This window comes from Tachyglossus aculeatus, chromosome 12 (assembly GCF_015852505.1).
Source record: "Tachyglossus aculeatus isolate mTacAcu1 chromosome 12, mTacAcu1.pri, whole genome shotgun sequence".
Taxonomy (NCBI): Eukaryota; Metazoa; Chordata; class Mammalia; order Monotremata; family Tachyglossidae; genus Tachyglossus; species Tachyglossus aculeatus.
This window is the reverse complement of record NC_052077.1, coordinates 42974951-43119129: the sequence shown is the minus strand read 5'-3', so window position 1 is coordinate 43119129 and position 144179 is coordinate 42974951. Positions and strand designations below refer to the sequence as shown.

At 48.4% G+C, this 144179-nt stretch overlaps 2 protein-coding genes across 2 annotated transcripts; one reads left to right on the top strand and one right to left on the bottom strand.

Annotated features, from left to right (window-relative positions):
- Positions 1-26289: 26289 nt before the first annotated feature.
- On the bottom strand, positions 26290-114086 carry TRAPPC11 (trafficking protein particle complex 11). Its single transcript, XM_038755169.1, has 30 exons — positions 113998-114086; positions 107717-107938; positions 103366-103535; positions 96963-97033; positions 94891-95005; positions 92337-92436; positions 90066-90139; positions 87259-87355; positions 85281-85414; positions 82609-82756; positions 79270-79363; positions 75619-75698; positions 75453-75531; positions 71333-71387; positions 68121-68266; positions 66095-66156; positions 65875-66007; positions 63279-63409; positions 58495-58650; positions 56530-56717; positions 52340-52488; positions 46438-46559; positions 43316-43435; positions 40517-40582; positions 40267-40423; positions 40072-40183; positions 36143-36234; positions 34242-34375; positions 28499-28669; positions 26290-26428 (listed from the first exon to the last, which is right to left on the bottom strand). The coding sequence occupies exons 2-30, from the start codon at positions 107918-107920 to the stop codon at positions 26384-26386; spliced, it is 3405 nt and encodes a 1134-aa protein (XP_038611097.1). The 5' UTR covers positions 107921-107938; positions 113998-114086; the 3' UTR covers positions 26290-26383.
- A 934-nt stretch (positions 114087-115020) lies between these two features.
- Positions 115021-136771, top strand: RWDD4 (RWD domain containing 4). Its single transcript, XM_038755067.1, has 7 exons — positions 115021-115095; positions 120517-120597; positions 125988-126097; positions 131631-131778; positions 134279-134396; positions 135630-135679; positions 136739-136771. Exons 1-7 carry the CDS (start codon positions 115072-115074, stop codon positions 136769-136771), a joined length of 564 nt encoding a protein of 187 aa, XP_038610995.1. The 5' UTR covers positions 115021-115071.
- The last annotated feature ends 7408 nt before the right edge of the window (positions 136772-144179 follow it).

Below are 144179 nucleotides of genomic sequence, written 5' to 3'. Positions count from 1 at the left end.
CTATATGCAAAGCATTGTTCTAAGCACTGGGGAGGTTACAGGGTGATCAGGCTGTCCCACGGGGGGCTCACAGTCTTAATCCCCATTTTACAGATGAGGTCACTGAGGCCCAGAGAAGTGAAGTGACTTGCCCAAAGTCACACAGCTGACAATTGGTGGAGCCGGGATTTGAACCCACGACCTCTGACTCCAAAGCCCAGGCTCTTTCCACTGAGCCACGCTGCTTCTCTCTTCCTTCCTTCATCATCATCATCATCATCATCAATCGTATTTATTGAGCGCTTACTGTGTGCAGGGTACTGGACTAAGCGCTTGGGAAGTACCAAGGCCCTACTGAGAGCTCACCTCCTCCAGGAGGCCTTCCCAGACTGAGCCCCTTCCTTCCTCTCCCCCTCGTCCCCCCTCCATCTCCATCTTTCCTCCTTCCCTTCCCCACAGCACTTGTATATATGTATATATGTTTGCACATATTTATTACTCTATTTATTTTACTTGTACATATCTATTCTATTTATTTTATTTTGTTAGTATGTTTGGTTTTGTTCTCTGTCTCCCCCTTCTAGACTGTGAGCCCGCTGTTGGGTAGGGACTGTCTCTATGTGTTGCTGACTTGGACTTCCCAAGCGCTTAGTACAGTGCTCTGCACACAGTAAGCGCTCAATAAATACGATTGATTGATGGATTGATTGATTAATAGAGCGCGGGTCTAACGGGAGCGCGCTGACCAATCACAGCGCCGCATTCCGAGACTGGGCTCCAGGCGCCCTCTGCTGGCAAACAGGGGGACCTGCCTGCAGCCTTGGTAATAATAATAATAATAATAATAATGGTAGCATTTATTAAGCGCTTACTATGTGCAAAGCACTGTTCTAAGCGCTGGGGAATTTACAAGGTGATCAGGTGTCCCTCGGGGGGCTCACAGTCTTAATCCCCATTTTACATATGAGGTCACTGAGGCCCAGAGAAGTGAAGTGACTTGCCCAAAGTCACCCAGCTGCCAATTGGCAGAGCCGGGATTTGAACCCATGACCTCTGACTCCAAAGCCCGGGCTCTTTCCACTGAGCCACGCTGCTTCTCTAATAATAATAATGAATAATAATGCCATTTGTTAAGCATTTGTTAAGAACAGTCCTTTTCACATAATAATAATAATAATGATGATGGCATTTATTAAGCGCTTACTATGTGCAAAGCACTGTTCTAAGTGCTGGGGAATTTACAAGGTGATCAGGTGTCCCACGGGGGGGCTCCCAGTCTTAATCCCCATTTTACAGATGAGGGAACTGAGGTGCAGAGAAGTGAAGTGACTTGCCCAAAGTCACACGGCTGACAATTGGCAGAGCCGGGATTTGAACCCAGGTACTTCTGCCTCCCAAGCCCGGGCTCTTTCCACTGAGCCACGCTGCTTCTCTAATAATAATAATTAATAATGACGCCATTTGTTAAGAACAGTGCTTTGCACATAATAATAATAATGATGGCATTTATTAAGCACTTACTATGTGCAAAGCACTGTTCTAAGCGCTGGGGAGGTTACAAGGTGATAAAGTTGTCCCATGGGGCTTAATTCCCATTTTACAGATGAGGTCACTGAGGCACAGAGAAGTGAAGTGACCCCAGGCCTGGGGTCTTTCCACTAGGCCATGCGGCTTCTCAGCTAATTCTACCATTAATCAATCAATCAACCGTATTTATTGAGCGCTTACTGTGTGCAGAGCACTGTACTAAGCGCTTGGGAAGTCCAAGATGGCAACATATAGAGACAGTCCCTACCCAACAGTGGGCTCACAGTCTAAAAGAGTGGGCTCACAGTCCATTAGCCTGCTGTGTGTCCTTGGGCGAGTCACAATCCCTCCCGGCCTCAAGCAGCGTGGCTCAGTGGAAAGAGCCCGGGCTTTGGAGTCAGAGGTCACGGGTTCGAATCCCGACTCATCCACATGTCTGCTGTGTGGCCTTGGGCAAGTCACTTAACTTCTCTGAGCCTCAGTTCCCTCATCTGTCAAATGGGGATTAAGACTGTGAGCCCCACGTGGGACAACCTGATCACCTTGTATCCCCTCAAGCGCTTAGAACAGTGCTTTGCACATAGTAAGCGTTTAACAAATGCCAACATTATTATTATTATTATTACAAAATAACAATAAACAGATTCTCTGACCACAACGAGCTTACAGTCTAGGGGGACTGTCCCCCCATCACCCCCTTAGGCTGTGACTCCCCTGTGGGCCAAGCACGGCTTGGTGGAAAGAGCACGGACTTGGCAGTCACAGGTCATGGGTTCTAATCCAGCCCCTTCCACTTATCAGCTGGGTGACTTTGGGCAAGTCACTTCACTTCTCTGGGCCTCAGTTCCCTCATCTGGAAAATGGGGATCAAGACTGTGAGCCCCACAATGGGACAAACTGAGCCCCCCCTTTGCCTCTGCTCCTCCTCCTCTCCCCATCTCCCCCCCGCCCTATTCCCTTCCCCTCTCCACATCACTTGTGTATATTTGTACATATTTATTACTCTATTTATTTTATTAATGAGGTACATAGAGCTATAACTCTTTATTCTGATGGTACTGACACTTATTGGCTCTGTTTTGTTATCTGTCTTCCCCCTTCTAGACTGTGACCCCGTGTACATATCTATTCTTAATAAATACCATTATTATTATTATTATTATTATTATATTCTATTTATTTTATTTTGTTAGTATGTTTGGTTTTGTTCTCTGTCTCTCCCTTCTAGACTGTGAGCCCACTGTTGGGTAGGGACTGTCTCTAGATGTTGCCAACTTAGACTTCCCAAGCGCTTAATACAGTGCTCTGCACACAGTAAGCGCTCAATAAATACGATTGATTGATTTCCAAGCGCTTAGTACAGTGTTCTGCACACAGTAAGCGCTCAGCAAATACGACTGACTGAATGAATGACAACCTGATTACCTTGTATCTACCCTAGTGCTGAGAACAGTGCTTGGCACATAGTAAGCGCTTAACAAATACCATCATCAATCAATCAGTTGTATTTATTGAGCGCTTACTGTGTGCAGAGCACTGTACTAAGCACTTGGGAAGTCCAAGTTGGCAACATCTAGAGACAGTCCCTACCCAACAGTGGGCTCACAGTCTAAAAGGGGGAGACAGAGGAACAAAACCAAACATACTAACAAAATAAAATAAATAGAATAGATATGTACAAGTAAAATAAACAGAGTAATAAATATGTACAAACATATATATACATATATACATCATCATTATTAAGCTCTTAGTACAGTGCTCTGCACACAGTAAGCGCTCAATAAATACGACAATGAATGAATGAACTCCTCTTCTCTGTACCCCAGTTTCCTCACATATAAAATGCGGATTCAGTATCTGTTGCTCTCAAACTGTGAACCCCGTGTTAGGCAAGGGCTGTGTCTGAGCTGATTATTTTATTTCTACTCTGGCGTTTAGTACAGTGATTGACTCATAATAAGTGCTTAACAAATATTATTATTATTATTATTATTATTATTATTATTATTATTATTATTGTTGGCACAACCCATCTTCCTGAACATTCATGCGGCAAGCTGCCTAACCGCCTAACTAGAAACAGCATGGCTTAGTAGCCAGAGAACAGGCCTGGGAATCAGAAGGACCTGGGTTCTAATCCTGACTCCGCCACTTGTCTGCTGTGCGACTTCGGGCCAGTCACTTGCCGTCTCCGTGCCTCAGTTATCTCATCTGCAAAATGGGGATTAAGGCTGTGAGCCCCACGTGGGACAACCTGATTGCTATGGCGTGGCGGATACGGCTTGGAGTCTGAAGGTCAAGGGTTCTAATCCCGGCTCTGCCACTCCCCCCATCTAGATTGTGAGCCTGTCGTGGGCAGGGATTGTCTCTCCGTGTTGCTGCATCCAGGCGCTTAGTACAATGTTCCACACACGGTAAGTACTCAACAAACATGATCGAATGAACGAACGAACCTGTCTGCTGTGTGACCCTGGGCAAATCACTTCACTTCTCTGGGCCTCAGTCACCTCATCTATAAAATGGGAATTAAGACTGTGAGCCCCAGGTGGGACAGGGATTGTGTCCAACCTGATTTGCTTGTAGTCACCCCTGTGCTTAGTACGGCGCCTGCACATACTAAGCGCTCAACAAATACCACAATTATTATTGTTGTTATCTACCCTAGAGCTCAGTAAAGTCCCCGGCGCATAGGAAATGCGTAACGAATACCATAAAAAAAAAACAGCCCATAAAATCCCAATGGTTCATCCATTCAATCGTATTTATTGAGCGCTTACTGTGTGCAGAGCACTGTACTGGGCTCACAGTCTAGAAGGGGGAGAAAGACGACAAAACAAAACACGTAGACCCTTCTAGCTCGGGTTTTGCCCTGGGCCCTTCGGGGCTACTGCTTGGGAGAGCAGTATTTTACTTGTCCATCTCTATTCTATTTATTTTATTTTGTTAGTATGTTTGGTTTTGTTCTCTGTCTCCCCCTTTTCAGACTGTGAGCCCACTGTTGGGTAGGGACTGTCTCTAGATGTTGCCAACTTGGATTTACCAAGCGCTTAGTCAGTGCTCTGCACCCAGTAAGCGCTCAATAAATACGATTGATTGATTGATTGAGAGCAGAAGGGACCCATGCCAGGTGGGCATTTCGATCCAAAAGGACGAGGATGAGCTGAAAAGGGGCTTCTCGGTCACCCACAGGCCGGACCGCCCCATCCGCGTAGCCGCTCACCCCTTCGGGCTGGCGGTTTTCCGCGCCCTGCCCCGCTCCGGAGTCGGTGACCCCGACCGGAACCGACATCCGCACCCACCCGAGAACGGGCGAGAGAGGAAATTCCTCAGGTTGACGCCGACAATGGTTGGCAGACCCCCAATTTGGAGTCCGGATGCCCGGCGGGCTCCTCCTCCCTCTGAGGCCTACCGTGGGGAGATGTGATGGGGCCAGGCTCCAGGAGGAGAAAGGGGGGCCTGCTGTGGTGGTGTCCAGGGCCTAGAAATCAATCAATCAATCAATCAATCAATCGCATTTACTGAGCGCTTACTGTGTGCAGAACACTGGACTAAGCACTTGGGAAGCCCAAGTTGGCAACATATAGAGACGGTCCCTACCCAACAGCGGGCTCACAGTCTAAAAGGGGGAGACAGAGAACAAAACCAAACATACTAACAAAATAAAATAAATAGAATAGATATGGACAAGTAAAATAGAGTAATAAATTCATTCAATCATATTTACTGAGCGCTTACTGTGTGCAGAGCACTGGACTAAGCGCTTGGGAAGTCCAAGTTGGCAACATATAGAGACGGTCCCTACCCAACAGTGGGCTCACAGTCAACAAGGGGGAGACAGAGAACAAAACCAAACATACTAACAAAATAAAATAAATAGAATAGATGTGGACAAATAAAATAAATAGAGTAATAAATATGTACAAACATATATACAGGTGCCGTGGGGAAGGGAAGGAGGTAAGATGAGGGGGATGGAGAGGGGGACGAGGGGGAGAGGAAGGAAGGGGAGAAATGAAGTTAAACATCTGCTGGGGGCTTCAGGAGCACATCCTGGCTGTTGCTAGCCACAGTCCCTACCCAACAGTGGGCTCACAGTCTAAAAGTGGGAGACAGAGAACAAAACCAAACCTACTAACAAAATAAAATAAATAGAATAGATATGTACAAGTAAAATAAATAAATAGAATAATAAATATGGACAAACATATATCCATATATACAGGTGCCGTGGGGAAGGGAAGGAGGTAAGATGAGGGGGATGGAGAGGGGGAGAGGAAGGAAGGGGAGAAATGAAGTGAAACATCTGCTGGGGGCTTCAGGAGCACATCCTGAATGTCGCTAGCCACATTTCCACGCTTGGCCCTAAATGGATGGAGGTCCGTAGGAAAGGGGAAAAAAAAAAAATCCATGTTCTCCCGAAGCTTTTCCTCTTCCTCTACCAACAAGTTCCATGTCCTGGTTTGGTCAGAGAAACCATGAACTGGAAGCTTCTGGAAACCATCCCTCATAATAACGATGGCGTTTATTAAGCGCTTACTACCTGCAAAGCACTGTTCTAAGTGCTGGGGAGTTTACAAGGTGATCAGGTTGTCCCACGGGGGGCTCGCAGTCTTCATCCCCATTTTACAGACGAGGTAACTGAGGCCCTGAGAAGTGAAGTGACTTGCCCAAAGTCACCCAGCTGACAATTGGCGGAGCCGGGATTTGGACCCCTGACCTCTGACGCCAAAGCCCGAGCTCTTTCCACTGAGCCACGCTGCTTCTCATCTCCATCCCTGACTCCTCCAATCAATCAATCAATCAATCAATCGTATTTATTGAGCATTTACTGTGTGCAGAGCACTGTACTAAGCGCTTGGGAAGTACAAGTTGGCAACATATAGAGACGGTCCCTACCCAACAGTGGGCTCAGGGACCCAACACGGGCTGACCAACACCCCTGACTCTCCCCTCTCCGTCCCTCACTCTCCCCCACTCCAGGCTGTAATAATAATAAAAATAATAATGATGATATTTGTTAAGCACCTACTATGTGCCAAGCACGTTCTAAACGCTGGGATAGATACGAGGTAATCAGGTTGTCCCATACGGGGCTCACAATCTTAATCCCCATTTTACAGATGAGGGAACTGAGGCCCAGAGAAGTGAAGTGACTTGCTCAACGTCACACAGCAGACAAGTGGCGGAGCTGGGATTAGAACCCATGACCTTCTAACTCCCAGGCCTGGGCTCTATCCACTAGGCCAGGCTGCTTCTCACGTAAGCCCGTTGTGGGCAGGGATTGCCTCTCTTTATTGCTCTACTGTACTTTCCAAGCGCTTAGTACAGTGCCCTGCACACTGTAAGCGCTCAATAAATACGACTGAATGGATGAATGGTTCTCGCCAAATAAAACACTGTCCCAACCCTCCTCGGTCTCTCGACTGCTCTGGATCAAGCCCGGGCCTGGGAATCAGAAGGTCATGGGTTCTAATCCCGACTCTGCCACGTGTCTGCTGTGTGATCCTGGGCAAGTCATTTCACTTCTCTGGGCCTCAGCCACCTCCTCTGTAAAATGGGGATTAATAATAATAATAATGATGGCATTTATTAAGCACTTACTATGTGCAAAGCACTGTTCTAACCGCTGGGGAGGTTACAAGGTGATCAGGTTGTCCCATGGTGGGGGGTTCACAATCTTCATCCTCATTTTCCAGATGAGGAAACTGAGGCACAGACAAGTTAAGTGACTTGCCCAACCCATGACCTCTGATTCCCAAGCCCGGGCTCTTTCCACTGAGCCACACTGCTCCCCTTTAGTAGGAGAGCAGTGAGGTGAGATAAAAAGGGATAAGGTGATTATTGACTGCTTTAAAGTCGACAAGCCCATTGTTGGGTAGGGACTGTCTCTATAGATTGCCAACTTGTACTTCCCAAGTGCTTAGTATAGTGCTCTGCATACAGTAAGCGCTCAATAAATACGATTGATTGATTGATTGATCGATTGACGGTGAGGAGTTTCGGAAACCTCCCTCTCCATAGTCTCCTCTTACTGCTCTGGTCAATCCTTTGGAACCTCTTTTGTCGGCTCCATTTCTGCCTCCCACCCACTGGTTCATTCAATCATTTATTAAGTGCTTACTGTGTGCAGAGCACTGTGCTAAGCGCTTGGGAAAGTACACTACAACGATAAACAGAGAGAGTCCTCAAAGTCCTGTTCTCATCTCATGTCAAATTATACCAACTTCTACAGGAAGCTGGGTGACTCCGGCTTTAACTAGGCACGTCTCTGCAGTTGACTCTCAAAACTATAATAATAATAATAATAATAAGAAGAAGAAGAATGGCATTTATTAAGCGCTTACTATGTGCAAAGCACTGTTCTAAGCGCTTGGGAAAGTACACTACAACGATAAACAGAGGGAGTCCTCAAAGTCCTGTTCTCATCTCATGTCAAATTATACCAACTTCTACAGGAAGCTGGGTGACTCCGGCTTTAACTAGGCACGTCTCTGCAGTTGACTCTCAAAACTATAATAATAATAATAATGGCATTTATGAAGCCCTTACTATGTGCAAAGCACTGTACTAAGCGCTTGGGAAAGTACACTACAACGATAAACAGTGGGAGTCCTCAAAAGCCCTGTTCTCGTCTCATGTCAAATTATACCAACTTCTACCGGCAGCTCAGCGACTCGTTCGGCTTTAACTAGCACGTCTCTGCAGTTGACTCTCAAAACAATAATAATAATAATAATAATAATAATGGCATTTATTAAGCGCTTACTATGTGCAAAGCACTGTTCTAAGCGCTTGGGAAAGTACACTACAACGATAAACAGTGGGAGTCCTCAAAAGCCCTGTTCTCGTCTCATGTCAAATTATACCAACTTCTACCGGCAGCTCAGCGACTCGTTCGGCTTTAACTAGCACGTCTCTGCAGTTGACTCTCAAAACAATAATAATAATAATAATAATGGCATTTATTAAGCGCTTACTATGTGCAAAGCACTGTTCTAAGCGCTTGGGAAAGTACACTACAACGATAAACAGTGGGAGTCCTCAAAGCCCTGTTCTCGTCTCATGTCAAATTATACCAACTTCTATAGGATGCTGGGCGACTCCTTCGGCTTTAACTAGCACGTCTCTGCAGTTGACTCTCAAAACTATAATAATAATAATGACATTTTATTAAGCAATTACTATGTACAAAGCACTGTTCTAAGCGCTGGGGAGGTTACAAGGTGATCAGGTTGTCCCACGGGGGGCTCACAGTCTTAATCCCCATTTGATAGATGAGGGAACTGAGGCCCAGAGAATAATAATAATAATGATGGTATTTGTTAAGCACTTCCTATGTGCAAAGCACTGTTCTAAGCGCTGGGGAGGTTACAAGGTGATCAGGTTGTCCCACGGGGGGGCTCACAGTCTTAATCCCCATTTTCCAGATGAGGGAACTGAGACCCAGAGAAGTGAAGTGACTTGCCCAAAGTCACACAGCTAACAAGTGGTGGAGCCGGGATTTGAACCCCTGACTTCTGACTCCAAAGCCCGGGCTCTTTCCACTGAGCCACGCTGCTTCTCCAACTAGACTGTGAGCCTGTTGTTGGGTAGGAACCGTCTCTAGATGTTGCCGACTTGTACTTCCCAAGCGCTTAGTACAGTGCTCTGCACAGTAAGCGCTCAGTAAATACGATTGAATGAATGAATGAATGAGCCCAGGTCCTTTTGATTCCCAGGAACATGCTATATTCAGGGAACCACACTGTTTCTCCATCCATCCTTTTCCCCTCCGTGGGACCCCATTCTCCCTGCATATTCACCCCCTTCTAATAACAATAATAATAATAATGGCATTTGTTAAGCGCTTACTATGTGCAAAGCACTGTTCTAAGCGCTGGGTGGGATACAAGGCGATCAGGTTGTCCCACGTGGGGTTCACAGTCTTAATCCCCATTTTACAGATGAGGTCACTGAGGCCCAGAGAAGTGAAGTGACTCGCCCAAAGTCACACAGCTGACAATTGGCGGAGGCGGGATTTGAACCCCTGACCTCTGACTCCAAAGCCCGGGCTCTTTCCACTGAGCCACACTGCTTCTCTGCGCCACGATGCTTCTATATAAATAGAATTATAGCTATATGCACATCAAAGCAAGTAAACAGGCATTAATATCAATCAATAGAATTATAGATATGTACATATACACCCAAGTCCTGTAAGGCGGGGAGAAGGGGGAAGAACAAAGGGAGGGAGTCTGTAAAATGGAGATTGAGACCGTGAGCTCCAATCAATCAATCAATCGTATTTATTGAGCGCTTGCTGTGTGCAGAGCACTGTACTAAGCGCTTGGGAAGTACAAGCTGGCAACATATAGAGACGGTCCCTACCCAACAGTGGGCTCACCGTCTAGAAGGGGGAGACAGAGAACAAAACCAAATACATGGGACAGGGCCTGTGTCCAACCTGATTTGTTTACATCCACCCCAGCGCTTAGCACAGCGCCTGGCACATAGTAAGCGCTTAACAAATTGTACATATTTACTATTCTATTTATTTTATTTCGTTAACATGTTTTGTTTTGTTGTCTGTCTCCCCCTTCTAGACTGAGTCCGCTGTTGCGTAGGGACCGTCTCTAGATGTTGCCAACTTGTACTTCCCAAGCGTTTAGTACAGTGCCCTGCACACAGTAAGCGCTCAATAAATACGATTGAATGAATGAATGAATAAATAGGATTGAATGTCTACATGTCTACATGTTTTGCTTTGTTGTCTGTCTCCCCGTTCTAGACTGTGAGTCCATTGTTGGGTAGGGACCGTCTCTAGAGGGTGCCCACTTGCACTTCCCAAGCGCTTAGTACAGTGCTCTGCACACAGTAAGCGCTCAATAAATACGAATGAATGAATAAATAAATATGATTGAATGTCTACATGTTTTGTTTTGTTGTCTGTCTTCCCCTTTTAGACTGTGAGTCCGTTGTTGTGTAGGGACCTTCTCTATATGTTGCCGACCTGTACTTCCGAAGCGCTTAGTACAGTGCTCTGCACACAGTAATTGCTCAATAAATACTATTGAATGACTGAATCAATAAATACGATTGAATGTCTATATGTTTTGTTTTGTTGCCTGTCTCCCCCTTCTAGACTTTGAGTCCATTGTTGGGTAGGGACCGTCTCTAGTTGTTGCCCACTTGGACTTCCCAAGCGCTTAGTCCAGTGCTCTGCACACAGTAAGCGCTCAATAAATACGATTGAATGAATGAATGAAAATACCATAGTTATTAAATACCATTAAAAAACAAATTCCACTCCCCTCACGTTTATCACATCCTCATTTTCACGCCTCCTAAGCACTTGAGTACTCATGGCTCCTCATTTTCACACCTCCTAAGCACTTGAGTACCATAGTTATTAAATACCATTAAAAAACAAATTCCACTCCCCTCACGTTTATCACATCCTCATTTTCACACCTCCTAAGCACTTGAGTACTCATTGCTCCTCATTTTCACACCTCTTAAGCACTTGAGTACTCATCAGTTCACTTTAGAGCTGATGTAAATATCTCCTTACTTCCTCCTACCTGTAACTGATTTTCCTGCCCTGCCCGTAGAGCTCTACTGTAAACTCCTTCAGGGCTGGGATCAGGTCCGTTACTTGTACTGCCTTCTCCCAGGCGCTCAGTACAGTGTTTGGCCTACCTAAAACCAAGTAAAGGGCCCCGCAGCCAGCTCAGTGGCATCCCTTATCCCATCCATTTATTTTATTTTGTTAATATGTTTGGTTTTGTCCTCTGTCTCCCCCTTCTAGACTGTGAGCCCACTGTTGAGTAGGGACCGCCTCTATATGTTGCCAACTTGGACTTCCCAAGCGCTTAGTACAGTGCTCTGCACACAGTAAGCGCTCAATAAATACGATTGATTGATTGATCCCTCTACAATGCCGTCAGACCTGATCCTAAGACGGCCCTACCTCCTTCCCTTCCCCACAGCACCTGTACATATGTTTGTATATATATATATAATGTTTGTACGTATTTATTACTCTATTTATTTTACTTGTACATATCTATTCTATTTATTTTATTTTGTTAATATGTTTGGTTTTGTCCTCTGTCTCCCCCTTCTAGACTGTGAGCCCACTGTTGGGTAGGAACCGTCTCTATATGTTGCCAACTTGGACTTCCCAAGCGCTTAGTACAGTGCTCTGCACACAGTAAGCGCTCAATAAATACGATTGATTGATTGATCGATCCCTCTACCATGCCGTCAGACCTGTTCCTAAGACGGCCCTACCTCCTTCCCTTCCCCACAGCACCTGTACATATGTTTGTATGTGTATATATATATATGTTTGTACGTATTTATTACTCTATTTTACTTGTACATATCTATTTATTTTATTTTGTTAATATGTTTGTTTCGTCCTCTGTCTCCCCCTTCTAGACTGTGAGCCCACTGTTGGGTAGGAACCCTCTCTATATGTTGCCAACTTGGACTTCCCAAGCGCTTAGTACAGTGCTCTGCACACAGTAAGTGCTCAATAGATACTATTGATTGATCGATCCCTCTACCATGCCGTCAGACCTGTTCCTAAAATGGCCCTACCTCCTTCCCTTCCCCACAGCACCTGTACATATGTTTGTGTGTATATATATGTACGTATTTATTACTCTATTTATTTTACTTGTACATATCTATTCTATTTATTTTATTTTGTTAATATGTTTGGTTTTGTCCTCTGTCTCCCCCTTCTAGACTGTGAGCCCACTGTTGGGTAGGGACCGTCTCTATATGTTGCCAACTTGGACTTCCCAAGCGCTTAGTACAGTACTCTGCACACAGTAAGCGCTCAATAAATACGATTGATTCATTGATGTTTGTACAGATTTATTTTACTTGTACATATTTAGTATTCTATTTATTTTGTTAATGCTGTGCATCTAGCTTTACTTCTATTTATTCTGACGACTTGACACCCGTCCACATGTTTTGTTTTCTGTCTCCCCCTTCTTATAATAATGGCATTTATTAAGCGCTGTGTGCAAAGCGCTGTTCTAAGCGCTGGGGCGGTTACAAGGCGATCAGGTTGTCCCACGGGGGGATCACAGTCTTAATCCCCATTTGACAGATGAGGTAACTGAGGCACAGAGAAGTTGTGACTCCCCCTTCTTATAATAATGGCATTTATTAAGCGCTTACTGTGTGCAAAGCACTGTTCTAAGCGCTGGGAAGGTTACAAGGCGATCAGGTTGTCCCACGGGGGGCTCACAGTCTTCATCCCCATTTTCCAGATGGGGTAACTGAGGCCCAGAGAAGTGAAGTGACTTGCCCAAAGTCACACAGCTGACAATTGGCAGAGCTGAGATTTGAACCCATGACCTCTGACTCCAAAACCCGGGCTCTTTCCATTGAGCCACGCCGCTTCTTGACTGTGAGCCCGTTGTTGGGTGGGGACCGTCTCTAGATGTTGCCTACTTGTACCTCCCAAACGCTTAGTACAGTGCTCTGCACACAGGAAGCGCTCAATACGATTGAATTAATGAATGAAATGAATAATGGTCCTTCTCCAGCCGCATTTTTTCTGTGCCCTTTCCCCTTTCATTCAGTCATTTAATCGTATTTATTGAGCGCTTACTGTGTGCAGAGCACTGGACTAAGTGCTTGGGAAAATTCAATACAGCAGTAGAGAATGAGAATGAGAAGCAGCGTGGCTCAGTGGAAAGAGCACGAGCTTGGGAGTCAGAGGTCATGGGTTCGAATCCCGCCTCCACCACTTGTCAGCTGTGTGAGCTTGGGCAAGCCACTTAACTTCTCCGGGCCTCAGTTCCCTCATCTGGAAAATGGGGATTAAGACTGTGAGCCCCACGTGGGACAACCTGATCTCCTTGTACTCCCCCCCCCAGCTGTTAGAACAGTGCTTCACACACAGTAAGCGCTTAACAAATACCATTATCATCATCATCATAGAGAGAGATTCATTCATTCAATCGTATTTATTGAGCGCTTACTGTGTGCAGAGCACTGTACTAAGCGCTTGGGAAGTCCAGGTTGGCAACATCTAGAGACGGGCCCTACCCAACAGTGGGCTCCCAGTCTAGAAGACGATCCCTGCCCAAAAAGATCGGTAACCCAGCGGCTGGCCCTCATCATCATCGGTCGTATTTATCAATCGTATTTATTGAGCGCTTACTGTGTGCAGAGCACTGTACTAAGCGCTTAATACAGACCCTCCTGGACGCCAGGAGTAGCCACTACACTCACCCAAAGAGGTCATCCTGGCTTGGCCCACTCAGGTGGGTACGCAGCCCATCAGCCCTTCCACCCACCTGCGGCCCTGGCAGGCCACATCCCTGACTGTTCCTGGTTCGCAGAAATAACAATAATAATAATAATAATAATAATAATAATAATAATAATGACGGTATTTGTTAAGCGCTTACTATCAATCAATCAATCAATCAATCGTATTTATTGAGCGCTTACTATGTGCAGAGCACTATACTAAGCGCTTGGGAAGTACAAATTGGCATCACATAGAGACAGTCCCTACCCGATAGTGGGCTCACAGTCTAAAAGGGGGAGACAGAGAACAGAACCAAACATACCAACAAAATAAAATAAGTAGGATAGAAATGTACAAGTAAAATAAATAAATAAATAAATAAACAGAGTAATAAATATGTACAACCATATATACATATATACAGGTGCTGTGGGGAGGGGAAGGCGGTAAGGCGGGGGGATGGAGAGGGGGACGAGGGGGAGAGGAAAGAAGGGGCTCAATCTGGGAAGGCCTCCTGGAGGAGGTGAGCTCTCAGCAGGGCCTTGAAGGGAGGAAGAGAGCTAGCTTGGCGGATGGGCAGAGGGATTGGGGGCATTCCAGGCCCGGGGGAGGACGTGGGCCGGGGGTCGATGGCGGGACGGGCGAGAACGAGGCCTAACGGTGAGGAGATTAGCGGTGGAGGAGCGGAGGGTGCGGGCTGGGCTGCAGAAGGACAGAAGGGAGGTGAGGTAGGAGGGGGCGAGGGGATGGATGGACAGCCTGGAAGCCCAGGGGGAGGAGTTTCTGCCTGATGCGCAGATTGATCGGTAGCCATTGGAGGTTTTTGAGGAGGGGAGTGATATGTCCAGAGCGTTTCTGGACAAAGATAATGCGGGCAGCAGCATGAAGTATGGACTGAAGTGGAGAGAGACACGAGGATGGGAGATCAGAGAGAAGGCTAGTGCAGTAGTCCAGACGGGATAGGATGAGAGCTTGAATTAGCAGGGTAGCGGTTTGGATGGAGAGGAAAGTGCCAAGCACTGTTCCAAGCACTGGGGTAGATACAAGGTGATCAGGTTGTCCCACGGGGGGCTCACGGTCTTCACCCCCATTTTCCAGATGAGGAAACTGAGGCCCAGAGAAGTGAAGTGGCTTGCCCCAAGTCACCCAGCTGACAAGTGGCGGAGCCGGGATTAGAACCCACGACCTCTGGCTTCCAAGCCCGGGCTCTTTCCACTAAGCCACGCTGCTTCAGAAACGAATTTTTTAACCTCCTGGTGGGGCCCACTCGTGGCTTTTTCCCCATGTGAGCAGATGGCGTGAGCGCCTAATGTGTGCAGAGCACTGTACTAAGCGCTTGGGAAAGTACAATACAACAACAACAATAATAATAATGGCATTTATTAAGCACTTACTATGCGCAAAGCACTGTTCTAAGCGCTGGGGAGGTTACAAGGTGATCAGCTTGTCCCATGGGGGGGCTCACAGTCTTAATCCCCATTTTACAGATGAGGTAACTGAGGCACAGAGAAGTGAAGTTCCCCATTTTACAGATGAGGTAACAGGCACAGAGAAGTGAAGTGACAATAATAATAATAATAATGGCATTTATTAAGCGCTTACTATGTGCAAAGCACTGTATTAAGCGCTGGGGAGGTTACAAGGTGATCAGGTTGTCCCATGGCGGGAGGCTCACAGACCTAATCCCCATTTTACAGATGAGGGAACTGAGGCACAGAGAAGTGAAGTGACTTAGTAATAATAATAATAATGGCATTTATTAAGCGCTTGCTATGTGCAAGGCACACTGTACTAAGCGCTGGGGAGGTTACAAGGTGATCAGGTTGTCCCACGGGGGGGGCTCACAGACTTAATCCCCATTTTACAGATGAGGGAACTGAGGCACAGAGAAGTGAAGTGACAATAATAATAATAATGGCATTTATTAAGCGCTTACTATGTGCAAAGCACACTGTACTAAGCGCTGGGGAGGTTACAAGGTGATCAGGTTGTCCCACGGGGGGGCTCACAGTCTTAATCCCCATTTTACAGATGAGGGAACTGAGGCCCAGAGAAGTGAAGTGACTTGCCCAAAGTCACCCAGCTGACAATGGGTGGAGCCGGGATTGGAACCCATGACCTCTGACGACAAAGCCCCAGCTCTTTCCACTGCGCCACGCTGCAATCCCTGGCCCTTCTCTGGGCCTCAGTGACCTCGTCTGTAAAATGGGGATTAAGACTATGAGCCCCAGGTGGGACAACCTGATCACCTTGTATCCTCCCCAGTGCTTAGAACAGTGCTTGGCACATAGCAAGCATTTAACAAATACCATAATTATTATTATGTGGTGGTTGCCCATCCACCTCGGCTTTAAAGCAGTCAATCAGGTGGCCCCCTCCTACCTCACCTCGCTAACTCTTCTACACACTTTGTTCTTCTAATCATTCATTTAATCAGTCGTATTTATTGAGCGCTCATTGCGTGCAGAGCACTGTACTGAGCGCTTGGAAAGTACAATTCGGCAACAGATAGAGACAATCCCTATCCCACAACGGGCTCCCGATCCAGAAGCGGGGGGAGACAGACATCAAAGCAAAACAAGTAGATAGGCATCAAGAGCATCCCAATTAATAAACAGAATTAGAGATATATACACATCATTAATAAAATTAATAGAATAATAAATATGTTCAAATATACACACAAGTGCTGTGGGGTGGGAAGGGGGGTAGGGCGGAGGGAGGGAGTGGGGGCGATGGGGAGGGGAGGAGGAGGAGGAGAGGAAAAGGGGGGTTCAGACTGGGAAGGCCTCCTGGAGGAGGTGAGCTTTCTAGAGAATAATAATAATAATAATAATAATAATGGCATTTATTAAGTGCTTACTATGGGCAAAGCACTGTTCTAAGCGCTGGGGAGGTTACAAGGTGATCAGGTTGTCCCACGGGGGGCTCACAGTCTTAATCCCCATTTTACAGATGAGGGAACTGAGGCCCAGAGAATAATAATAATAATGATGGTATTTGTTAAGCACTTCCTATGTGCAAAGCACTGTTCTAAGCACTGGGGAGGTTACAAGGTGATCAGGTTGTCCCACGGGGGGCTCACAGTCTTAATCCCCATTTTACAGATGAGGACACTGAGGCCCAAAGAAGTGACTCGCCCAAAGTCACACAGCTGACAATCGGCAGAGCCGGGATTTGAACCCATGACCTCTGACTCCAAAGCCCGGGCTCTTTCCACTGACCCACGCTGCCTTTTTTTTGGTGGTATTTCTTAAGCGCTTACTATGTGCAAAGCACAGTTCTAAGCGCTGAGCACGGTAGCCTGGCCTAGTGGATAGAGCACGGTCCTGCCAGTCGGAAGGTCTTGGGTTCTAATCCCGACTCTTTCACTTGTCTGCTTTGTGACCTTGGGCAAGTCACTTCACTTCTCTATGCCTCAGTTCCCTCGTCTGTAAAATGGGGATGAAGACTGTGAGCCCCACATGGGAGAAGCAGCGTGGTTCAGTGGAAAAAGCCCGGGCTTTGGAGTCCGAGGTCATGGGTTCAAATCCCAGCTCCGCCACTTGTCAGCTGTGTGACTTTGGGCAAGTCGCTTCACTTCTCTGGGCCTCAGTGACCTCATCTGGAAAATGGGGATGAAGACTGTGAGCCCCACGGGGGACAACCTGATCACCTTGTATTCCCCCCAGCTCTTAGAACAGTGCTTCGCACACAGTAAGCGCTTAACAAATGCCATCATTATTATTATTATTATTATTCTCTGGGCCTCAGTTACCTCCTCTGTAAAATGGGGACGAAGTCTGTGAGCCCCATGTGCGACAACCGGATTACCTTGTATCTACCCCAGTGCTTAGAACAGTGCTTGGCACATAGTAGGCGCTTAACAAATGCCATCATTATTTATTTATTTCATTTATTATTTATTCAATCTCTGTGCCTCAGTTCCCTCCTCTGTAAAATGGGGATTAAGACTGTGAGCCTCACGTGGGACAACCTGATCACCTTGTATTTCCCCAGCGCTTAGAACAGTGCTTGGCACATAGTAAACGCTTAACCAATCCCAACTCTACTAAGTGCTTGGGAACAGGGTTGGCACATAGTTAAGAGCTTAATCTATCCCATCACTACTTCCCAGCACTTGGGAAGTACCGTTCGGCAAGAAATAGGGAAAAGTGATGCCCATCAAGGGGAGCCCACTCATGGGATACCCCTGACACCTCCAGGGCCCCCCAGGACATGCCCAGGTCCCCCCAGGGCCCCCCTGACACCCCCAGAACACGCACAGTACACCCCCAGGGCCCCCCCGACACGCGCAGGGCCCCCCTGAAACCCCCAGAGTCCCCCAGGACACTCCCAGGGCTCCCCTGAAAAACTCCAGGACATCCCTGAAACCCCCAGGGCCCCCCTAGGACCCCCCAGACACTCCCAGGACCCCCTGACCCCCCCAGGACACTCCCAGGGCCTCCCTGACACCCCAAGGACCCCCCCTGACACCCCCAGGACACTCCCCCAGGGCCCCCCTGACACCCCCAGGACCCCCCTGACACCTCCAGGATCCCCTTGACACCCCCAGGACACCCTCAGTACCCCCTTGACACCCCCAGAACCCCCCTAGGACACTTCCATGGCCCCTCTGACACCCCCAGGACCCCCCTGACATCCCCAGGGCCCCCCAAAGACTCCCCTGACACACCCAAGACACCCCTAGGACACTCCCAGGGCCCCCCTAGGACCCCCCCCCCCCGGCCCCCCAAGGGCCCCCTGACACTCTCAGGACCCCCCTGACAACCGCAGGACACCCCTAGGACACTTCCACGTCCCCTCTGACACCCCCAGGACCCCCTGACACCCCCAGGGCCTCCCTAACACCCCCAGGGTCCCCTAGGACACTCCCAGGGACCCCCAGAAAAACCCCAGGACCCCCCTGACACCCCCAGGGCCCCCCCCAGGACCCTCCTGGCACCCCAGGACCCTCCTGACACTCCCAAGACACCCATAGGACACCCCCAGGGCCCCCCTGACACCCCCAGGACACCCCTAGGACACTCCCAGGGCCCCCTTGGAAAACGCCCAGACACCCCTGACACCCCCAGGACCCCCCTAGGACACTCCCAGGGCCCCCCTGACACCTCCAGGATCCCCTCGACACCCCCAGGGCTCCCCTGACACCTCCAGGACACCCCTAAGACGCTCCCACGCCCCCCCCCGACACCCCCAGGGCCCCCCTAACACCCCCAGGGCCCCCCTAGGACTCCCCTGACACCCCCAGAACACTCCCAGGGCACCCTGACACCCCCAAGACAGTCCTAGAGAGAAGCAGCGTGGCTCAGTGGAAGGAGCATGGGCTTTGGAGTCAGAGGTCATGGTTTCAAATCCCAACTCCGCCACTTTTCAGCTGTGTGACTTTGGGCAAGTCACTTAACTTCTCTGGGCCTCAGTGACCTCATCTGGAAAATGAGGATTAAGACTGTGAGCCCCACGTGGGACAACCTGATCACCTTGTATCCCCCTCAGCGCTTAGAGCAGTGCTTTGCACATAGTAAGTGCTTAATAAATGCCATCATCATCATCATCATCCTAGTACACTCCCAGGGCCCCCCTAGGGCCCCCCTGACTCCCCAAGGGCCCCTTTGACACTCTCAGGACCCCCCTGGCACCCCCTGACACCCCCAGGGCCTCCCTAACACCCCCAGGGCCCCCCTGAAACCCCCAGGACACCCCTGACACCCCCAGGACACCCCTGACAATCCCAGGACACCCACAGGACACCCCTAGGACACTCCCAGGACTTCCTTGAAACCCCCAGGACACCCCAGGGCCCCCCTGACACCCCCAGGACACCCCAGGGCCCCCCTGACACCCCCAGGACACCCCAGGACACTCCCAGGTCCCCCCTGACACCCTCAGGGACCCCCTGAAAACCCCAAGTCCCCCCAGGACACTCCCCAGAGCCCCCCTGAAAAACCCCAGGACACCCCTGAAACCCCCAGGGCCCCCCTAGGACCCCCCTGACACTCCCAGGGCCCCCCTGACACCCTTAGGGACCCCCTGAAAACCCCAAGGCCCCCCAGGACACTCCCCAGAGCCCCCCTGAAAAACCCCAGGACACCCCTGAAACCCCCAGGGCCCCCCCTAGGACCCCCCTGACACTCCCAGGGCCCCCCTGACACCCCCAGGACCCCCCTAGGACTCCTTTGACACCCCCAGGACATTCCTCAGACACTCCAAGGGCCCCCCCGACACCCTCAAGACACTCCTAGGGCCCTCCTAGGACCCCCTGACCCCCCCATACCCCCCTGACACTCTCAGGACCCCCCCAGGACCCCCCCAGGGCCCCCCTGACACCCCCAGGACACCGATAGGACACCCCCAGGGCCCCTTTGAAAAACCCCAGGACACCCCTGACACCCCCAGGGCCCCTGTAGGACCTCCCCTGACACCCCCAGGACACTCCCAGGGCCCTCCTGACACCCCCAGGACCCCCCTAGGACTCCCTTGACACCTCCAGGACACTCCTAGGACACTCCAAGGCCCCCCCCCCCCGACACCCTCAAGACACTCCTAGGGCCCTCCTAGGACCCCCTGACCCCCCCAGGCCCCCCTGACAATCTCAGGACCCCCCTGACACCCCCAGGACACCCATAGGACACTCCCAGGGCCCCTCTGACACCCCCAGGACACCCCTAGGACACCTCCAGGTCCTCCCCTGACACCCCCAGGACACCCCTAGGACACCCCCAGGACCTCCCTGACACCCCCAGGGACCCCAGGACCCCCTGACACCCCCAGGACCCCCCCAGGACCCCCCCGGCCGCCCCCCGCCCCCCCGAGGTGGCGCGCTGAGACCCACCGAGGCCCTGGATGGTGAATCCGTGGGGCGGGCGGAGGACCCTGCGGGCCCAGCCCCTGCGCACCGCCTCCAGGTGGGCCTCCGGGCCTTGCAGCAGCAGGACGCGCTGGTCCAGCCAGCCGAGGAAGAAGGTGTGGGCCACGCCGGCCGACAGCCACGGGGTCCACGGCAGCTGCGAGTTCAGCGCCTTGAAGTCGGCGAACACCTCGTAGCCCGAAGGCGGGGGGCGGCCCCCGGGACCCCCGAGCCCCCCGGGCCCCCCGGGCCCCCCGGGCCGGCCCAGGACCAGGGCCAGGCAGGGCGGCGCCAGCTGCAGGCACTTCTCCATGCTCCCCCCCTGCCCCGAGCGCTCCCCCGACTGCTCGGCCCCGGGGGAGGGGCCTCCTGGGGGGACCCCTCCCCTTTCTGCCCCCCCCCCCCCCCAGCCCCCCGGGAGGGGCCTGACAGTAAGAAAAAGAAGGATACTAATAATGATGCCACGTGGTGGGCGCTTACTACGTGCCAAGCACTGTTGGGAAACCCCCCCTCCATCAGGTCCTGGTGACCCTCTCCCTTTCTCTCCCCGGGGGAGGGGTCTAATAATAAGTTATAATAATGATGATGGCATTTGTTAGGCGCTTACTATGTGCCAAGCACTGTTGGGAAACCCCCCCTCCATCAGGTCCTGGTGACCCTCTCCCTTTCTCCCCCCGGGGAAGGGGCATAATAATAATAATAATAATGATGATGGCATTTGTTAGGCGCTTACTATGTGCCAAGCACTGTTGGGAACCCCCCCCTCCATCAGGTCCTGGTGACCCTCTCCCTTTCTCTCCCCTGGGGAGGGGCCTAATAATAATAATAATAATGATGATGGCATTGTTAGGCGCTTACTATGTGCCAAGCACTGTTGGGAAACCCCCCCTCCATCAGGTCCTGGTGACCCTCTCCCTTTCTCCCCCCGGGGGAGGGGCCTAATAATAACCATAATAATAATGATGATGATGGCATTTGTTAGGCGCTTACTATGTGCCAAGCACTGTTGGGAAACCCCCCCCCCCCCCCATCAGGTCCTGGTGACCCTCTCCCTTTCTCCCCCCGGGGGAGGGGCCTAATAATAATAATAATAATAATGATGGCATTGTTAGGCGCTTACTATGTGCCAAGAACTGTTGGGAACCCCCCCCCCCCACCTCCATCAGGTCCTGGTGACCCTCTCCCTTTCTGCCCCCGGGGGAGGGGTCTAATAATAATAATAATAATAATGATGATGGCATTTGTTAGGCGCTTACTATGTGCCAAGCACTGTTATGCACTCACATAGACTGTGAGCCCACTGTTGGGTAGGGACCGTCTCTATATCTTGCCAACTTGTACTTCCCAAGCGCTTAGTACAGTGCTCTGCACACAGTAAGCGCTCAATAAATATGATTGATTGATTGTTGGGAAACCCCCCCTCCATCAGGTCCTGGTGACTCTCTCCCTTTCTCCCCCCGGGGGAGGGCCTAATAATAATAATGATAATAATAATAATAATGGCATTTGTTAGGCACTTACTATGTGCCAATCACTGTTGGGAAACCCCCCCTCCATCAGGTCCTGGTGACCCTCTCCCTTTCTCCCCCCGGGGGAGGGGCCTAATAATAATAATAATAATAATAATAATGATGGCATTTGCTCATTATTCATTCAATCATATTTATTGAGCACTTACTGTGTGCAGAGCACTGTACTAAGCGCTTGGGAAGTACAAGTCGGTAACACATAGAGACGGTCCCTACCCAACAGCGGGCTCACAGTCTGGAAGACTGTTAGGCGCTTACTATGTGCCAAGCACTGTTGGGAAACCCCCCCTCCATCAGGTCCTGGTGACCCTCTCCCTTCGAGGAGTGGCCTACTAATGATAATTATTATTATTATTATTATTATTATGTGTACATATTTATTCTATTTATTTTATTTTGTTAACATGTTTTGTTTTGTTGTCTGTCTCCCCCTTCTAGCCTGTGAGCCCACTGGTGGGTAGGGACCGTCTCTATATGTTGCCAACTTGGACTTCCCAAGCGCTTAGTCCAGTGCTCTGCACACAGTAAGCGCTTAATAAATACGATTGAATGAATGAATGAAGCGCTTACTCCAGTGCTCTGCACACAGTAAGCGCTCAATAAATACGATTGAATGAATGATGGTCCTTGCAACCCCCGCCCCCCGCTTTCCCCCTGGGGGAGGGCCGAGGTGGGGGGCTTGGGGCTTTTGACTGGTGGCTAGTGGCTCCCCGGGGTCGGTGGCCATCACAGGTCCTTTCCCGCCGGGACAATAACAACAATAATGGCATTAATTAAGCGCTTACTATGTGCCAAGCACTGTTCTAAGCGCTGGGGAGGTTACGAGGTGATCAGGTTGTCCCCCGGGGGGCTCCCAGTCTTCATCCCCATTTTCCAGATGAGAGAACTGAGGCCCAGAGAAGTGAAGTGACTTGCCCGAAGTCACACAGCTGACAGTTGGCGGAGCCGGGATTTGAACCCATGACCTCTGACTCCCAAGCCCGGGCTCTTTCCACTGAGCCACGCTGCCGGGACCTCGTCTCCCCCCCAAGTTGAGCGCCCCAGGGGTAGCAACCACTTATATCCGTATCTGTAATTTATTTTATTTATATTAATAATCATTCATTCTTTCAATCGTATTTATTGAGCGCTTACTGTGTGCAGAGCACTGTACTAAGCGCTTGGGAAGTACAAGTTGGCAACATCTAGAGACGGCCCCTACCCAACAGCGGGCTCACAGTCTAGAAGGGGGAGACAGACAACAAAACAAAACAAGGAGACAGGTGAATAATAATTGCGAGCCCGTCTCTATATGTTGCCCACTTGTACTTCCCAAGCGCTTAGTACAGTGCTCTGCACACAGTAAGCGCTCAATAAATACAATTGAATGAATGGTAGCTTCTAGGCAGTGAGCCCATTGCTGGGTAGGGACCGTCTCTATATGTTGCCGACTTTTCTTCCCAAGCGCTTAGTACAGTGCTCTGCACACAGGAAGCTCTCAATCAATACGATTGAATGAATGAATGAATAGTATTTGTTCAGCGCTTACTATGTGCCAGGCACTGTCCTAAGCGCTGGGGTAGAGGCAAGCTATTCATTCATTCATTCGATCGTATTTATTGAGCGCTTACTGTGTGCAGAGCACTGCGCTAAGCGCTTGGGAAGTACAAGTTGTCGACATATAGAGACAGTCCCCACCCAACAGGTTGGACACAGCCCGTGTCCCCCATGGGGCTCACAGTCTCAATCCCCATTTTACAGACGAGGTAACTGAGGCCCAGAGAAGTGAAGTGACTTGCCCAATCAATCAATCAATCGTATTTATTGAGCGCTTACTGTGTGCAGAGCACTGTACTAAGCTCTTGGGAAGTACAAGTCGGCAACATCTAGAGACAGTCCCTACCCAACAGTGGGCTCACAGTCAATCAATCAATTGTATTTATTGAGTGCTTACTGTGTGCAAAGCACTGGACTAAGCGCTTAGGAAGTCCAAGCTTGCAACACACAGCGACGATCTCTACCCAACAGTGGGCTCACAGTCAATCAATCAATCAATCGTATTTATTGAGCGCTTACTGTGTGCAGAGCACTGGACTAAGCGCTTGGGAAGTCCACGTTGGCAACATATAGAGACGGTCCCTACCCAACAGCGGGCTCACAGTCTAGAAGGGGGAGACGGAGAGCAAAACATAGTAACAAAATCAAATAAATAGAATATGTACAAATACAGTAAATAAATAAATAAATTAAATAAAGGTCATCTGACTCCCAAGCCCAGGGGTCCTTCTCTTAGACCACTCTACTTCTGTAACCCCTCAAGTTGGCAACAGTTGGCAAGTACCCAACAGCGGGCTCACGGTCTAGAAAGGGGAGACAGAGAACAAAACATAGTCACAAAATAAAATAAATAGAATAAATATGTACAAATACAACAAATAAATAAATAAATAAATCAAATAAATAAAGGTCATCTGACTCCCAAGCCCAGGGGTCCTTCTTTTAGACCACTCTACTTCTGTAACCCCACACGTTGGCAACAGTTGGAAAGTTCCCAACAGCGGGCTCACAGTCTAGAAGGGGGAGACAGAGAACAAAACATAGTAACAAAATAAAATAAATAGAATAAATAGGTACAAATACAATAAATAAATTAAATAAATAAAGGTCATCTGACTCCCAAGCCCAGGGGTCCTTCTCTTAGACCACTCTACTTCTGTAACCCCACAAGTTGGCAACAGTTGGCAAGTACCCAACAGCGGGCTCACAGTCTAGAAGGCGGAGACAGAGAACAAAACATAGTAACAAAATAAAATAAATAGAATAAATAGGTACAAATACAATAAATTAATTAAATAAATAAAGGTCATCTGACTCCCAAGCCCAGGGGTCCTTCTCTTAGACCACTCTACTGCTGTAACCCCACAAGTTGGCAACAGTTGGCAAGTACCCAACAGCAGGCTCACAGTCTAGAAGGGGGAGACAGAGAACAAAACATAGTAACAAAATCAAATAAATAGAATAAATATGTACAAATACAATAAATAAATAAATTAATTAAATAAATAAAGGTCATCTGACTCCCAAGCCCAGGGGTCCTTCTCTTAGACCACTCTACTTCTGTAACCCCTCAAGTTGGCAACAGTTGGCAAGTACCCAACAGCGGGCTCACAGTCTAGAAGGGGGAGACAGAGAACAAAACATAGTAACAAAATCAAATAAATAGAATAAATATGTACAAATAAAATAAATAAATAAATTAAATAAATAAAGGTCATCTGACTTCCAAGCCCAGGGGTCCTTCTCTTAGACCACTCTACTTCTGTAACCCCATCTACATAATTCCTTAATTCCATAATTCCATAATCCATAAACCTCTAGAGATGCCTTGTTTTTTTCCTGACCGCACTGAACTCCAACAACTTAATGACACCGTTCCACTGCTGAAAACACCGTTTTTTTTCCCCCCTCAGTCTATTTGCTGGAACCTTCATCACAAACCCCAGAGGTTTGCTCAGACTCTTTAGGTGAATATTAAAAAAAAAAATCAAAAAAAGCCACCAGTCCCACGCCAGCCTCCCGCCCCCCTGTCCCCCAGAGAGCCTGGTGTCGGGGGAGGCCAGACTGGCTCACAGGAGGGATCAAGGCCACGGGATTCCCAGGGCTCAGTCGACCGAAAACCAGGCCCCACAGGCAGGCCGCTGCGTTCGAAATAAAAGAAAAAATCATTAGTTTGAAGTAATAAACTGTCCAGGAAACCCACGTGCAGCATTTTAATTTGTTAAGTGAAGGAAACAGGGAGGGCTTTCAGGGCACAGTTCTTATTTACATGATTTAGAAGGGTTTTTCAAACGGGTGAGACCGTGTCCCGACACAGCCGGGCGAGGGACCCAGGCTTCCGAGGTCGCAGAGCCGACATCCGTTGCCGCTGCTTGCTGACTCAGTCGCACGTCGCCCCGACATCTGTTCGGTCTGGGGGGCTCCGGGGAGCCCGCCGGCCGTCCACCGGTCCGGAACGGTCCCCGCCCCACCGGCCTCAGGAAACGGGGACCAGCCGGGACACTGGCGGGTGGCTAATTTTATTAGAGAAAAATCTACGTGGGGTGAGATTTCCTAGTCTTTTAAACGCGAGCCCCCTCCCTTTCTCCCTTGCCGGTCGAAAGCAGAGGGCTTCTCCCGCGGCAGTCCGGGCCTCGAAGGGACGAGCAGCCCGGCCCCGGTCGGCGACGACTCCGGAACGGACCTGGACACGGCCCGAGGTCACGCGGCGGCGATGGAGGCGTCGTCCCCCCGTCGGCCCTGCGGCTTTGGGAGGAGCAGGGAGTCAGATGGCGACTAGAGAACCGTTTATTTCCCCACCGCTCCACCTTTCCGTTCTCTCCTTCCTCCTCCTCGCCCCCGGGATCGTCCGCGCCTCAAAGGCAGGGATCGCGTCTTCTGTTTCCGTGGCACCGCCCAATGCTCTGCTCCCCGACGGAGCAACGCGGAAGCACCCAAGTCCCAGGAAGTGCCCAGTACACACTGCTGTCTCTGACTGATGGATGGATTTAATAAGCAGGGTGGCCTAGTGGAAAGAGCACGGGCCTGGGACACAGAGGGATCTCCGTTCTAACCCCGGCTCCGCCACTTTGACAGATGCTGGGTGATCCTGGGCTGGTCACTGAGCTTCTCTGGGCCTCAGTTCCCTCATCTGTCGAACGGGGATTAAGACTGTGAGCCCCATGTGGGACGCGGACTGTGCCCTACCTGATTATCTTCTATCTACCCCAGTGCTTAGTTAGTACAGGGCCTGGCCAGGTTTTACTGGAAGCCTGTGAGCCCGCTGTTGGGTAGGGACCGTCTCTATATGTTGCCGACTTGTACTTCCCAAGTGCTTAGTCCAGTGCTCTGCACACAGGAAGCACTCAATAAATACGATTGAATGAATGAATGCTAGCTGCTGCCCTGAACACTTGGGAGTGTGCACTGGAAGCAAAACGCACAAGCTCCCTGTCTGTGGGGGGCCGCCACTCTCACGGGGATGTTCCTCCCAATAGAAGGGGAGGTTCCCCGGCCTCCCTCCCTCCCTGCTTACGGGGGTACCGGCAACCCTGGGAGTCCTGGCCAGGAGTTTGGGGCGGGATGGGGGCGGGGGGATGGAGTGCAGAAGAGAAAGGGGGAGAAGGGGAAGGGGAGGAGGGGAAGGGAAGAAGACAAAGGGGGAGAAGGGGAAGGGGAGAAGGGGAAGGGAAGAAGACAAAGGGGAAGGAGAAAGGGGAAAGGGTGAAGGGAAAGGGAGAGGGGAGAAAGGAAAGGGGAAGGGGAGAAAGGAAAAGGGAAGGGGAGAAGGGAAAGAGGGGGGCAGATGGGAAAGGGGATGGGGAGAAGGGAAAGGGGAAGGAGAAACAGGAAGATGGAAGGTGAAAAGGGAAGGGGAAGGAGAAAGGGGAAGGGGAGAAGGGAAAGGGGGAGGGGAGAAGGGAAAGTGGGAGGGCAGAAGAAAAAGGGGAAGGGGGGAAGGGGAAGGGGGAAGGAGAAAGGGGAAGGGGAGAGGGGAAAGGGGAAGGAGGAAGGGGAGAAGGGAAAGGGGAAGGGGAGAGGGGATGGGGGAGGGGAGAGGGGATGGGGGAGGGGAGAGGGGAAAGGGAGAGGGGAGAAAGGAAAGGGGAAGGGGAGAGGGGATGGGGGAGGGGAGAAAGGAAAGGGGAAGGGGAGAGGGAAAAGGGAGAGGGGAGAGGGGAAAGGGGAAGGGAAGAAAGGAGAGGGGAAGGGGAGAAGGGAAAGGGGGAGGGGAGAGGGGAAAGGGGGAAGGGAGAAAGGAAAGGAGAAGGGAAGAAGGGAAAGAGGGAAGGCAGAAGGGAAGGGGGAAGGGGAGAAGGGAAAGAGGAAGGGCAGAAAGGAAAGGGGAAGGGAAGAAGGGAAAGGGGAGCAGGGGAAGGGGAGAAGGGGAGAAGTGGAAGAGGGGGGGAGAAGACGAAAAGGAAAAGGGGAAGGGGAGAAGGGGAAAGGGAGAAGGGGAAGGGGGAGGGGAGAAGATAAAGGGGGAGGGCAGAACAGAGTGGCTTGATGGAAAGAGCCCGGGCTCGGGAGTCAGAGGTCATGGGTTCAAATCCCGGCTCCACCAATTGTCAGCTGTGTGACTTTGGGCAAGTCACTTCACTTCTCTGGGGCTCAGTTCCCTCATCTGGAAAACGGGGATGAAGACTGGGAGCCCCCCCACGGGACAACCCGATCACCTTGTATCCCCCCCAGCGCTTAGAACAGTGCTTGGCACATAGCAAGCGCTTAACAAATACCATCATTATTCTTATTATTAGAAGGGGGAGGGGGCGGGGGGAAGGGAAAGGGGGAGGGCAGAAGAAGGTGGGAGGGGGCCGGGTTCGGGGCGGCACGGACCTTGATGAAGACGAAGGTGGGGATGAGGCGCCTGAGCAGCTGGTGGGGGAAGGCGGCGGGGCAGCGGGGCAGGCTGACGCGCAGGGCCGGCAGCTCCTGGTAGCCGGCCGTCAGCGGGTAGAAGTTGTAGAGCATTTCCTGCGCCGTGCCGGGGAGGATGCGCAGCCGGATCTGCGGCAGGGAAGGCGGCAGGGCGGGCGTCGTGAGCACCCGCCGTGACAGCCGGCCCCCACCCCCGAGACCCGTACCCCCCCTACTCCCGCTCCGCCCTGCATCTGGGGTCAGCCGGTCGACCTCGGAGCGAGAGCCGTGGGGCCGGCTGCACCCCAGATAATAATAATAATGCTGGCATACAGTGCTAAGCGCTTAGTACAATGCTCTGCACACAGTAAGCGCTCGATAAATACGACTGATGATTTATTAAGCGCTTACTATGTGCAAAGCGCTGTTCTAAGCGCTGGGAAGGATACAAGGTGATCGGGTTGTCCCACGGGGGGCTCCCCGTCTTCATCCCCATTTTCCAGATGAGGGAACTGAGGCACGGAGAAGTGAAGTGACTTGCCCGAAGTCACCCAGCCGACAAGTGGCAGAGCCGGGATTTGAACCCATGACCTCGGACTCCAAAGCCCGGGCTCTTCCCACTGGGCCACGCTGCTTCTACAGATGAAAGGGAAGCAGCGGGGCCTAGTGATGATGATGATGGCATTTATTAAGCGCTTACTATGTGCAAAGCGCTGTTCTAAGCGCTGAGGAGGTTACAAGGTGATCAGGTTGTCCCACGGGGGGCTCACAGTCTTAATCCCCATTTTACAGATGAGGGAACTGAGGCACAGAGAAGTGAAGTGACGTGGATAGCTCACCTCCTCCCCGGGCCTCGTTCTCGCCCGTCCCGCCGTCGACCCCCGGCCCACATCGTCACCCCGGCCCGGAATGCCCCCAATCCCTCCGCACATCCACCAAGCTCGCTCTCTTCCTCCCTTCAAAGCCCTCCTGAGAGCTCACCTCCTCCAGGAGGCCTTCCCACACTCAGCCCCCTTTTTCTTCTCCTCCTCCCCACCCCCCCCGCCCTAATAATAATAATGTTGGTGTTTGTTAAGCGCTTACTATGTGCAAAGCACTGCTCTAAGCGCTGGGGGAGGAATACAAAGTGATCAGGTTGTCCCACGTGGGGCTCACAGTCTTCATCCCCATTTTACAGATGAGGGAAGTGAGGCTCAGAGAATCAATCGTATTTATTGAGCGCTTACTGCATGCAGAGCACTGTACTAAGCGCTTGGGAAGTACAAATTGCCAACATCTAGAGACAGTCCCTACCCAACAGTGGGCTCACAGTCTAGAAGGGGGAGACAGAGAACAAAACCAAACATATTAACAAAATAAAATAAATAGAGAAGTGAAGTGACTTGCCCAAGGTCACACAGCAGACATGTGGCGGAGCCAGGATTCGAACCCATGACCTCTGACTCCAAAGCCCATGCTCTTTCCACTGAGCCACGCTGCTTCTCTCCTTCCCCTCCCCACAGCACTTGTATTTATATTTGTACAGATTTATTACTCTATTTTACTTGTACATATTTACTATTTATTTTGTTAATGATGCGTATCAAGCTTTAATTCTATTCGTTCTGACGATTTTGACGCCCGTCTCCATGTTTTGTTTTGTTGTCTGTCTCCCCCTTCTAGACTGTGAGCCCGCTGTTGGGTAAGGACCGTCTCTATCTGCTGCCGACTTGTACTTCCCAAGCGCTTAGTACAGTGAGAGAGCCCAGGCTTTGGAGTAAGAGGTCATGGGTTCAAATCCCGCCACCGCCACTTAGCTGTGTGACTTTGGTCAAGTCACTTCACTTCTCTGGGCCTCAGCTCCCTCATCTGGAAAATGGGGATAAAGACTGTGAGCCCCCCTGTGGGACAACCTGATCACCTTGTAACCTCCCCAGCGCTTAGAACAGTGCTTTGCACATAGTAAGCGCTTAATAAATGCTATCATTATTACTACACAGTAAGCGCTCAACGAACACGACTGAATGAATGAATGATAGCGGGTCTGGGTTCTAATCCCGGCTCCGCCACTTGTCTGCTGTGTGTGATTTTAGGCAAGTCACTTCACTTCCCTGGGCCTCAGTTCCCTCATCTGTAAAATGGGGATGAAGACTGTGAGCCCACTGTTGGGTAGGGAGTGTCTCTATATGTTGCCAACTTGTACTTCCCAAGCGCTTAGTACAGTGCTCTGCACACAGTAAGCGCTCAATAAATACGATTGATTGATTGATTAACAGGGATTAAGACTATGGGCCCCACGTGGGACAACGACTTTGTCCAACCTGATTAGCTTGTATTTCATTCATTCATTCAGTCATTCAATCGTATTTACTGAGCGCTTACTGTGTGCAGAGCACTGTACTAAGCGCTTGGGAAGTACAAGTTGTATTTACCCCAGGGCTTAGGACAGTGCTTGACCCATAGGAAGCATGGAGCAGCGTGGCTCAGTGGAAAGAGCCCGGGCTTGGGAGCCAGAGGCCATGGGTTCTAATCCCACCTCCGCCACTTGTCAGCTGGGTGACTTTGGGCAAGTCATTTCACTTCTCTGGGCCTCAGTTCCCTCATCAGGAAAATGGGGATGAAGACTGGGAGCCCCATGTGGGAACAAACTGATTCACTCATTCATTCAATCGTATTTACTTAGCGCTGACTGTGTGCAGAGCACTGTATTAAGCGCTTGGGAAGTACAAGGTGGCAACATATAGAGATGGTCCCTACCCAACAACGGGCTCACAGTCTAGAAGACTGATCACCTCGACTCCCCCTCCCAGTGCTTCAAACAGTGCTTGGCACATAGTAAGCGCTTAAAAAATGTCATCACCGTTATTATTATTATTATTCTCTGTGCCTCAGTTCCCCCATCTGTAAAATGGGGATGAAGACTGTGAGCCCCACGTGGGACAACCTGATTACACAGCGCTTGGCACATAGTAAGCGCTTCACAAACATCACCATTATTATAATTATTATTATTCTCTGTGCCTCAGTTCCCTCATCTGTAAAATGGGGATGAAGACTGTGAGCCCCACATGGGACAACCTGATTACACAGTGTTTGGCACATCGTAAGTGCTTAACAAATGTTATCATTATAATTACTATTATTCTCTGTGCCTCAGTTCCCTCATCTGTAAAATGGGGATGAAGACTGTGAGCCCCACGTGGGACAACCTGATTACACAGTGCTTGGCACATAGTAAGCACTTAACAAATGTCATCATTATTATAATTATTATTATTATTCTCTGTGCCTCGGTTCCCTCATCTGTAAAATGGGGATGAAGACTGTGAGCCCCACGTGGGACAACCTGATTACACAGTGCTTGGCACATAGTAAGCACTTAACAAATGTCATCATTATTATAATTATTATTATTATTCTCTGTGCCTCGGTTCCCTCATCTGTAAAATGGGGATGAAGACTGTGAGCCCCACGTGGGACAACCTGATTACACAGTGCTTGGCACATAGTAAGCGCTTCACAAATGTCACCATTATTATAATTACTATTATTCTCTGTGCCTCAGTTCCCTCATCTGTAAAATGGGGATGACGACTGTGAGCCCCACGTGGGACAACCTGATTACACAGTGCTTGGCACATAGTAAGCGCTTAACAAATGTCATCGTTATTATAATTATTATTATTCTCTGTGCCCCAGTTCCCTCATCTGTAAAACGGGGATGAAGACTGTGAGCCCCATGTGGGACACCCTGATTACACAGTGCTTGGCACATAGTAAGTGCTTAACAAATGTCATCGTTATTATAATTATTATTATTCTCTGTGCCTCAGTTCCCTCATCTGTAAAATGGGGATGACGACTGTGAGCCCCACGTGGGACCTGATTACACAGTGCTTGGCACATAGTAAGCGCTTAACAAATGTCATCGTTATTATAATTATTATTATTCTCTGTGCCCCAGTTCCCTCATCTGTAAAATGGGGATGAAGACTGTGAGCCCCATGTGGGACACCCTGATTACACAGTGCTTGGCACATAGTAAGTGCTTAACAAATGTCATCGTTATTATAATTATTATTATTCTCTGTGCCTCAGTTCCCTCATCTGTAAAATGGGGATGACGACTGTGAGCCCCACGTGGGACCTGATTACACAGTGCTTGGCACATAGTAAGCGCTTAACAAATGTCATCGTTATTATAATTATTATTATTCTCTGTGCCCCAGTTCCCTCATCTGTAAAATGGGGATGAAGACTGTGAGCCCCATGTGGGACACCCTGATTACACAGTGCTTGGCACATAGTAAGTGCTTAACAAATGTCATCGTTATTATAATTATTATTATTCTCTGTGCCTCAGTTCCCTCATCTGTAAAATGGGGATGACGACTGTGAGCCCCACGTGGGACCTGATTACACAGTGCTTAGCACACAGTAAGCGCTTCACAAACGTCATCATTATTATAATTACTATCATTCTCTGTGCCTCAGTTCCCTCATCTGTGATGAGAAGCAGCGTGGCTCAGTGGAAAGAGCCCGGACTTTGGAGTCAGGGGTCATGGGTTCAAATCCCGGCTCCGCCACTTGTCAGCTGTGTGACTTTGGGCAAGTCACTTCACTTCTCATCTTACCTCCTTCCCTTCCCCACAGCACCTGTATATATGTATATATGTTTGTACATATTTATTACTCTATTTATTTATTTATTTATTTTACTTGTCCATATCTATTCTATTTATTTTATTTTGTTAGTATGTTTGGTTTTGTACTCTGTCTCCCCCTTTTAGACTGTGAGCCCACTGTTGGGTAGGGACTGTCTCTAGATGTTGCCAACTTGGACTTCCCAAGCGCTTAGTACAGTGCTCTGCACACAGTAAGCGCTCAATAAATACGAATGATTGATTGAATCTCTGTGCCTCAGTGACCTCACCTGTAAAATGGGGATGAGGACTGTGATCTCCTTGTAACCTCCCCCTAGCACTAGTAAGCGCTTAATAAATGCCATTATTATTATTAATAATAATAATTAATTATTATTAGAGAAGCAGCGTGGCTCAGAGGAGAAGAGCCCGGGCTTTGGAGTCAGAGGTCATGGGCTCAAACCCCGGCTCCGCCAATTGTCAGCTGTGTGACTTTGGGCAAGTCACTTCACTTCTCTCAGTTCCCTCATCTGTAAAATGGGGATTGAGACGTGGGACAACCTGATCACCTTGTAACCTCCCCAGCGCTTAGAACAGTGCTTTGCACATAGTAAGCGCTTTGCAAAGCACTAATAATGATAATGGCATTTATTCATAGTAAGCGCTTAATAAATGCCATTATCATTCTTATTATTATTATTATTATTATTAAAACGGGGATGAAGACTGTGAGTCCCACGTGGGACAACCTGCTTACCTTGCGTCTACCCCAGCGCTTAGGACGGTGCTTGCCACATAGTAAGCGCTTAACAAATACCAACATTATTATTAACAAATAGAACGGTGCTTGCCGCATAGTAAGCGCTTAACAAATACCAACATTGTTATTATTAACAAATACCACAATTATCGTTATTATTATTACTATTAGCAGCGTGAACAAGGAGAGAGGACCATGGCTGGGGGGGAGGCTCGGCACCCCGGCCGCCAGCAGACCACCGCGTGTCCGAACTTCCCGGGCTTCCCGGCTTCCCGGGGGGCCGAGCGCGCACCCCCCGGAGAGGAGGGGAGGCTCGGGGAGGGGAGAGGCCAAACAGTACCTGCTTCAGGCCCGAGAACATGAAGGCGTCGCTCGGCTCCACGGAGATTTCCACGTCCTGGACCAGGCTGGTCTGGTTGCGCAGGTGATACTTCACCGGAAAGGACTCCCGCACCCGCCCGAAAGGAGGAAGATCTGGATGGAGGGGGAGAGGAGGACCACGGTCACTTGTACGTATCTATTCTATTTATTTTATTTGGTTAATATGTTCGGTTTTGTTGCCCGTCTCCCCCTTCTAGACTGTGAGCCCGCTGTTGGGTAGGGACCGCCTCTAGATGTTGCCAACTTGGACTTCCCAAGCGCTTGGTCCGTGCCCGGCACACAGTAAGCGCTCAATAAAGACGATTGATTGATTGATGTTGCCAACTTGGACTTCCCAAGCGCTTGGTCCGGTGCTCTGCACACAGTAAGCGCTCAATAAAGACGATTGATTGATTGATGTTGCCAACTTGGACTTCCCAAGCGCTTGGTCCGGTGCTCTGCACACAGTAAGCGCTCAATAAAGACGACTGATTGATTGATGTTGCCAACTTGGACTTCCCAAGCGCTTGGTCCGGTGCTCTGCACACAGTAGGCGCTCAATAAATACGATTGATTGACTGATGTTGCCAACTTGGACTTCCCAAGTGCTTAGTCCGGCGCTCTGCTCACAGTAAGCGCTCAATAAAGATGACTGAATGAATGAACGAATGAAACAAAGGGCCCTTCCAAATGGCAGGGCAGGGGAAGAGGAGGGAAAAGAGACTGGGGGGAGAGAGAAACGGAGATACTGAAGTGAGCCCGTTTTATTTGTACGTATTTATTCTATTTATTTTATTTTGTTAATATGTTTTGTTTTGTCGTCTGTCTCCCCTTTCTAGACTGTGAGCCCGCTGTTGGGTAGGGACCGTCTCTAGATGTTGCCAACTTGGACTTCCCAAGCGCTTAGTCCAGTGCTCTGCACACAGTAAGCGCTCAATAAATATGATTGAATGAATGAATGAAAGTCACTTCACTTCTTTGGGACTTCCCAAGTGCTTAGTACAGTGCACTGCACACAGTAAGTGCTCAATAAATACGATTGACTGATTCTTTGGGCCTCAGTTACCTCACCTGTAAAATGGGAATTAAGACTCTATTACTCTATTTACTTATTTTATGTGTACAAATTTATTCTATTTATTCTATTTTGTTAATATGTTTTGTTTTGTCATCTGTCTCCCCCTTGTAGACTGTGAGCCTGCTGTTGGGTAGGGACCGTCTCTAGATGTTGCCAACTTGGACTTCCCAAACGCTTGAGTCCAGTGCTCTGCACACAGTAAGCGCCCAATAAATACGATTGATTGATTTATGTTGCCAACTTGGACTTCCCAAGTGCTAAGTCCAGTGCTCTGCACCCAGTAAGCGCTCAATAAATATGATTGAATGAATGAATGAATGAATGAAACAAAGGGCCCTTCCAAATGGCAGGGCAGGGGAAGAGGAGGGAAAAGAGGCTTGGGGGAGAGAGAAACGGAGATACTGAAGTGAGCCCGTTTTATTTGTATGTATTTATTCTATTTTGTTAATACGCTTTGCTTTGTCGTCTGTCTCCCCCTTCTAGACTGTGAGCCCACTGTTGGGTAGGGACCGTCTCTAGATGTTGCCAACTTGGACTTCCCAAGCGCTTGAGTCCAGTGCTCTGCACACAGTAAGCGCTCAATAAATACGATTGATTGACTGATGTTGCCAACTTGGACTTCCCAAGCGCTTAGTCCAGTGCTCGGCACCCAGTAAGCACTCAATAAAGACGACTGAATGAATGAACGAATGAAACAAAGGGCCCTTCCAAATGGCAGGGCAGGGGAAGAGGAGGGAAAAGAGGCTGGGGAGAGCGAAACGGAGCCACGGGGCTGCCGGCCCGCCGCCCTGCCCGCCGCTTACCTGCGTTCACGTGGAGGGGGATGCTCTCCACGATCACGTGGGGCAGAGTGATGGCCGTGCTGACCACGGGGACCCTCTCCAAGGCCGAGCTCCTGGCGGAGACAGGAGGAGACGGTTAGCCAAGAAGCCGCGGGGCTCGGCGGGAGCGGCCCGGATTTGGGAGTCGGAGGCCGTGGGTCCCAATCCCGGCTCCACCGGCACTTTGGGCGAGTCACTTCACTTCTCCGGGCCTCGTCGGGAAAACGGGGATTAGGACCAAGCGCTTAGTCCGGTGCTCTGCACACAGTAAGCGCTCAATAAAAACGATTGAATGAATGACCGTGAGCCCACCTGGGACAACCTGATTAGCCTGTACCTACCCCAGGGCTTTTATTTATTTATTTTACTTGTCCATATCTATTCTATTTTATTTTGTTAGTATGTTTGGTTTTGTTCTCTGTCTCCCCCTTTTAGACTGTGAGCCCACTGTTGGGCTCTAGATGTTGCCAACTTGGACTTCCCAAGCGCTTACTAAATAAAATAAATACATAATTGGCATTTGTTGAGCACTTAGTATGTGCAAAGCACTGTTCTAAGCGCTGGGGAGGATACAGGGTGATCAGGTTGTCCCACGTGGGGCTCACAGTCTTCATTCCCATTTTACAGATGAGGGAACTGAAGCCCAGAGAAGTTAAGTGACTTGCCCAAGATCACACAGCTGACATGTTGCTACAGTGCTCTGCACACAGTAAGTGCTCAGTAAATACGACTGATTGATCGATTGATTGATTGATTTGACCAGTGCTCGGCACAGAGTAAGCGCTTAACGAATACCATCATTATCGTGAAGCAGCGAAGCTCAGTGGAAAAGAGCCCAGGCTGGTGAGTCGGAGGACGTGTGTTCTCAATCCGGGCTCCGCCACCTGTCTGCTGTGTGACCTTGGGCAAGTCGCTTCACTTCTCTGGGCCTCAGTTCCCTCATCTGGAAAATGGGGATTAAGACTGGGGGACAGCCTTTCACTCATTCATTCATTCAGTCGTATTTACTGTGAACGCTTACTGTGTGCAGAGCACTGTACTAAGCGCTTGGGAAGTCCAAGTCGGTAACATCTAGAGACGGTCCCTACCCGACAGTGGGCTCACAGTCGAGAAGTCTAGTCTGCACACAGTAAGCGCTCAATAAATACGATTGATTGATAGAAGGGGGAGACAGATGACAAAACAAGACACGTAAAACCTATCACCTGGTCAGCTTGTATCTATCCCAGCATTTAGAACAGTGCTTGGCACATAATAAGTGCTTAGCAAATACCGTAATTATCATTATTACTATTAGTGCGGGCTCATAATAATAATTATGGTATCTGTTAAGTGCTTACTTTGAGCCAAGCACCATACTAAGCGTTGTGGTGGATACAAGCAAATCAGGGCGGACATCAATCAATCAATCATATTTATTGAGCGCTTACTGAGTGCAGAGCACTGTACTAAGCGCTTGGGAAGTCCAAGTTGGCAACATCTAGAGACTGTCCCTACCCGACAACGGGCTCACAGTCTAGAAGAGGGAGACAGACGACAAAACAAGACACGTAAAACCTATCACCTGGTCAGCTTGTATCTACCTCAGCGCTTAGAACAGTGCTTGGCACGTAGTAAGTGCTTAGCAAATACCGTAATTATCATTATTACTATTAGTGAGGGCTCATAATAATAATTATGGTATCTGTTAAGTGCTTACCTTGAGCCAAGCACCGTACTAAGCGCTGTGGTGGATACAAGCAAATCAGGTCGGACATCAATCAGTCAATCAATCAATCGTATTTATTGAGCGCTTACTGTGTGCAGAGCGCTGTACTAAGCGCTTGGGAAGTCCAAGTTGGCAACATCTAGAGACGGTCCCTACCCAACAGTGGGCGTTCCTGTCCCACTTCCATCCCCATTTTACAGATGAGGGAACTGAGGCCCAGAGAAGTGACGTGACTCGCCCAAAGTCACCCAGCTGACAAGAGGCGGGGCCGGGATTAGAACCCGCGACCTGTGACTACCAAGCCGGGGCTCTTCCCACTGAGCCAGGCTGCTTCTCGAAGTGGCCCGTCCACCGTCCGGGCGACGGACGCGGGTTCTGCCGGAGAGCCGGCTCCTCCCCGGGCTCCGGATCCCAGCCAGGAATTTTTCGCTCACGGAGAGGAGGCTTGCAACGTTCCTCCTCCGGTTTCTGGGAGAAGCGGCTGCGGGCCCGGATGCCTCAGATCCCGCCAGGTGGGCCGGCGTTTAGGGGGCCGGTCGGAGGAGGGACAACGGGAGCCCACCGTTGGGTAGGGACCGTCTCTAGATGTTGCCGACTTGTAGCCCAGTGCTCTGCACACAGTAAGCGCTCAATAAATACGACTGAATGAATGAGATGTGGGTGTCAGTCACTGAGTTGCCGTGCGGAATAATAATAATAATGATGGTATTTGTTAATAATAATGGCATTTATTAAGCGCTTACTATGTGCAAAGTATATATGTGTACATGTTTGTACATATTACTTTATTTATTTATTTTACTTGTACATATCTATTCTATTTATTCTATTTTGTTAGTACGTTTGGTTTTGTTCTCTGTCCCCCCTTTTAGACTGTGAGCCCGCTGTTGGGTAGGGACCGTCTCTAGATGTTGCCAACTTGGACTTCCCAAGCGCTTAGTACAGTGCTCTGCACATAGTAAGCGCTCAATAAATACGATTGATGATGATGATGATGCAAAGCACTGTTCTAAGCGCTGGGGAGGTTCCAAGGTGATCAGGTTGTCCCCCGGGGGGCTCCCAGTCTTCATCCCCATTTTCCAGGTGAGGGAACTGAGGCCCAGAGAAGTGACGTGACTCGCCCAAAGTCACCCAGCTGACAGCTGGTCCCCCTCTCCGTCCCGCCCATCTTACCTCCTTCCCTTCCCCACAGCACCTGTATATATGTTTGTACAGATTTATTACTCTATTTATTTATTTATTTTACTTGGACATATCTATTCTATTTATTTTATTTTGTTAGTACGTTTGGTTTCGTCTCCCCCTTTTAGACTGTGAGCCCACTGTTGGGTAGGGACTGTCTCTATATGTTGCCAATCTGTACTTCCCAAGCGCTTAGTCCAGTGCTCTGCACACAGTAAGCGCTCAATAAATACGACTGATGATGATGACAGGTGGTGGAGCCGGGATTTGAACCCCTGACCTCTGACTCCGAAGCGCTGGCCCTTTCCACTGAGCCACGCTGCTTCTCTCTGTTAATCGATCGTATTTATTGAGCGCTTCCTGTGTGCAGAGCACCGGACTAAGCGCTTGGGAAGTCCAAGTCGGCAACATATAGAGACGGTCCCGACCCAACAGTGGGCTCACGGTCTAAAAGGGCTTACTAAGGGCAATGATTGATGACGATGACAGGTGGCGGAGCCGGGATTTGAACCCCTGACCTCTGACTCCGAAGCGCGGGCCCTTTCCACTGCGCCACGCTGCTTCTCTCTGTTAATCAATCGTATTTATTGAGCGCTTCCTGTGTGCAGAGCACCGGACTAAGCGCTTGGGAAGTCCAAGTCGGCAACATATAGAGACGGTCCCGACCCAACAGTGGGCTCACGGTCTAAAAGGGCTTACTAAGGGCAATGATTGATGACGATGACAGGTGGCAGAGCCGGGATTTGAACCCCTGACCTCTGACTCCGAAGCGCGGGCCCTTTCCACTGCGCCACGCTGCTTCTCTCTGTTAATCGATCGTATTTATTGAGCGCTTCCTGTGTGCAGAGCACCGGACTAAGCGCCTGGGAAGTCCAAGTCGGCAACATATAGAGACGGTCCCGACCCAACAGTGGGCTCACGGTCTAAAAGGGCTTACTACGGGCAAAGCGCCGTTCCGAGTGCCGGAACGACGCGTGGGATGGCGTGGACGGCCAGGCGGGGCCGGGGAAGCGGCCGTTACCTCCTCCAGGAGATGATGTACTGGCCGGTGGCCACCCCTCCGTCGGCGTTGCCGGGTGGCGGGCACCGAAGGCAGAAGCATTCGCTGGCGCTCTCGCCCGTCTGGAGGAGAACTGGGAGGGGGGGGGGAGCGGTCAGGACGCCCCCGGGGCGGCCCTCCCGCCGCCCGGAGCGTCCCCTGGCCCCTCCGCCTCACCCTGCTCCACGTGCGACTCCAGCCCATCCACCGGCGCGGTGGCCGCCGCCAGCTGCAGCCGGCTGGACTCCACGGTGAGGGCCCACGGGGAGGCACTCAGGATGTCCGTCAGGAGCAGGAAGGGGACGTCGGCGTAGACCCTCTCCAGGTGCTCGAACTGCCGGCCGGGAGACACGGGGAGCGACCCGTCAGGGCCCGGCCCCGAGGGGCTCCGCGGCCGGGAACGGCGCGGGCGGGGGGGGCGGCTCACCTTCGTGGAGACGAATCGCACGGCCACGTCGAACGGGAACACCGTTTCGATCGTCACGGTCTCGTCCTGGGAGGGGGAATCGACGGGGTGACCACCACGGAGCGCCCGCCCGGCCGGCGGAGAGGGCGGCATTCCCGGTGAATCCCTCCGGGACGCATCCCGCTATTTTGAAAACCCGCCCGTCCACCTGACGTTATCTCCCGAGCACCCACGGCCTGGGGCCCGCTGGTCTGGGCTCTCGCTAGGCATTACAGAAGCAGCGGGGCTCAGTGGAAAGAGCCCGGGCTTTGGAGTCAGAGGTCATGGGTTCGAACCCCGGCTCCGCCACTTGTCAGCTGGGTGACTTTGGGCGAGTCACTTCACTTCTCTGGGCCTCAGTTAACTCATCTGTAAAATGGGATTAACTGTGAGCCCCCTGAGGGACAACCTGATCACCTTGCAACCGCCCCAGCACTTAGAACAGTGCTTTGCACATCGTAAGTGCTTAACAAATGCCATCAACATTCTTATTACAGAAGCAGCGTGGCTCAGTGGAAAGAGCCCAAGCTTTGGAGTCAGAGGTCACGGGTTCAAATTCCGGCTCCACCACTTGTCACCTGTGTGACTTTGGGCGAGTCACTTCACTACTCTGGGCCTCAGTTAACTCATCTGTAAAATGGGATTAAGACTGTGAGCCCCACGTGGGACAACCTGATCACCTTGTAACCTCCCCAGCACTTAGAACAGTGCTTTGCACATAGTAAGTGCTTAATAAATGCCATCATTATTATTATTACAGAAGCAGTATGGCTCAGTGGAAAGAGCCCGGGCTTTGGAGTCAGAGGTCATGGGTTCAAACCCCAGCTCCACCACTTATCAGCTGTGTGACTTTGGGCAAGTCACTTCACTTCTCTGGGCCTCAGTTACCTCATCGGTAAATTGGGATTGACTGTGAGCCCCCCGAGGGACAACCTGATCACCTTGTAACTTCCCCAGCGCTTAGAACAGTGCTTTGCACATCGTAAGCGCTTAATAAATGCCATCATTATTATTATTACAGAAGCAGTATGGCTCAGTGGAAACAGCCCGCGCTTCGTGTCAGAGGTCAGGGGTTCAAATCCCAGCTCTGCCACTTGTCACCTGTGTGACTTTGGGCGAGTCACTTCACTACTCTGGGCCTCACTTACCTCATCTGTAAAATGGGGTTAAGACTGTGAGCCCCCTGAGGGCCAACCTGATCACCTTGTAACCTCCCCAGCGCTTAGAACAGGGCTTTGCACATCGTAAGCACTTAATAAATGCCATCATTATTATTATTACAGAAGCAGCGTGGCTCAGTGGAAAGAGCCCGGGGTTGGTGTCAGAGGTCATGGGTTCGAACCCCGGCTCCGCCACTTGTCACCTGTGTGACTTTGGGCGAGTCACTTCACTACTCTGGGCCTCAGTTAACTCATCTGTAAAATGGGATTAAGACTGTGAGCCCCACGTGGGACAACCTGATCACCTTGTAACCTCCCCAGCGCTTAGAACAGTGCTTTGTACATAGTAAGCGCTTAATAAATGCCATCATCATCATTATTATTATTACAGAAGCAGCATGGCTCAGTGGAAAGAGCCCGGGCTTCAGAGTCAGAGGTCAGGGGTTCAAATCCCAGCTCCGCCACTTGTCAGCTGTATGACTTTGGGCGAGTCACTTCACTACTCTGGGCCTCAGTTACCTCATCTGTAAAATGGGATTGACTGTGAGCCCCCTGAGGGACAACCTGATCACCTTGTAACCTCCCCAGCGCTTAGAACAGTGCTTTGCACATAGTAAGCGCTTAATAAATGCCATCATCATTATTACTACAGAAGCAGCATGGCTCAGTGGAAAGAGCCCGGGCTTCGGAGTCAGAGGTCAGGGGTTCGAACCCCAGCTCCGCCACTTGTCAGCTGGGTGACTTTCGGCAGGTCACGTCACTTCTCTGTGCCTCAGTTCCCTCCTCTGTAAAATGGGGATTAAGACTGTGAGCCCCCCGTGGGACAATCTAATCACCTTGTAACCTCCCCATTTATTCAATCGTATTTATTGAGCGCTTACTGTGTGCAGAGCACTGTACTAAACGTTTGATAATAATAATGGTATTTGTTAAGCAGTTACTATGTGCAAAGCACTGGGGAGGTTACAAGGTGATCAAGTTGTCTCACCAGGGGCTCACAGTCTTCACCCCCATTTTCCAGATGAGGGAACCAAGGCACAGAGAAATGAAGTGACTTGCCCAAAGTCAATCAATCGTATTTCTTGAGCACTTACTGTATGCAGAGCACTGTACTAAGCACTTGGGAAGTACAAGTTGGCAGCATATAGAGACGGTCCGGAGCCAGGATTTGATCCCATGATGTCCGACGCCACGAGCCCGGGCTCTCTCCCCTGAGCCACGCTGCTGCGTCTTTTAACGGCTGGAGGAGGCGGCCCGCCCTCCGTCCTCGAGGCCGTGGGCATTCATCCATTCATTCAATCGTATTTATTGAGCGCTTACTGGGTGCGGAGCACTGGACTAAGCGCTTGGGAAGCACACGTGCCTGTTATATTCTACTCTCTGTGGGCCCACTCTTCTAGACTGTGAGCCCGCTGTCGGGTAGGGACCGTCTCTATATGCTGCCAACTTGGACTTCCCAAGCGCTTAGTCCAGTACTCGGCGCCCAGTAAGTGCTCAATAAATACGACTGAATGGACAGTAAGCGCGCAGTACGTACGACAGACTCCCTCCCTCCACGCCCCGCGACGCCCCCGCGGAGCCAACGTCGGAGACGGACAGACGGAGAGGTGATGGGTCGTACCCGGTGACACCTGCACGTGACCTCTCCGCCCTCCACGGCCACGTCTATCAGGTAGGAGACGGACACCAGGAACATCCTGGAGCCCACCGTCCCGCAGCGGACGAACAGCGTCTTCTCCAGCTGCAACGGCACACGGAGGGAGAGGCTGAGGACGATGACGACGGCGGTGGCGGCCCGCGCCGAGGGGACGGACGCCCGGGACCGCCCCGGTTTGCCGCTCGGCCCTGTGGGCGGCGTTCCCCCCCCATCTCGTGGTACCGAGGTCGATCGGGGATGGAAGGGTGGGGGCCACAACACTCCTCAACCCCTACATGCCCCCTAAATCGAATAAATATGTACAAGTAAAAATTATTTATTTATTTATGTGATCATTCATTCACTTATCTATGCATTTATTTATCTATTTATTTAGTCATTCATTTATGTATTCATTCATTTACCTGTTTATGTATTCATTTATTTATGCATTCATTCATTCATTTATCCATGTATTCATTTATTTATGCACTCATTCATTTGTGTATTTATTTATCAATTCATTTATGTATTAATTTATTCATGCATTTATTTATTTATTCATTTATCTAGCTATTTATTTATTTATTCATTTATTTATGCATTCATTCATTCATTCATTCATTCATGCAGTCATTCATTTATGTATTTATTTATCTATTTATTTATTTAATCATTTATGTATCCATTTATTCACACATTTATTTATTCATTTATCTAGCTATTTATTTATGTGTTCATTTATTTGTGCATTCATTCATTTATTTATGTATTCATTTATTTGTGCATCCATTCATTCATTTATGCATTTATTTATTCATGTATCTATTTATTTATTCATTTATGCATTCATTTATTTATGCATTTATTCATTTCTCTATTTATGTATTCATTTAGTTATGCACTCATTCTTTCATTCATTTATTTATGCATTTATTTATTTATTTGTCAATTTATGCATTCATTTATTTATGCATTCATTCTTTCATTCATGTATTTATGTATTCACTTATTTATGCATTTATTTATTTATTCATGCATGTATGTATTTATTAATTTTACTTGTACATATCAATTCTATTTCATTCTGTTAATATGTTTTGTTTTGTTGTCTGTCTCCCGCTTCTAGACTGCGAGCCCACTGTTGGGTAGGGACCGTCTCTAGATGTTGCCAACTTGGACTTCCCAAGCGCTTAGTCCAGTGCTCTGCACACGGTAAGCGCTCAATAAATACGATTGCTTGCTTGATTGATTGATTGTTGGGTAGGGACCGTCTCTAGTTGTTGCCAACTTGGACTTCCCAAGCGCTTAGTCCAGTGCTCTGCACACAGTAAGCGCTCACTCCAGGGAATGGGTCTATTTATCGTTCTCTCGTCCTCTCCCACGCGCTTAGTCCAGTGCACGGCGCCCCGTAAGCGCTGGTGTCTCTGACGGGGACAAAAGGACACGGGGAGGACCTACGTGCTGTCTCTATATGCGGCTAACTTGGACTTCCCAAGCGCTTAGTGCGGTGCTCTGCACACAGTAAGCGCTCAGTAAATACGACTGACTGACTGAATGAATAAATGCCATCGTTATTATTATTATTATTGTTACTAAGCGCTGGGGTTAGATACAAGGTTAGAACAGTGCTTTGCACATAGTAAGCGTTTAATACAAACTATCACCATCATTATTATTATTATTACTAAACGCTGGGGTTAGATACAAGATCAGAACAGTGCTCTGCGCATAGTAAGCGCTTCAAAAATAATAATAATAATAAAATATAATAACAAAATATAATAATAAAATATAATAATAAAATACAATAATAATAATAATAATAATAATAATAATAATAATAATAATAAATTATTATTGCCAGTAAGCGCTCAATAAATACGCTTGAATGAATGAACCTGGACCACCCCTCCGCCGAGGTTAGCGATGGACCAATTCACGCCCGCCTCTCCCCCAGTGACCCAGCACGGACCACCCAACACCCCGACTCTCCCCCCGGTGACTTTCCGTGGACCGGCTCCATTCATTCATTCATTCCATCCTATGTACTGAGCGCTTACTGTGTGCAGAGCACTGGACTAAGCGCTTGGGGAGTCCAAGTTGGCAACACCTAGAGACGGTCCCTACCCAACAGCGGGCTCACAGGCTAGAAGGGGGAGACGGAGAACGAATTGGCTCGGTGGAAAGAGCCTGGGCTTTGGAGTCAGAGGTCATCATCATCATCATCAGTCGTATTTATTGAGCGCTTACTGTGTGCAGAGCACTGGACTAAGCGCTTGGGAAGTACAAGTTGGCAACATATAGAGACAGTCCCTACCCAACAGTGGGCTCACAGTCTAAAAGGGGGAATGGTCACGGGTTCAAATCCCGGCTCTGCCAACTGTCAGCTGTGTGGCTTTGGGCAAGCCGCTTCACTTCTCTGGGCCTCAGCTCCCTCATCTGGAAAATGGGGATGAAAACTGTGAGCCCCCCGGGGAACGACCTGATCACCTTGTCACCTCCCCAGTGCTTAGAACAGTGTTTGGCACATAGTAAGCGCTTAATAAATGCCATCATTATTATATTAACAAAATGAAATAGATAGAATAAATATGTACAACTAAAATAGAGTAATAAATATGTACAAACATATATACAGGTGCTGTGGGGAGGGGAAGGAGGTAAGGCGGGGGGGATGGGGAAGGGGAGGAGGGGACAAAAAGTGACGCCCAAACAGGGACATGAACCCTGTTCTAAGTTCCAGCGCTTAGAACAGCAGTGCTTTGCACATCATCATCATCATCATCAATCGTATTTATTGAGCGCTTACTGTGTGCAGAGCACTGTACTAAGCGCTTGGGAAGTACAAGTTGGCAACATATAGAGACAGTCCCTACCCAGCAGTGGGCTTAATAAATGCCACCGTTATCATGATCCAACAGCCCTCTTTCCCAACGTAAACCCCGGCGCACAAGAGAGCTGATGATGATAATAATAATAATAATAATAATAATAATAATAATAATAATAATGGCATTTGTTAAGCGCTTACTATGCGCAAAGCACTGTTCTAAGCGCTGGATGCCAATCTATCATGCCTTTCACGGGAAGCGGCCACGGCTTACCCGTTCCCCCGGCTGAAGCGCTCCAACGGGAATGTCGGGAAGCAAAGCGGGGTAGGAATCGTCACACATCTCCGTCCCACAGAGGGACACGTGAGTTTTCTGAGTCAGGTTGGCGTCCTGCCCTAAAAAGAGAGGGATGGTTGGCTTTAAAAAGAGGGGAGGAAAAAGAAAAAGGGGGAAGCCGTGACGTTCCCCCCCCCGTGACCACCTGACAGAGCCACATTCATTCATTCATTCAATCGTATTTATTGAGCGCTTACTGTGCGCAGAGCACTGTACTGAGCGCTTGGGAAGTACAAGTTGGCAACATCTAGAGACGGTCCCCTACCCAACAACGGGCCCATCGCGGGGCTAGCGGTGAAGCCGAGGCTTCAGAATAACCACCACCTCTTTGCCCCCAAAGTCCAAGGTGGTGGCTTTTCTGGAGTCCGGAAAATAGTTCCGGGCTTCACTGGGAACTGGTCTGATAATAATGATAGCATTTATTTATAATGATAGCATTTATTAAGCGCTTACTCTGTGCAAAGCACTGTTCTAAGCGCTGGGGTGGTTACAAAGTCATCAGGTTGTCCCACGGGGGGCTCACAGTCTTCATGCCAATTTGTACTTCCCAAGCGCTCTGCACACAGTAAGCGCTCAATAAATACGATTGATGATGATGATCCCCATTTTCCAGATGAGGTAACTGAGGCCCAGAGAAGTGAAGTGACTTGCCCAAAGTCACACAGCTGGCAGTTTGCAGAGCCGGGATTTGAACCCATGACCTCTGACTCCAAAGCCCGGGTTCTTCCCACTGAGCCACGCTGCTTCCCTGATCACGCCGGCCCCTGCTTCCGAGCGTTAAAGAAACCAAAATATCGGGCGATTGGATTCTCATGGATTTACGTCAGCGCTTAGTCTGCTGCAAGAGCTTGAGCAGCGTGGCTCGGTGGAAAGAGCTCGGGCTTTGGAGTCGGAGGTCACGGGTTCAAATCCCGGCTCCGCCACTTGTCGGCTGTGTGACTTTGGACAAGTCGCTTCACTTCTCTGGGCCTCAGTTCCCTCGTCTGTAAAATGGGGATGAAGACTGGGAGTCCCCCATGGGACAACCTGATCACCTTGTAACCTCCCCAGTGCTTAGAACAGTGCTTTGCACATAGTAAGCGCTAAATAAATGCCATTATTATTATTATTATTATTATTACTAAGCAGTCTCTTAATGAAGCACATCTAAATCCAGGAGGCCTCTCTGGATTAACACTCACTTCACTTCTCTGGGCCTCAGTTCCTTTGTCTGTAGAATGGGGATGAAGACTGGGAGCCCCACGTGGGACAATCTGATCACCCTGTAACCTCCCCAGTGCTTTGCACATAGTAAGCACTAAATAAATGCCATTACTATTATTATTATCATTATTATTATTATTATTAAGCAGTCTCTTAATGAAGCACATCTAAATCCAGGAGGCCTCTCTGGATTAACACTCACTTCACTTCTCTGGGCCTCAGTTCCCTTGCCTGTAAAATGGGGATGAAGACTGGGAGCCCCACGTGGGACAACCTGATCACCTTGTAACCTCCCCAGCGCTTAGAACAGTGCTTTGCACATAGTATGCGCTAAATAAATGCCATTATTATTATTATTAAGCAGTCTCTTAATGAAGCACATCTAAATCCAGGAGGCCTCTCTGGATTAACATTCACTTCTCTGGGCCTCAGTTCCTTCGTCGGTAAAATGGGGAAGAAGACTGGGAGCCCCACATGGGACAACCTGATCACCTTGTAACCTCCCCAGTGCTTAGAACAGTGCTTTGCACATAGTAAGTGCTAAATAAATGCCATTATTATTATTATTATTAAGCAGTCTCTTAATGAAGCACATCTAAATCCAGGAGGCCTCTCTGGATTAACATTTTTTCCTTCCAGATAGTAATAATAATAATAACAACGGTACTTGTTAAGAGAAGCAGCATGGTTCAGTGGAAAGAGCATGTATTTGGGAGTCAGAGGTCATGGGTTCTAATCCTGGCTTTGCCACTTGTCAGCTGGGTGACTTTGGGCAAGTCACTTCACTTCTCTGGGCCTCAGATACCTCATCTGGAAAATGGGGATGAAGACTGTGAGCCCCACATGGGACAACCTGATTAGGTTGTATCTACCCCAGTGCTTAGAACAGCGCTTGGCACATTGTAAGCGCTTAATACCACCATTATTACCATTATTATTATTACCACTGCTAAGTGCTTACTATGTGCCAAACACTGTTCTAAGTACTGGGGTAATAATAATAATGATGGCATTTGTTAAGCGCTTACTATGTGCAAAGCACTGTTCTAAGTACTGGGGTAATGATAATAGCAATGCTGGCATTTGTTTAGCGCTATGTGCAAAGCACTGTACTAAGCGCTGGGGAGGATACAAGATGATCATTTTGTCCCACGTGGGGCTCACAGTCTTAATCCCCATTATCCAGATGAGGTCACTGAGGCCCAGGGAAGTGAAGTGACTTTCCCAAAGTCACCCAGGTGACAACTGGCAGAGCTGGGATTTGAACCCGTGACCTCTGACTCCCAAGCCCGGGCTCGTTCCACTCAGCCACGCTGGTTGGACACAGTCCATGTCCGGACTGTGTGCCCGTTGTTGGGTAGGGACTGTCTCTATATGTTGCCGACTTGTACTTCCCAAGCACTTAGTCCAGTGCTCTGCACACAGTAAGCGCTCAATAAATACGACTGAATGAATGAATGAATGTCCCACAGGGGGCTAACACTCTTATCAATCAATCATTCAATCGTATTTATTGAGCGCTTACTGTGTGCAGAGCACTGGACTAAGCGCTTGGGAAGTCCAAGTTTGCAACCTAGAGAGACGGTCCCTACCCAACAGTGGGCTCACAGTCTAGAAGGGGGAGACAGAGAACAAAACCAAACATATTAACAAAATAAAATAAATAGAATAGATATGTACAAGTAAAATAAATAAATAGAGTAATAAATATGTACAAACATATATACATCTTTACAGGTGCTGTGGGGAAGGGAAGGAGGTAAGATGGGGGGGATGAAGAGGGGGACGAGGGGGAGAGGAAGGAAGGGGCTCAGTTTTGTCTCGTGTTTTTCAATTGTATTTATTGCCCCTACTGTGTGCCCAGCACTGTACTAAGCGCTTGGGAAGTACAAGTTGGCAACAGATAGAGACGGTCCCTACTCAACAGCGGGCTCACAGCCTAGAAGACGGGCTCACAGTCGTCTAGAAGATGGGCTCACAGCCTAGAAGACGGGCTCACAGTCGTCTAGAAGACGGGCTCACAGTCGTCTAGAAGACGGGCTCAGTCTAGAAGATGGGCTCACAGTCTAGAAGCCGGGCTCACAGTCTAGAAGCCGGGCTCACAGTCTAGAAGTCGGGCTTACAGTCGTCTAGAAGACGGGCTCACAGCCTAGAAGACGGGCTCACAATCGTCTAGAAGACGGGCTCACAGCCGTCTAGAAGACGGGCTCACAGCCGTCTAGAAGACGGGCTCACAGCCGTCTAGAAGACAGGCTCACAGTCGTCTAGAAGACAGGCTCAGTCTAGAAGACGGGCTCACAGCCTAGAAGCTGGGCTCACAGTCTAGAAGACGGGCTCACAGTCGTCTAGAAGATGGGCTCATAGCCTAGAAGACGGGCTCATAGCCTAGAAGACGGGCTCACAGTCTAGAAGACGGGCTCACAGTCGTCTAGAAGACGGGCTCACAGTCGTCTAGAAGACGGGCTCACAGTCGTCTAGAAGACGGGCTCACAGTCGTCTAGAAGACGGGCTCACAGCCGTCTAGAAGACGGGCTCACAGCCGTCTAGAAGACGGGCTCACAGCCGTCTAGAAGACGGGCTCACAGTTGTCTAGAAGACGGGCTCAGTCTAGAAGACGGGCTCACAGTTGTCTAGAAGACGGGTTCACAGCCTAGAAGACGGGCTCACAGTCGTCTAGAAGACAGGCTCACAGTCGTCTAGAAGACAGGCTCACAGTCGTCTAGAAGACGGGCTCAGTCTAGAAGACGGGCTCACAGTTGTCTAGAAGATGGGCTCACAGTCTAGAAGACGGGCTCACAGTCGTCTAGAAGACGGGCTCACAGTCGTCAAGAAGACGGGCTCACAGTTGTCTAGAAGATGGGCTCACAGCCTAGAAGACGGGCTCACAGTCGTCTAGAAGACAGGCTCACAGTCGTCTAGAAGACGGGCTCAGTCTAGAAGACGGGCTCACAGTTGTCTAGAAGATGGGCTCACAGTTTAGAAGACGGGCTCACAGTCGTCTAGAAGACGGGCTCACAGTCGTCTAGAAGACGGGCTCACAGCCTAGAAGACGGGCTCACAGTCGTCTAGAAGACGGGCTCAGTCTAGAAGACGGGCTCACAGTCTAGAATATGGGCTCACAGTCTAGAAGACGGGCTCACAGTCGTCTAGAAGACGGGCTCACAGTCGTCTAGAGGACGGGCTCACAGTCGTCTAGAAGACGGGCTCACAGCCTAGAAGACGGGCTCACAGCAGTCTAGAAGACGGGCTCACAGCCGTCTAGAAGACGGGCTCACACAGTCGTCTAGAAGACGGGCTCACACAGTCGTCTAGAAGACGGGCTCACACAGTCGTCTAGAAGACGGGCTCACAGCCGTCTAGAAGACGGGCTCACAGCCGTCTAGAAGACGGGCTCACAGCCGTCTAGAAGACGGGCTCACAGCCGTCTAGAAGACGGGCTCACAGTCGTCTAGAAGACGGGCTCACAGTCTAGAAGACGGGCTCACAGCCTAGAAGACAGGCTCACAGTCGTCTAGAAGACGGGCTCACAGTTGTCTAGAAGACGGGCTCACAGCCTAGAAGACGGGCTCACAGTTGTCTAGAAGATGGGCTCACAGTTGTCTAGAAGACGGGCTCACAGTCTAGAAGACGGGCTCAGTCTAGAAGACGGGCTCACAGTTGTCTAGAAGACGGGCTCACAGTCTAGAAGACGGGCTCACAGTCGTCTAGAAGACGGGCTCACAGTCGTCTAGAAGACGGGCTCACAGTCGTCTAGAAGACGGGCTCACAGTCGTCTAGAAGACGGGCTCAGTCTAGAAGACGGGCTCACAGTCTAGAAGATGGGCTCACAGTCTAGAAGACGGGCTCACAGTCGTCTAGAAGACGGGCTCACAGTCGTCTAGAGGACGGGCTCACAGTCGTCTAGAAGACGGGCTCACAGCCTAGAAGACGGGCTCACAGCAGTCTAGAAGACGGGCTCACAGCCGTCTAGAAGACGGGCTCACACAGTCGTCTAGAAGACGGGCTCACACAGTCGTCTAGAAGACGGGCTCACACAGTCGTCTAGAAGACGGGCTCACAGCCGTCTAGAAGACGGGCTCACAGTCGTCTAGAAGACGGGCTCACAGTCTAGAAGACGGGCTCACAGCCTAGAAGACAGGCTCACAGTCGTCTAGAAGACGGGCTCACAGTTGTCTAGAAGACGGGCTCACAGCCTAGAAGACGGGCTCACAGTTGTCTAGAAGATGGGCTCACAGTTGTCTAGAAGACGGGCTCACAGTCTAGAAGACGGGCTCAGTCTAGAAGACGGGCTCACAGTTGTCTAGAAGATGGGCTCACAGTCTAGAAGACGGGCTCACAGTCGTCTAGAAGACGGGCTCACAGTCGTCTAGAAGACGGGCTCACAGTCGTCTAGAAGACGGGCTCAGTCTAGAAGATGGGCTCACAGTCTAGAAGATGGGCTCACAGCCGTCTAGAAGACGGGCTCACAGCCGTCTAGAAGATGGGCTCACAGTCGTCTAGAAGACGGGCTCACAGTCTGGAAGTTTTTGTCTCTGAAGTATAAAGTGGGGACCAACGCTTGGAGAGCCCAAGTGACGGCGGAGCACGCTCTCGTCTGGGGAAGGGCTGGCAAACCGACGAGACCCCGACTCCCTACCTGGTTTTAAGCCAGCGGTGAGCTTCACGTCGCGGATGGGCGTCGTCTCCCGGGACTGGATCACCACGGCCAAACAGTACATTTCGTTCGTGAGAGCCGGAGGCTCGTGGCGGAGCTGGACGGACACGTTGGGAACTCGGGAGATGATCCTGGAAAACAATCCTGGGATCTGGATCCTGGATCTCAGCTCAGATCGGGAAACCAGCGAGTCAAGGTTTTTCTTAAAAGAGAACAGTTCTCCGCGGTTTGACGTCGCGTGACTGTCACCGACTGACAGGAGCTCTCGGGCTGCGGGGCATTTCACGGACAGGCTCACCCCAGTCCTGCGTCAGCCGGCTGGATCTGGATACCTTCCAACTTTCCCCCAGTGACCCAGAACGAACCACTCAACCCCCTTAACCCTCCCCTCCCCACCCCTCACTCTCTTCAGAAACAGCGTGGCTCAGTGGACAGAGCCCGGGCTTTGGAGTCCGAGGTCATGGGTTCAAATCCCGGCTCCGCCACTTGTCAGCTGGGTGACTTTGGGCAAGTCGCTTAACTTCTCTGGGCCTCAGTGACCTCATCTGGAAAATGGGGATGAAGACTGTGAGCCCCCCGTGGGACAGCCTGATCACCTTGTAACCTCCCCAGCGCTTAGAACAGTGCTTTGCACATAGTGCTTTCCTCCTTTCAAAGCCCTACGGAGAGCTCACCTCCTCCAGGAGGCCTTCCCAGACTGAGCCCCTTCCTTCCTCTCCCCCTCCTCCCCCTTCCCATCCCCCCGCCTTACCTCCTTCCCCCCCGACAGCACCTGTATATATGTATATATGTTATTACTCTATTTTATTTGTACATATTTATTCTGTTTATTTTATTTTGTTAATATGTTTTGTTTTGTTGCCTGTCTCCCCCTTCTAGACTGCGAGCCCGCGGCTGGGTAGGGACCGTCTCTATATGTTGCCAACTCGGACTTCCCAAGTGCTTAGTACAGTGCTCTGCACACAGTAAATGCTCAATAAATACAATTGAATGAATGAATGCCATCATCATTATTATTATTATTATTATTATTGTTATTATTCAGAGACCCAGCGAGGGCCAGCTAACACCCCAGACTCTCCCTTCTCCACCCGACTCTTCATTCATTCATTCATTCAATCATATTTATTGAGCGTTTACTGTGTGCAAAGCACCATATTACACCATCATCAATCGTATTTATTGAGCGCTTACTATGTGCAGAGCACTCGCCTGGGAGATTACAATGTAACAACAAACCGACACATTCCTGCCCACAGTGAGCTTACAGTCTAGAGGGAAGGAGACAGACATTATTCTAGACTGTGAACCCACTGTTGGGTAGGGACCGGCTCTATATGCTGCCGACTTGTACTTCCCAAGCGCTTGGTGCAGTGCTCTGCACACAGTAAGCGCTCAATAAGTATGAATGAATGAATGAATGAATAATAGAGCCCCTCCTTTTCTAATTCTTCCCCAACAAGCCACACAGCAGCAGCGCCAACTGTAGCCCCCGAAGGGCCCCAGGACGGATCATCCAATGCCCCTGACTCCCTCCATTCCCAACTTTTCCAAGTGAGCCAGCCTTCTCCCGTCTCCATCCCCGACGGTCCCGCAGTGATCCAGCACGGACCCCCCAACACCCTGACTCTCCCCTCTCCAACCCCGACTCTTCCCCAGTGATGCGGGGGCTGAGGAGGTGGAAGAAACATTCGAACCGTGTGGCGGTGATAGTGTAATAAGCGCAATACTCTAAAGCGCGTTTTGATCCCCAAAACTCAGCGGAACCTTGATTTTCTCTTTTTTGAAAATTTAGAGGCTATGATCAGAACATGGGACTAATAATAATGGCTTTTATTAAGCGCTTACTATGTGCAAAGCACTGTTCTAAGCACTGGGGAGGTTACAAGGTGATCAGGTGGTCCCATGGGGGGTTCACAGTCTTCATCTCCATTTTACAGATGAGGGAACTGAGGCACAGAGAAGTTAAGTGGCTTGCCCAACGTCACACAGCTGACAGTGTGCAGAGCCGGGATTTGAACCCATGACCTCTGACTTAATCAATCAATCAATCAATCGTATTTATTGAGCGCTTACTATGTGCAGAGTACTGTACTAAGCGCTTGGGAAGTACAAATTGGCAACACATAGAGACAGTCCCTACCCAACAGTGGGCTCACAGTCTAAAAGGGGGAGACAGAGAACAGAACCAAACATACCAACAAAATAAAATAAATAGGATAGAAATGTACAAGTAAAATAAATAAATAAATAAATAGAGTAATAAATATGTACAACCATATATACGGACTCCAAAGCCCGGGCTCTTTCCACTGAGCCATGCTGCTTCTCTAATGTTCTGACGGTCTTCATATTTTTTAAACTATAAAGAGTTGAAGGTCTACCTTTGCTCTTCCACACTTAGGGAATGCTGTGTCGTGTATTTGGACTTAAAAACCTAAGGTGCTCCAAACATTCAGTGAACAGTTCCTGGGACTAGCGAGATCGTCCGTGTGCCTTTTACTTAACGTAGAGAATTAGAAATTATTTTTTTGAGGTGGTTGTGATCAACAGGCTTGGGGTTTTAATTCCAGAGGGTCTGCCCTGTACTTCCAAAACCCAAGTTACACCTGTCTACATGTTTTGTTTTCTTGTCTGCCTGTCTCTCTCTTCTAGACTGTGAGCCCACTGTTGGGTAGGGACCGTCTCTATATGTTGCCGACGTGTACTTCCCAAGCGCTTAGTCCAGTGCTCCGCACACAGTAAGCGCTCAATAAATACGACTGAATGAATGAATACAGCACGGACCCAACACCCTCCCAACTCTCCATCCGTGACTCTCCGCCAGCGACCCAGGACGGACCCTCCCAACACCCCTGCCTCTCCCCTCTCCCTCAGAGACCCAGCACGGTGGGTAACCATTCAGTCATTCATTCAGTCGTATTTATTGAGCGCTTACGGTGGGTAACCATTCATTCATTCATTCAGTCGTATTTATTGAGCGCTTACTGTGCGCAGAGCACTGTACTAGGCCCTTAGGAAGTCCAAGTTGGCAACATCTAGAGACGGTCCCTGCCCAACGGCGGGCTCACAGTCTAGAAGGGGGAGACGGACAACAAAACAAAACATATTAACAAAATAAAACCAATGGAATAGTAAATATGCCCGAGCAAAACAAATGGAGTAACAAATCTGTACAAACATATATACAGGGGCTGTGGGGATAATCCATGAGGGACGTCACATCCCCGGAGTCGGCTTTACGTCCGCTGCAGGCCACTGCCACCCCTTCCCTGACTCCCAGCAGCACAGCCCCGTGACCCCAGGAAGATATTTTTTTCTGTCCTAATTCTACCTCTAATCTTGTCCCCAAATGTTCTTTCATTCATCTAATATTTATTCATATTAATAATATTAGATATTTTTTTCTGTCCTAATTCTACCTCCAATCTTGTCCCCAAATGTTCTTTCAGTCATCTAATATTTATTCATATTAATAATATTAGATATTTTTTTCTGTCCTAACTCTACCTCCAATCTTGTCCCCAAATGGTCTTTCATTCATCTAATATTTATTACTATCAATAATATTATTTAATATTTAATGTTTCATTTAACATAAATAATAAATGTTTATTCTTTTAAATGTTCTTTTATATGTTCTTTGATGAGAAGCAGCGTGGCTCAGTGGAAAGAGCCCAGGCTTTGGAGTCAGAGGTCACGGGTTCGACTCCCGGCTCCACCAACTGTCAGCTGTGTGACTTGGGGCAAGTCGCTTTCCTTTTCTGGGCCTCAGTTCCCTCATCTGTAAAATGGGGATGAAGACTGGGAGCCCCCAGTGGGACAGCCTGATCACCTTGCAACCCCCCAGCGCTTAGAATGGTGCTTTGCACATAGTAAGCGCTTAATAAATGCCATCATTATTATTATTATTATTTTAATTGGGGGACTTTTTTTACATCCTGGTTGCAGCAGTTGAGTTGGAAAAGCACGTGTTGAAATATGAAGGAGTTAGGAAGGAGTCAGTCGGTGCCGCCTTCTAGACTGTGAGCCCACTGTTGGGTAGGGACTGTCTCTATATGTTGCCAACTTGGACTTCCCAAGCGCTTAGTAGAGTGCTCCGCACGCAGTAAGCGCTCAATAAATACGATTGATTGATTGATTGCTATGTCAGACCCGCCGGGGAGACTCACATCGTGCCGGCCTGGATGGCGACGCTGTCCCAGTGCACCTCGCCGTCCGCCAGCTTGGGCCGCCGGCGGAAAGACCGCGCCGCCTGCAAGGCCTCCTGCGCCGACGCGGCGTCTCCCCCACCGCCTTGCCAGGTGAGAACCACACATCGTCCCGTGTCGCTGCCCAGCACCAAGTCCACCGATGCCATCTGCAAAACCACGCGACTCCGCCTCAGCCGGGCCAAGGACCGGCCCCCCTCCACCTTCGCTCCCTAGGTTTTGCCCAGTTAGTCAATCCTATTTACTGAGCGCTTACTGCGGGCAGAGCACTGAACTAGGCCCTCGGGAGAGTCCAATATAACTAAACGGCCCCCTTTCCTCTTCTCCCGCTCCCTTCTAATAATAATAATAATAACAATGATGGCATTTAGTAAGCGCTTACTATGTGCACTGTTCTAAGCACTGGGGAGGTTACAAGGTGATCAGGTTGTCCCATGGGGGGGGCTCACAGTCTTCATCCCCATTTTACAGATGAGGGAACTGAGGCCCAGAGAAGTGAAGTGACTTGCCCAAAGTCACGCAGCTGACAACTGGCGGAGCCGGGATTTGAACCCATGACCTCTGACTCCAAAGCCTGGGCTCTTTTCCTTAGAATAGTGCTTTGCACATAGTAAGCACTTAACAAATGCCATCATTATTATTATTATTATTATTTTCCACTGAGCCATGCTGCTTCTTCTGCGTCACCCTGACTTTATTCTTCCCCCCTCCCAGCCCCACAGCACTTACAGTTATTTATTTAACACCTGTCTCCCCCCAGTCATTCATTCATTCAACCGTATTTATTGAGCGCTTACTGTGTGCAGAGCACTGTACTAAGCGCTTGGGAAGTACAGGCTGGCAACATCTAGAGACGGTCCCTACCCAACAGCAGGCTCACAGTCTATAAGGGGGAGACAGGCAACAAAACATATTAACAAAATACAATAAATAGAATAAATATGCACAACTAAAATAGAGTAATAAATACATACAAACATATATACAGGTGATCACCTTGAAACCTCCCCAGCGCCTAGAACAGTGCTTTGCACCTAGCAGGCGCTTAACAAATACCATCATCATTATTCATTCATTCTTTCAATCGTAGTTTCTAGACTGTAAGCTCGCCGTGGGCAAGGAACGTGTCTCTTTATTGTTGCATCGTACTCTCCCAAGCACTTTGTACAGTGCTCTGCACCCAGTAAGCGGTCAATAAACACGATTGAATGAGCGAACAATAGACACATTCCCTGCTCACAATGACCTTTCTAGACTGTGAGCCCACTGTTGGGTAGTGACCATCTCTAGATGTTGCCAACTTGTACTTCCCAAGCGCTTAGTCCAGTGCTCTGCACACAGTAAGCGCTCAATAAATACGATTGATTGATTGATTGATGGTTCTGGAGGACACACCAGAGCAGGCCCCGGTACCCCCAAACCACCCCGAGGCGGGCCCCAGAACAGTTCTGGGGAACCCAATCCCAACACCTCAACGGACGTGGATGCCAAGGAGAGGAGGAAAATCGGGAAACCAGTGGACTGTGAGCCCGCTGTTGGGTAGGGACCGTCTCTAGATGTTGCCAACTTGGACTTCCCAAGCGCTTAGTCCAGTGCTCTGCACACAGTAAGCGCTCAATAAAGACGATTGATTGATTGATTGATTGATGGTTCTGGAGGACACACCAGAGCATGCCCGGGTACCCCCAAACCACCCCGAGGCGGGCCCAAGATTAGAACAGTTCTGGGGAACCCAATCCCAACACCTCAAGGGACGTGGACGCCGAGGAGAGGAGGAAAATTGGGAAACCAGTGGGCTGTGAGCCCGCTGCTGGGTAGGGACCGTCTCTATATGTTGCCAACTTGGACTTCCCAAGCGCTTAGTCCAGTGCTCTGCACACAGTAAGCGCCCAATAAATACGATTGACTGATTGAAACCTGACCAACCTCAATCTTCTTTCCCACATCCTCGGTCCTGGCCGCGAATCTGAAGGCAAACTTCCTGGTTTTCCCCGGAACGAGGCACATCGTCCCCTGGGTCGAGTTTTCCAAAACGTCGCTGGCCTGGTAAGCTTCTTCCATCACACAGAACTGGTTGTATTCCTGCAGCGAGTGCGAGAAAAGGCCCCCGTACGGCAGCCCCAGCCCGGATGAACGCTCCACTTTGGCTCCGCCACTTGTCAGCTGTGTGACCTTGGGCAAGTCACTTAACTTCTCCGAGCCTCAGTTCCCTCATCTCTAAAACGGGGATTAAGGCTGTGAGCCCCACGAGGGACAACCTGATCACCTTGTATCCCCCCCAGCGCTTAGAACAGTGCTTCGCACATAGTAAGCGCTTAACAAATGTCATCATTATTATTATTTGGGAGGAATCCCAAAGCACCTTCCCCGCCTTCTTCTGGGGCAGGCACTGAGGTCCTCCCGGGACACCGGCGGGGGAGAGTGGAATCAATCAGTGGTATTTCTCGAGCGCTTACGGTGTGCAGAGCAATGCGCTAAGCAAGTTGTGTTGCCAACTTGTACTTCCCAAGCGCTTAGTACAGTGCTCTGCACACAGTAAGCGCTCAATAAATACAACTGATTGATTGATTGATTGACAGTATAGTATAACAAAACAATGGAACTGGTAGACACGCTTCTGCTCACCATGAGCTTACAGTCTAGAAGACGAGCCAGAAAAACTAGATTGCGATCAGCAGCTTCTCAACGATTCAATCAACCTTTTGGGATAATAATAATAATAATAATAATGATAATAATAATGGTATCTGTTAAGTGCTTACTATGTGCCAGGCACTGTTCAAAAGTTGGAATTCAAATAATAATAATAATAATAATAATGGTATCTGTTAAGCGCTTACTATGTGCCAGGCACTGTTCAAAAGTTGGAATTCTAATAATAATAATAATAATGATGGCATTTATTAAGTGCTTACTATGTGCAAAGCATTGTTCTAAGCTCTGGGGAGGTTACAAGGTGATCAGGTTGCCCCACAAGGGGCTCACAGTCTTCATCCCCATTTTACAGTTGAGGTAACTGAGGCCCAGAGAAGTGAAGTTTTAGACTGTGAGCCCACTGTTGGGTAGGGACTGTCTCTATATGTTGCCAACTTGTACTTCCCAAGCGCTTAGTACAGTGCTCTGCATATAGTAAGCGCTCAATAAATACGATTGATGATGATTCAATCAGCCTTTTGGGGTAGTAATAATAATAATAATAATGGTATCTGTTAAGCGCTTACTATGTGCCAGGCACTGTTCAAAAGTTGGAATTCTAAAAATAATAATAATAATGATGGCATTTATTAAGTGCTTACTATGTGCAAAGCATTGTTCTAAGCTCTGGGGAGGTTACAAGGTGATCAGGTTGCCCCACAAGGGGCTCCCAGTCTTCATTCCCATTTTACAGTTGAGGTAACTGAGGCCCAGAGAAGTGAAGTTTTAGACTGTGAGCCCACTGTTGGGTAGGGACTGTCTCTATATGTTGCCAACTTGTACTTCCCAAGCGCTTAGTACAGTGCTCTGCACACAGTAAGCGCTCAATAAATACGATTGATGATGATGAAGTGACTTGCCCAAAGTCACACAGCTGACAACTGGCAGAGCTGGGATTTGAACCCATGACCTCTGACTCCAAAGCCCGGGCTCTTTCCACTGAGCCACGCTGCTTCTCTAAATGCCTTCACCATCATCATCATCAATAATGGCTTTATTCAGTGCTTAGTCTGTGCAGAGCACTGTACTAAGCGCTTGGGACAGTGCAATACAACAGAGTTGGTGCACATGTTCTTTGCCCACAACAAGCTGGCAGTCTAGAGGCGGAGACAGAAATTAATTGAGAAGCAGCATGGCTCGGTGGAAAGAGCCCGGGTTTTGGAGTCAGAGGTCATGGGTTCAAATCCCGGCTCGGCCAACTGTCAGCTGGGTAACTTTGGGCAACTCACTTCACTTCTCTGGGCCTCAGTGACCTCATCTGGAAAATGGGGATGAAGACTGTGAGCCCTCCGTGGGACAACCTGATCACCTTGTAACCTCCCCAGCGCTAAGGACAGTGCTCTGCGCAGAGTAAGCGCATAATAATAATAATAATAATGGCATTTATGGCATTTAATGGCCATTAATGGCATTAAGAGAAGCAGCGTGGCTCAGTGGAAAGAGCCCGGGCTTTGAAGTCCGAGGTCATGGGTTCAAATGTCAGCTGGGTGACTTTGGGCAAGTCACTTCACTTCTCTGGGCCTCAGTGACCTCATCTGGAAAATGGGGATGAAGACTGTGAGCCCCCCGTGGGACAACCTGATCACCTTGTATCCTCCCCAGTGCTTAAAACAGTGCTTTGCATATAGTAAGCGCTTAATAAATGCCATTATTACTAATAATTGCCATTATTAATAATTGCCATTATTACTAATTATTATTACTATTATTACTATTACTATTATTACTAATTACTATTATTGCTATTAGTACTAATTATTAGTACTAATTATTACTATTAGTACAATTAGTACAATTAGTATTATTAGTACTATTATTACTATTATTACTAATGGCATTTATTAAGCGCTTACTATGGTGACGGATAAATGCCATTATTATTATTATTAAATGAATAATTGATAGATTTGTACGTAAGTGCCATGGGGCTGAGGATGGGGAGATAGCAAATGCCCAAAGGTCACAGTTCCAAGTGCACAGACAATACTGTGAGCCCACTGTTGGGTGAGCCCATTTTAGACTGTGAGCCACTGTTGGGTAGGGACTGTCTCTATATGTTGCCAACTTGTACTTCCCAAGTGCTTAGTACAGTGCTCTGCACACAGTAAGCGCTCAATAAATACGATTGATTGATTGAATATGGAAGGGAGAGGTAGCTGGGGAAAAGGGGGCTTTATGGGGAAAGACCGAGCCCCCGCCTTACCTCCTTCCCCTCCCCACAGCACCTGTATATATGTTTGTACATTTTATTACTCTATTTTACTTGCACACATTTACTATTCCATTTATTTTATTTTGTTAATATGTTTTGTTTTGTTGTCCGTCTCCCCCTTCTAGACTGTGAGCCCGCTGTTGGGTAGGGACTGGCTCTAGATGTTGCTAACTTGGACTTCCCAAGCGCTTAGTACAGCGCTCTGCACACAGTAAGTGCTCAATAAATACAACTGAATGAATGAATGTTGCCAACTTGTACTTCCCAAGCGCTTAGTACAGTGCTCTGCACACAGTAAGCGCTCAATACAACTGATTTATTTATTTAACTTGTACATATCTATTCTATTTATTTTATTTTGTTAATATGTTTGGTTTTGTTCTCTGTCTCCCCCTTCAAGACTGTGAGCCCGCTGTTGGGTACGGACCGTCTCTATCTGTTGCCAACTTTTACTTCCCAAGCGCTTAGTACAGTGCTCTGCACACAGTAAGTGCTCAATAAATACGATTGATTGATTGATTTGCACATAGTAAGCACTTAATACCTTCCATTATTATTATAATTCATTCAATCGTGTTTGTAGAGCGTTTACTGTGTGCAGAGCACTGTACTAATCAATCAACGGAATCAATAAGATGGAACAAGGGAGGATGTTCTAAGCCAGAGGTGGGCGAGAAGTCAGCGGTGAGATAGGTGAGTGGGAGGCACAGCGAGAAGATCAATCAATCAATCAATCAATCATATTTATTGAGCGCTGACTGTGTGTAGAGCATTGTACTAAGCGCCTGGGAAGTAATGAATAATAACAATGGCATTTATTAAGTGCTTACTATGTGCAGAGCACTGTACTAAGCGCTTGGGAAGTACAAGTTGGCAAAATATAGAGACGGTCCCTACCCAACAGCGGGCTCACAGTCTAGAAGGGGGAGACAGACAACAAAACAAAACATATGAACAAAATAAAATAAATAGAATAGTATCCTACTATTATTTATTGTTGCATTGTACTTACCCAATACTAATAATAATAACAATGGCATTTATAAGTGCTATGTGCAGAGCACTGTACTAAGCGCTTGGGAAGTCCAAGTTGGCAACATCTAGAGACGGTCCCTACCCAACAGCGGGCTCACAGTCTAGAAGGGGGAGACAGACAACAAAACAAAACATATGAACAAAATAAAATAAATAGAATAGTATCCTACTATTATTTATTGTTGCATTGTACTTACCCAATACTAATAATAATAACAATGGCATTTATAAGTGCTATGTGCAGAGCACTGTACTAAGCGCTTGGGAAGTACAAGTTGGCAACATATAGAGACGAAGTTGGCAACATATAGAGATGGTCCCTACCCAATGGTGGGCTCACAGCCTAGAAGAGTGGGCTCACAGTCTAGAATAATAATAATCATTATTATCATCATCAATCATCATCAATCGTATTTATTGAGTGCTTACTATGTGCAGAGCACTGGACTAAGCGCTTGGGAAGTACAAATTGGCAACATATAGAGACAGTCCCTACCCAACAGTGGGCTCACAGTCTAAATCAGCAGCAAGGGCAGGGGCAGGTAAGTAGCATCACGCCCATTTTGGCAGGTGGGGAAAATGAGGCATCGAAGAATAACTCGCCCCGGCAGAGGTCGAGCTGGGAGTAGAAGCCGGGTCTCCCGACTCCCAGCCTCTTCCCACTTCTCCGGGCGTCTGGAGACGCCAAGAATCCGTCGTCCAAACCCGAAAACCCCTCCTTGTCCTCCCCAGCATCCGAGCGGCTGGCCCGCCGTCCGCGGAGGTTTACCTGGTTGTTAAAGCTGACGCCAAGCTTGGAAAACCGGACCGGGCGGGGACAGTCGGCCTTCAGGAAGACGGCGAGCTCAACGGGCACGTCCACGTGGAAGCTGGGGGCGAGGAATTGGGCTTTGCACTGCACTAGAAACCCAAAACGAGAAGGTCACGTTAGGGCGGTGGGCTGGGCTGTCCGCTCCCCACGACCCCAATCAATCAATCAATCAATCAATCGTATTTATTGAGCGCTTACTATGTGCAGAGCACTGTACTAAGCGCTTGGGAAGTACAAATTGGCATCACATAGAGACAGTCCCTACCCAACAGTGGGCTCACAGTCTAAAAGGGACTGTTCATTCATTCAATCGCATTTCTTGAGCGCTTACGGTGTGCAGGTGTATTATTATTGGGTAAGTACAATGCAACAATAAATAATAGTAGAATACTATTCTATTCATCTTATTTTGTTTATTTGTTTTGTTGTCTGTCTTCCCCTTTTAGACTGTGAGCCCACTGTTGGGTAGGGACTGTCTCTATACGTTGCCAATTTGTACTTCCCAAGCGCTTAGTACAGTGCTCTGCACATAGTAAGCGCTCGATAAATACGATTGATGATGATGATGATGCAGGGCACTGGACGAAGCGCTTGGGAAGTCCAGGTCGGCAACATCTAGAGACGGTCCCTGCCCAACAGCGGGCTCACGGTCTAGAAGGGGGAGACAGACAGCAAAACAAAACATATTAACAAAATAAAATAAAATAGGATAAATACGTACAAATAAAATAGAGTAATAAATCAGTACAAACGTATATACATATATACAGGTGCTGTGGGGAGGGGAAGGAGGTAAGGCGGGGGGGATGAGGAGGGGGACGAGGAACCCCAGACTCCCAGGGGACGATGAACTGACCGGGGCAGACGAGGAGGGGCCGATCTGTGGGCCTGTCCTCTCCAGACGGAATCGTCCTTTTAGACTGTAAGCTCACCGGGGGCAGGGAAGCCGTCTATCGACTCTGTTATACCGTAATAATAATAATGATGGCATTTATTAAGCGCTTACTATGTGCCAAGCACTGTTCTAAGCGCTGGGGAGGTTACAAGGTGATCAGGTTGTCCCACGGGGGGCTCACAGTCTTAATCCTACTGAGCCCCCCCCTTCCTCTCCATCCCCCCGTCTTACCTCCTTCCCCACAGCACCTGTATATATGTTTGTACTCTATTTATTTATTTATTTATTTTACTTGTACATTTCTATCCTATTTTATTTTGTTGGTATCTTTGGTTCTGTTCTCTGTCTCCCCCTTTTAGACTGTGAGCCCACTGCTGGGTAGGGACTGTCTCTATGTGCTGCCAATTTGTACTTCCCAAGCGCTTAGTACAGTGCTCTGCACATAGTAAGCGCTCAATAAATACGACTGATTGATTGATTGATTGATTTATTACTCCTATTTATTTATTTATTTTACTTGTACATATCTATCCTATTTATTTTATTTTGTTAATACGTTTGGTGTTGTTCTCTGTCTCCCCCGTCTAGACTGTGAGCCCACTGCTGGGTAGGGACCGTCTCTATATGTTGCCAACTTGGACTTCCCAAGCGCTCAGTACAGTGCTCTGCACACAGTAAGCGCTCAATAAATACGATTGATTGATTGATTTTACAGATGAGGGAACTGAGGCTCAGTGAACTGAGCGCAGTGAACTGAGCGCTCAATAAATAAATACGATTGACTGATTGATTGATTGATTGAAGCGACTTGCCCAAGGTCACAGGGCAGACATGTGGTGGAGCTGGGATTCAAACCCACCACCTCTGACTCCCAAGCCCGGGCTCTTTCCACTGAGCCACGCTGCTTTTCTAAATAAAAATGATGGCATTTATTAAGCACTTACTACGTGCAAAGCACTGTTCTAAGCGCTGGGGAGGTTACAAAGCCACCAGGTTGTCCCTTGGAGGGGCGGGGGGGGGGGTCACAATCTTCATCCCCATTTTCCAGACGAGGTCACTGAGGCCCAGAGAAGTGAAGTGCCTTGCCCAAAGTCGCCCAGCAGACAATCGGCAGAGCCGGGATTGGAACCCACGACCTCTGACTCCAAAGCCCGGGCTCTTCCCACTGAGCCACGCTGCTTCCCATACAGAAGCATCTGATGGATTGGATCCTGCTACCCCGTAAGTTCTTTGAGGGCAGGGATGGCGACTACTCTACTGCCCGTTCCCAGCCCGGAGGCCAGCGCTTTCATCATCATCATCATCATCATCAATCGTATTTATTGAGCGCTTACTATGTGCAGAGCACTGGGAAGTCCAAATTGGCAACACACAGAGACAGTCCCTACCCAACAGCGGGCTCACAGTCTAAAAGGGGGAGACGGAGAACAAAACCAAACGTGCCAACAAAGTAAAATAAATAGGATAGATATGGACAAGTGAAATAAATAATAAATAGACCCTTTCCACTGAACCGCTCTGCTGCTCAATCTGTCTACCGTCCGCGCCGCCTGTGCCCTCCCAGTCGCTCGGAGCTCAGCGTTCCGCACACGGTGAGCGTTCAATCAACGGGATTGATTGATTATTGATTGGGTCGGGTCCCGGCGGCCGGACGCTTACCGAAGGGGACAAAGTCCTGGACTCCGATGGAGAAAACGTTGCCGCCCGCCAGCGACACGCGGTCGGACCAGAGCTTCTGAGCGGCGGCCACGGCCGGGGGATCGCAGTCCGGCTCCGGCTCGGGACTCTCGTTCTGCACGAACACAACATCGACCGGGCCGGTCCGACGGCGGGGAGGGGACTCGGGGCAGGCATTTCGAACTCAGGGCTTCCAACTCACCATCAGCACGCTGATCAAGTTCTTTTCGATCCGAGACTTCTGGTCATCTTTTAAGGTGGAAGCTGACGGGAAGACGGAAAGAAATCAATCCATCGGTCGTACTTACTGAGCGCTTACTGTGTGGGCTAAGCCCTCGGGAAGTCCAAATTGGCAACATCTAGAGGCGGTCCCTACCCCACAGTGGGCTCACAGTCTAGAAGCGGCGTGGCTCAGCGGGAAAGAGCCCGGGCTTTGGAGTCAGAGGGCATGGGTTCAAATCCCGGCTCCACCAGTTGTCAGCTGTGTGACTTTGGGCAAGTCACTTAACGTCTCCGGGCCTCAGTTCCCTCATCTGTAAAATGGGGATTAAATCTGTGAGCCCCACGAGGGACAACCTGATCACCTTGTAACCTCCCCAGCGCTTAGAACAGTGCTTTGCACATAGTAAGCGCTTAATAAATGCCATCATTATTATTATTATTAGAAGGGGGAATCGACCCATCAGTGGGACTGACTGAGCGCCTCTTTCATTCCTTCATTCATTCATTCAATTGGATTGATTGAGCGCTTACTGTGTGCAGGGCACTGTGCTTTCCAAGCGCTTAGTACAGTGCTCTGCACACAGTGAGCCCTCAATAAATACGAGTGAATGAATGAGTGATGGGGGAGGGATCAAGGTGAGTGATGAGGGGTTGCATGGAGATGGGACTGTGTTTTAGACGATGATTACGGTGACATTTATCAGCTGGTGGAGGAGGGAGAAAACAATCGATCGGGATGCCATTGCCATTCATTCATTCATTCAATCGTATTTATTGAGCGCTTACTGTGTGCAGAGCACTGTACTAAGCGCTTGGGAAGTACAAGTTGGCAACATCTAGAGACGGTCCCTACCCAACAGTGGGCTCACAGTCTAGAAGGGGGAGACAGACAACAAAAGAAAACATATTAACAAAATAAAATAAATAGAATAGATATGTACAAATAAAATAAATAAATAGGCTCTCAGGGATCTCTAGACTGTCTGCTCGTTGAGGGTAGGGAACGTGTTTATTGTTGCGCCGTACTCTCATTCGTTCATTCAATCATCTTTGAGCGCTTACTGTGTGCAGAGCACTGTACTAAGCGCTTGGGAAGTACAAGTTGGCAACATATAGAGACGGTCCCTGCCCAGCAACGGGCTCACAGTCTGTTTTGTCATCTGTCTCCCCCTTCTAGACTGTGAGCCACTGGTGGGTAGGGACTGTCTCTAGATGTTGCCAACTTGGACTTCCCAAGCGCTTAGTACAGTGCTCTGCACACAGTAAGCGCTCAATAAATATGATTGAATGAATGGACGGGGGAGACAGACAACAAAAGAAAACATGTGGACGGGTGTCAAGTCATCGGAATAAATAGAAGTAATGCTAGACGCACAGCATTAACAAAATAAGTAGAATAGTAAATATGTACAAGTAAAATAAACGGGGAAGCAGCGTGGCTCAGTGGAAAGAGCCCGGGCTTTGGAGTCAGAGGTCATGGGTTCAAATCCCGGCTCCACCACTTGTCAGCTGTGTGACTTTGGGCATGTTGCCAGTATGTTGCCAATTTGTACTTCCCAAGCGCTTAGTACAGTGCTCTGCACATAGTAAGCGCTCAATAAATACGATTGATGATGACGATGTCACTTCACTTCTCTGTGCCTCAGTTACCTCATCTGGAAAATGGGGATTGAGTCTGTGAGCCCCCCGTGGGACAACCTGGCTACCTTGTATCTACCCCAGCGCTTAGAACAGTGCTTTGCACGTAGTAAGCGCTTAATAAATGCCATCATTATTATTATTATTACCCAACAGCGGGCTTAAAGGGGCGGGGAGCGGGGGAGGCGCCGTCCTCGGTGCCTGGGAGAACACGACCCCCTGCCCTCCGGGAGCTAATGATCGGACCCAAGAGGAGGTTGACGGACAGAAACGACCGGCGAATCCCGAGATTCCTGCCAACCATCCGACCCCTCTCCCGCGCGGGGGGGACCGTTGCCTCCGTTTCCGGCCTCCCCGGGGGGGATCACCTCGGCCGAGCAGTTCGAGAGAGTAGGTGACGTAGTCCTTCAGCTGGGCCATCAGGTAGGAGCACTTGAGCGCCGTGGTCAGTATGGACGTGAGCAGGGTCCACCACGCCTCGCTCCGATAGTCGCACATCACGTAGTCCAGCAGCCTGTGGGACGGAGAAGGCGGAGCAACGGGGGAGGCGAGAGCGCCAAGGGGCTTAATTCGGATCCCTGCGCGCAGTGAGCGCTCAGTAAATACGACGCGACTGACTGACTCCGCCGGGGAGTCCCCTCGCTCAGCGCGGTCCCCGCCGGAAACTCAGACGCGGGATTCCACACTGAGCCCCTTCCTTCCTCTCCCCCTCATCCCCCTCTCCAACCCCCCCATCTTTCCTCCTTCCCTTCCCCACAGCACCTGTATATATGGATATATGTTTCTACAGATTTATTACTCTATACTTGCATTTATTTATTTATAAATAAATAAAAATAAATAATTTAATAACAAATACATTTAATAATTTAATAAATTTAATAAAATTTAATAAATTCAATAATAAATTTAATAATAAATAAATGATTTATTCATAAATAAATAAATATAAATAAATAATAAATAAATAAATATATTTATTACTTGTACATATCTATTCTATTGATTTTATTTGGTTAGTATGTTTGGTTTTGTTCTCTGTCTCCCCCTTTCAGACCGTGAGCCCGCTGTCGGGTAGGGACTGTCTCTATACGTTGCCAATTTGTACTTCCCAAGCACTTAGTACAGTGCTCTGCACACAGTAAGCGCTCAATAAATAATAATAATAATGGCATTTATTAAGCGCTTACTATGTGCAAAGCACTGTTCTAAGCGCTGGGGAGGTTACAAGGTGATCAGGTTGTCCCACGGGGGGGCTCACAGTCTTCATCCCCATTTTACAGATGAGGGAACTGAGGCCCAGAGAAGTGACGTGACTTGCCCAAAGTCACACAGCTGACAACTGGCGGAGCCGGGATAAATAAATAAATAGAGTAATAAATATGTACAAAAATATATGTATATATGCAGAGTCATCAGTGAATTGAATACTCCTCCGGGCAGTTGCCCGGTATAAACTGGGCCGTATGAAATTTAGTCTTGAGGGAAAGCTTCCATATGAGGAGCTTTGTCTTCGACCGCTGTCGCTGAAGCGCTTAGTACAGTGCTCTGCACACAGTAAGCGCTCAATAAATACGGCTGATTGATAAAGAGAACACCAGTAAGAGTCACCAGTTACGCTGACTTCATTACTTCATTTCCTTTAGCACGGCTACGTATTCCCCTCGTCTCTCCGGCTATAAATCCGCTTTCACGTGCCCCTCCTCAGAAAAGGTCGCCAACCTAGTGGAATCATCATTTCAGGCAGGACTGTGACTCCGTACGATTGATTGATTGATTGATTCTGATGGAAGGGGGAGCCATCGCCGACTGTATTTCTCTCTGAGAGCCCATGTATTGGACGACTGTGCTCTGGGGCTAAACCGTGGCTGACTGACCCGAGACACTCAAGAGCTTCCTCTCCTCCAAGGCCACCGCTGACCGGGCGAACCGGGCTGCCTCATCACATCTCTCCTCCTTCCCCTCCCCACGGCACCTGTATATATCCATTCATTCATTCAATCGTATTTATTGAGCGCTTACTGTGTGCAGAGCGCTGTACGAAGCGCTTGGGAAGTCCAAGTCGGCAACATCTAGAGACGGTCCCTACCCAACAGCGGGCTCACAGTCTGGAAGGGGGAGACAGACAACAAAACCAAACACGTGGACGGGTGTCAAGTCGTCAGAACCAAGAGAATGAAGGCTAAAGGCACATCATTAACAAAACAAATAGAAGAGTAAATAGGTACAAGTAAAATAAATAGAGTAATAAATCTGTACAAACATATATACAGGTGCTGTGGGAAGGGGAAGGAGGTAGGGCTGTGAGCCCACTGTTGGGTAGGGACCGTCTCTATATGTTGCCAACTTGGACTTCCCAAGCGCTTAGTACAGTGCTCTGCACACAGTAAGTGCTCAATAAATACAACTGAATGAATGAACAGGGTGGGGGGGAGGAGAGGAAAAAGGGTATATATGCTTGTACAGATTGATTACTCTGTTTTACTTGTCCATATTTACTATTCTATTTATTTTGTTAATGATGTGCACCTAGCTTTATTTCTATTTATTCTGATGACTTGACACCCGTCCACATGTTTTGCCTTACTGTCTGTCTCCCCCTTCTAGGCCGCGAGCCCGCTGTTGGGTAGGGACCGTCTCTAGATGTTGCCGACTTGGACTTCCCAAGCGCTTGGTACAGTGCTCTGCACACGGTGAGCGCCCAATAAATACGACTGAATGAATGAATGAATGGTACAGTGCTCTGCACACAGTGAGCGCTCAATAAATACAACTGAATGAATGAATGAACTTTAGACTGTGAGCCCAATGTTGGGTAGGGACTGTCTCTATATGTTGCCAATTTGTACTTCCCAAGCGCTTAGTACGGTGCTCTGCACATAGTAAGCGCTCAATAAATATGATTGATTGATTGATTGATTGAATGAATCCCAAAGCCCGGAAGGACCCGGACGGGGCCAGAGGTCCAACTAGTCTTACCTCTGGGAGCGGCTCAGCAGAGGTGAGTGTGGGCAGCCCTCGGCCCGGCGGGCTTCCCCCAGGGAATCCCGACTCTGGCGGAAGGCAAGCTACAGAGACCCTGGCGTTCTGACGCCCCGGCCTGCCCCATCGCTGTCTACGGACAGGCAAAAACTATCAGGCAAAAACTCCTCACCCTGGGCTTCAAGGCCGTCCATCCCCTCGCCCCCTCCTACCTCCCGTCCCATCTCTCCTTCTCCAGCCCAGCCCGCACCCTCCGCTCCTCCGCCGCTAATCTCCTCACCGTACCTCGTTCTTGCCCGTCCCGCCGTCGACCCCCGGCCCCTGTCATTCCCCGGGCCTGGAATGCCCCCAATCCCTCTGCCCATCCGCCAAGCTCGCTCTCTTCCTCCCTTCAAAGCCCTACTGAGAGTTCACCTCCTCCAGCAGGCCTTCCCACACTCAGCCCCCTCCCCATCCCCCCCTCCTTACCTCCTTCCCCTCCCCACAGCACCTGTATATATGTATAGATGTTTGCACGGATTTATTACTCTATTTACAGTGCTCTGCACACAGTAAGCGCTCAATAAATACGACTGAATGAATGAATACGGACACTTACTTCAAGGCCTTCGTGTAGTCTTTGGTGTAATAGTATTCTTCTCCCATTTGAACCACTGAAAAGATGGAAGGGGGTTGAAGGACAACAGTTACAATTCATTTGCAAAGACTAGGAAGCTTTGGGCCGCTGACACTTTCATTCATTCATTCATTCACTCAATTGTATTTACTGAGCGCTTACTGTGTGCAGAGCACTGGACTAAGCACTTGGGAAGTACAAATTGGCAACATATAGAGACGGTCCCTACCTAACAGCAGGCTCACAGTCTAGAAGAGAAGCAGCGTGGCTCAGCAATAAGAGCCCGGGCTTTGGAGTCAGAGTTCATGGGTTCAAATCCCGGCTCTGCCAATTGTCAGCTGGGTGACTCTGGGCAAGTCACTTCACTTCTCTGGGCCTCAGTTCCCTCATCCGTAAAATGGGGATTAAGATGGTGAGCCCCACTTGGGACAACCTGATCACCTTGTATCCCCTCAGTGCTCAGAACAGTGCTTTGCACATAGTAAGCGCTTAACAAATACCATCATCATCATCATTATTATTATTATTATTAGAAGGGGGAGACAGACAACAAAACAAATTAACAAAATAAAATAAATACGTACAAATAAAATCAATCAATAAATAGAGTAATAAATATGTACAAACATATACATATATACAGGTGCTGTGGGGAGGGGAAGGAGGTAAGGTGGGGGGATGGGGAGGGGGAGGAGGGGGAGAGGAATGAATTGAGTTTATTCAATTCATTCAATAGTATTTATTGAGCGGTTATTTGTGTGCAGAGCACTGGACTAAGCGCTTGAGAAGTACAAGACAGCAACATCTAGAGACGGCCCCTACCCAACAGCGGGCTCACAGTCTAGAAGGGGGAGACAGACCACAAAACAAAACACGTGGACAGGTGTCAAGTCATCAGGACAAATAAAATGAAAGCTAGGTGCACATTATTAACAAAATAAATAGAACAATAAATATGTACAACTAAAACAGAGTAATAAATCTGTACAGACAAATATACAGGTGCTGTGGGGAGGGGAAGGAGGTAGGGTGGGGGGGATGGGGAGGAGGAGAGGAAAAAGGGGGCTGAGTGTGGGAAGGCCTCCTGGAGGAGGTGAGCTCTCGGGAGGGCTTTGAAGGGAGGAAGAGAGTAAGCTTGGCGGATGTGTGGAGGGATTGGGGGCATTCCGGGCCGGGGAGAGGAAGTGGGCCGGAGGTCGATGGCAGGATGGGCGAGAACGAGGCCCAGTGAGGACACTTGTAGAATTGGTAGACCTGATCCCCGATCATAAAGAGCTTATAGGCTAGTGGTTGAGATAGATATTAAAATAAATTACAGGCAGGGGAAAGGCAAAGCATACAAATGTATGCAAAAGGGCTGGGGGGTAAATATCAGGTGCTTAAGGGGTACAGACTCCAATAAATAGTTGAAATAGAAGGTAGAGTAGGTAGGGAAAATTGGGACTAGGTCAGCAAAGGCCTTCTGAAGGTAATGTGAGTTTGTATACTCTCCCGAGGGCTTAGTACAGTGCTCTGCATACAGTAAGCGCTTAGTAAATGCGATTGGATTTATTACTCTATTTACTTATTTATTTTATTTGTACATATCTATTCTATTTATTTTATTTTGTTAGTATGTTTGGTTTTGTTCTCTGTCTCCCCCTTTTAGACTGTGAGCCCACTGTTGGGTAGGGACTGTCTCTGTATGTTGCCAATTTGTACTTCCCAAGCGCTTAGTACAGTGCTCTGCAGATAGTAAGCGCTCAATAAATACGATTGATGATGATGATGATGATGACTTGTCAGTCAATCATATTTACTGAGAGCTTACTGTGTGCAGAGCACTGTACTAAGCTCTTGGGAGCGTACAAGAAGCAGCGTGGCTTCGTGGAAAGAGCCCGGGCTTGGGAGTCAGAGGTTGCGGGTTCTGCTCCCGGCTTCGCCACTTATCAGCTGCGTGACTTGGGGCAAGTCACTTCACTTCTCTGGGCCTCAGTTCCCTCACCTGTAAAATGGGGATGAAGACTGTGAGCCCCACGGGGAACAACCTGATTACCTTGTAGCTACCCCAGTGCTTAGAACAGAGCTTGGCACATAGTAAGCGCTCAACAAATACCGACACTATTATTATTATTATTACTACAATATCACCATAAACAGACACTGTCTGCCCAAAACGACCTTACAGTCCAAGGCTGTTTAAAGGAGGAGACGGACATTAACAAATACCAACACCATTATTATTATTACTACAATATAACCATAAACAGACATTGTCTGCCCAAAACGACCTTACAGTCCAAGGTCGTTTAAAGGAGACACACATTAACAAACACCAACACTATTATTATTATTATTACTACAATATAACCATAAACAGACACTGTCTGCCCAAAACGACCTTACAGTGCAAGGTCGTTTAAAGGAGGAGACGGACATTAACAAATACCAACACTATTATTATTATTATTACTACAATATAACCATAAACAGACATTGTCTGCCCAAAATGACCTTACAGTCCAAGGTGGTTTAAAGGAGGAGACAGACATTAACAAATACCAACACTATTACTATTATTATTACTACAATATAACCATAAACAGACATTGTCTGTCCAAAACGACCTTCCAGTCCAAGGTCGTTTAAAGGAGGAGACGGACATTAACAAATACCGACACTATTATTATTATTACTACAATATAACCATAAACAGACATTGTCTGCCCAAAACGACCTTCCAGTCCAAGGTCGTTTAAAGGAGGAGACGGACATTAACAAATACCAACACTATTATTATTATTATTATTATTACCATAAACAGACATTGTCTGCCCAAAACGACCTTACAGTGCAAGGTCGTTTAAAGGAGGAGACGGACGTTAACAAATACCGACACTATTATTATTATTACTACAATATAACCATAAACAGACACTGTCTGCCCAAAACGACCTTCCAGTCCAAGGTTGTTTAAAGGAGGAGACAGACATTAACAAATACCAACGCTATTATTATTACTACAAAATAACCACAAACAGACATTGTCTGCCCAAAATGACCTTACAGTCCAAGGTCGTTTAAAGGAGGAGACAGACATGAACAAATACCAACACTATTACTATTATTACTACTACAATATAACCAAAAACAGACAATGTCTGCCCAAAATGACCTTCCAGTCCAAGGTCGTTTAAAGGAGGAGACAGACATTAACAAATACCGACACTATTATTATTATTATTACTACCATATAACCATAAACAGACACTGTCTGCCCAAAACGACCTTCCAGTCCGAGGTCGTTTAAAGGAGGAGACAGACATTAACAAATACCGACACTATTATTATTATTATTACTACAATATAACCATAAACAGACCTTGTCTGTCCAAAACGACCTTACAGTCCAAGGTCGTTTAAAGGAGGAGACAGGCGTTAACAAATACCGACACTATTATTATTATTACTACAATATAACCATAAACAGACATTGTCTGCCCAAAACGACCTTCCAGTCCAAGGTCGTTTAAAGGAGGAGACAGACATTAACAAATACCAACACTATTATTATTATTATTATTACCATAAACAATGTCTGTCCAAAACGACCTTACAGTGCAAGGTCGTTTAAAGGAGGAGACAGACGTTAACAAATACCGACATTACTATTATTATTACTACAATATAACTATAAGCAGACATTGTCTGCCCAAAACGACCTTACAGTCCAAGGTCGTTTAAAGGAGGAGACGGACATTAACAAATACCAACACTATTATTATTATTATTACCATAAACAGACAATGTCTGTCCAAAATGACCTTCCAGTCCAAGGTCGTTTAAAGGAGGAGACAGACATTAACAAATACCAACCCTATTGTTATTATTATTATTACCATAAACAGACAATGTCTGTCCAAAACGGCCTTACAGTGCAAGGTCGTTTAAAGGAGGAGACAGACGTTAACAAATATCGACACTATTATTATTACTACAATATAACCATAAACAGACATTGTCTGCCCAAAACGACCTTACAGTGCAAGGTCGTTTAAATGAGGAGACAGACATTAACACAAATAAATTACAGACCTGGACACAAATGCTGTAGGTCACTTACTTAAATGACTCTTCATCCTCGGACATTTATACTTCTTAAACTGGGCAACGGCATTGCTCAGAAGAGCGATGATTATTTCCTGCGAAAACCAGGGAACGGGGAGCGTCAGGGCCCGGCCCCGGGGCCCCCGCCACGGTACCCGGGCGCTTTTGGAAATCGGGCTTACCGAGTGGATGACGTTCCTCTCCTTCAGCTGCAGGGCAAGAATGCCAACCTTTTCTTTCTCCAGGTCGGAAAGGTCGAAACCTGCGTAGGACAGAGTACACTCCATGGGAAATTCGTTTTCGCTAAGAGGAAAGGGAAGACGTCTCCCCCGGGGAACCACCGCAGGCCCCTCGGAGCCACGCATGGGTAACGGGATTGGGCTTCGGCCCCACAGGGCATTCTCCGCCCCGAGACACAGCGGGAGGGTCGGAGCCCACTCCGTTCCACCTTCTGTTGGGAAGAGAACATTCCCGGACCCAAAATTCCTGAATTAAAGCGGCCCCGCCGAAACCATCTTACCGGATACCCCCACCTTGGCCTTAGGATTCGGCCCAGAACTAGAAAATCCCCGGGAACAATTGCTCGAAAAGTCAGAACTCCCACTTTTAACCCCCACCCACCCTCCGCCCGGACGGAATGTAGGGTTTTCTCTCGGGTTGTGGCCGGAATGCCGGCAGGGACCTAGGGAATGTTGGCCCGGAGAGGGGAGCCGGCTCGGAGGCAGCGTGCGTAGAGACAACTGCGAGGGGGTGGGTTTTCCTTAACGCGCCGTCCTGCGAGAGCTTCTACAGTGCGTGGCTCCGTGGAAAGACCCCGGGCTTGGGAGTCAGGGGACGTGGGTTCTAATCCCGCCTCCATCACATGTCTGCTGTGTGATCTTGGGCAAGTCACTTCACTTCTCTGGGCCTCGGTTCCCTCATCTGCAAAATGGGGATGAAGACTGGGAGCCCCACGTGGGACAACCTGATTACCTTGTATCCCCCCCCCAGCGCTTAGAACAGTGCTTCACACATAGTAAGTGCTTAACAAATGCTATCATTCTTCTTCTTCTCATTATTATTATTCTCTGAGCCTTAGTTCCCTCATCTGTAAAATGGGGATTAAAACTGTGAGCCCCACGTGGGACAACCTGATTACCTTGTATCCCCACCCCCCAGTGCTTAGAACAGTGCTTCGCACATAGTAAGCACTTAACAAATGCTATCATTCTTCTTCTTCTCATTATTATTATTCTCTGAGCCTTAGTTCCCTCATCTGTAAAACGGGGATTAAAACTGAGCCCCACATGGGACAACCTGATTACCTTGTGTGTCCCCCAGCGCTTAGAACAGCGCTTCACACATAGTAAGCGCTTAACAAATGCTATCATTCTTCTTCTCATTATTATTATTCTCTGAGCCTTAGTTCCCTCATCTGCAAAATGGGGATGAAGACTGGGAGCCCCATGTGGGACAACCTGATTACCTTGTGTGTCCCCCAGCGCTTAGAACAGTGCTTCGCACATAGTAAGCGCTTAACAAATGCTATCATTCTTCTTCTCCTCATTATTATTATTCTCTGAGCCTTAGTTCCCTCATCTGTAAAATGGGGATTAAAACTGTGAGCCCCCCAGGGGACAACCTAATCACCTTGTATCCCCCCCACCCCCCCACCAGCAGCGCTTAGAACAGTGATTTGCACATAGTAAGCGCTTTTCTAGACTGTAAGCCCACTGTTGGGTAGGCACCGTCTCTATACGTTGCCAACTTGTACTTCCCAAGCGCTTAGTACAGTGCTCTGCACACAGTAAGCGCTCAATAAATACGATTAACAAAAGCCATCATTATGATCACTATTATTTTAGTAAGTGCTTAGTAAATACCACAATTAACATTTATTTTAAATGGCATTTGTTAAGCACGTACAATGTGCTAGGCATTCATTCATTCATTCAATCGTATTTATTGAGCGCTTACTGTGTGCAGAGCACTGTACTAAGCGCTCGGGAAGAACAAATCGGCCACATATAGAGACGGTCCCTACCCAACAACGAGCTCACGGTCTAGAAGGGGGAGACGGACAACAAAACATGGAGACATGCAGGCACTATACCGAGCACTGGGATAGACACAAACTAATCAGGTTGGACACAGTCCATGTCCCACGTGGAGCTCAGTCTTCATCCCCATTTTACAGATGAGGGAACTGAGGCCCAAAGAAGTGAAGCGACTTGCCCAGGGTAACGCCACAGACAAGTGGCGGAGCAAGGATTAGAACCCAGATCCTTCTTACTCCCAGGCCTGGGCTCTCTCCACTAGACTACGCCGCTTCTCGTGAAGCACTTTGTACAGATTTATTACTTTATTACTCTATTTATTTTACTTGTACTCCCCTTCTAGACTGTGAGCCCACTGCTGGGTAGGGACCGTCTCTGTATGTTGCCAAATTGTACTTCCCAAGCGCTTAGTCCAGTGCTCTGCACACAGTAAGCGCTCAATAAATATGATTGAATGAATGAATGAATTTACTATTCTATTCATTTGATTTTGTTAATATGTTTTGTTTCGTTGTCTGTCTCCCCCTTCTAGACTGTGAGCCCGCTGTTGGGTGGGGACCGGCTCTAGATGTTGCCGACTTGGACTTCCCAAGCGCTTAGTACAGTGCTCTGCACACAGTAAGCGCTCAATAAATATGATTGAATGAATTAATTTACTATTCTATTCATTTGATTTTGTTAATATGTTTTGTTTCGTTGTCTGTCTCCCCCTTCTAGACTGTGAGCCCGCGTTGGGTAGGGACCGGCTCTATATGCTGCCGACTTGGACTTCCCAAGCGCTTAGTACAGTGCTCTGCACACAGTAAGCACACAATAAATACGACTGAATGAATGAAGGCTGAAGTACAGGACAGAATGAGTTGCCAGAGTCAATCAATCAATCAATCGTATTTATTGAGCGCTTACTGTGTGCAGAGCACTGCACTAAGCGCTTGGGAAGTACAAGTCGGCAACATCTAGAGACAGTCCCTACCCAACAGCGGGCTCACAGTCTAGAAGGGGAAGACAGAGAACAAAACCAAACATACTAACAAAATAAAATAAATAGAATAGATATGTACAAGATAATAATAATAATAATAATGGCATTTATTAAGCGCTTAGTATGTGCAAAGCACTGTTCTAAGCGCTGGGGAGGTTACAAGGTGATCAGGTTGTCTCACGGGGGGCTCACAGTCTTCATCCCCATTTTACAGATGAGGGAACTGAGGCCCAGAGAAGTGAAGTGACTTGCCCAAAGTCACACAGCTGACAACTGGCGGAGCCGGGATAAATAAATAAATAGAGTAATAAATATGTACAAAAATATATGTATACATGCAGAGTCATCAGTGAATTGAATACTCCTCCGGGCAGTTGCCCAGTATAAACTGGGCCGTATGAAATTTAGTCTTGAGGGAAAGTTTCCATATGAGGAGCTTTTTCTCCCACTGCTGTCGCTAAAGCGCTTAGTACAGTGCTCTGCACACAGTAAGCGCTCAATAAATACGGCTGATTGATAAAGAGAACACCAGTAAGAGTCACCAGTTACGCTGACTTCATTACTTCATTTCCTTTAGCACGGCTACGTATTCCCCTCGTCTCTCCGGCTATAAATCCGCTTTCACGTGCCCCTCCTCAGAAAAGACCGCCAACCTAGTGGAATCATCACTTCAGGCAGGACTGTGACTCCGGGGCCTCAAAGGCCCGTCTGGGAAAAACGAATTTAATCCCTCCTTTCTCCCCGTTCACGTCGACGGCCCGCTCGCTCAAAAGCCGTATCGTTTGAAGAGCCGGCGAAGAAGAGAGGGAATTTACTCAGAATTCCTTGTCGCCAGGGTCTCTGCCCGTAAAAATCCAGCACTCCGGTTTGCGTTTCCAGGGGATCGGGACTGGGATACGCCACGGGAGGCTGGAAGCAGAAGAGAGACGTTGGCTCAGGGGTCGGGTTCTCGTTTCAGGGCACGGGTGGGTTTCTGCTTCTCGAGGAATATTCTCGGGAAAACCAAATCCAAGCAGTCCCGATCTCTCCCTCGGACCCCGCAGACCCAAGGAAGAGTTCAGGAGACGGCCAAACGCCGGCTGAATGCCACCCGTGTCACCGGACAGCCCTGACGTGGTCCAGCCCAGCTCGCAACCTGTTTCCGCTTCACTGGGCCCCGATCTCGTCTATCTTACAAATAATAATAATAATAGTATTTATCATCATCATCAATCGTATTTATTGAGCGCTTACTATGTGCAGAGCACTGTACTAAGCGCTTGGGAAGTCCAAATTGGCAACATCTAGAGACAGTCCCTACCCAACAGTGGGCTCACAGTCTAAAAGGGGGAGACAGAGAACATAACCAAACATACCAACAAAATAAAATAAATAGAATAGATATGTACAAATAAAATAGTGTAATAAATATGTACAAACATAATATTTATTAAGCGCTTACCACGTGCAAAGCACTGTTCTAAGCGCTGGGGAGGTTACAAGGTGATCAGGTTGTCCCATGGGGGGCTCACAGTCTTCATCCCCAGTTTTTACAGATGAGGTAACTGAGGCGCAGAGAAGTGAAATGACTTGCCCAAAGTCACACAGCTGACAGTTGGCAGAGCCGGGATTTGAACCCATGACCTCTGACTCCAAAGCCCGGGCTCTTTCCACTGAGCCACGCTGCTTCTCTAATAAGCACTTCTATAATAAGCACTTGATAAATGCCATCATTATTACTATTATTATTATTAATATCTCGCTGCCGACCCCTGGCTCACGTCCTGCCTCTGGCCTGGAACACCCCTCCCTCCTCAAATCCGACAATTCCTCTCCCCGTCTTCAAATCCTTATTGAAGGCCCATCTCCTCCAAGAGGCCTTCCCAGACTAAGCCCCACTTTTCATCATCTCCCACTCCCATCTGCATCATCTGACTTACTCTCTTTGCGAGCCGCACGACATTTATGTATATATATCTTTATATCTGTATATATATCCGTGTATATGTATATATATATACATATATATATATATCTATATATATATCTATATATATATCTTTATCTATATATTTATTTGTATTGATGTCCGTTTCCCCGCTTCTAGACTGTGAGCTCGTTGTGGGCAGGGAATGGCACTATTCATCCATTCATTCATTCAATCGTCTTTATTGAGCGCTTACTGTGTGCAGAGCACTGGACTAAGTGCTTGGGAAGTCCAAGTTGGCAACATCTAGAGACGGTCCCTACCCAACAGTGGGCTCACAGTCTAAAAGGGGGAGACAGACGACAAAACAAAACATATTAACCAAATAAAATAGAATAGTATTCTACTATTATTTATTGTTGTACTGTACTTACCCAATAATAATAATAATAACAATGGCATTTATTAAGTGCTTACCATGTGCAGAGCACTGTACCAAGCACTTGGGAAGTCCAAGTCCAACTTGTACTTCCCAAGCGCTTAGTCCAGTGCTCTGCACACAGTAAGCGCTCAATAAATACGATTGATGATGATGATGATGAAGTTGGCAACATATAGAGATGGTCCCTACCCAACAGCGGGCTCACAGTCTAGAAGGGGGAGACAGACAACAAAACAAAACGTATTAACAAAATAAAATAAATAGAATAAATATGTACAAATAAAATAAATAGAGTAATAAATCCATACAAACATATATACATATATACAGGTGCTGTGGGAAGGGGAAGGAGGTAAGGTGGGGAGATGGAGAGGGGAGAGGAAGGAGGGGGCTCAGTCTGGGGCTGACATCTAGAGACGGTCCCTACCCAACAGCGGGCTCACAGTCTAGAAGGGGGAGGCAGAGAACAAAACGAAACATATTAACAAAATAAAATAAACAGAATAGATATGTACAAGTAAAATAAATCAATAAATAGAGTAATAAATCCGCACAAACATTTAAACATATATACAGGTGCTGTGGGGAAGGGAAGGAGGTAAGGCGGGGGAGAGGAAGGAGGGGGCTCAGTCTGGGGCTGACATCTAGAGACGGTCCCTCCCCGACAGCGGGCTCACAGTCTAGAAGGGGGAGGCAGAGAACAAAATAAAACATATTAACAAAATAAAATAAATAAAATAGATATGTACAAGTAAAATAAATAGAGTAATAAATCCGTACAAACATATAAACAGGTGCTGTGGGGAAGGGAAGGAGGTAAGGCGGGGGAGAGGAAGGAGGGGGCTCAGTCTGGGGCTATCTAGAGATGGTCCCTACCCAACAGAAGGCTCACAGTCTAGAAGGGGGAGGCAGAGAACAAAACCAAACATATTAACAAAATGAAATAAATAGAATAGATATGTACAAGTAAAATAAATCAACAAATAGAGTAATAAATACGTACAAACATATATACATATATACAGGTGCTGTGGGGAGAGGAAGGAGGGGGCTCAGTATGGGGCTGACATCTAGAGATGGTCCCTACCCAACAGTGGGCTCACAGTCTAGAAGGGGGAGACAGACAACAAAACCAAACATATTAACAAAATAAAATAAATAGAATAGATAGTACAAGTAAAATAAATCAATAAATAGAGTAATAAATCCGTACAAACATATATACACATATACAGGTGCTGTGGGGAGAGGAAGGAGGGGGCTCAGTCTGGGGCTGACATCTAGAGACGGTCCCTACCCAACAGTGGGCTCCCAGTCTAGAAGGGGGAGACAGACAACAAAACAGACTGTGAGCCCGCTGTTGGGTAGGGACCGTCTCTAGATGTTGCCAACTTGGACTTCTCAAGCGCTTAGTCCAGTGCTCCGCACACAGTAAGCGCTCAATAAATATGATTGAATGAATTGTAACTGATTCCCCAAAGCCACCGCGTCGTCGTCCCTGGCTGGGCCAGGGAAAAAAAAAAAAAAAAGAGAAGCAGCGTGGCTCAATTGTCAGCTGTGTGACTTTGGGCAAGTCACTTCACTTCTCTGTGCCCCAGTTACCTCATCTGTAAAATGGGGATTAAGACTGTGAGCCCCCCATGGGACAACCTGATTATCTTGTTACCTCCCCAGCACTTAGAACAGTGCTTTGCACATAGTAAGTGCTTAATAAATGCCATCATTATTATTATTATTGGGCCGCCCGCCACCCAAGGGAGAAGGGGATGCCGGAGGCGGGCGGGCGGGCCGGCCGGCCGGACGAACCTGGTGGTGACAGAGGCTGCCGGCCAGTTGCTTGCGTTCCTGCGCGTAATAGGCAGCCTGCTGGTAATAAAAGCCAGGGTTTTGCGTCTGGATGGCCGTCAGGCCCAGCTTGATGGCCTCGTCAAAGAGGTCTCCGAAGGCTTGGAATCTGCCAGGACAAATAATAATAACGTTGGCATTTGTTAAGCACTTACTATGTGCAAAGCACTGTTCCAAGCGCTTGGGGGGATACAAAGTGATCAGGTTGCCCCACGTGGGGCTCACAGTCTTAATCCCCATTTTACAGATGAGGTAACGGAGGCTCAGAGAAGTTAAGTGACTTGCCCAAGGCCACACAGCAGACATGTGGCGGAGCCGGGATTCGAACCCATGACCTCTGACTCCAAAGCCCGGCTCTTTCCACTGAGCCATAATCATTTAGACTGTGAGCCCACTGTTGGGTAGGGACCGTCTCTAGATGTTGCCAATTTGCACTTCCCAAGCGCTTAGTACAGTGCTCTGCACACAGTCAGCGCTCAATAAATACGATTGATGATGATGATGATAATGATGGCGTTTGTTAAGCGCTTACTATGTGCCAAGCCCTGTTCTAAGCGCTGGAGGGGGGATACAAGGTGATCAGGTTGTCCCACGGGGGGGGGGGGGCTCAAAGTCTTCATCCCCATTTGACAGACGAGGTCACTGAGGCCCAGAGAAGTGACTTGCCCAAAGTCACACAGCTGACAAGTGGCTGAGCCGGGATTTGAACCCATGACCTCTGACTCCAAAGCCCGGGCTCTTTCCACTGAGCCATAATCATTTAGACTGTGAGCCCACTGTTGGGTAGGGACCGTCTCTATACGTTGCCAATTTGTACTTCCCAAGCGCTTAGTACAGTGCTCTGCACACGGTCAGCGCTCAATAAATACGATTGATGATGATGATGATAATGATGGCGTTTGTTAAGTGCTTACTATGTGCCAAGCACTGTTCTAAGCGCTGGAGGGGGGATACAAGGTGATCAGGTTGTCCCACGGGGGGCTCAAAGGCTTCATCCCCATTTGACAGACGAGGTCACTGAGGCCCAGAGAAGTGACTTGCCCAAAGTCACACAGCTGACAAGTGGCTGAGCCGGGATTTGAATCTCTTGACTCCTGAGCCCGGGCTCCTTCCACTGAGCCACGCTGCTTCTCTGGGACAAAGGGAGGGCCAGTGGGATTTCCCTCCTCATATCCCCCCAGGAATCCTGGGGAGCGCTGCTCCCAGCGCTTAGAACAGTGCTTTGCACATAGTAAGCGCTTAATAAATGCCGTTATTATTATTATTATTATTCATTCAATCATATTTATTGAGTGCTTACTGTGCGCAGAGCACTGGACTAAGCGCTTGGGAAGTACAAGCCGGGAACATATAGAGACGGTCCCTACCCAACAGCGGGCTCCCAGTCTACCTCCTTCCCTTCCACACAGCACCTGTATATATGTCTGTACGTATTTATTACTCTATTTATTTATTTTACTTATACATGTCTATTCTATTTATTTTATTTTGTTAATACGTTTTGTTTTGTTCTCTGTCTCCCCCTTCTAGACTGTGAGCCCACTGTTGGGTAGGGACCGTCTCTACATGCTGCCAACTTGTACTTCCCAAGCGCTTAGTACAGTGCTCTGCACACAGTAAGCGCTCAATAAATACGATTGATTGATTGATTGATTGAAGTCTGACCTATTCTGTCAGGCCGGAGTTCCCACGGTTGAGGCAGGCTCTGGGACTCTGGAATACTCGGGAGCAAATTAACGGGGTTGGGGCCGGCCCGGATGTTTTGTTTTGTTGTCTGTCTCCCCCTTCAAGCCCGCTGAAGGGGGAGGGACCGTCTCTAGATGTTGCCAACTTGGACTTCCCAAGCGCTTAGTACAGTGCTCTGCGCACGGAAAGCGCTCAATAAATACGGCTGAATGAATGAATGAAAGACGGGAGGTGCCCGGGATCCAGACGGGGGAACTGGTTAAAGACGGAGTCGGGTCTCGGGGCGGTTTGGGATCCTCGTCTCCGGGCCGCCTGCCGGGGCCCGAGGAGAGCGAAAACGAGCGCTTAGTACAGTGCTCTGCACACAGTAAGCGCTCAATAAATACGATTGAATGAATGAATGAGCGCAGCCAAAGTGGGGACTGCCCAGTTAATCTTTTATGGTATCTGTTAAGCGCTTACTGTGTGTCAAACGCTGCTCTAAGCACTGAGGTAGCTAGGCTGTAGCTAGGTCGGACACTGTCCCTGTCCTGCATGGGGCTCACAGTCTAACTAAGAAGGGGAACAGGCCTCCCTATCTTACAGTTGAGGAAACTGAGGCACAGAGAAGTGCGGTGAACTTGCCCAAGGTCACCACAGCAAGAAACTGGCAGAGCCATCATCATCATCAATCGTATTTATGGAGCGCTTACTGTGTGCAGAGCACTGTACTAAGCGCTTGGGAAGTACAAGAGCCAGGATTAAAACTCAAGTCCTCCCCACTGGGCCACGCTGCTTCTCCAATTACTGGTTTTCAACAGTAAGCGTTGGGGGACACCAGACGAACCCCCAACGGGCCGGCCTCAAGTTTGGGGTTGCCCTCCCTGCCGAGGCCCGCCGTCCCCATCCTCCTCCCCCCGCCCCGGTCCCCTCGCCCCCGCCGCGACCCAGGGAAGGTGAAGACGCACTGTTTGGACATCCAGGCGGCGTGCTCGAAGGCCAGCTCTGCGCTGCCAATTTTTTTCTTGCACAGGTCTACGTGCTTCCTGAACTGGGCGATGGCGTCCAGCGGAGTGTTATGCTGAAAGCACAGGCGGCAGATCTGCGGACGGCAAGGGCCAATTAATCTCCCATCAAGCGAGACTGCCCGCCCATCCGCCAAGGCACCTTCCCTTGTTAATATGTTTTGTTTTGTTATCTGTCTCCCCATTCTAGACTGTGAGCCCGCTGTTGGGTAGGGACTGTCTCTGTATGTTGCCAACTTGTACTTCCCAAGCGCTTAGTCCGGTGCTCTGCGCACAGTAAGCGCTCAATAAATACGACTGAATGAATGACAAATCCTTTGAGGGGGACAAGCAAACCAACAAAAGAACTGAGGCTACAGCAGCCCAGGCCCAAGGCGCAACAATCCCCAGTTTGGAAAGGAGGGACTGAGACACCACGGGTGCTGAGAACTGTGAGGTGTGACTGCGGGTGCGAGGGGCCAGAGGGAAACCCCCGAGAGACCGGCTGATCGACGGAGCCATGTTCGCGTCCGGTCGGAGCAGAAGGCTTCCCCGGGATACGGCCCGGTTGTAAATATTGTAGGAATCTGGGGGCGGCGGGGAGAAAAGAGACGGGACGTGTTTTATAGAAAGCCACGCGCTAGGTTACGGCGTCCGGGGACACCACGGGGAAACAGGGAGAGCAGGGGCCTGAAGGCTGGGAACCAATCAATCGATCGTATTTATTGAGCGCTTACTGTGTGCAGAGCACTGTACTAAGCGCTTGGGAAGTACAAGTTGGCAACCTATAGAGACAGTCCCTACCCAACAGTGGGCTCACAGTCTAAAACCACCAGCCCGAGAGCCCAGGATTTCCACTGGGCCAGGCGGCGCCCCAGAACCACGGCCCGGGCAAAGAGATCAGGCGGCAGGGGGGCGGCGGCTCGGCCCCCATCGCCCGCCACCATCGTCTTCGACTTGAAAGCTGACCGACCCTCTCGTGACCACGTGGAGGGCCTGATCGGGCACGGTCTCCCCTCCGGCCTCGTCCCAAACCACTTGAAAAACACCCTCGCCTTTCTGATGCCAAGATCCGCCCTTTCTTCTCCATCCATACCGCTACCCTGCTCATTCAAGCTCTCATCCTATCCCGTCTGGACTATTGCATCAGCCTTCTCTCTGATCTCCCATCCTCGTGTCTCTCCCCACTTCAATCCATACTTCATGCTGCTGCCTGGATTATCTTTGTCCAGAAACGCTCTGGGCATATTACTCCCCTCCTCAAAAATCTCCAGTGGCTACCAATCAATCTGCGCATCAGGCAGAAACTCCTCACCCTGGGCTTCCAGGCTGTCCATCCATCCCCTCGCCCCCTCCTACCTCACCTCCCTTCTGTCCTTCTGCAGCCCAGCCCGCACCCTCCGCTCCTCCACCGCTAATCTCCTCACTGTACCTCGTTCTCACCTGTCCCGCCATCGACCCCCGGCCCACGTCCTCCCCCGGGCCTGGAATGCCCCCAATCCCTCTGCCCACCCGCCAAGCTCGCTCTCTTCCTCCCTTCAAGGCCCTACTGAGAGCTCACCTCCTCCAGGAGGCCTTCCCAGACTGAGCCCCTTCCTTCCTCTCCCCCTCGTCCCCCTCTCCTTCCCCTCATCTTACCTCCTTCCCTTCCCCACAGCACCTGTATATATGGATATATGTTTGTACATATTTATTACTCTATTTATTTATTTATTTTACTTGTACATATCTATTCTATTTATTTTATTTTGTTAGTATGCTTGGTTTTGTTCTCTGTCTCCCCCTTTTAGACTGTGAGCCCATTGTTGGGTAGGGACTGTCTCTAGATGTTGCCAACTTGGACTTCCCAAGCGCTTAGTCCAGTGCTCTGCACACAGCAAGCGCTCAATAAATACGATTGATGATGATGATGATGATGCCCCATGAGGCCCAGAACTCTCACCTTGTAACTGATGTACCCAGCCAGAGTCTTGATTTCCAGCATGTTGGTTTCATGGGCCCTGAGCTCGTGGATGAGATTGTAGGCGGCCCGGTAGTTTCTGAGGGGAACAGAGGAGAGTTCAGACCAGTCAGAACGCTACACGGCAGACAATCATTTTGAAGGAAAAGTCGAAAAGGAAGACTGCAAGCAGCAGCTGACACCGACTGACAGCTTCTCTGGTTTAACACGTAAAACGGTCTGTTGATTCGGCAATTCTGATTTTACTAAACTGGGCCTGTTTATTGATAAGAGAATAAAAACGGTGCCTTTCTATCCACTGCCAAAAAAAAACACTAAAAGAGACAACCCACACACACAGGTTCGGAGGAATTTGATTCAGTAATCACTGCCGGGAAACTGACGGAAAACAAGCCGTTTTAGACTTTTAGACTGTGAGCCCACTGTTGGGTAGGGACTGTCTCTATATGTTGCCAACTTGTACTTCCCAAGCACTTAGTACAGTGCTCTGCACACAGTAAGTGCTCAATAAATACGATTGATGATGATGAAGACGTGAAAACGGAGGGAGAATAAGTGACGATAGAGCCCGAGGAAACGTTAAAGCTTCCGCCTTGGAAAATACTAACAGGATGTTTCTCCGTCCACCCTGCAGAAGCCGGGGAAATGGCCGGAAACAGAGGAGGTGGCCGAGTGATCGGGCAGTGGGGAATTTGATTCGATTCCCGGTGAATTTAAAGGCTGGTAATAATAATAATAATACTAATAATAACAATGGCATTTATTAAGCTCTTACTATGTGCAAAGCACTGTTCTAAGCGCTGGGGAGGTTACAAGGTGATCAGGTTGTCCCACGGGGGGCTCACAGTCTTAATCCCCATTTTACGGATGAGGTCACTGAGACCCAGAGAAGTGAAGTGACTTGCCCAAAGTCACACAGCTGACAAGAGAAGCAGCGTGGCTCAGTGGAAAGAGCCCGGGCTTTGGAGTCAGAGGTCATGGGTTCAAATCCCAGCTCCACCACTTGTCAGCTGGGTGACTTTGGGCAAGTCACTTCACTTCTCTGGGCCTCAGTTCCCTCATCTGTAAAATGGGGATTAAGACTGTGAGCCCCACGTGGGACGACCTGATCGCCTTGTACCCTCCCCAGTGCTTAGAACAGTGCTTTGCACATAGTAAGCGCTTAATAAATGCCATCATTATTATTATTATTATTAAGTGGCGGAGCCAGGATTTGAACCCGTGACCCGTGACTCCAAAGCCCGGGCTCTTTCCACTGAGCCACGCTGCTTCCCATGTGGTACTGATCGCTTGGACAAAACAAATGATACCGTCTGATGAGTAACTATGAGCCAAATCTATGAAACGCAAGCAACTTGTAAGCTCGTTATGGGTACAGAACCTGTCTGTTAATTCTGTTGTAGTGTACTCCTCCAAGCGCTCAGCACAATGCTCTGCGCATAGTAAGTGCCCAATAAATACCACTGATTGATTTCCTCCTAGCCTGCGATCGACTGGATACTAAAACCAGAGTTTCTGACGCCTATCGAAGCCATCCTTAGCCACTGGGTGACTTCAGATGTTCAAAAGAAACGGAATCCAAACTCAAATTTGGATCTAAAAGTGAAGCAGTGTGGCCTAGTGAATAGAGCACGGGTCTGGGGATCGGAAGGACCGGGTTCTAATCCCGGCTCTGCCACGTGTCTGCTGGGTGACCTTGGGCAAGTCACTTCGCTTCTCTGGGCCTCAGTTCCCTCATCTGGAAAATGGGGATTAAGCCTGTGAGCCTCACGTGGGACAACCTGATCACCTTGTTACCTCATCTGGAAAATGGGGATTAAGTCTGTGAGCTTCACGTGGGACAACCTGATCACCCTGTATCTACCCCAGCGCTTAGAACAGTGCTTGGCACACAGTAATAACGGCATTTATTTATTAAGCGCTTACTATGTGCCAAGCACTGTTCTAAGCGCTGGGGAGGTTACAAGGTGATCAGGTTGTCGCACTGGGGGCTCACAGTCTTAATCCCCATTTTACATATGGGGAAACTGGGGCACAGAGAATAATAATAATAATAATAATGGCATTCGTTAAGCACTTACTACGTGCAAAGCACTGTTCTAAGCGCCGGGGGGATACAATGTGATCAAGTTGCCCCATGTGGGGCTCACAGTCTTAATCCCCATTTTTACAGATGAGGTAACTGAGGCTCAGAGAAGTTAAGTGACTTGCCCCAGGTCACACAGCAGACTTGTGGTGGAGCCAAGATTCGAACCGATGGCCTCTGACTCCAAAGCCCGTGCTCTTCCCACTGAGCCGCGCTGCTTCTCTAAGCGCTTCATACCATTATTATTATTATTATTATTCTCTGGGCTTCAAGCGCTTAGTACAGTGCTCTGCACATAGTAAGCGCTCAATAAATACGATTGATGATGATGGGCCTCAGTTACCTCATCTGTAAAATGGGGATCAAGACTGTGAACTCCAGGAAGGACAGGGATTGGGTCCAACATAGTAAGCGCTCAATAAATACGATTGATGATGATGATGATGATGGGCCTCAGTTACCTCACCTGTAAAATGGGGATCAAGACTGTGAACTCCAGGAGGGACAGGGATTGGGTCCAACCTGATGACCCCAGAGCTTAGCACAGTGCCCGGCACACAGTCAGTGCTTAACATACCGTAAAAAAAGAAAAATACTTTTGAACAAGGAGTATTCTAATGGGGATCAGAACCACCCTCGCGTAAATAGCGATAACAACCACGGCGGTCCCGGGGCGAGAGGGCTGCTGGCGGAAGGAGCGTACTTTAAGGCATTCTGGGAATCTTGCTTCAGTTCGCTGAAGAAGGCGATTTTGAACTGATGTCTGACGAATAAGAGCTGAAAAACAGAATCAACACGTCACGGCCAACCTGTGAGAAACCACACCTCCACGTTCATTCATTCATTCATTCAATCGCATGTATTGAGCGCTTACTGTGTGCAGAGCACTGGACTAAGCGCTTGGGAAGTCCAAGTTGGCAACATATAGAGACGGTCCCTACCCGACAGCGGGCTCACAGTCTAGAAGGGGGGGGACGGACGAAGGGGGTCACAGAATAAAGAGCCCGATATCGGGGCTGGGGAAGGCTTGGGTCATTCCTCCGCATATTAAGACCCAGAGGCCTGAGCAGACAAAGTTGTAGTTGACCCAAAAATGAGGGGTTTCAGTCCCCTGAAAGTCAAGAATTGGCTGCCAGAACCCCTCTCATGGCATTTATTACTCTATTTTACTTGTACGTATTTACTCTTCTAATTATTTTGTTAATGATGTGCCTACAGCTTTAATTCTCTTTGTTCTGACACTCTGAAACCCTTTTACATGTTTTGTTTTGTTGTCTGTCTCCCCCTTATAGACTGTGAGCCCGTTGTTGGGTAGGGACCGTCTAAACTTTTAGTTGACCCAAAAATGAGGGGTTTCAGTCCCCTGAAAGTCAAGAATTGGCTGCCAGAGCCCCTCTCATGGCATTTATTACTCTATTTTACTTGTACACATTTACTCTTCTATTTATTTTGTTAATGACGTGCCTATAGCTTTAATTGTATTTGTTCTGACAACTTTGACACCCGTCTACATGTTCTGTTTTGTTGTCTGTCTCCCCCTTATAGACTGTGAGCCTGTTGTTGGGTAGGGACCGTCTAAACTTTCAGTTGACCCAAAAATGAGGGGTTTCAGTCCCCTGAAAGTCAAGAATTGGCTGCCAGAGCCCCTCTCATGGCATTTATTACTCTATTTTACTTGTACACATTTACTCTTCTATTTATTTTGTTAATGATGTGCCTACAGCTTTAATTCTCTTTGTTCTGACGACTTTGAAACCCGTTTACATGTTTTGTTTTGTTGTCTGTCTCCCCCTTCTAGCCTGTGAACCCGTTGTTGGGTAGGGACCGTCGAAACTTCTAGTTGACCCAGAAATGAGGGGTTTCAGTCCCCTGAAAGTCAAGAATTGGCTGCCAGAGCCCCTCTCATGGCATTTATTACTTTATTTTACTTGTATACATTTACTCTTCTATTTATTTTGTTAATGCTATGCATATAGCTTTAATTCTATTTGTTCTGACGACTTTGACACCCGTCTCCATGTTTTGTTTTGTTGTCTGTCTCCCCCTTCTAGACTGTGAGCCCGCTGTTGGGTAGGGACCGTCGAAACTTTTGGTTGACCCAGAAATGAGGGGTTTCAGTCCCCTGAAAGTCAAGAATTGGCTGCCAGAGCCCCTCTCATGGCATTTATTACTCTATTTTACTTGTACACATTTACTCTTCTATTTATTTTGTTAATGATGTGCCTATAGCTTTAATTCTATTTGTTCTGACGACTTTGACACCCCTCTACATGTTTTGTTTTGTTGTCTGTCTCCCCCTTCTAGACTGTGAGCCCGTTGTTGGGTAGCGACCGTCTCTAGACGTTGCCGACTTGTACTTCCCAAGCGCTTAGTACAGTGCTCTGTACACAGTGAGCGCTCACTAAATACGACTGAATGAATCTCCCCAAGAGGGCAGGGTGTACGGCACCTCGCGGAACGCTCCCGGGAGTCAGAGGGACCTGGGTTCTAGTCCCGGCTCCGCCACCTGTCTGCTGTGTGACCCTGGGCAAGTCACCTCTCTTCTCTGTGCCTCACATCTGTAAAACGGGAACTACGACTGGGAGCCCCGTGTGGGACTCCCACGTGAGAAGCAGCGTGGCTCAGTGGAAAGAGCCCGGGCTTGGGAGTCAGAGGTCACGGGTTCGAATCCCTGCTCTGCCAACTGTCAGCTGTGTGACTTTGGGCAAATCACAACTTCTCTGGGCCTCAGTTACCTCATCTGTAAAACGGGGATTAAGACTGTGAGCCCCCCGTGGGACAACCTGATCACCTTGTATCCTCCCCAGCGCTTAGTACAGGGCTTGGCACATAGTAAGCGCTTAACAAATGCCATTATTATTATTATTATTATTATGTGGGCCACGGACCGTGTCCAACCTGATGACCTTGTATCTCCCCCAGTGCTGGCACACAGTGAGCGCTTACCAAACACCATCAAAAAAATGCTTGTTACCTGATGGGTGGTTTTGTTCAAGAATTCCTTGTGCGACTTCACCCTCCGAATCTCGGTGTAGTAATACGTCTGGGCGTGCTCATAGAAGGCGTTTTCCAATCTGCAGGAGAAACATTCCCACAGCTCAGAGAATGGGATTCTGATTTCCCGGGACACGAAAGCCAACCGGGCGGGTGGGCTAACGGCCCCGCTTCGGTCTGACGGTTTGGACTGAACCCCTTCCTTCCTCTCCCCCTCGTCCCCCTCTCCATCCCCCCCATCTTACCTCCTTCCCTTCCCCACAGCACCTGTATATATGGATATATGTTTGTACAGATTTATTACTCTATTTATTTATTTATTTTACTTGTACATATCTATTCTATTTATTTTATTTTGTTAGTATGTTTGGTTTTGTTCTCTGTCTCCCCCTTTTAGATAGTGAGCCCACTGTTGGGTAGGGACTGTCTCTATATCAATCAATCAATCAATCGTATTTATTGAGCACTTATTGTGTGCAGAGCACTGTACTAAGCGCTTGGGAAGTCCAAGTTGGCAACATATAGAGACAGTCCCTACCCAACAGTGGGCTCACAATCTAAAAGTGGGCTCACAGTCTAAAAAACTATATGTTGCCAACTTGGACTTCCCAAGCGCTTAGTACAGTGCTCTGCACATAGTAAGCACTCAATAAATACGATTGATTGATTGATTGACTGACTGTCCTCGGGGAACGCTCGGTGGCACGTTCCGGAAAGTTGGCCGGGAGGGAGGAGAGGGGCCGTCAACCCGAGGACGCGGTAGCTCGGGTGTGGTACATGCAGCCCGTCCTTCACTCATTCATCCGTATTTACTGAGCGCTTACTGTGTGCGCAGCACTGTACTAAGCGCCTGGGAAGTACAATTCAGCAGCAGATGGAGACAATCCCTGCCCATGATGGGCTCACAGTCAAGAAGGGGGAGACAGACATCAAAACTAGTACACGGGCATCAATATAAAGTACTATAGATATATGCACATCATTAATATAGATAAATAGAATTATAAATATGTACATATGTACACAAGTGCGGTGGGGAGGGGCATTCATTCAATCATATTTATTGAGCGCTTACTGTGTGCACAGCACTGTAGTAAGCATTTGGAAAGTACAATTCGGCAACAGATAGAGACGATCCCTACCCAACAGCGGGCTCACAGTCTAGAAGGGGGGAGACAGACAACAAAACAAGCAAACGGGCATCAGTATAGCACTGTACTAAGCGCTTGGGAAGTACAATTCAGCAGCAAATGGAGACAATCCCTGCCCACGATGGCTCACAGTCTAGAAGGGGGAGACAGACATCAAAACTAGTACACGGGCATCAATATAAAGTACTATAGATATATGCACATCATTAATATAGATAAATAGAATTATAAATATGTACATATGTACACAAGTGCGGTGGGGAGGGGCATTCATTCAATCATATTTATTGAGCGCTTACTGTGTGCAGAGCACTGCAGTAAGCACTTGGAAAGTACAATTCGGCAACAGATAGAGACAATCCCTACCCAACAACGGGCTCACAGTCTAGAAGGAGGGGAGACAGACAACAAAACAAGCAAACGGGCATCAGTATAGCACTGTACTAAGCGCTTGGGAAGTGCAATTCAGCAGCAAATGGAGACAATCCCTGCCCATGATGGGCTCACAGTCTAGAAGGGGGAGCCAAACATCAAAACTAGTACACGAGCATCAATAGCATCAATGTAAATAAAAGGCATTATAGATATATGCATATCATTAATATAAATGGAATTATAAATATGTACATACAGTGCTCAGAACAGTGCCAGCGCTTAGAACAGTGCTTTGCACGTAGTAAGCACTTAACAAATGCCATTATTATTATTATTATTATTACTATTACACAAGTGCTGTGGGGTGGGGAGGGGCATTCATTCAATCATATTTATACTTGTACGTGTACTTCCCAAGCGCTAGTACAGTGCTCTGCACACAGTAAGCGCTCAATAAATACGATTGAATGAATTAATTAATTAACTGAGCGCTGTGTGCAGAGCACTGTAGTAAGCGCTTGGAAAGTACAATTCGGCAACAGATAGAGATGACCCCTACCCAACAACAGGCTCACAGTCTAGAAGGGGGGAGACAGACAACAGAACAAGCAAACGGGCATCAGTAGCACCATTATAAATACGTATTATTCATTCGCTCGTATTTATTGTCCCGCTCTTCACATTCTTGTACAGATCCATAATTTCTATTAATGTCTGTCTCCCCCTCTAGACGGTAAGCTCCTTGCGGGCAGGGAATGTGTCCACAAAATCTGCCACATTTTACTCTCCCGACTGCTTAGTACAGTGCTCTCTGCCTGCTAAATGCTCAGTCAGTACCACTGATTGATGGACTCAGAATGGGCTACTCCTCCGTGCCGGGATCGTGGGCCCAACTTGGGTCACCTCCAGGTCTGCTGGGGCCCGACGCGGAAGGGCCCGCGAGCCGCCCACCTTCTAAGGTATCCGACGACCGCACCCCCTTCCCGGGATGAGCCCCGAGCCGCCTACCTTATAATGTAACCGACCAGGTGATCCGTGTGAGGCAGGACAAAGAGCGACTTTCCGGACAGTTCGCAGGCGTTACACAGAGCTGCTGCCCTTTCTGAGGCGATGACGTCTTCCCCTGATGGAGGAGAGGGAGGGAGAGAGGGAGACAGGGAGACAGGGAGGGGGAGAGTAGGAGACAAGGAAAGAGGGAGACAGGGAAAAAAGGAAAGAAGGAAAGAGGGAAAGAGGAGGAGAGGGAGAGAAGGAAAGCGGGAAAGAGGGGAGAGGGAGAGAGGGAAAGAAGGAAAGAGGAAGAGAGGGAAAGAGGGAGAAAGGGAGAGAAGGAAAGAGAGAGAGAGGGAGAGAAAGAAAGAGGGAGAGGGAGAGAGGGAGAGAGAGGGAGAGAGGGAGAGAGGGAGAGAAGGAAAGAGGGAGAGAGGGAAAGAGGGAGAGAAGGAAGGAGGGAGAGAGGGAAAGAGGGAAAGGGGGAAAGGGGGAGAGGGAGAGAAGGAAAGAGGGAGAGAGGGAGATTAGGAAAGAGGGAGAGAAGGAAGGAGGGAGAGAGGGAGAGAGGGAGAGGGAGAGAAGGAAACGGAGAGAGGGAGAGAAGAAGAGAGGGAGAGAAGGAAAGGGAGAGGGAGAGAAGGAAAGAGGGAGAGAAGGAGACAGGGAGAGGGAGAGAAGGAAAGAGGGAGAGAGGGAGAGAAGGAAAGAGGAAAAGAGGAAGAGTGGGAGAGAAGGAAAGAGGGAGAGAAGGAGACAGGGAGAGGGAGAGAAGGAAAGAGGGAGAGAGGGAGAGAAGGAAAGAGGGAGAGAGGGAGAGAAGGAAAGAGGAAAAGAGGAAGAGTGGGAGAGAAGGAAAGAGGGAGAGAGGGAGAGAAGGAGAGAGGGAGTGGGAGAGAAGGAAAGAGGGAGAGAGGGAGTGGGAGAGAAGGAAAGAGGGAGAGAGGGAGAGAAGGAAAGAGGAAAAGAGGAAGAGAGGGAGAGAAGGAAAGACGGGGAGAGAAGGAGAGAGGGAGAGAAGGAGAGAGGGAGAGAGAGAGCCGTCAGTAAGGACGTCGATTACCACTGAGGCAGGCAAAACGACGCTCGGCCTCTCAGACGTTCCCAGAGACTTGGAACGTATTTGGAACAGAGATGGACAGAGAACAAACGGAACAGAGACGCGGTACATATTTGGGTTGGAAATCCTCTGGGCATTTGAGGATTAGTCATATGCACGTCCATCTCCCCTCTCTAGGCTATAAGCTCGTTGCGGGCAGGGAACGTGCCTGCTAATTCTGTTGTGCTGGGCTCTCCCAAGTGCTTAGCAATAATAATAATAATAATAATTTTGGTATTGGGTAAGTGCTTACTATGTGCCAGGCACTGCACTAAGCGCTAGGGTGGATAAAAGCAAATGGAGTTGGACACAGTCCCTGTCCCACGGGGGGCTCCCAGTCTCCATCCCCATTTGACAGATGAGGGAACTGAGGCCCAGAGAAGTGAAGTGACTCGCCCAAGGTCACGCAGCAGACAAGCGGCAGAGCCGGAATTACGGCCCATGACCTTCTGACTCGGTGCTCTGTACATAGCAGCGTGGCTCAGTGGAAAGAGCGTGGGCTTTGGAGTCAGAGGTCATGGGTTCAAATCCCCGCTCCGCCAACTGTCAGCTGTGTGACTTTGGGCCAGTCACTTCACTTCTCTGGGCCTCAGTTCCCTCCTCTGTAAAATGCGGATTAAGACTGTGAGCCCCCCGTGGGACAACCTGATCCCCTTGTAACCTCCCCAGCGCTTAGAACAGTGCTGTGCACATAGTAAGCGCTTAATAAATGCTTTCATTATTATTATTATTATTATTATTATTATTATTACTACTATTATTATTATTATTATAGCACGGAATTGTTTGCAAATCTCAGACTCGGGCCAGGATGCAACGGGCTCAGGGAGGCGAACCACCGAGGCTTCACCGATGCGGGAGGGAATAGTCGCCGATGAGGCTCGATGCCCCCCAGCTTTGGGGATCCCAAAGCTCCCGCCGGGGACTGGCGCGGAAGCGGCTTTGGGAAGACGGGTTTGGGAAAAGCCTGAGCGGGACTGGCTCGTCTTACCCGGGGGCAGGGGCGTCTTCTTCTGGATCAGGACCACGGCAACTTTGGTGTTTCTTCCTTGCAAACTTTGCCTGCGGTTTTGAGGAGGATTGGAGAGAACGGTGAGTTTCCAATTCACCCCCTGAGTTTACCAATAACAGGATCAAAATTGTTACGATCCCCCGCCCACAAGGAGCTTCCCGGTGACTCTGTGCTTAGTACAGTGCTCTGCACATGGTAAGCGCTCAATAAATACGATTGATCAGCATCGTCGTCAATCGCATTTATTGAGCGCTTACTGTGTGCAGAGCACTGGACTAAGCGCTTGGGAAGTACAAATTGGCAACATCTAGAGACGGTCCCTACCCAACAGTGGGCTCACAGTCTAAAAGGGGGAGACAGAGAACAAAATCAATCACTCAATCAATCGTATTTATTGAGCGCTTACTATGTGCAGAGCACTGTACTAAGTGCTTGGGAAGTACAAATTGGCAACATATAGAGACGGTCCCTACCCAACAGTGGGCTCACAGTCTAAAAGGGGGAGACAGAGAACAAAATCAATCAATCAATCGTGTTTATTGAGCGCTTACTATGTGCAGAGCACTGTACTAAGCGCTTGGGAAGTACAAATTGGCAACACAAAACCAAACATACTAACAAAATAAAATAGAATAGATATGTACAAGTAAAATAAATAAATAGAGTAATCAATATGTACAAACATATATACAGGTGCTGTGGGGAAGGGAAGGAGGTAAGAAGGGGGGATGGAGAGGGGGACGAGGGGGAGAGGAGGGAAGGGGTTGAGTGTGGGAAGGCCTCCTGGAGGAGGTGAGCTCTCAGTAGGGCCTTGAAGGGAGGAAGAGAGCGAGCTTGGCGGATGGGCAGAGGGATTGGGGGCATCCCGGGCCAGGGGGAGGACGTGGGCCGGGGGTCGACGGCGGGACGGGCGAGAACGAGGTACGGGGAGGAGATTAGCGGCGGAGGAGCGGAGGGTGCGGGCTGGGCTGGAGAAGGACAGAAGGGAGGGCAGGGAGGAGGGGGCGAGGGGACGGACGGACAGCCTTGAAGCCCAGGGTGAGGAGTTTCTGCCTGATGCGCAGACTGATTGGATTGATGATGATGACTCAGTCACGGCATCCAGGGCTTGGTGGACTGAGGGGAACGACCCTCGGGTGTATTTTTGGTTTGCTTTTCTTGAAAAATCGTATCTGTTAAGCACTTCCTTTGCACTGGCACTGTTCCAAGGGCTGGGCTAGATACAAAGTAATCAGGTTGGACCCAGTCCGTGTCCCTCCTGGGGCTCCCGGTTTTAAGCCCCGCATTTCAAGTGAGGTAACTGAGGCACAGAGAAGCGAAGCGACTCCTCCCCTTCGCCCACTCCCTTCTGTGTCGCCCTGACTTGCTCCAGTCATTTATAATAATAATAATGATGGTATTTATTAAGCGCTTACTATGTGCAAAGCACTGTTACAAGGTTACAAGGTGATCAGGTTGTCCCTCGGGGGGCTCACAGTCTTAATCCCCATTTTACAGATGAGGGCACTGAGGCCCAGAGAAGTGAAGTGACTTGCCCAAAGTCACTCAGCTGACAACTGGCGGAGCCGGAATTTGAACCCACGACCTCTGACTCCAAAGCCCGGACTCTTTCAACTGAGCCACGCTCCAGCCCCACAGCCAATCCGATTATCTTGATGATGATGATGATGGCATTTCTTAAGCGCTTACCATGTGCAAAGCACTGTTCTAAGCGCTGGGGGGATACAAGGTGATCACACCGTCCCACGGGGGGCTCACAGTCTTCATCCCCACTTAGCAGATGAGGTAACTGAGGCTCAGATAATAATAATAATAATGATGGCATTTATTAAGCGCTTACTATGTGCAAAGCACTGTTCTAAGCGCTGGGGGGATACAAGGTGATCACACCGTCCCACGGGGGGCTCACAGTCTTCATCCCCACTTAGCAGATGAGGTAACTGAGGCTCAGATAATAATAATAATGATGATGGCATTTATTAAGCGCTTACTATGTGCAAAGCACTGTTCTAAGCGCTGGGGAGGTTACAAGGGGATCAGGTTGAGAAGCAGCGTGGCTCAGTGGAAAAGAGCCCGGGCTTTGGAGTCAGAGGTCATGGGTTCGAATCCCGGCTTTGCCAATTGTCAGCTGTGTGACTTTGGCCAAGTCACTTAACTTCTCTGGGCCTCAGTTCCCTCATCTGTAAAATGGGGATTGACTGTGAGCCCCCCGTGAGACAACGTGATCACCTTGTAACCTCCCCAGCACTTAGAACAGTGCTCTGCACATAGTAAGCGCTTAATAAATGCCATTATTATTATTATAATCAGGTTGTCCCACGGGGGGCTCCCAGTCTTAATCCCCATTTTACAGACGAGGTAACTGAGGCCCAGAGAAGTTAAGTGACTTGCCCAAGGTCACACAGCAGACATGCGGCGGAGCCGGGATTCGAACCCCTGACCTCTGACTCCAAAGCCTGGGCTCTTTCCACTGAGCCACACTGCTTCTCTTGTATCCACCCCACAATTCAATAAATACGATTGATGATGATGATGATTACTATTATCTAACTATTTATTTATGCATATTAATGCCCGTCTCCCCCTCTAGACTGCGAGCTCGCTGTGGGCAGGGAATGTGTCTATTTGTTGTCGTGTCGTCCTCTCCCAAGCGCTCAGAACGGTGCTTTGCACCCGGTAAGTGCTCAATAAATACGACCGAATAACGGAATGAACTTGCCCATAGTCACACAGCAAACAAGTGGCTGAAGCGGGATTAGAACCCAGGTCCTTCTCACTCCCGGCCCCGCGGCTTCTCGGGGTCTTTCCCAGAGGGCAAACTGGGGTCTGTATCCCCATCGGAGCCCCCCGCCTCGGGCAGATCAGGCCGAGAGCCCCTCGCTTCCCACCCGGGGCTGTGGAGACCGACCCCGGAGAAGCAGCGTGGCTCAGTGGAAAGAACCCGGGCTTTGGAGCCGGAGGTGGTGGGTTCAAATCCCGGCTCCACCACTTGTCAGCTGGGTGACTTGGGGCAAGTCACTTCACTTCTCTGACCTCATCTGGAAAATGGGGATGAATCAATCAATCAATCAATCCTATTTATTCATTCATTCAATCGTATTTATTGAGCGCTGACTGTGTGCAGAGCACTGGACTAAGCGCTTGGAAAGTCCAAGTTGGCAACATATAGAGACGGTCCCTACCCAACGGTGGGCTCACAGTCTAGAAGGGGGAAACAGAGAACAAAACACAACATATTAACAAAATAAACAGAATAAATATGTACAAGTAAAATAGAGTGACAAATATGTCCAAACATATATACTTATATACAGGTACTGTGGGGAAGGGAAGGAGGTAAGGCGAGGGAGATGGGGAGGAAGGGGAGAGGAAGGAGGGGGCTTAGTGTGTCAATCAATCAATCGTATTTATTGAGCACCTACTGTGTGCAGAGCATTGTACTAAGCAGCTAATTGTCCGCTGTGTGACTTTGGGCGAGTCACTTAACTTCTCTGTGCCTCAGTTCCCTCATCTGTAAAATGGGGATGACGACCGTGAGCCCCACATGGGACAACCTGATCACCTTTGTAACCTCCCCATTGCTTAGAACAGTGCTTTGCACATAGTAAGCGCTTAATAAATGCCATCATCATCATTATTATTATTACTAAGTGCTTGGGAAGTACAAGTTGGCAACATATAGAGACTCTCCATTTATATTAATGTCCGTCCCCCCTCTAGACTGTAAGCTCCTTGCGTGCAGGGAATGTCTGTTATACTGTACTCTCCCGAGAGCTCAGTACAGTGGTCTGCACACAGTGAGTTATCCATTTATATTATTCATTCATTCAATCGTATTTATTGAGCGCTTACTGTGTGCAGAGCACTGTACTAAGCTCTTGGGAAGTCCAAGTTGACAACATATCAAGACGGTCCCTACCCACCAGCGGGCTCACAGTCTAAAAGGGGGAGACGGAGAACAAAACCAAACATACTAACAAAATAAAATAAATAGAATAGAGATGGACAAGTAAAATAAAATGAAGGCTGTGAACCCCCCGTGGGGCAACCTGAACACCCTGTAACCTCCCCAGCGCTTAGAACAGCGCTTTGCACATAGTAAGCGCTTCATAAATGCCATTATAATATAAAAAAACCCCGGTCCTGCTCCGGGACCCCAAGATCCCCTCCCCGGGCACCGCGGCCAGGTCATCAACATCATCACCAATCGTATTTATTGAGCTCTTACTATGTGCAGAGCACTGTACTAAGCGCTTGGGAAGTCCAAATTGGCAACGTATAGAGACAGTCCCTACCCAACAGTGGGCTCACAGTCTAAAAGGGGGAGACGGAGAACAAAACCAAACATACTAACAAAATAAAATAAATAGAATAGATATGTACAAGTAAAATAAAATGAAGGCTGTGAACCCCCTGTGGGACAACCTGATCACCCTGTAACCTCCCCAGCGCTTAGAACAGCGCTTTGCACATAGTAAGCGCTTCATAAATGCCATTATAATATAAAAAAACCCCGGTCCTGCTCCGGGACCCCAAGATCCCCTCCCCAGGCACCGCGGCCAGGTCATCATCCTCATCATCATCAATCGTATTTATTGAGCGCTTACTATGCGCAGAGCACTGTACTAAGCGCTTGGGAAGTCCAAATTGGCAACATATAGAGACAGTCCCTACCCAACAGTGGGCTTACAGTCTAAAAGGGGGAGACGGAGAACAAAACCAAACATACTAACAAAATAAATAGAATAGATATGTACAAGTAAAATAAAAGGAAGGCTGTGAACCCCCCGTGGGACAACCTGATCACCCTGTAACCTCCCCGGCGCTTAGAACAGCGCTTTGCACATAGTAAGCGCTCATAAATGCCATTATAATATAAAAAAACCCCGGTCCTGCTCCGGGACCCCAAGATCCCCTCCCCGGCCACCGCGGCCAGGTCATCATCATCATCATCATCATCAATCGTATTTATTGAGCGCTTACTATGTGCAGAGCACTGTACTAAGTGCTGGGGAAGTCCTAATTGGCAACATCTAGAGACGGTCCCTACCCAACAGTGGGCTCATAGTCTAAAAGGGGGAGACGGAGAACAAAACCAAACATACTAACAAAATAAATAGAATAGATATGTACAAGTAAAATAAAAGGAAGGCTGTGAACCCCCCGTGGGGCAACCTGATCACCCTGCAACCTCCCCAGCGCTTAGAACAGCGCTTTGCACATAGTAAGCGCTTCATAAATGCCATTATAATATAAAAAAACCCCGGTCCTGCTCCGGGACCCCAAGATCCCCTCCCCGGCCACCGCGGCCAGGTCATCATCATCATCATCATCATCAATCGTATTTATTGAGCGCTTACTATGTGCAGAGCACTGTACTAAGTGCTGGGGAAGTCCTAATTGGCAACATCTAGAGACGGTCCCTACCCAACAGTGGGCTCACAGTCTAAAAGGGGGAGACGGAGAACAAAACCAAACATACTAACAAAATAAATAGAATAGATATGTACAAGTAAAATAAAAGGAAGGCTGTGAACCCCCCGTGGGACAACCTGATCACCCTGTAACCTCCCCAGCGCTTAGAACAGTGCTTTGCACATAGTAAGCGCTTCATAAATGCCATTATAATATAAAAAAACCCCGGTCCTGCTCCGGGACCCCAAGATCCCCTCCCCAGGCACCGCGGCCAGGTCATCATCATCATCATCATCATCAATCGTATTTATTGAGCGCTTACTATGCGCAGAGCACTGTACTAAGCGCTGGGGAAGTCCAAATTGGCAACATCTAGAGACGGTCCCTACCCAACAGTGGGCTCACAGTCTAAAAGGGGGAGACGGAGAACAAAACCAAACATACTAACAAAATAAATAGAATAGATATGTACAAGTAAAATAAAAGGAAGGCTGTGAACCCCCCGTGGGACAACCTGATCACCCTGTAACCTCCCCAGCGCTTAGAACAGCGCTTTGCACATAGTAAGCGCTTCATAAATGCCATTATAATATAAAAAAGCCCCGGTCCTGCTCCGGGACCCCAAGATCCCCTCCCCGGGCACCGCGGCCAGGTCATCATCCTTATCATCATCAATCGTATTTATTGAGTGCTTACTATGTGCAGAGCACTGTACTAAGCACTTGGGAAGTCCAAATTGGCAACATCTAGAGACGGTCCCTACCCCACAGTGGGCTCACAGTCTAAAAGGGGGAGACGGAGAACAAAACCAAGAGGAGCCAGGTGACTCCTACAAGGCCCAGCGGTCCTTCTACGGGCTTGCTGGCTTTCCTGCTCTTTGGGGGCTCGCCCGAAGCGCAGACTGGGATTCCCCGGAGAATTCCCGCCGCTTCCGGAAGCCAACGGGACCCGCGTCCGACGGCCCTACCTGACGATCTCCACTCGGGTGGCGCATTCGGACTGCTTCTCCTTCCACTGGGGCTCGTCCCAGTCCAGCTCGTAGAAGACCACCACGAGGGCCGGCACCAGGGTCAGGTGTTTGTTCATCCAGCTGGTCTTCAGGATCCCCTTGGGGATGTACCACTCGTAGGAGGTCCTCTGGGCAGGCCATAGTCAATCAATCAATCAATCAATCGTATTTATTGAGCGCTTACTATGTGCAGAGCACTGTACTAAGCGCTTGGGAAGCACAAACTGGCAACACATAGAGACAGTCCCTACCCAACAGTGGGCTCACAGTCTAAAAGTCATCAACGGACATTGGGACCGGGAAGGGACGTCACCCCGAACCCCCCCCCCCGCCCCACAACGTCTCTTCCCACGGAGGGCGACCCAGAGAGTCCCAATAATAATAACGGTATTTGTTAAGCGCTTGCCGTGTGCCACGCAAAGAGCCCGGGCTTGGGAATCAGAATAATAATGGCATTTATTAAGCGCTTACTACGTGCCAAGCCCCGTTCAAAGCGCTGGGGAGGTTACAAGGTGATCAGGTTGTCCCACGGGGGGCTCACACTCTTAATCCCCATTTGACAGATCAGGGAACTGAGGCACGGACAAGTGAAGCGACTTGCCCAAAGTCACACAGCTGACAAGCGGCGGAGCCGGGATGGGGATTAAGACCGTGATCCCCTTGTGGGACAGGGACTGTTTCCAACCTGATCATCATCATCATCATCAATCGTATTTATTGAGCGCTTACTATGTGCAGAGCACTGTACTAAGTGCTTGGGAAGTACAAATTGGCAACATATAGAGACAGTCCCTACCCAACAGTGGGCTCAACAGTCTAAAAACCTGATCATCTTAAATCTACCCCAGCGCTTAGTAATAATGATAATAATAATAATGATGGCCTTTAGTAAGCGCTTACTATGTGCACAGCACTGTTCTAAGCGCTGGGGAGGTTACAAGGTGATCAGGTTGTCCCACGGGGGGCTCACGGTCTTAATCCCCATTTTACAGATGAGGGAACTGAGGCCCAGAGAAGTGAAGTGACTTGCCCCAAGTCACCCAGCTGACAATTGGCAGAGCCGGGATTTGAACCCACGACCTCTGACTCCAAAGCCCGGGCTCTTTCCACTGAGCCGCGCTGCTTCTCAATCAGAAGTCGTGGGTTCCGATCCCGGCGCTGCCGCTAATCAGCTGTGTGACTTTGGGCAAGACACGTCACTTCTCTGGGCCTCAGTGACCTCATCCGAGGCAAATGGGGATTCATTCATTCATTCAATCGCATTTATTGAGCGCTTACTGTGTGCAGAGCACTGTACTAAGCGCTTGGGAAGTACAATTTGGCAACATATAGAGACGGTCCCTACCCAATGATGGGCTCACAGGCTAGAAGATGTGATACAAAGTAATCACATCTAGGGGATGAAGACTGTGAGCTCCATGTGGGACAACCTGATGACCTTGTATCTACCACAGTGCTTAGAACAGTGCTTAGTACATAGTAAACGCTTAACAAATGATTATTATTGCTAAGCACTGGGGTGGATATGAGCAAATCGGGTTAGAAATAGGCCCTGTCCCACCTGGGGCTCAAACTCTTAATCCCAGTTTTCCAGATGAGGTAACTGAGGCCCAGAGATGTGAAGTGATTTGCCCAAGGCAACACAGCAGACTGCCACATAGTAAGTACTTAACAAATTATTATTATTGTTAAGCACTGGGGTGATCACTGGCACATGGTAGGCGCTTAACAAATTATTATTATTGTTGAGCACTGGGGTGATCACTGGCACACAGTAAGCGCTTAACAAATTATTATTATTATTGTTGAGCACTGGGGTGGATACAAGCAAATCGGATTAGACACAGGCCCTGTCCCACCTGCGGCTCAAACTCTTAACCCCAATTTTCCAGATGAGGTAACTGAGGCCCAGAGATGTGAAGTGATTTGCCCAAGGCAACACAGCAGACTGGCACATAGTAAGCGCGTAACAAATTATTATTATTGTTAAGCACTGGGGTGATCACTGGCACATAGTAAGCGCTTAACAAACTATTATTATTGTTGAGCACTGGGGTGATCACTGGCACATAGTAAGCGCTTAACAAATTATTATTATTGTTAAGCACTGGGGTGATCACTGGCACATAGTAAGCGCTTAACAAACTATTATTATTGTTCAGCACTGGGGTGATCACTGGCACATAGTAACCGCTTAACAAATTATTATTATTGTTAAGCACTGGGGTGATCACTGGCACATAGTAAGCGCTTAACAGACTATTATTATTGTTGAGCACTGGGGTGATCACTGGCACATAGTAAGCGCTTAACAAATTATTATTATTGTTAAGCACTGGGGTGATCACTGGCACATAGTAAGCTCTTAACAAATTATTATTATTGTTAAGCACTGGGGTGATCACTGGCACATAGTACGCGCTTAACTATTATTATTGTTGAGCACTGGGGTGATCACTGGCACATAGTAAGCGCTTAACAAATTATTATTATTGTTAAGCACTGGGGTGATCACTGGCACATGGTAAGCGCTTAACAAATTATTATTATTGTTGAGCACTGGGGTGATCACTGGCACACAGTAAGCTCTTAACAAATTATTATTATTGTTAAGCACTGGGGTGATCACTGGCACATAGTAAGCGCTTAACAAACTATTATTATTGTTGAGCACTGGGGTGATCACTGGCAAATGGTAAGCGCTTAACAAATTATTATTATTGTTAAGCACTGGGGTGATCACTGGCACATAGTAAGCGCTTAACAAATTATTATTATTGTTGAGCACCGGGGTGATCACTGGCACACAGTAAGCTCTTAACAAATTATTATTATTGTTAAGCACTGGGGTGATCACTGGCACATAGTACGCGCTTAACAAACTATTATTATCGTTGAGCACTGGGGTGATCACTGGCATATAGTAAGCGCTTAACAAATTATTATTATCATTGAGCACTGGGGTGGATACGAGCAAATCGGGTTAGACATAGGCCCTGTCCCACCTGGGGCTCAAACTCTTAATCCCGATTTTCCAGATGAGGTAACTGAGGCCCAGAGATGTGAAGTGATTTGCCTGAGGCAACACAGCAGACTGGCACATAGTAAGCGCGTAACAAATTATTATTATTGTTAAGCACTGGGGTGATCACTGGCACATAGTAAGCGCTTAACAAATTATTATTATTGTTGAGCACTGGGGTGATCACTGGCACACAGTAAGCTCTTAACAAATTATTATTATTGTTAAGCACTGGGGTGATCACTGGCACATGGTAAGCGCTTAACAAATTATTATTATTGTTGAGCACTGGGGTGATCACTGGCACACAGTAAGCTCTTAACAAATTATTATTATTGTTAAGCACTGGGGTGATCACTGGCACATAGTACGCACTTAACAAACTATTATTATTGTTGAGCACTGGGGTGATCACTGGCACATAGTAAGCGCTTAACAAATTATTATTATTGTTAAGCACTGGGGTGATCACTGGCACATAGTAAGCACTTAACAAATTATTATTATTGTTGAGCACTGGGGTGATCACTGGCACACAGTAAGCTCTTAACAAATTATTATTATTGTTAAGCACTGGGGTGATCACTGGCACATGGTAAGCGCTTAACAAATTATTATTATTGTTGAGCACTGGGGTGATCACTGGCACACAGTAAGCTCTTAACAAATTATTATTATTGTTAAGCACTGGGGTGATCACTGGCACATAGTACGCGCTTAACGAACTATTATTATTGTTGAGCACTGGGGTGATCACTGGCACATAGTACGTGCTTAACAAACTATTATTATTGTTGAGCACTGGGGTAATCACTGGCACATAGTAAGCGCTTAACAAATTATTATTATTGTTAAGCACTGGAGTGATTGATCACTGGCACATGGTAAGCGCTTAACAAATTATTATTATTGTTGAGCACTGGGGTGATCACTGGCACATAGTAAGCGCTTAACAAATTATTATTATCGTTGAGCACTGGGGTGGACACGAGCAAATCGGGTTAGACACAGGCCCTGTCCCACCTGGGGCTCAAACTCTTAATCCCGATTTTCCAGATGAGGTAACTGGAATCATTATAAATAATCTTATTTATTATTAGAACAGTGCTCTGCACATAGTAAGCGCTTCATAAATGCTATCATTATTACTAGAACGGTGCTCTGCACATAGTAAGCGCTTATTAATCAATGCCATCATTAGACGGGGGGTGGGGGGACGACGACAGGGGACCAAACCGAGCCAGGAGAGACAGTTTTCCTCGATTTGGGCCAGACAGGGGTACTCACCTTGGGCCTGCACTTGGGGTACTCGTGGTCCCCGGGGAGCACTTTGAAGGAAATGGGAACGCGGTCGGCCCTCCGGTTGGCGCAGAAGGCGTCCCACACCGCCCGGTGCACGGCGTTGTAGACGACGTCCAGGCCCGTGAGGGTGACGAAGGCCATCGGCCGGCAGCACAGCTCCACCGGGAAGTCCCAGCGGGTGGGACTCATGCCGGCCGCTTCCCGCACCTGGAACGGGACGGCGGGCCCGTTAACCGCGTCCGACTTGGGAGAACCCCCTCCCCGCCCCGCCTCTCCCCACCCAAGCAGGCGGATTTCCTTAATCGTATTAATAATATGATTATTGATATCAATCAATCAATCAATCAATCGTATTTATTGAGCGCTTACTATGTGCAGAGCACTGTACTAAGCGCTTGGGAAGTACAGATTGGCATCACATAGAGACAGTCCCTACCCAACAGTGGGCTCACAGTCTAAAAGGGGGAGACAGAGAACAGAACCAAACATACCAACAAAATAAAATAACACTAATAAGGGTCGTGGAGGAGCCCTGTTTCTACGGTGCTTTGCACACAGTGAGTGTTCAATAAACAAATAATAAATAAATAAACAATAAAGCGCTTAGAACAGTGCTCTGCACATAGTAAGCGCTTAATAAATGCCATTACATAATATATACGATTATTATTACTGGCAATAATAACAGCAACGATAAGGGTCATGGAGGTGTCCTATTAGTACAGTGCTCTGCACACAGGAAGTGCTTAATAAATAAGATTATCAATAATAACCGCTCAATAAATATGATTATTATTAATACTAATAAGGGTCGTGGAGGTGCCCTGTTAGTACAGTGCTTTGCACACAGGAAGTGTTCAATACGATTATTATTATTGGCAACAATAATAACAACAATAAGGGTCATGGAGGTGTCCTATTAGTACAGTGCTTTGCACACACTAAGTGCTTAATAAATAAGATTATCAATAATACTAAGTGCTCGATAAATATGATTATTAATAATACTAATAAGGGTCGTAGAGGAGCCCTGTTAGTACAGTGCTTTGCACACAGTAAGTGTTCAATAAATACAATCATTGATATTGGCAATAATAATAACAACAATAAGGGTCATGGAGGTGTCCTATTAGTACAGTGCTTTGCACACAGTAAGTGCTTAATAAATAAGATTATCAATAATACTAAGCGCTCGATAAATATGATTATTAATAATACTAATAAGGGTCGTGGAGGAGCCCTGTTAGTACAGTGCTTTGCACACAGTAAGTGTTCAATAAATGCGATTATCGTTATTGGCAATAATAAGAATAATAACAATAGGGTTCATGGAGGTGCCCTATTAGTACAGTGCTCTGCACACTGTAAGTGCTTAATAAATAAGATTATCAATAATACTAAGCGCTCGATACATATGATTATTAATAATACTAATAAGGGTCGTGGAGGTGCCCTGTTAGCACAGTGCTTTGCACACAGTAAGTGCTTAATAAGATTATCAATAATAATAATAAGCGCTCGATAAATATGATTATTAATAATACTAATAAGGGTCGTGGAGGAGCCCTGTTAGTACAGTGCTTTGCACACAGTAAGTGTTCAATAAATGCGATTATCGTTATTGGCAATAATAATAATAATAGGGGTCATGGAGGTGCCCTATTAGTACAGTGCTCTCCACACAGTAAGTGCTTAATAAATAAGATTATCAGTAATAATAATAAGCGCTCGATAAATATGATTATCAATAATACTAATAAGGGTTGTGAAGGAGTCCCGGTAGTACAGTGCTTTGCACACAGTAAGTGTTCAATAAATACGATTATTATTATTGGAAATAATAACAACAATAAGGGTCATGGAGGTGTCCTGTTAGTACAGTGCTCTGCACACAGTAAGTGCTTAACAAATAAGATTATCAATAATAAGCGCTCAATAAATATGATTATTAATAATACTAATAAGGGTCGTGGAGGTGCCCTGTTAGTACAGTGCTTTGCACACAGTAAGCATTCAATACGATTATTATTATTGGCAATAATAATAATAACAATAAGGTCATGGAGGTGCCCTATTAGTACAGTACTCTGCACACAGTAAGTGCTTAACAAATAAGATCATCAATAATACTAAGCGCTCGATACATGTGATTATTAATAATACTAATAAGGGTCGTGGAGGTGCCCTGCTAGTACAGTGTTTTGAACACAGTAAGCGCTCAATAACTATGATTAATAATAAGGGCTGTGGAGGGGCCCTATTAGTAAGTACTCTGCACACAGTAAGTGCTTAATAAATAAGATTATCAATAATAATAATAAGAGCTCGATAAATATGATTATTAATAATACTAATAAGGGTCATGGAGGAGCCGTGTTAGTACAGTGCTTTGCACACAGTAAGTGTTCAATAAATATGATTAATAATAAGGGCCATGGAGGTGCCCTATTAGTACAGTGCTCTGCACACAGTAAGTGCTTACTAAATAAGATTATCAATAATAATAATAATAATAAGCTCTCAATAAATATGACTATTAACAATACTAATAAGGGTCGTGGAGGAGCCCTGTAAGTACAGTGCTTTGCACACAGCAAGTGTTCAATAAATACGATTATTACTATTGGCAATAATAATAACAATAAGGGTCATGGAGGAGCCCTATTAGTACAGTGCTTTACATAAGTGCTTAATAAGATTATCAATAATACTAAGCGCTCGATAAATATGATTATTAATAATACTAAGGGTTGGGGACGTGTCCTGTTAATACAGTGCTTTGTACACATTAAGCGCTCAATAAATATGATTAATAATAAGGGCTGTGGAGGAGTCCTATCAGTAAGTGCTTAATAAGATTATCAATAATAAAAATAAGCACTCAATAAATACGATTATTAATAATACTAATAAGGGTCGTGGAGGAGCCCTATTGGTACAGTGATTTGCCCACAATAACGCTCAATAAATATGATTGTCAATACTAATAAGGGTCGTGAAGGGGCCCTATTGGTACAGTGCGTTGCCCACAATAACCGCTCAATAAATACGATTATCAATACCAATAAGGGTCGTGAAAGGGCCCAATTAGTACAGTGCTTTGCACAAAGTAAGCGCTCAATAAATACGATTATGAATAATGATACTAATAAGGGTCGTGGAGGGGCCCTATTGGTACAGTGCTTTGCCCACAATAACCACTCAATAAATACGATTATTAATAATAATAAGGGTCGTGAAGGGGCCCTATTGGTACAGTGGTCTGCACAAAGTACCCGCTCAATAAATACTATTAATAATGCTAATAAGGGTCGTGAAGGGGCCCTATTGGTACCGTGCTTTGCCCACAATAACAGCCCAATAAATACGATTATTAATATTAATAAGGGTCGTGAAAGGGCCCTATTGGTACAGTGCTTTGCCCACAATAACCGCCCAATAAATACAATTATCAATACTAACAAGGGTCGTGAAGGGGTCCTATTGGTACAGTGGTTTGCCCACAACAACTGCCCAGTAAATACGATTATTAATACGAACAAGGGTCGTGAAGGGGCCCTACAGTGGTTTGCCCACAATAACCGCTCAATAAATACGATTATTAATACTAATCAGGGTCATGAAGGGGCCCTATTGGTACAGTGCTTTGCCCACAATAACCGCCCAATAAATACGATTATCAATACTAATAAGGGTCGTGAAGGGCCCCTATTGGTACAGTGCTTTGCCCACAATAACCGCCCAATAAATACGGTTATTAATACTACTAAGGGTCGTGAAAGGGCCCAATTACTACAGTGCTTTGCACAAAGTGCTCAACAAATACAATTATTAATAATGATACTAATAAGGATTGTGGAGGGGCCCTATTGGTACGGTGGTTTGCCCACAATAACCGGCCAATAAATACGATTATTAATCTAACAAGGGTCGTGAAGGGGCCCTATTGGTACAGTGGTTTGCCCACAATAACCACTCAATAAATACGATTAATAATGCTAATAAGGGTCGTGAAGGGGCCCTATTGGTACAGTGCTTTGCCCACAATAACCGCCCAATAAATACGATTATCAATATTAATAAGGGTCGTGGAGGGGCCCTATTGGTACAGTGCTTTGCCCACAATAACCGCCCAATAAATACGATTATCAATACTAATAAGGGTCGTGAAGGGGCCCTATTGGTACAGTGCTTTAGCCCACAATAACCGCTCAATAAATACGATTACCAATACTAATAAGGGTCGTGAAAGGGCCCTATTAGTACAGCGCTTTGCGCAAAGTAAGCGCTCAATAAATACGATTATTAATAATGATACTAACGAGGGGCGTGGAGGGGCCCTATCGGCACAGTGCTGTGCACATAGTAAGCACCGAATTAAGCCGATTACTACTATTATTATTAATAATAAGGGTTATAAAAGTAAGCGCTCAATAAATACGATTATTAATAACGATACTAATAAAGGTCGTGGAGGGGCCCTGTTAGCACAGTGCTGTGCACATAGTAAGCGCCGAATTAAGCCGATTACTACTATTATTATTAATAATAAGGGTTATAAAAGTAAGCTCTCAATAAATACGATTATTAATAACGATACTAATAAAGGTCGTGGAGGGGCCCTGTTAGCACAGTGCTGTGCACATAGTAAGCGCCGAATTAAGCCGATTACTACTATTATTATTAATAATGATGATAAAAGTAAGCGCTCAATAAATACGATTACTAATAACGATACTAATAAAGGTCGTGGAGGGGCCCTATTAGCACAGTGCTGTGCACATAGTAAGCGCCGAATTAAGCCGATTACTACTATTATTATTAATAATGATGATAAAAGTAAGCGCTCAATAAATACGATTATTAATAACGATACTAATAAAGGTCGTGGAGGGGCCCTGTTAGCACAGTGCTGTGCACATAGTAAGCGCCGAATTAAGCCGATTACTACTATTATTAATAATAACAAGGATGATAAAAGTAAGCGCTCAGTAAATACGATTACTAATAACGATACTAATAAAGGTCGTGGAGGGGCCCTATTAGCACAGTGCTGTGCACATAGTAAGCGCCGAATTAAGCCGATTACTACTATTATTATTAATAATGATGATAAAAGTAAGCTCTCAATAAATACGATTATTAATAACGATACTAATAAAGGTCGTGGAGGGGCCCTGTTAGCACGGTGCTGTGCACATAGTAAGCGCCGAATTAAGCCGATTACTACTATTATTATTAATAATAAGGGCGACAAAAGTAAGCGCTCAATAAATACGATTATTAATAACGATACCAATAAAGGTCGTGGAGGGGCCCTGTTAGCACAGTGCTGTGCACACAGTAAGCGCCGAATTAAGCCGATTACTACTATTATTATTAATAATGATGATAAAAGTAAGCGCTCAATAAATACGATTATTAATAACGATACTAATAAAAGTCGTGGAGGGGCCCTGTTAGCACAGTGCTGTGCACATAGTAAGCGCCGAATTAAGCCGATTACTACTATTATTAATAATAACAAGGATGATAAAAGTAAGCGCTCAGTAAATACGATTATTAATAAGGATACTAATAAAGGTCGTGGAGGGGCCCTATTAGCACAGTGCTGTGCACATAGTAAGCGCCGAATTAAGCCGATTACTACTATTATTATTAATAATAAGGGCGACAAAAGTAAGCGCTCAATAAATACGATTATTAATAACGATACCAATAAAGGTCGTGGAGGGGCCCTGTTAGCACAGTGCTGTGCACACAGTAAGCGCCGAATTAAGCCGATTACTACTATTGTTATTAATAATGATGATGAAAGTAAGCGCTCAATAAATACGATTATTAATAACGATACTAATAAAAGTCGTGGAGGGGCCCTGTTAGCACAGTGCTGTGCACATAGTAAGCGCCGAATTAAGCCGATTACTACTATTATTAATAATAACAAGGATGATAAAAGTAAGCGCTCAGTAAATACGATTACTAATAACGATACTAATAAAGGTCGTGGAGGGGCCCTATTAGCACAGTGCTGTGCACATAGTAAGCGCCGAATTAAGCCGATTACTACTATTATTATTAATAATGATGATAAAAGTAAGCGCTCAATAAATACGATTATTAATAACGATACTAATAAAGACCGTGGAGGGGCCCTATTAGCACAGTGCTGTGCACATAGTAAGCGCCGACGAAAGCCGATTGATTACTATTGTTATTAATAATGAGGATGCTACGGGTGCCGGGCTGCCCCGGCTGTGACTCACCGGTACGTACTGAGCGCCTATCGGGGGGGGTGTGTGTGGAGGACGCCCGTCCCGTCCCGTCCCGTCCCCGCGCCTCAGGTCCTCACAGGCCGGCGCCTCCTTCGGGCAAGTCGGCCCGGCCCCGCAGCCTCCCCGGAAGCGGAAGCGGAAGCGGAAGCCCCCCCCGACGGACGGCGCCCTCCGCCAATCGGCGTCCGCGCTGCCCCCCGGTGGGCGGGGCCAGGGGGGAGGGGGGCGGGACTTCCGGGTGTGGGGAGGGGCGGGTCGTCGGAAGTGGGAGGGGCGGGTCGCGCGGGTCGGTCACGTGGGTGGGGCGCGGCGCGCCCTCCCGCCCCTCCTCCCTCCGCGCACGCGCGGTGTGGGGTCGGGAGGCCCTCCCTCCCGCCCGCCCCTCCTCCCTCCGCGCACGCGCGGTGTGAGGTCGGGAGGCCCTCCCCCCTCCCCCCCTCTCCCCCCCCCCCCCCCCCCCCCCCCCCCCCCCTCCCCCCTCCCCCTTCCCACTCCCCTCCCCCCTCTCCCCTCCCCTCTCCCCTCTCCCCCCCTCCCCCTCTCCCCCCCCCTCCCACTTGTGGTCTGCACAAAGTACCCGCTCAATAAATACGATTAATAATGCTAATAAGGGTCGTGAAGGGGCCCTATTGGTACAGTGCTTTGCCCACAATAATCGCCCAATAAATATGATTATCAGTACTAATAAGGGTCGTGAAGGGGCCCTACCGGTACGGTGCTTTGCCCACAATAACCGCTCAATAAGTACGACTAACAAGGGTCGTGAAAGGGCCCAATTAGTACAGTGCTTTGCTCCCTCCCTCCCCCTCTCCCCCTCCCCCTTCCTCCCTCCCCCTCCCCCGTTCCTCCCTCCCCTCCTCCTCCTCCCGCCCTCCGCGCACGCGCAGTGTGGGGTCGGGGGGCCCTCCCTCCCCTCCTCCCCCCCTCCCGCGCTCCGCGCACGCGCAGTGTGGGGTCGGGGGGCCCTCCCCCCCCCCTCCTCCCCCCCGCCCTCCGCGCACGCGCGGTGTGGGGTCTTTGTGGCTGAGGCCTAGCCCGGCCCCCCGGGGCCTTCCTCGCGCCGTCATGAGCGCGAACGAAGACCAGGAGGTGAGCGGGGGCCTGGACCGGATCGGACCGGACCGGACCGGATCGAGCCGCTCTGAGGCGGGCGGACTGGGCCGGACCGAGCCGGACTGGGCCAAACCTGAGGCGGACCCGACCGGACCGGATTAGAGCGGACTGGGCCGGACCGGACTGACTCCATCTTGGCCGCACTGAGCAGGACTGGGCCGCGCTTGAGGCGGACCCGACCGGATTAGACCGGACTGGGCCGGCCTGACCCCGACTGGGCCGCACTTGAGGCGGATCCAACCGGACCGGACCGGATTAGACCGGACTGAGGCGGACTGACCTCATCTGGGCCGCACTTGAGGCGGACCCAACCGGACTGAGGCGGACTGAGAAGCAGCGTGGCTCAGTGGAAAGAGCCCGGGCTTTGGAGGCAGAGGTCATGGGTTCAAATCCCGCCCCGCCAATTGTCAGCTGGGTGATTTTGGGCGAGTCACTTCACTTCTCTGGGCCTCGGTTACCTCATCTGGAAAATGGGGATGAAGACTGGGAGCCCCCCGTGGGACCACCTGATCACCTTGTAACCTCCCCAGCGCTTAGAACAGTGCTTTGCACATAGTAAGCACTTAATAAATGCCATTATTATTATTCCTTCTAGACTGTGAGCCCGCTGTTGGGTAGGGACTGTCTCTATGTGTTGCCGACTTGTACTTCCCAAGCGTTTAGTACAGTGCTCTGCACCCAGTAAGTGCTCAGTAAATACGATTGATTGATTGACTGGGCTGGACCGGACCGGATTAGACCGGCCTGAGGCGGGCCCGACTGGATTGACCCGGACTGGGCCAGACTAGGACTGGATTAGACCGGACTGAGGCGGGCCCGACCGGACTGAGGTGGACTGACCTCAACTGGGCCATGCTTATTATTATTGTAATATTGTTGTTATTATTAATATAATGATGGCATTTGTTAAGCGCTTACTAGGTGCGAAGCAATGTTTTATGCGCTGGAGACAGGCCCGACTGGAGTGAGGCGGACCCGACCGGACTGGACCGGCCTGAGGCAGACCCAACCGGACCGGACCAGATGGAGCCGGAGTGGGCCCGAGTGGGCTGGACCTTACCGGATTAGACCGGACTGAGGCGGACTGACGTCAACTGGGCCGCACTTGAGGCGGGCCCGACTGGACTGGGTCAGACTAGGACCGGATTAGACTGGACTGAGGCGGACTGGACCAGACTGGATTAGACCGGCCTGAGGCGGGCCCAACCGGACTGCGCCAGACTGACCCCAACTGAGCTGCACTTGAGGCGGGCCTGACCGGGCTGAGCCGGATAAGGACTGGATTAGACCGGACTGAGGCAGACTGGGCCGGACTGGGCTGGCCTAGGACCGGCCTAGGACCAGATTAGACTGGCCTGAGGTGGGCCCAACCGGACTAGGCCGGACTGACCCCAGCTGGGCCGCATTGAGGAGGGCGGACTGAGCAGGACTGGGCCGCACTTGAGGCGGGCCCGACCGGATTGGACTGGCCTGAACTGGCCTGAGGCGGACCGGGCCTGACTAGGCAGGACCGGATTAGACCGACCTGAGGCGGACTGACGTCAACTGGGCTGCACTTGAGGGGGGCCCGACCGGACTGGGCCGGTCTAAGACTGGATTAGACCGGACTGGGCTGGACTAAGACTTGATTAGGCCGGACTGGGCCGGACTAAGACTGGATTAGACTGGACTGAGGCGGACTGGGCCGGACCGGATTAGACCGGCCTGAGGCAGGCCCGAATGGACTGGACCGGACTGACCCCAACTGGGCCGCACTTGAGGCGGGCCCGACCGGACTGGGCTGGACTAGGACCGGATTAGACCGGACTGGACTGGATTGAGTTGCCCTGGGCCGCACTGAACCGGACCGAGGCGAACTGGGCCGGACTGAGCCAGACTGGACCGGATTGAGCCGGACTGAGGCAGACTGGGCCGCACTGAGGCGGGCCCAACCGGACTGAGCCAGACTGGACCGGATTGAGCCAGACTGACCCCAAATGGGCCACTGAGGAGGGCGGCCTGGACCGGCCTGAAATGGGCCCAACTGGACTGAGCCGGACTAGGACCGGATTAGACCGGACTGGACTGAGACATGCCCGGGCTGGACAGGACCAGAGTAGTAGTAATAATAATAATGATGATATGATGATGATGATGGTATTAAGCGCTTACTATGTGCAAAGCACTGTTCTAAGCGCTGGGGTAGATACAAGGTGATCACATTGTCCCACAGTCTTAATCCCCATTTTAGAGATGAGGGAACTGAGGCCCAGAGAAGGTAAGTGACTTGCCCAAAGTCACACAGCAGACAAGTGGCGGAGCCGGGATTTGAACCCGTGACCTCTGACTCCCAAGCCTGGGCTCTTTCCACTGAGCCACGCTGAGGCAGCCTGTCTTTCCCTTCAATCAGTCAGTCAATCGTATTTATTGAGCGCTTACTGTGTGCAGAGCACTGTACTAAGCACTTGGGAAGTACAAGTTGGCAACATATAGAGACAGTCTCTACCCAACCCTCCCCTGTGACTCCCAGGTTTTCTTATTCGTCTTCTCTTCCTTCACTCTTCCCACTCTGGTCCCCTAGACTGTGAGCCCATTGAGGGCAGGGAACTCCGTTCAATTGTACTCTTCCTAAGCAGCTATTACAGCGCTCAGTAAATACCATCGATGATGATGGCTCTCCCTCCTCCCCGGCGGCCCTTTCCTCTGCCTCTGTTTGAGAATCAATCGATCGGTGGCATTTATTGAGCACTTCCTCTGTGCGGGGCACTGTACTGTGTACCTGCAACAGAGTTCATTCATTCATTCAGGTGTATTTATTGAGCGCTTACTGTGTGCCCGTACTAAGCGCTTGGGAAGTCCAGGCTGGCGACATATAGAGACGGTCCCTGCCCAACGACAGGCTCGCAGTCGAGAAGGGGGAGACAGAAAACAAAACGTGTGGACAGGTGGCAAGTCGTCAGAATAAACAGAATTAAAGCTAAGTGCACATCATTAACAAAATGAATAGTAAATAGGGACAAGTAAAATCAATCAATCGTATTTATTGAGCGCTTACTGTGTGCAGAGCACTGTACTAAGTGCTTGAGTAAATAGAGTAATAAATCATCAATCGTATTTATTGAGCGCTTACTGTGTGCAGAGCACTGTACTAAGCGCTTGAGTAAATAGAGTAATAAATCATCATCATCAATTGTATTTATTGAGCGCTTACTGTGTGCAGAGCACTGTACTAAGCGCTTGGGAAGTGCAAGTTGGCAACATCTAGAGACAGTCCCTACCCAACAGTGGGCTCACAGTCTAAAAGGGGGAGACAGAGAACAAAAGCAAACATACTAACAAAATAAAATAAATAGAATAGATATGTACAAGTAAATATAAATAGAGTAATGAATATGTACGAATATACATACAGGTGCTGTGGGGAAGGGAAGGAGGTAAGATGGGTGGAAATCTACATGAAATCTATACAAATGTTTATACAGGTGCTGTGGGAAGGGGAAGGAGGTAGGGCGGAGGGGATGGGGAGGAGGAGAGGAAAAAAGGGGGCTGAGTGTGGGAAGGCCTCCTGGAGGAGGTGAGCTCTCAGTAGGGCTTTGAAGGGAGGAAGAGGGATAGTTTGGCGGATGTGCGGAGGGAGGATATTCCGGGCCGGGGGAGGACGTGGGCCGGGGGTCGACGGCGGGACGGGCGAGAACGAGGCCTAACGGTGAGGAGATTAGTGGCAGAGGAGCAGAGGGTGCGGGCTGCGATGGAGAAGGACAGGAGGGAGGGCAGGGAGGAGGGGGCGAGGGGATGGACGGCCTTGAATCCGAGAGTGAGGAGTTTTTGCTTGATTCGTAGGTTGATTGGTAGCCACTGGAGATTTTTGAGGAGCGGACTAACGTGCCCAGAGCGTTTCTGCACAAAGATGATCCGGGCAGCGACGTGAAGTATAGACTGAAGTGGGGAGAGACACGAGGATGGGAGATTAGAGAGGAGGCTGAGAGTTGATATGTCAGTCAGTTGTATGTATTGAGTGCTGGCCCACGTCCTCCCTCTGCCCATCCGCCAAGCTAGCTCTCTTCCTCCCTTCAAGGCCCTACTGAGAGCTCACCTCCTCCAGGAGGCCTTCCCAGACTGAGCCCCTTCCTTCCTCTCCCCCTCGTCCCCCTCTCCATTCCCCCCATCTTACCTCCTTCCCTTCCCCACAGCACCTGTATATATGGATATATGTTTGTACAGATTTATTACTCTATTTATCTTGTACATATGTATTCTATTTTATTTTGTTAGTATGTTTGGTTTTGTTCTCTGTCTCCCCCTTCTAGCCTGTGAGCCCGCTGTTGGGTAGGGACTGTCTCTATGTGTTGCCGACTTGGACTTCCCAAGCGCTTAGTACAGTGCTCTGCACACAGTAAGTGCTCAATAAATACGATTGATTGATTGATTGATTGTACAGTATAGCAATAGAACAGATGTACTCCCTGTCCACAACGAGCTTGCGGCGTAGAGGGAGATCCTGCAGGGTTAAACTGTTCCGCGTGGCCTGTGGACTTTCCTAATTTGTCTCTGCAGTCACCTTTGGATCAATTTGTACTTCCCAAGCGCTTAGTACAGTGTTCTGCACACAATAAGTGCTCAATAAATACGATTGATGATGATGATGATGATGATGATGATGGATCATAACCTCTTCCGGGTCACGCCGGAGAAGTAGGAATCCAAGACACAGAAAAGGTCCCCCCTCACAGTCACGTAGTAATAATAATAATAATAATGGCATTTATTAAGCGCTTACTATGTGCCAAGCACTGTTCTAAGCGCTGGGGAGGTTACAAGGTGAACAGGTTGTCCCATGGTGGGGCTCACAGTCTTAATCCCCATTTTCCAGATGAGGTAACTGAGGCCCAGAGAAGAATAATAATAATGATGGCATTGATTAAGCGCTTACTATGTGCAAAGCACTGTTCTAAGCGCTGGGGAGGTTACAAGGTGATCAGGTTGTCCCACGGGGGCTCACAGTCTTCATCCCCATTTTACAGATGAGGGAAGTGAGGCCCAGAGAAGTGAAGTGACTTGCCCAAAGTCACACAGCTGACAATTGGCGGAGCCGGGATTTGAACCCATGACCTCTGACTCCAAAGCCCGGGCTCTTTCCACCGAGCCACGCTGCTTCTCACAGTACAGTGCCCCGCACACAGTAAGCGCTCAATAAATACGATTGAATGAATAGTAAATTCAGGAGAGATGTCAGAAGCCGCGTTTCTGACTTTTTTTCCCCTTCCCCCACTAAACATATAGAGGGACTGTCTATGTTGCCAACTTGTACTTCCCAAGCGCTTAGCACAGTGCTGTGCACCCAGTAAGCGCTCAATAAAGACGACCGATTGATTGATTAAACAAATCTCGTTCCTGATTCATTTCGTTTGCCTCTCTTAGATGGAACTGGAAGCACTGCGCTCTATTTACGAAGGAGACGAAAGTTTCAGAGAGTTGAGCCCGGTGTCATTTCAGTATCGGGTAAGACGTTCCTGGTCACACAGAGGGTCCGCGGCTAACGGAGAGTCCGGTGGTCTTCGCTGAAATACAGATTTACGTTTTGCAAATTCCGCTACCCATTTCTTTCCAGTGGGAGTGGGTGGGGGCACACTTTTCAAAAGAACCGAGTTCGAAATACAGCTCCAGTTGTGTTTAATTTCTTCATTCAGCGGGAGGAAATGGGAGTCGGACGGTCTTTCTTTCCCCTTGAAGGTGGTTTGCTTCTGTGGATGAAAGTTTCTATAGCTGGCGTGACTATGAAAAGACGTGTGAGGTTTTGTGGGCGGACAATCCCGTTCCCTTGTACCTGTTCCCTATCATCCGCACGATGGGGACTAGGGAAGCGAGCACGGGCCTGGGATTCAGAAGGATCTGGGTTCTAATCCTGGCTCTGCCGCATCTGCTCTGTGATCCTGTGCAAGTCACTTAACTTCTCTGGGCCTGCGTTCCCTCATCTTTAAAATGGGGATTAAGAGTGCGCACTCCCATATGATTCATTCATTCATTCGATCGTATTTAGTGAGCGCTTACTGTGTGCAGAGCACTGTACTAAGCGCTTGGGAAGTACAGGTTGGCAACGTATAGAGACGGTCCCTACCCAACAGTGGGCTCACGGTCTAGAAATGTGATTACCTTATATCTACCCCGGCGCTCAGAACAGTGCGCGGCACAAAGTAAGCGCTTAACAAGGACCCTAGAGAAGCAGCGTGGCTCGGTGGAAAGAGCCCGGGCTTTGGAGTCCGAAGTCATGGGTTCAAATCCCGGCTCCGCCAATTGTCAGCTGTGTGGGCAAGTCACTTCTCTGGGCCTCAGTGACCTCATCTGTCAAATGGGGGTGAAGACGGTGAGCCCCCCGTGGGACAACCTGATCACCTTGTGACCTCCCCAGCGCTTAGAACAGTGCTTTGCACATAATAAATGCCGTTATTATTTATTCTTATTATTTGGCTGGGGTGCTAAAGGACCACCGATCAGCAAGATGCCTCCCCCACGACCCTTTGCTCAGGCTGGGTTGTACCCAGCGCCTGCTGTGGCGTGGTGGATGTCCGGTCTAGAACACCCCGACTGGTCATTCATTCATTCAGTCGTATTTATTGAGCGCCTACTGTGTGCCGAGCACTGGACTAAGCGCTTGGGAAGTCCAAGTTGGCAACATAGAGAGACGGTCCCTACCCCACAGCGGGCTCCCCGTCTCCTGAGGGTGGATGGTGTGGACCCGAGCTCGATGCCGGGATAGTAGACGGGCCCAGTTGGCCTTTGTTGAGGGACAGGCCTCGAAACTGGACACTAAGAAGAAGGGCCCCCCTTGGTCTAGACGGCGAGCCCGTCGTTGGGTAGGGATTGTCTCTATCTGTTGCCGAAGTGTACTTTCCGAGCGCTTAGTACAGTGCTCTTTATTATTGTACATATATATTGTTCAAGGCCCTGCTGAGAGCTCACCTCCTCCAGGAGGCCTTCCCAGACTGAGCCCCTTCCTTCCTCTCCCCCTCGTCCCCCTCTCCATCCCCCCATCTTACCTCCCTCCCTTCCCCACAGCACCTGTATATATGTATATATGTTTGTACATATTTTTTTTTTACTCTAATTTATTTGTACATATCTATTCTATTTATTTTATTTTGTTAGTATGTTTGGTTTTGTTCTCTGTCTCCCCCTTTTAGACTGTGAGCCCACTGTTGGGTAGGGACTGTCTCTATATGTTGCCGATTTGTACTTCCCAAGCGCTTAGTACAGTGCTCTGCACATAGTAAGCGCTCAATAAATACGATTGATGATGATGATGATGATATTGTACATATACATATATACATATTATTGTACATATATATTGTACATATATGTTGTAGAGAAGCAGCATGGCTCAGTGGGAAAAGCAAGGGCTTTGGAGTCAGAGGTCATGGGTTCAAATCCCGGCTCTACCACTTGTCAACTGTGTGACTTTGGGCAAGTCACTTAACTTCTCTGGGCCTCAGTTCCCTCATCTGTAAAATGGGGATGAAGACTGTGAGCCCCACGTGGGACAACTGATCACCTTGTAAATTCCCCAGCGCTTAGAACAGTGCTCTGCACATAGTAAGCGCTTAATAAATGCCATTATTATTATTATATGTATTACTCTGTTTCTTCTACTTGTACATATCTATTCTATTTATTTTATTTTGTTAGTATGTTTGGTTTTTGTTCTCTGTCTCCCCCTTTTAGATTGTGAGCCCACTGTTGGGTAGGGACTATCTCTAGATGTTGCCAATTTGGACTTCCCAAGCGCTTAGTACAGTGCTGTGCACATAGTAAGCGCTCAATAAATACAATTGATGATGATGATGATGATGCTCTGCACACGGTAAGTGCTCAGTAAATACGATCGAACGAATGTCGAGAGCGGCCTGATTCGTTGAGCAGCAGGGACCCTTCCCTTTCTCAGCCCTCAGGTTACAGCAGTTTGCTGTACCGGTAGGCAGTGGAAGTCCTTTTATTTTATTTAAAAAATGGTGGTTTTTTGTACATATTTATTCTATTTATTTTATTTTGTTAATTGGTTTTGTTCTCTGTCTCCCCCTTCTAGACTGTGAGCCCGCCGTTGGGTAGGGACCGTCTCTACATGTTGCCAGCTTGGACTTCCCAAGCGCTTAGTACAGTGCTCTGCACACAGTAAGTGCTCAATAGATACGATTGAATGAATGAATTTATTGAATGCTTACTATATGCCAGGCTCTGTATTAAGTGCTGAGGTAGATAATAATAATAATAATGGTACTTGTAAAGCACTTACTATATACCAAGCTCTGTTCTAATAATAATAATAATAATGGCATTTATTAAGCGCTTACTATGTGCAAAGCACTGTTCTAAGCGCTGGGGGGGCTACAAGGTGATCAGGTTGTCCCGCAGGGGGCTCACAGTCTTAATCCCCATTTTCCAGATGAGGTCACTGAGGCCCAGAGAAGTGAAGTGACTTGCCCAAAGTCACCCAGCTGACAATTGGCAGAGCCGGGATTTGAACCCATGACCTCTGACTCCAAAACCCGGGCTCTTTCCACTGAGCCACGCTGCTTCTCCGTTCTAGGTACAAGATAGTCAGACTGCACAAGTCACTTCACTTCTCTGTGCCTCGGTTACCTCATCTGTCAAATGGGGATGAAGACTGTGAGCCCCCCGTGGGACAACCTGATCACCTTGTATCCTCCCCAGCGCTTAGAACAGTGCTTTGCACATAGTAAGCGCTTAACAAATGCCATCATCATCATCATCACACAGTCCAAGTCCCACATGGGGCTCACGGCCTTAATTCCTGTTGTACAGATGAGGTAACCGAGGCCCAGAGAAGTGAAGCGACTTGCCTAAGGTCCCACAGCAGATAAGTGGTGGAGCCGGGATTAGAACCCAGGTCCTTCTGAGTCCCAGGCCCGGGCTCTGTCCGCTAGACCAGGCTGCTGCTGATGAAATTCATTCATTCAGTCGTATTTATTGAGCGCTTACTGTGTGCAGAGCACTGTACTAAGCGCTTGGGAAGTCCAAGTCGGCAACATCTAGAGACGGTCCCTACCCAACAGTGGGCTCACAGTCTAGAAATGAAACGCCTTCCTAAGCAGGGGGGTTTTATTCATTCATTCATTCATTCATTCATTCAGTCGTATTTATTGAGTGCTTACTGTGTGCAGAGCACTGGACTAAGCGCTTGGGAAGTACAAGTTGGCAACGTATAGAGACGGTCCCTACCCAACAGTGGGCTCACAGTCTAGAAATGAGATGCCTTCCTAAGCAGGGGGTTTTATTCATTTATTCATTAATTCATTCAATTGTATTTATTGAGCGCTTACTGTGTGCAGAGCACTGGACTAAGCGCTTGGGAAGTACAAGTCAGCAACATATAGAGATGGTCCCTACCCAACTGTGGGTTCACAGTATAGAAATGAGACGCCTTCCTAAGCAGGGGCTTTTATTCATTCATTCATTCATTCAATCGTATTTATTGAGCGCTTACTGTGTGCAGAGCACTGTACTAAGTGCTGGGGAAGTACAAGTCGGCAACATATAGAGATGGTCCCTACCCAACAGTGGGCTCACAGTCTAGAAATGAGACACCTTCCTAAGCAGGGGGTTTTATTCATTCATTCAGTCGTATTTATTGAGCGCTTACTGTGTGCAGAGCACTGTACTAAGCGCTGGGGAAGTACAAGTCAGCAACATGTAGAGACGGTCCCTACCCAACAGTGGGCTCACGGTCTAGAGATGAGACGCCTTCCTAAGCAGGGGGGTTTTATTCATTCATTCATTCATTCATTCAATCGTATTTATTGAGCGCTTATTGTGTGCAGAGCACTGTACTAATCACTTGGGAAGTACAAGTTGGCAACATATAGAGATGGTCCCTACCCAACAGTGGGCTCACAGTCTAAAAATGAGACGCCTTCCTAAGCAGGGGGTTTTATTCATTCATTCATTCATTCATTCAGTCGTATTTATTGAGCGCTTACTGTGTGCAGAGCACTGTACTAAGCGCTTGGGAAGTACAAGTCGGCAACATATAGAGACGGTCCCTACCCAGCAGTGGACTCACAGTCTAGAAATGAGACGCCTTCCTAAGCAGGGGGTTTTATTTTCATTCATTCATTCATTCATTCAATCATATTTATTGAGCGCTTACTGTGTGCAGAGCACTGGACTAAGCGCTTGGGAAGTACAAGTCGGCAACACGTAGAGACGGTCCCTACCCAACAGTGGGCTCACAGTCTAGAAATGAGACGCCTTCCTAAGCAGGGGGTTTTATTCATTCATTCATTCATTCAGTCGTATTTATTGAGCGCTTACTGTGTGCAGAGCACTGTACTAAGCGCTTGGGAAGTACAAGTCAGCAACACCTAGAGACGGTCCCTACCCAACAGCGGGCTCAACCTGGGTTTTAGGGTTCAGGCCGTTCCCACGAAGGGGGACCCGTATCCTTGTAACAGCAAGGTGAAAGGCTGAGCTTTGGGATCCCTCCAGCCTACTGTCCATCCATTCATTCATTCAATCGTATTTATTGAGCGCTTACTGTGTGCAGAGCACTGTACTAAGCGCTTGGGAAATACAAGATTGCAACATACAGAGACGGTCCCTACCCAACAGCGGGCTCACAGTCTAGAAGACAGGAGGCACAGGGATCGCAATCAGGGCAGTTGGGGAGAGCAGGGATGGTAGCTTCCCTTTACAGATGTTTGTCCACATTTATCACACTATTTATTTATTTTACTTGGACATATCTCTTCTATTTATTTTATTTTGTTAACATGTTTGGTTTGGTCCTCCGTCCCCTTCCGAACGGCACGGTTTAGTCGCCTTTTAAAACGCGGGTCCAAAATCTACCGCATTCCCTTCCAACTCTTCTCCTTCAGGTGGGGGAAAATGGCGATCCTAAAGCTTTCCTGATAGAAGTGTCCTGGACGGAGACATACCCCCAGACCGCTCCGCTCATATCGATGAACGCTTTTTTTAACAACACCATGTGAGTAGCGTTTATGTTCGCCTTCACTTTAATCACGTTTCTGTCATTTGAAGCTAGAGCTGGGCTCCATCATCATCATCATCAATCCTATTTATTGAGCGCTTACTGTGTGCAGAGCACTGTACTAAGCGCTTGGGAAGTACAAATTGGCAACATATAGAGACAGTCCCTACCCAGCAGTGGGCTCACAGTCTAAAAATGTCCATCATGGCAGCGCCAGCTGCTACTGGGTTTGGCCCGTTGTCCGTAAACTGGCCAGCATTTTACCTGGACACTCTTTATTTTACCTGTACATATTTATTCTATTTATTTTATTTGGTTTATAGGTTTTGTTTTGTCGTCTGCCTCCCCTTTCTAGACTGTGAGCCCGCTGTTGGGTAGGGGACCGTCTCTAGATGTTGCCAACTTGGACTTCCCAAGCGCTTAGTCCAGTGCTCTGCACACAGTAAGCGCTCAATAAATACGATTGAATGAATGAATGAATGATGGGTTGATGGGACAGTTTTGTTCTGGGAGGAAGTGCAGGCACCAACCACCCGGATGATCGTCTCCTGTTTGGGGGGGGGAAAAAAATCCACCCTCGATCATCATCATCATCAATCGTATTTATTGAGCGCTTACTATGTGCAGAGCACTGTACTAAGCGCTTGGGAAGTACAAATTGGCAACATATAGAGACAGTCCTTACCCAACATTGGGCTCACAGTCTAAAATCGATCAGATTCCCAAACTAGAAAATGATTTCATTTTAAACAGTAAGGATGGTCAGGGATGGAGCCATCCTTGGCCATCGCCGACGTTGACAACTTAAGAGGAAAGAAGGGAGTGTGGAGCGAAAAGGGGAGGAGAAGGGACGTAAGGATCTCTAATCGGACTGTGAGCTTTATTTGGGAAGGGACTCTGTCCATCCTGATTAACTTAAATCTGCTTCACTGCTTAGAACAGTGCATAACACATTCATTCATTCGTTCAGTCGTATTTAATGAGCGCTTACTGTGTGCAGAGCACTGGACTAAGCACTTGGGAAGTACAAGTTCATTCATGCATTCAGTCGTATTTAATGAGCATTTACTGTGTGCAGAGCACTGGACTAAGCACTTGGGAAGTACAAGTTCATTCAATCGTATTTAATGAGCGCTTACTGTGTGCAGAGCACTGGACTAAGCACTTGGGAAGTACAAGTTCATTCATTCAATCGTATTTATTGAGCGCTTACTGTGTGCAGAGCACTGGACTAAGCGCTTGGGAAGTACAAGTTCATTCATGCATTCATTCAGTCGTATTTAATGAGTGCTTACTGTGTGCAGAACACTGGACTAGGCACTTGGGAAGTACAAGTTCATTCATTCATTCAATCGTATTTATTGAGCGCTTACTGTGTGCAGAGCACTGGACTAAGCGCTTGGGAAGTACAAGTTCATTCATGCATTCATTCAGTCGTATTTAATGAGCGCTTACTGTGTGCAGAGCACTGGACTAAGCACTTGGGAAGTACAAGTTCATTCATTCATTCAATCGTATTGAGCGCTTACCGTGTGCAGAGCACTGGACTAAGCACTTGGGAAGTACAAGTTCATTCATGCATTCATTCAATCGTATTTAATGAGCGCTTACTATGTGCAGAGCACTGGACTAAGCGCTTGGGAAGTACAAGTTCGTTCATGCATTCATTCAATCGTATTTAATGAGCGCTTACTGTGTGCAGAGCATTGTACTAATCAATCAATCAATCGTATTTATTGAGTGCTTACTGTGTGCAGAGCACTGGACTAAGCACTTGGGAAGTACAGGTTCATTCATGCATTCATTCAATCGTATTTAATGAGCGCTTACTGTGTGCAGAGCACTGGACTAAGCACTTGAGAAGTACAAGTTCATTCATTCAGTCGTATTGAGCGCTTACTGTGTGCAGAGCACTGTACTAAGCGCTTGGGAAGTACAAATTGGCAACATATAGAGACAGTCCCTACCCAACAGTGGGCTCACAGTCTAAAAATAAAATAGAGTAATAAATACCTACAGACAGCTATACATATATTCATTCAATCGTATTTATTGAGCGCTTACTGTGTGCAGAGCACTGGACTAAGCGCTTGGGAAGTCCAAGTTGGCAACATATAGAGACGGTCCCTACCCAACAGCGGGCTCACAGTCTAGAAGGGGGAGACAGACAACAAAACAAAACATTAACAAAGTAAAAGAAATAGAATAAATATGTACAAATAAATAAATAGAGTAATAACAAATAAAATAAATAAATACATAAATAGAGTAATATATAGAGCACATAGTATAAGTAATATTCATTCATTCAGTTGTATTTATTGAGCGCTTACTGTGTGCAGAGCACTGGACTAAGCACATAGGAGAAGCAGCGTGGCTCAGTGGAAAGAGCACGGGCTTTGGAGTCAGAGGTCGTGGGTTTGAATGCCGGCTCCACCACAAGCCTGCTGCGTGACCTTGGGCAAGTCACTTAACTTCTCTGAGCCTCAGTTCCCTTATCTGTAAAAATGGGGATTAAGACTGTAAGCCCCACGTGGGACAACTTGATCCCATTGTATCCCCCCCAGCGCTTAGAACAGTGCTTTGCACATAGTAAGCGCTTAACAAATGCCATCATTATTATTATTAGTATTATAGTAAGTGCTCAACAAATGCCATACCAGAGAAGCAGTGTGGCTTAGTTTCAAGAGCACGGATTTGGGAGTCAGAGGTCGAGGGGTCTATTCCCGCCTCTGTCATTTGTCGCTCTGTGACCTTGGGTGAGCCATGTAACTTCTCTGTGCCTCAGTTACCTCATCTGTAAAATGGGGATTAAGACGGTGAGCCCCATACGTTCCAACTGGAATTCTTCACGTCAGGCAAGCAACACTTCCAACTGAACCTCTCTTGTGGCTCTCCCCCTCATCCTTAAAATGGGGATTAAGACGGTGAACCCGATGTGGGACGGGGACTGTGTCTAACTCAATTTGCTGGACATTCCCCCCGCTCAGTTCCCTCATCCTTAAAATGGGGATTAAGACGGTGAACCCGATGTGGGACGGGGACTGTGTCTAACTCAGTTTGCTTGACTTCCCCCCCCACCTCAGTTCCCTCATCCTTAAAATGGGGATTAAGACGGTGAACCCGACGTGGGGCGGGGACTGTGTCTAACTCAATTTGCTGGACTTTTCCCCCCCCTCAGTTCCCTCATCCTTAAAACGGGGATTAAGACCGTGAACCCGACGTGGGACGGGGACTGTGTCTAACTCAATTTGCTGGACTTTCCCCCCCTCTCAGTTCCCTCATCCTTAAAATGGGAATGAAGACCGTGAACCCGATGTGGGACGGGGACTGTGTCTAACTCAGTTTGCTGGACTTTCCCCCCGCCTCAGTTCCCTCGTCCTTAAAATGGGGATTAAGACCGTGTACCCGACGTGGGACGGGGACTGTGTCTAACTCAATTTGCTGGACTTTCCCCCCTCTCAGTTCCCTCATCCTTAAAATGGGAATGAAGACCGTGAACCCGATGTGGGACGGGGACTGTGTCTAACTCAGTTTGCTGGACTTTCCCCCCGCCTCAGTTCCCTCGTCCTTAAAATGGGGATTAAGACCGCGAACCCGACGTGGGACGGGGACTGTGTCTAATTCAATTTGCTGGACTTTCCCCCCCCCCTCAGTTTCCTCATCCTTAAAACGGGGATTGAGACCGTGAACCCGATGTGGGACAGGGACTGTGTCTAACTCAGTTTGCTTGACTCTTCCCCCCCCCCCTCAGTTCCCTCATCCTTAAAATGGGGATTAAGACCGTGAACCCGACATGGGACGGGGACTGTGTCTAACTCAATTTGCTGGACTCCCCCCCCCCCCCCCCCCCCAGTTCCCTCATCCTTAAAATGGGGATTAAGACCGTGAAGCCGACGTGGGACGGGGACTGTGTCTAACTCAATTTGCTTGACTTTCCCCCCCTCTCAGTTCCCTCATCCTTAAAATGGGGATTAAGACGGTGAACCCGATGTGGGACGGGGACTGTGTCTAACTCAATTTGTGGGACTTTCCCCCCTCTCAGTTCCCTCATCCTTAAAATGGGGATTAAGACGGTGAACCCGACGTGGGACGGGGACTGTGTCTAACTCAATTTGCTGGACTTTTCCCCCCCCTCAGTTCCCTCATCCTTAAAACGGGGATTAAGACCGTGAACCCGACGTGGGACGGGGACTGTGTCTAACTCAATTTGCTGGACTTTCCCCCCTCTCAGTTCCCTCATCCTTAAAATGGGAATGAAGACCGTGAACCCGATGTGGGACGGGGACTGTGTCTAACTCAGTTTGCTGGACTTTCCCCCCGCCTCAGTTCCCTCGTCCTTAAAATGGGGATTAAGACCGTGAACCCGACGTGGGACGGGGACTGTGTCTAATTCAATTTGCTGGACTTTCCCCCCCCCTCAGTTTCCTCATCCTTAAAACGGGGATTGAGACCGTGAACCCGATGTGGGACAGGGACTGTGTCTAACTCAGTTTGCTTGACTCTTCCCCCCGCCTCAGTTCCCTCATCCTTAAAATGGGGATTAAGACCGTGAACCCGACATGGGACGGGGACTGTGTCTAACTCAATTTGCTGGACTCCCCCCCCCCCTCCCTCAGTTCCCTCATCCTTAAAATGGGGATTAAGACCGTGAACCCGATGTGGGACGGGGACTGTGTCTAACTCAATTTGCTTGACATCCCCCCCCCTCAGTTCCCTCATCCTTAAAATGGGGATTAAGACCGTGAACCTGATGTGGGACGGGGACTGTGTCTAACTCAATTTGCTGGACTTTCCCCCCCCTCAGTTCCCTCGTCCTTAAAATGGGGATTAAGACCGTGAACCCGATGTGGGACGGGGACTGTGTCTAACTCAATTTGCTTGGCTTTCCCCTCTCAGTTCCCTCATCCTTAAAATGGGGATTAAGACCGTGAACCCGACGTGGGACGGGGACTGTAACTCAATTTGCTGGATTTTCCCCCCTCTCAGTTCCCTCATCCTTAAAATGGGGATTAAGACCGTGAACCCGATGTGGGACGGGGACTGTGTCTAACTCAGTTTGCTGGACTTTCCCCCCCTCTCAGTTCCCTCGTCCTTAAAATGGGGATTAAGACCGTGAACCGGTGGGCGGGAGGCTGAAATGGAGCCGCCAAAAGAGGGTCCAAAGGATTGACCAGAGCAGTAAGAAGCGGCTTTTTTTGGACGAGGCGACTGCCCCGGTTTCACCCTCTAGACAAGGAAACTCCTTGAGTTTCGGGCCTGCGTCTTTTCTGCCTCCTGCTCCTAAGGCCCCTAGTGCTCTATTTATTTATTTTACTTGTACATATCTATTCTATTGATTTTATTTTGTTAATATGTTTGGTTTTGTTGTCCGCCTCCCCCTTCTAGACCGTGAGCCCGCCGTTGGGTAGGGCCCGTCTCTAGATGTTGCCAACTTGGACTTCCCAAGCGCTTAGTCCAGCGCTCTGCACACAGTAAGCGCTCAATAAAGACGATTGATGATGATGATGATGATCTCCTTGCGTTGCAGCTCCTCTGCCGTGAAGCAGAGCATATTGGCTAAACTGCAAGAGGAAGTGGAAGTGAACCTGGGGACAGCTATGACCTACACCCTGTTCGAATACGCCAAGGATAATAAAGAACGGTTCATGGAGAACCATCACCCTTTCAGCTCCGGGGTGAGTCGCGAAGCGGGGACGGGGCTTCCAACTCGGGCCCGTTGAATAACTCTGCCACGCTAGAGAAGCAGCGTGGCTCAGTGGAAAGAGCCCGGGCTTGGGAGCCAGGGGTCGTGGGTTCGAATCCCGGCTCCGCCACGGGCCTGCTGGGTGACCTTGGGCAAGTCACTTCGCTGAGCCTCAGTGGCCTCATCTGGAAAATGGGGGTGAAGACCGAGCCCCACGTGGGACAACCTGATCACCTTGAATCCCCCCCAGCGCTTAGAACAGTGCTTTGCACATAGTAAGCGCTTAACAAATGCCATCATCATCATTCATTCATTCAGTCGTATTTATTGAGCGCTTACTGTGTGCAGAGCACTGTACTAAGCGCTTGGGAAGTACAAGTTGGCAACATATAGAGACGGTCCCTACCCAACAGTGGGCTTACAGTCTAGAAGTGGGGGCTCACAGTGCTCATCGTGACCACCTCACCTCTGTGCCTCAGTTTCCACATCTGAGCCCCCTGTGGGGCAGGATCTGTATCCAACCCGGTTATCTCCTATCGACCCCAGCGACTGAGTCCAACCCGATTATCTTGTATCGACCCCAGCGCTTAGTTCAGTGCCTGGCGCACGGTAGGCGCTTACTACCCCAATTATTATTATTGTTATAGTAAGCATGCAACAAATACTACATTTTTGTTAATAATAATAATAATAATAATAATAATAATAATAGCGGCATTTATTTCTTTATTTATTTCTTTTAGACTGTGAGCCCACTGTTGGGTAGGGACTGTCTCTATGTGTTGCCAATTTGTACTTCCCAAGCGCTTAGTACAGTGCTCTGCACATAGTAAGTGCTCAATAAATACGATTGATTGATTGATTGATTGATTTATTAAGCACTTACTATGTGCAAAGCACTGTTCTAAGCATTGGGGAGCTTACAAGGTGATCAGGTTGTCCCACGGGGGCCTCGCGGTCTTAATCCTCGTTTTTACAGATGAGGTAACTGAGGCACAAAGAACTTATTATTATTATTATTACTATTATTATTATTATTATTATGTAGATACCAGCCAGAAAGTCCAGGGGCTCCAGGAAGGCGATGAGTTTAGCTCGTGCGTTTGCTGTGGCGCTGGGTTCATTTCTGTTTTAGAAGATGCTGCTCTCAGTGAGGGGCTTGAAAGGCTCCGTCCACATATTAATAATAATGATGGGGTTTATTGAGCACTTACTATGTGCAAAGCACTGTACTAAGCGCTGGGGAGATTACAAGGTGATCAGGTTGTCCCACGGGGGGTTCACAGTCTTCATCCCCATTTTGCAGATGAGGTCACTGAGGCACAGAGAAGGCAGGTGACTTGCCCGGAGACACACAGCTGGCAAGTGGCGGAGCCGGTCTTTGAACCCCTGACCTCTGACTCCAAAGCCCGTGTTCTTTCCACCGAGCCACGCTGCCTGTCCACATGTAGTAAATAATAATAATAATGATGGTATTTGTGAAGCGCTTACTATGTACAAAGCACTGTTCTAAGCGCCGGGGAGGTTACAAGGTGATCGGGTTGTCCCACGGGGGACTCATAGTCTTAATCCCCATTTTACAAATGAGGACCAGAGAAGTGAAGTTACTCTATTTATTTTACTTGTACCTATCTATTCTATTTATTTTATTTTGTTAGTCTGTTTGGTTTTGTTCTCTGTCTCCCCCTTTTAGACTGTGAGCCCACTGTTGGGTAGGGACTGTCTCTATATGTTGCCAACTTGGACTTCCCAAGCGCCTAGTACAGTGCTCTACACACAGTAAGCGCTCAATAAATACGATTGATGATGGCAAGCGGCGGAGGTGGGATTAGAACCCATGACCTCGGACTCCAAAGCCTGGGTTCTTTCCCCTGAGCCACGCTATTGAATCGGGGGCTCCATCATCATCATCATCAATCGTATTTATTGAGCGCTTACTGTGTGCAGAGCACTGGACTAAGCGCTTGGGAAGTCCAAGTCGGCAACATCTAGAGATGGTCCCTGCCCAACAGTGGGCTCACAGTCTAAAAGGGGGGAGACAGAGAACAGGACCAAACATACTAACGAAATAAATAGAATAGATATGCCCAAGTAAAATAAATAAATGAATGAATGAATGAATGAACAAATAAATAATAATAATAATTAATAAATAATAATTAAATAAATTGAATTTAAAAAATTAATTAAATTAAATAATAAATAAATAAATAAATAATGATAAACGAATAAATAATAAATAAATGAATAAATAAATAAATAAATGAAAGCAAATAAATAAAAAGTAAATAAATAAGTAAATAAATAAAAAAAAAATAATAAGTAAATAAATAAATAAATAAAAGCAAATAAATAAAAAGTAAATAAATAAATAAATAGAGTAGCAAATATGTACAAACATATATACATATATACAGGAACATATATATGCCTGTATATAGCAAAGCAGCCCCCTCGCAGTGACCGACGCTCGTCCTCTCTGGTCTTCCTAGGCGCCGACAAGCAATAGCAACTCAACCGAGACGCCCATGACAGCGCCGTCAAGTAAGAAAAAGGACAAAAAGGAGCAGCTTTCCAAAACCCAGAAACGCAAGTTGGCGGACAAGACAGGTTGGTGCGGGTTTCGGTTTGCCCTCCAAACGCCTCGGGGCCCAGGAGAAAGAGCACAGGTCCTGGGTTCGTTCAGTCGTACTTACTGAGCGCTCACGGTGTGCAGAGCACCGCGCTAAGCGCTGGGTTCTAATCCCACTTCTACCACTTGCCTGCTCGGGCGAGTCCCTTCTCTTCTCCCGGCAAGTTCTTGAATGAATTCATTCATTTGGTCATATTTATTGAGCGCTCACGGTGTGCAGAGCACCGCACTAAGCACTGGGTTCTAATCCCACTTCTACCACTTGCCTGCTCGCGCGAGTCCCTTCTCTTCTCCTGGCAAGTTCTTGAATGAATTCATTCATTCGGTCGTCTTTATTGAGCACTTACGGTGTGCAGAGCACTGGACTAAGCGCTGGGTTCTAATCCCACTTCTACCACTTGCCTGCTCGGGCGAGTCCCTTCTCTTCTCCTGGCAAATTCTTGAATGAATTCATTCATTTGGTCGTCTTTATTGAGTGCTCACTGTGTGCAGAGCACCGCGCTAAGCGCTGAGTTCTAATCCCACTTCTACCACTTGCCCGCTAGGGCGAGTCCCTTCTCTTCTCCTGGCAAGTTCTTGAATGAATTCATTCATTCGTACTTATTGAGCGCTTACTATGTGCAGAGCACTGTACTAAGCGCTGGGTTCTAATCCCACTTCTACCACTTGCCTGCTCGGGCGAGTCCCTTCTCTTCTCCCGGCAAGTTCTTGAATGAATTCATTCATCCGGTCGTATTTATTGAGCGCTTACTGCGTGCAGAGCACTGGACTAAGCGCTTGGGAAGTCCACGTTGGCAACATAGAGAGACGGTCCCTACCCAACAGCGGGCTCACAGGCTAGAAGAGTGGGCTCACAGGGGTATGGATCTACTCCGGCGTTTAAAACAGTGCTTAGCATGTACTAAACGCCCAACAAATACCATAGTAACGCTAAGAAAAATAAGAAGGAGCAGGCCTGCTGGGCTTCCGCGTCGAGCTCTGGAGGGAAAACTTAAGTTTCTGCCTTCTCGTTGCGCAGATCATCATCGTCATCAATCGTATTTATTGAGCGCTTACTATGTGCAGAGCACTGTACTGAGCGCTTGGGAAGTACAAATTGGCAACATACAGAGACAGTCCCTACCCAACAGTGGGCTCACGGTCTAAAAGGGGGAGACAGAGAACAAAACCAAACATACTAACAAAACCAAATTAAATATTTTATTTATCAGATCACCGAGGGGAGCTTCCTCGAGGATGGAATTGGGTCGACGTGATTAAGGTAACAAGCGGGGCTTTTGGGGGGCTTTTGGGGGGCTCCAAAGTGTGTCCGTCCTTTCAGTCCCGTACTTGGTGTTGGAGAGGATCTAACTCACCCCTGCTTTTTTCTTTTTTCCGGGCCGTCCTAAAATCTTGGCGTTTGATGCTTCTCTGATGACGTTCAGCATGTGAGTATTTGCCGTGGCGGGGGGTCTGGTTCTTCATTCAGTCAGTCAGTCAATCGTATTTATTGAGCGCTTACTGTGTGCAGAGCACTGGACTAAGTGAGCCCACTGGTGGGTAGGGACCGTCTCTAGATGTTGCCAACTTGGACTTCCCAAGCACTTAGTCCAGTGCTGTGCACACAGTAAGCGCCCAATACATACGATGGAATGAATGAATGAAGTACAAGTTGGCAACACATAGAGACGATCCCTATTTGCCAGGGGGGTTTCTGGTTCTTCATTCATTCAGTCAATCGTATTTATTGAGCGCTTACTGTGTGCAGAGCACTGGACTAAGTGCTTGGGAAGTACAAGGTGGCAACACATAGAGACAGTCCCTATTTGCCAGGGGGGTTTCTGGTTCTTCATTCATTCAGTCAATCGTATGTATTGAGCGCTTACTGTGTGCAGAGCACCGGACTGAGCACTTGGGAAGTACAAGTTGGCAACATCTAGAGACGGTCCCTACCCAACAGCGGGCTCACAGTCTAGAAGGGGGAGACAGGCAACAAAACATATTAACAAAATAAAATAAATAGAATAAATATGTACAAGAAGAATAAATCGAGTCATAAATCTGTACAAACATCTATACAGGTGCGGTGGGGAGGGGAAGGAGGTTAGGCTGGGGGGATGAGGAGGGGGAGACGAAGGAGGGGGCTCAGTCTGGGAAGGCCTCTTGGGACAACAGGCTTCTAGACTGTGAGCCCGCTGTTGGGTAGGGACCGTCTCTAGATGTTGCCAACTTGGACTTCCCAAGCGCTTAGTCCAGTGCTCCGCTCACAGTAAGCGCTCAATAAATACGACTGAATGAATCCTGGGCCGAAACCATTCTCTCTCCCTCCCTCTCCTCGTAGCTGAGCAAAACCGGTTCTAAGGAGGACGACTAAGGAGCGGACCGTGGTCTGAGGAGGACGTGGCGTCGACATCGATCTCCCGGCCCCCTCTCCTCCCGCCGGAGCGGCGTCTCAGAGGACACGGGCGTTTGGGAGTCTCCCTTCGGAAGCGGGGCCCGGGCCCACGTTGGCCGGCGGGCCGAAAGGGACGAGAATTCCCGCCGGAATCGGCGGCGCCCGTCCCTACGTCTCTCTCTAAAAAGGCGGTTCGTTTCCCTCGAGTGCTTTTTGGAAAACTCCTCATCCCGCCCCAAGCCCAACCGGGTCCACGTGAAGGCTCCAGTGGTGCTCCTTCCCGTTCCTTCCCCCAATGCCCGACGGGAAGGCGGCGACGGGGCCCGTCCGGTTCCCTCCCCGGATACGTCTGGGACCAGAGCGAGACCCCGCTTCCGTCGTGGCGGAGCTCGGGGACACGGCGGGAGTCACCCCAACCCTCCCCCTGCGCCCGGAAACCTTAACGTCCTTTCATCTTCCAGCGGTAGGTTTGGATTTTAAATAAATTCCCATTGATCCGCCGGACGGGTGTGTCTGTCTGGGGCTCGCCGGGCCCAGTCGGAAGCCGTCCCCGCGGCAGCGGACGGTTAGAGATAGCCGGAGAAGCCCGTCTGCGGCAAAGGGAGGGTCATTCATTCATTCAGTCGTCTTTATTGAGCGCTTACTGTGGGCGGAGCACTGGACTAAGCGCTTGGGAAGTCCAGGTTGGCAACATCTAGAGACGGGCCCTACCCAACGGCGGGCTCACAGTCTAGAAGGGGGAGACAGACAACGAAACAAAATAAATACATTCAATCGTCTTTATTGAGCGCTTACTGTGTGCAAAGCACTGGCCTAAGCGCTTGGGAAGTCCAAGTTGGCAACATAGAGAGACGGTCCCTACCCAACGGCGGGCTCACAGTCTAGAAGGGGGAGGCAGACGACAAATCAAAACATATTAACAAAATAAATACATTCAATCGTGTTTATTGAGCGCTTACTGTGTGCAGAGCACTGGACTAAGCGCTTGGGAAGTCCAACTTGGCAACATAGAGACAGTCCCTACCCAACGGCGGGCTCACAGTCTAGAAGGGGGAGACAGAGAACAAAACAAAACATATTAACAAAATAAATACATTCAATCATCTTTCTTGAGCGCTTACTGTGTGCAGAGCACTGTACTAAGCGCTTTGGAAGTCCAAGTTGGCAACATCTAGAGACGGTCCCTACCCAACGGCGGGCTCACAATCTAGAAAGGGGAGACAGACAAAAAAACATTAACAAAATAAATACATTCAATCGTCTTTCTTGAGCGCTTACTGTGTGCAGAGCACTGTACTAAGCGCTTTGGAAGTCCAAGATGGCAACATCTAGAGACAGTCCCTACCCAAAAGGCGGGCTCACAGTCTAGAAGGGGGAGACAGACCACGAAACAAAACATATTAACAAAATAAATACATTCAATCGTCTTTCTTGAGCGCTTACTGTGTGCAGAGCACTGTACTAAGCGCTTGGGAAGTCCAAGTTGGCAACATATAGAGACGGTCCCTACCCAACAGCGGGCTCACAGTCTACAGCTCTGCTCTCCCCCTGCCCCCTGCGCTTATTAGATGGAGCCCGGGGCCGGAGCCTGCGCCAGAGAGAGCCACGGCCGCCGCCAGCAACTGACCGTGAGCCCGCTGTTGGGTAGGGACCGTCTTTATATGTTGCCAGCTTGGACTTCCCAAGCGCTTAGTACAGTGCTCTGCACACAGTAGGCACTCAATAAATACGATTGAATGAATGAATGGGGGGACGGGTGCCGTCTCTTACCGGGGAGCGTGTGCCGTTCCACGTCCGGCCGTGTGGAAGATTCATCCATTCATTCATTCAATCGTATTTACTGAGCGCTTACTGTGTGCAGAGCACTGGACTAAGCGCTTGGGAAGTCCAAGTTGGCAACATCTAGAGACGGGCCCTACCCAGCAGCGGGCTCACAGTCTAGAAGGGGGAGACAGACAACAAAACAAATTAACAAAATAGAATAAATATGTACAAAGAGTAATAAATACGTACAAACATATATACATATATACAGGTGCTGTGGGGAGGGGAAGGAGGTAAGGCGGGGGGGGGGGATGGGGAGGAGGGCTTACTATGTGCCAGGCACTGTTCTAGGCGGTGGGGTAGAGGCAAGCTATTCATTCAGTCAACCGTATTTATTGAGCGCTTACTGTGGGCAGAGCACTGGACTAAGCGCTTGGGAAGTCCAAGTTGGCGACATATAGAGACGGTCCCTACCCAACAGCGGGCTCACAGTCTAGAAGGGGGAGGCGGACAACAGAACAAAACATATTAATAAAATAAACAGAATAAATATGTACAAATAGAGTAATAAATACGTACAAACATATTATTATTATAGGGGCATCAGTCAGTACTTAAGTAACGGGGAATGGAAGATGGGTAGTACAACGTGGCCAGGGGAGGGAGGTTGTTTTGGTGTTTGTTGAGTACTTACTCCCCCTTTTAGACTGTAAGCCCACTGTTGGGTAGGGACTGTCTCTATATGTAGCCAACTTGTACTTCCCAAGCGCTTAGTACAGTGCTCTGCACACAGTAAGCGCTCAATAAATACGATTGATTGATTACTTACTGCGTGCCAAGCACTGGGGTAGACACAAGATAATGAGGTCGGACACCGTCCCTGCCCCACAAGAGACTCACGGTCTAAGTAGGATTGAATCGTTTTGTAGATGGGGAAACTGAGGCGCAAAGAGGGCTGAGCTGGCATAGACGGTAGCTGGGGCGGGGGGGAATTGAAACTAACCGGGGAAGATTCCCCGAGGAAACGTGACTTCAGAAGGGCTTGGACGGTGACTGGGACTTGTCAGATTTCTTCTAGACGGGGAGCCCGTCGTTGGGTAGGGCCCGGCTCCGTGTGTACTTCCCAAGCGCTTAGTACAGTGCTCAGCACACAGGAAGCGCTCAATAAATACGACTGATTGATTGATTACTTACTGTGTGCCAAGCACTGGGGTAGATGCAAGATAATGAGGTCGGACGCTGTCCCTGCCCCACAAGAGACTCTCAGTCTAAGTAGGAGGCAGTAGGATTGGATCGTTTTATAGATGGGGAAACTGAGGCACAAAGAGGGCTGAGCTGGCGTAGACGGTAGCTGGGGCTGGGGGGAATTGAAGCTAACCGGGGAAGATTCCCCGAGGAAAGGGCTTGGACGGTGACTGGGACTTGTCAGATTTCTTCTAGACGGGGAGCCCGTCGTTGGGTAGGGACTGGCTCCGTGTGTACTTCCCAAGCGCTTAGCACAGTGCTCAGCACACAGGAAGCGCTCAATAAATACGATTGATGATGATGATGATGATAAGGACGACTGAATGAATGAAATGGGAGGGAGTTCCAGGGCCGGGGTGGGGGAAGGAAAAAAGTCGAGAGACAAAAACGGGCATCCCGGGTTGGGCGGCTACAGGCCACGTGTCTGCTGTTTGACCTTGGGCAAGTCACTTCACTTCTCTGAGCCTCAGTTCCCTCATCTGTAAATGGGGATTGACTGCGAGCCCCACGTGGGACAACCTGATCATGTTATATCCCCCGCCCCCCCAGCGCTTAGAACAGTGTTTTGCACATAGTAAGCGCTTAACAAATGCCATCGTTATTATTATTTACAGGGGGACGAAGAGTACGAGGCGGGGCGCGGTGGGAAGAGAGAGTAGACGAGGGGGAGAGAGCCGAGCGACGGCCTTCGAGCCGACGGGCGGGGAGTGGCTGCTTGAGGCGGGAAGGAACGGGCCAAAGATTTTCAGGAACGGGATGATGTGGGGAAAGACCGTCTGGAAAAGTGATCCAGGGAGCTCCGCTCGGAGCCGCCTTCACCCAGCCAAGCCCTCGCTTCCTCAACTCCCTCTCCCTTCTGTCACCCTTGCATTCATTCATTCATTCAATCGTATTGATTGAGCGCTTACTGTACAGTCCTCCTCCAGGAGGCCTTCCCAGACTGAGCCCCTTCCTTCCTCTCCCCCTCCTCCCCCTCTCCATCCCCCCCATCTTACCTCCTTCCCTTCCCCACGGCACCTGCATGTATGTATATATGGTTGTACATATTTATTACTCTATTTATTTTACTTGTACATCATCATCATCATCAATCGTATTTATTGAGCGCTTACTATGTGCGGAGCACTGTACTAAGCGCTTGGGAAGTACAAATTGGCAACATCTAGAGACAGTCCCTACCCAACAGTGGGCTCACAGTCTAAAAGGGGGAGACAGAGAACAAAACCAAACATACTAACAAAATAAAATAAATAGAATAGATATGTACAAATAAAATGGAGTAAAAAAAATGTACAAACATATGTACATCAATCAATCAATCAATCAATCGTATTTATTAAGCGCTTACTATGTGCACAGCACTGTACTAAGCGCTTGGGAAGTACAAATTGGCAACACATAGAGACAGTCCCTACCCAACAGTGGGCTCACAGTCTAAAAGGGGGAGACAGAGAACAGAACCAAACATACCGACAAAATAAAATAAATAGGATAGAAATGTACAAGTAACATAAATAAATAAATAAATAAATAAATAAATAAATAAATAGAGTAATAAATATGTACAACCATATATCCATATATACAGGTGCTGTGGGGAAGGGAAGGAGGTAAGATGGGGGGATGGAGAGGGGGACGAGGGGGAGAGGAAGGAAGGGGCTGAGTGTGGGAAGGCCTCCTGGAGGAGGTGAGCTCTCAGCAGGGCCTTGAAGGGAGGAAGAGAGCGAGCTTGGCGGAGGGGCAGAGGGATTGGGGGCATTCCAGGCCCGGGGGAGGACGTGGGCCGGGGGTCGATGGCGGGACTTATTTTATTTTGTTAGTATGTTTGGTTTTGTTCTCTGTCTCCCCCTTTTAGACTGTGAGCCCACTGTTGGGTACGGACTGTCTCTAGATGTTGCCAATTTGTACTTCTCAAGCGCTTAGTACAGTGCTCTGCACATAGTAAGCGCTCAATAAATACGATTGATGATGATGCTCTGCACACTGTAAGCGCTCAATAAATACGATTGATTGATTGATTGATTGAATGAGAGTACGCCACAACAATAAACACGTTCCCTACCCACAACGAGCGGACAGTCTTGAGATCCCTGAGAGCCCGGGAGCCTCCAGGACGCCGACGGCATCATCATCATCAATCGTATTTATTCAGCGCTTACTGTGCGCAGAGCACTGGACTAAGCGCTTGGGAAGAACAAGTTGGCAACATCTAGAGACAGTCCCTACCCAACAGTGGGCTCACAGTCTAAAAGGGGGAGACAGAACCCGATCGAATGTTTTCTACCTCCTCCACCAGCTGATGAATGTCACCGTAATCATCGTCTAAACTACATTCCCATCTCCATGTAACCCCTCATCAATCAATCAATCATATTTATTGAGCGCTTACTGTGTGCAGAGCACTGTACTAAGCGCTTGGGAAGTACAAATTGGCAACATATAGAGACATCATCACTCATCTTGATCTCTCTCCCATCCACTCGTATTTATTGAGGGCTTACTGTGTGCAGAGCACTGTACTAAGCGCTTGGAAAGTACAATGCAGCAAAATCAAACAATCAATGGTATTAACCGAACACTTACTGTGTACCGAGCGCTCGGGAGGGTTGTTGAACACGGGGCCCTGCCCACCGTGAGCTTACAATTCATTCATTCATTCAACTGTATTTACTGAGCACTTACTGTGTGCAGAGCATTCATTCATTCATTCAACTGTATTTACTGAGCGCTAACTGTGTGCAGGGCATGCATTCATTCATTCAATCGTATTTATTGAGCGCTTACTGTGTGCAGAGCATGCATTCATTCATTCAATCGTATTTATTGAGCGCTTACTGTGTGCAGAGCAGTGTACGAAGCAGCGTGGCTCAGTGGACAGAGCCCGGGCTTTGGAGTCAGAGGGCATGGGTTCGAATCCCGGCTCCGCCACATGTCTGCTGTGTGACCTTGGGCAAGTCAGTTAACTTCTCTGAGCCTCAGTTCCCTCATCTGTAAAACGGGGATTAAGACTGAGCCCCACGTGGGACAACCCGATCACCTTGTATCCCCCCCCCCCCAGCGCTTAGAACAGTGCTTTGCACATAGTAAGCGCTTAACAAATGTCATCATTATCATTATTATTATTATTACTAAGCGGTTGGGAAGAACAAGTTGGTAACATATAGAGATGGTCTATTATATGGTCTATATATTATATATAATAATTTATATTATGTAAATTATACACCTGTATATATGTATGTACATATTTATTACTCTATTTATTTTACTTGTGCATATCTATTCTATTTATTTTATTTTGTTAGTAGGTTTGGTTTTGTTCTCTGTCTCCCCCTTTTAGACTGTGAGCCCACTGTTGGGTAGGGACCGTCTCTATATGTTGCCAATTTGTACTTCCCAAGCGCTTAGTCCAGTGCTCTGCACATAGTAAGCGCTCAATAAATATGATTGATTGATTGATTATTATTATACCCAACGGCGGGCTCACAGTCTAGAATGTGTCATTTCTCATATGAAATACGGATGATGGAAGAAGGAAAAGGGAGGCCTTGATGGGCAAGTAGTGATTATTCTCGAAAAGGGCAGAAAGTTGGGAAGAGACGAAAGAACAAAGGGTCACCACATTGGGAGAAGCGTTGGCAAGGTGAGAGCATCTCCGTCGACGGCACGTAATTCCTTTCTCCGTCTGCACTTCTCCACGGTTAACAGTGCCTGTCTCTCAAATGCTCAGCAGGACGAGCGCAAAATAGTTTTCCAACGAAAGCGCTCAATAAATACGATCGATTCATTTACTACGTCCCACTCACCAGCCATACATTCAATCTGAATACCGCTAATTATAGGTCAAGCGCAATTCTCGGGGGCCGCCGAGTTCCTCCCTCATTCCTGGCGGGGGACTCCATCCACAGTTCTAAAAAGCCCAATTCCCGCAATTTGCCAAGCTCCTTTCCAGATGAGTGTCGGGGAAATGAAAGGGCTCGAAGCGTGAAGCCAAAATCAATCAATCAATCGTATTTATCGAGCGCTTGCTGTGTGCACAGCGCTGTACTAAACGCTTGGGAAGTCCAAGTTGGCAACATCTAGAGACGGTCCCTACCCAACAGCGGGCTCACAGTCTAGAACGGGGAGACAGAGAACAAAACAAAATATATTAACAAAATAAAATCAATAGAATAGATAAAATAAATAAATAAGGGAACGTGGAAGGCTCAGAGGTGCCTCACGTACTGCGGTGCTTTCCCAAAGCTTGGAAAGCAGAGATCTATCAATCAACCAATTAATCTAGGCTATGTATTGGGCGCTTAGTCTGTGCGGAGCACTGTAGTGAGGGCTTGGGAGTACACGACAAAGGCGACGTGATGATCCCTGCCCTCAAGAA

What these genes read in the sequence shown, in the direction of transcription:
- RWDD4 (XM_038755067.1), top strand. Translation starts at nt 115,072, where the DNA reads ATGAGCGCGAACGAAGACCAGGAG. An exon ending in CGGTGTCATTTCAGTATCGG is followed by an intron (nt 120,598 to 125,987) that starts GTAAGACGTTCC and finishes CTTCTCCTTCAG; the next exon opens with GTGGGGGAAAATGGCGATCC. An exon ending in GCTTTTTTTAACAACACCAT is followed by an intron (nt 126,098 to 131,630) that starts GTGAGTAGCGTT and finishes CTTGCGTTGCAG; the next exon opens with CTCCTCTGCCGTGAAGCAGA.
- TRAPPC11 (XM_038755169.1), bottom strand. Translation starts at nt 107,920, where the DNA reads ATGAGTCCCACCCGCTGGGACTTCCCGGTGGAGCTGTGCTGCCGGCCG. An exon ending in CTGGGTACATCAGTTACAAG is followed by an intron (nt 85,415 to 87,258) that starts GTGAGAGTTCTG and finishes TGCCGTCCGCAG; the next exon opens with ATCTGCCGCCTGTGCTTTCA. An exon ending in AGAGGAACGTCATCCACTCG is followed by an intron (nt 75,532 to 75,618) that starts GTAAGCCCGATT and finishes TGGTTTTCGCAG; the next exon opens with GAAATAATCATCGCTCTTCT.